Here is a 144179-nt window from a genome sequence, read left to right on the forward strand (position 1 = left end):
TTTACTGTTGGAAATACTCTGTGGCGTGCACTTACTGCCAAGGTCCTCATCGTTCAGTTGACCACAGCAGCACTTCTGTATTTCAGTCTTACGTTTTAGAAACATGTAACAAACGTGTCTAAGACATTTATCTGCACATCATAATTTTATATTATTATATTATCATTATCCCTATCCTTCTACTCCTGCCTGATTTCTTGCGAGAGTAATGTTATAGAAAAACACTTAGATATAGAGTCATTGGCAACAATACAACCAAGTTGGATAGAGTCTATGATTTGAACTATTATGGAAATGTCAGCATAATATAATTTCTGCAGATCTGAATCATTTCTTATCCTAAGTATTTCAAATACATGAGTTGCTACTATATTTCAGGAAGTCAAGCCTGTGTATACACTATTTCCAAATCTGTAGTTATAAAAACCTTGGAGGAGGTAACCAAGCACCACTTATCTCACATTGAGTTTCCAAATCCACAGTTCAAAATAGGGTAAAAAATACAAATACAAAGCAACACAGATTTATTCAAACACGTGAGAACTTGTTAAAAGAACATGATGAGGAATTATGGAAAGAAGTCATTAGATGCCCCCAAAAAGTAGCTAAATGAAATGAATAAATGAATGAATGAATGAACAAATAAAAACACAATATAAATTTGGTTAAAAGTTGAAAATCAACAACTTCGAATATAAAAAATAAAATAAAAGACAGTGCTATCAGTATCATTGAAGCAAATCAAATTCCTATTTAAAAGTCTGGAAAACTGAGTCTAATATCTATGGTTTCATGAATATAATTTTCTTTTACCTGTCAAAAAATTGACTTGGCAAGAATCAAAATTCAAAACTCAGACCCATCTTCTTTAGATTTCATGTAAATCTTACGTAGCAATATAATTCAAATCAATTTAACTCGTTTTTAAATTACTTCCTGGAGACAAATTATCTGGGTTAGTGGAAGTTGTGGCTTCCTTGAATTTCTTTCCATATGCTAAAATGTATGAGTTGATCAGAAACTGTCTTTTGGTCTTTGGCAAAGTAATTATCAAAGCCCTTAAATAAGCTGCAAAATAGTAAGTATTAACTACTGAGAAGCTTGGTAGAAAATGTCATGCAAATTGGAAGTTTGGTCACATATTGGTGTTCAGTGCAGATTGGTGAGACCTTGAAATGAGTTTCCAAGGAGCAACAGAGCAATCAGAATGATATTTATATTCCAGGTCTTTCAAGTTACAATATAGAAACTGAGCATTTTCCAGACGACTGCGTGTTAAAATGTACCTTTGGGATATTTACTCTACTGAGGACAAGTTTTGCTCTCATTTACAACCTAGGCCAGAACATAGCACTTTGAGGGTATGGGCCATGGAAATGACTCTTTCACTATCTAAAATCTAAATAAATTCTGTTTCCTGTGGGCAGTGGTGGAAATTTGGAGGCCTCTGCCTCTCCTTAAGGTCACCTTGCTATGTTTAATTGCACGGGGTTAAAAACACAGACTCCGAAGTCCCACTCTCTCCATTCAAAGCCACATTACAGCTTATCAGTTGCAAGACCTTGATGATTTATTTAACTTCTGTGTCTCAGATTCCCCACTTAACAGATGATAACAGTACCTGCCACAGAGGTTTGCTGTGTGGCTTAAATGAAACAGTAGTGTCTGGCACATAAAACACTCCCAATAAAGATACAGAGAGTATCATTCATTCCTTCATGGTACTTTAAGGAGTAGTGTGTTTTGCTCACAACCTGAGCTGAATGCTACTTTCAGAAGGATTGAAAATCTGAGTTTAGAAAAGATAATGCTACTGAAATTATTATATACTACTCCGGGACTCCTGGAGATTAAAGGTAATTCTAAACTGTTAGAGATCTCAGAGGTCCCTTGATCCAATTCCCTGATTGTGTAGGTGGCATTACTGGGCCCCAGACTGTGATAACACAGCCAATTAGCTGCCAGGCAGGGCAATGAACCCAGGGGTCCTATTGACCCAGTGTTTTTGACACAGGCATATTAAAGCAGCAATAATGCTTTGTTGTCTTGACTCATGTTTTAAAAACAGAGTTTCTGGATGAAGTAGTGAGGGCAGTTATTTCCTATTCTTCTTCAAATAGGAGAATAGACTTTTGAAAAAATTAGCACCTTTTCCCCCAGTTGTGCTTCAGACTTTGAAACAAGAAGAAGGTTTAGATCTCAGCTTCCTGAATAGTCCCATAATTAGGGTGACCAAACTCCCATTTTCCAGATAGAGTCCCTATTTACACTTGGTGCCCTGGTGTCCCAACAGATTAGCACTCCATTTCACTCTCAAAGTATGCGAGTTTGGATGATGAATTTTATGATTTCCCTACCCAAAATGCAATCTCAACAAGAGTAGTGGCGAGAGAAGTTGCTGAGCCTCCAAGTCTTTCTTTCCAGGAGAACAGGGAGAAATTCTATGTCCTATGTTCTTTTTTTTTTTTTTTTTTTTTTTTTTTGCTGAGGAAGACCGGCCCTGGGCTAACATCCATGCCCATGTTCCTCCACTTTATATGGGATGCCGCCACAGCATGGCTTGACAAGCGGTGCGTCGGTGTGCGCCTGAGATCCGAACCGAACCCCGGGCTGCCGCAGCGGAGCGCACGCACCTAACCACTTGCACCACCAGGCCGGCCCCAACTATGTTCTTTAAAATAGAGGACTAAGGAGAAAGCATGTGTCAGGGGCTACAACAATCATAATCATATTTACTACCACGTATTGAGTATTTACTATGAGCAATGATCTGTGCTAAGTTTGTTGCATCCATTTTCTTTCAACATTATGAGGTATTTAATTTGCATTTATCGGGTAAGAAAATTAAACTGAGGATATAGAACAGTATATGGTAGTAGTCAGGATTTGAATCCAGGACATTGGTGGTCTGTGCTCTGCTCTGCTGTACTATTCTTCCATACATCCTGTACATGGAGTGAAGAGTTCACAAAGTGGGCACTATAAAAGATTTCTCTGAGCCTAGGGAAGCATTTTCTAAAGCAAAGGGAAGAACTGGACTTAATTCTTGAGATACATATCCTCTTTGTTTTGTTCTATAATTTATGGTAAAATAAAAAATGTGTTGCAAATGTCCCTCGTATCTGATAGTATCTCCAAGGGAGAGCTGGCACATATCTGCCTTTCCCCTGCCCTCCACTGATCTTCCATCCACTAGGCACTGGCAAAGGGAAACAACAAGGCCAACAGAGCACGTCCACTGTTTCACCACCTCACTCACCCCTTCATTTGCAGCTACACCCCTCTCCCTGGGGACTGGGGACCATTGTTTTTCTCTCTGTCAGAGGGGCAGTCCAACCATGTGAAAGAGAAATAGGAGAAAAGACGTGTGTGTGCGTGAGTGTTTTAAAAAAGCAACAGTAATTTAAATCATTTAGTTTTGGTCCAACATAGAAGCAGTGTGGTGAACTGATTTACCTCTCATGGCTTCTTTCAGGATTTTAGACCTAGAGAAAGAAAAATTTTGATGACACAAAATAGCTTTGAGGTATCTATTCAAATTTAATTTCTGCCAAAAACAAAAAAGGTTTGAAATAGAAAATCTTTTAAGTGTCTATTTCTTTTGTAAATCAGACTTTGAGAAAAACATGGGGCTGTGGGTTTAGAATCAGTTTAGAAGTTCTAGGAAACACCCATTGATAACAATGAGAAATATTCCATGTGTTTACTAAACAGCTTCCACCATTGGGTCATTAAGGCATACTTTAACTGTGAGGTCGCTGATGTTGTGTAAGTCTAGAATTCATGGGGTGATCTGCTCCCTAAAGGAGTTCTGACATGTCTTTGGCAAAATCTTTCAGATGCTATGGATTGATGCCACTCAGAGTTCTCAGCTCAGGAATATAAATCAGGTTGTAGCATGAATAAGGTATGTTAGAAGTCTAAGTTTCTGATATAAGGTAGGAGGGAAATGAGGTTATTTAAACAATCCATGTATACATGGTGGCCATCTTTTAATGAAAATTCTTCTCAATCTATTAAGAACTACCATTAAATTATCAAATGTAGTTTTGTCCTCTGATAGACAAAAGAGTAGTGTTTAGACTATCTTGACTGATAGATGCAAACAAATGTGGTCTTGTCATCTCTGGATCCTTCTGAAAGCCCTGTGTACAGAGTTCAGATAGAGAGCCCCAGGAGGGTGGTCAGAAGCCCCCAGAGCTCTCCACTGTGCCAGCTCATTTACCAACACCACTCTGGGCTGAGAGGCAGGGCTCAGGGTGCTGTTCCCAGATTACATCACCCTCTCTGCATGACCTTGTATGCCAGGCTAAACTCTTCTATTCTGCAATTGGTTTTTACATAAAATCGTTGAATAATGAAACTTAGAACCAGCCTGAGAGGAAAGTATATAATAACATCTGCCTTTTTTCCTTTTTGACATTATTCTGAAGATGCAATCAAACATAATCCAGCTGTTCTGTGCAGTGATTTACATTTTAAAAGTTGTACCAATCGTTGATGTAGAGCTCAACACAGAATAGAAGGCTGCAGGTGCAATCTATGAAGAACATTTATCAAAGAGTGTGTTTTTTCTTTCATTTTTTCCACAATTTAACATCCACGAAACTGGATAATGACCCAGTAATATATATGAAAAATATGCTATTGAATATATATGTAGATATATATATTTAGAGGCCAGTATATTTTGTTTCTTTGTATTAGGTATACCTTGAGTCTATCTGATGAATGAGGCAGGTGGAGCACGATCTATGGTTCTGTTTACAAGAATCTACTATAAACTCTAGCATTCATTTAGAACTTCCATTTATGTGCCATAAAAAACAGGGTATCATATGATTAAAGGTAACCACAAATCCTCTGTAAATAGCATTAGGCAGCATTTGGATGACAAGAGGAAATTAGAAGGTCAGGATTTCCTAAATTCCAGAAGGACTAAATGCAATGGATGACATGGCTGAGTAATACAGCTGACATTATCAAGCACTGTTTTATCATTAATGTCATTTACAATTCAACACACACCTCTTAACAGGAATAAAATGAATCTTTTGGAGAATTTCAGGATAAGTCCATTGTACAAAATGAGAAATACCAGCTTGGGGCCAGGGATACTTTTGCCTTTTGAAGTGATGGGGCTGACATTTTCCAGCGCTAATGCTATGTTTATTGAGGTCTTGGGTTATCATTTCATTGATCATTATTCAGTTCTTTCAATGATCACTATGATCTTGAAAGACATTATGCCTTGCTCGTTGCCTCTTAAATAGAAATAGAAATAGAAATAAATAGAAATTTTAAAAATTAGAATATAAAACATCATGACAGCAATACATAGGAAAACAATGAGATTTTATCCTTGCAGAAGAGTAGGTAGCTGACAGATTTATTTCTTTCTAAAATATATTTTTCTAGCAGAGTAAAACTTGCAGATAATAAGATTGGAAAAGAAATATATATCAGTGAAGAGAAATTACAAAATTTAGTGATTATTTTGACAATATCTCTTTTCCTACAAAAGCTTGGCTCCCATTTTGATTCCAATGTATTTTCCAGACTTGAGGGATAAACTACTTCCACTTTGGAGCAAAATTTCTTCTTGTATACATCCAAGTTGATATAAAGATATGTAGGTAAACTATAGATACAGTGATATGGAAGCTAGCCTACTAATGATTTTCTCAATTTGATTCATGGTTATATTCTAATTTATATCAAAATATAATTCTGACAGGATGCCATTGACTAACAAGGTTCTAAATAATATATCTGGTCAAAGTAGTGCTGAATATTGTTGATTAACTGGCTCACTAATGCCAGAGTGTGCAGGAACATATTCCAGAGCGAGTACGCAATAGGATTGGCCCAGAAGTAACTGTACAGGAGCTCAAGAGTTGAAGTCTTAGCGTAGCTAGCCTCAATAACTCACGTGTTCTTTGGCTTTAAGTAAATTACCTATAGTGCGCTGATTATACATATTAGCTACAGATTGACAATATCACAAACAACTTGCATCAATGAGTGCCATTTGGTAAATTAAGTTGGCACATGCAAATAGTTATTTCATTATAATAACAAAAACTGGTTTCTTTTGGCAACACTATGATCAGGAATTTTTACTGGGACCATTGCCAAATAAACTCTATTTAGATTTTTGTGATAGATGATTTTCTTTTCACTTCAAATCTAGTGGAAATGTGTTACTATGACAGCACTCTTTCTTTCCACTATTGTAACCATAATTTTTTACCACAAATTACTTTTATCTGATTACCAGACATTATGAAAAGATTTTAACCTGATCTCTGAGTATGGCATTTTGAACACTGGAAGTGTTCATATTTACATAGATATTTAAAGAAATAAAGTAAAAATTAGCAGCCTATTGCATCTTAATGGTCATTCTACTCTAGAAGTCTAAACTTCAGTTAATCAAAATGCAACAAATAGAGCCACAGTTAAGATTTGATTAAAATAAACAAGCAAACACAAATAGTCCAGGTTATTTCCTAGCTTCAGCATTTTTTAGTCCAAAGCCCATAGCTGTATGCACATATTCTGTACAATGAGGCATGGGAGTCAGCATTATGACATGGAATGCTAGCACTTCCTCAATTATCAAGATGAAATCATATCTCTTACACACTATCTACCAGTGTAAGAACACAAAGAGGATATTCTAAGTGCTTTTAGAAAAGAAAGCTGAAATCAAACTCTTTTTAATATTTACCTGATTTTGTGAACACTCCAGATAATTGCGGTTTAATTTAGCACAATACATGACTATTTTGAGAACTTGATAAATGGTTTTGAATAGATGGATGTCACCTGGCATTCCCTTAATAGGAAGGTGATATATTTTGGATGATCACTAAAAGCGCATGTGGTATTATAAATCCCTAGTACTTATGCTAGCCAAGGATTACTACATAAGAAAGAGACTACCAAGCAGTGCTCCACGCTCATAAAATCAGTGTGATTTATTTAACGCTGCCCTGGACTGGACCAACTACCGATCATTCCCACCAGTATATTATACACACTGGGATGACAGCAGGGACTTGTCATCTAATTTACAAAGACTGGAACATCTTTTTTTAAATGTAGGTTTATGATTCATAATGAATGCCAACTGAGTTCATTTTTGCCTAAGAAGAACTGAATCTTTCTACCTCAGGAGTCTTGCATTATATTATCTAAAACAGTAAGACAAGGATGGGAGAGGTGTCAGAAAAGAGAGAAATTCCTTTCTTGCATCTACCATATTATAGCCAATGAAGTGATGAGAGAAGGTGAAGAAAGATTAGGACTGTGGGACTCCCAGATCCCCAGGACAGACTATGTACAAGAAAACTTGTGTTTCAGCAGGTAGTGATACAGGCTAGAGCGTATCTAGTACTATGAAGAACAAGATAAAATTCCACAGTCTTGGATGTCTCTTCCTCTTTACTTAATTTTTCCCACACTTTACGCTTGAATAAGACTCTAGTAGCAAGTCAAAGAGGGGTCAAGTTCACAAGGGATTTGTAGAAATGCCGTTCACAACCCAATATTGCATCTTGGAGAGTGGGTATGTGGAATCTCTGTGGGAAGGGTACATAATCGACACCTATGAAGGGAAAAGCAATATGTAGTGGCTGCAGCAGACCAATTCGGAATAAGTATCACCAATTAACTGTTCCCTAGGCTTTAGAGTAAATCTTTCCTAGGGGCGAGGAAAGTGGGGGAATGGTAGAAAAGGGCTGGAAAGCTGGCCCAAAGGAGGTCTCATGGGCCTCATTAAAATAAGCAGAGGGTAAGAAGCTTTTGAGGATGTGAAGAAATGAGAGGAGCGGGGCCTTCGTGTCTAATGAGTGAGGGACAACGAGATTGGGAATGTGCAATCTGGATCAGCGACTTCTTTCTGGATTGCTCTGGGAAACTCAATTCATTTCTCTATTCCTCTGGCATCTTGCCTTTAAAGCAAGCTACTCAGATTTACCTCATGGGGCAGCTGAGAGAAACAGATAATAAAAGCAAACTTGAATACTTTTGCGAATACACAAAAATTACATAAACGTGAAACAATAACAAGGACTGTTGGAACGTATTGCGCATTATATCTGATTCAATAAAAGACTTTCATTTGCCTTTGACACGCATTTTGTTCCTTTTATATTCATAAATCAAATGATACTGAGCTTCTATTACTCATCTAAAACACTTTGCAAACTTTCTGAGATTGTTGCCACATTAGAAACAAATTAAAGATTTACAACACAAGATAGTGTTTCTGATAGAATGGGGCCAGGGAGAGAGGCAATGAGACAGTATTGATTTTTTGCCCAGGAATTCCTTGGCTCTTGAGAGTTCAAAAAATGATGTTAAAACTCAGTAGTATTTCTTTTCTTCTTCTTTTATATTCTTACCGATATAAAGGTACCAGCTTACAGGATATATGCTTACAACAAAGAATGCCTTATAGTGTTATCCATAATCCTCCTATATTTCACTTATCTAATTTAAAGTACATTTAACTTAGAAACTACAGTGTTTCCCTAGAACACATGCATATTAGTTTCTAGACTTTGACAAAGTGAAAGCCCAGTAAAGGTCATCACAAAGCACTTGAATATTTATGTTAAGGCCAAGCCACAGACTTGGCTCTGTTTAGAAATCTCTAACAAACAAACTGGAACATATAAAAACTTCTGACTGGTAGCATTGTTTTCACTTCTACATGAGAAAACATGTAAGAGCAGCTTTTGCAATTTGATTAGTTTAGTCATGGAGGTTCAGGGTGGCTGTTGTAGTGAAAAGGGGTACTTTCTTTTTAGCTTCCTACTTTAGTCCTTCAAAGTAGGAAGAGTCTGGATTTCTCTAAGGTGCCCCTTCTGCACACAGAATGGGTTGAGTTTTGCCAAATTTGACTCTGATTATGTGAGATTCCTGCTGAGTGAAGCTGAAGTTAATCACCTTTACGCCTATTAGAACAAGTTCATTTCGATGTAATTCTCAGAAAAAGAGAAAGGACCCATTCTGACTCATACTTAAAAGTTCAACTCGAACTTTGAAGTTGCTCAGAAGCAACGTTTTGGTCTGGAGGGAAAAACTGGCTGGAAGAAAAGAGACTAGGCTAGTTATTAAGGAATAAATTTATTAGTGCCATGTTCAAAGGACAAAAAATAAAGAAGAGGCATCTTTGGTTTAATTTCTTGATAAATAAAAGGAAAACATTGGAAGTTTGTGTGTGTGGTATGTGTGTGTGTTTGTGTATGTGTGTGTATGTGTGCAGGAACAAGAAAAGATGTATTCATCTAAACTCATTATGCTATTGAACTGAAAGACTACTGCCTTAGAAATAGCCTAAAATTATGCAAATAAATCTAGGCTGATTTACACTATAATATATCCTTTATAGTCACTAAAAAAGTTAATAACTATACTTGGAAAAGTACACGCCAAATTGATACTGTGTAGATTTAAGCAGAAAAGTACAAATGAAATATTAGAAAATATTTCTGAAATAAGGTGGTTTAATGATTCTGAAAATAGAGAAGAATATTGATAAAGAATGCAGCAGGTTCATTCTATTTTCCTTTATCAGAACCAATTTTGTAATTATAGTATTCAAAGTTTATTGATCCCTCAGGACTGGTGGCCATGATTTTTTTTTTTTCTGTTGGGGGAACCTCAGGCAAGATCAATCTAATAATTTACAGATAGGCAAACAAATCATCAAAAGTGTAGACTTCTCGGGCCGGCCCGGTGGCACAGCGGTTAAGTGCGTGTGCTCTGCTGTGGCGGCCCGAGGTTCACCAGTTCGGATCCGTGCCCATCTTCCTCTGCCCTCTTCCTTTATAAGCCTCTTCTATGGCTTATAAAGCCATGCTGTGGCGGCGTCCCATATAAAGTAGAGGAAGATGGGCATGGATATTAGCCCAGGGCCAGTCTTCCTCAGCAAGAAAGAGGAGGATTGGCATCAGATGTTAGCTCAGGACTAATCTTCCTCACACACACACAAAAAAAGTGTAGACTTCTCAACGTGGACTCAAACAGGTGAGTCTCCATTCCAGATGTGCCATTCTCAGGTTGGGATATGTGCTGGACTAATCTTTATTCTTTCTTCTAGTGATGACAACACTCGGCCTGGTGGCATATAGTACTACTTGCAAAGATGAGAAAGGAGAATGGGTGACATGTTTCTTAGGATGGCTTCATAGAGTGCGCCAGGAAAATTATATGATCCTACTAATAGAAAATACTTCCCTACACATTCCAAAATTGGAGAGTCCCTTGGAGCAATAGCTCCTCTTTGGAGATAGAAGTGATAGCAGCTTTATTTTGCTTTAGATTTGACCAGTATTTTCTCAAATACTGGAAGTTAAGCCCATTCATTGGTCATTCATGCTTTATTGCCTTTTCTTTAATCAGATTCATATGTAGCTAAAGATCAGCTAGAGAGAATAGAATATTTGGGGATTGGGAGTGAAGTTTGGGGTACTGAAAGAAGACAAGATCTGTTTAGTTCAGAGGATGAAAATATTAGACAGTGTGACTTCTACCTTTAAACAAGTCTCCTCCCGTTCATTCCTTTTGCCTTCTCCTCTATCTTTGGTGTTATTACATCTGACCTCAGATGTTCCCTGAAATAGTTACAGCATATCCATGGCCAATACCAAGAGCCTTCTGTATAAAATTTTCCTGCTTAAATTCTATAAGAACAATATATAAGGCCAAATCAGAAAAGAATTATTTTAAATGGAATTTTTTTAATGACTATGAATGGAATACACATTGAAGAATTCTTCTGGTACTGTTAGGTAAATGATGGTTAGCTTCTAACCATAAGAATGAGCAAAATTTCTAAATATGTTCTTAGAGACTATTATCAATTTTCTATCCCCAAATATAGAGTTTATCGCTAAGGTTATACTTGCAGTTAAGGACAGACATGGTTTCTACTCGCACTCTTATCTCTAGGAAGATGATTTCCTATTGCCCTCTCAAGTGTGAAGAGGCTAAAATATCTCACCCCCTATCTGTCCTCTGCTAACTCCTGTGCCCCCGGCTTGCTGTACTCAGCTCTCAGAAAAAGAGTTCTGCTCTGCCCCCTCAGCGGGGAAAGGCCAGGCTGCAGCCAGGAAGCAACAGAACAGCAACTGCTGCCCTCAGGATGGCAGTGCCCACTCTCCTCCCACTGTTGCCAACATTCTCCCGCCAAACAGGATGACATTCCCCTTGCAGGATTCTGACAGGCTGCGCCTGTTCTTGTGAGGTTGGAAGAACAGTTAGTACCCCAGGTCCCAACTCTGACACAAGACTATTTGGATGACTGTGGGCAAATTGCCTTGAATTAAACTAAATTGTCCATAACTAATCTGGCCAAACTGTTGGTGATTAAAAAAAACATTGGGATAGAAACCTAACCCAGCCCTCCAGTTACTTACATCCAAGTAATGAGATTCACTTATTTAACAGACATTATTGAATAACTATTGTACTGGCCTTCAGAGACTCAAAGGAAATGAAAGGTGCATCTGTGGTGTCCCTCCATTTATTCCTTCACAAATATTGATTGAGTTTATACACTATGTCCAGTGCTGGGCAGGATGTTGGGGATTCAGGTGGGTAAGACCATCACTTACTTCAAGGAGCTCTTAGTCTGGTGAGATAGATGGAAAAGAAAACAAACATTCACGTTGTTCTAAGCACAGTGATACATATGAGCACAGGTCGGATATGACCACTGAATAACCCCAGAGGCAGACCTCCCTCTGCCTGCAGTGAGGCCTATGCATGTCAAAGATGGCTCCCAAGGTGGCAGATACTGGAGGTGAGTCTAAAAGGAAAACTGAGTTGTTTTCACAAATATTTACAGAGTATCTTCTCAAAACATGCATTGAAGTTCATTTGTTTTTCTTGCTGATTAGTGCTCCATTGTATGAATATACCACAATTTGTTTATCTATTCCGTTGAAAGACATTTGAGTTATTTCTAGTTTGTGTTGCTTGCATCATTTCTAGTTTGGGACTATTATGAATAAAGCAGCTATGAACATTCTTGAATAAGTCTTTTTTGTAGACATATATATTCATTTCTAGGAGTGGATTTGCTGTGTGGTATAGTACTTGTATGTTAAGTTCATTAAAAATTGCCTAACTTTGCCAAAATGGTCGTAACTTATTCACTTTCATCTGCAATGCATGAGAGCTCCAATTACTCCACATCCTCTCTAACAGTTGGTATACGTCTTTTCAAAATTTTACCATTCTAGTCAGTGTGAAATGCTATCTTAGTGTCTTTAGTTGCATTTCCCTGAATAATAAATGACGTTGGACATATTTTCATGAGTTTATTGACTATTCTTATATCTTCTGTTGTGAAGTATCTTTTCGAGCCTTTCGCCCTTTTTTATTGATTTGTCTTTCTATTATTTACGTAATACAGAAAGACATTACGTGTGTGTGTGTGTGCGTATTATATACATGTGTTCATAAAACAAATACTTTCTCCCAGTCTGTGGCTTGCCTTTTCACGTTCTTAACAATGTGTTTTCATAAGCAGACTTTTAAAAATTTTAATGAGGTCAGTTTTATGTTTAGGGCTTTTTGTGTCCTCTCTAAGCAAATTTCATCTTCTTCAAAGTTGCAAAAATAGCCCGTATATTTTTTCTAAAAGATTTATGGTATTAGCTTTATGTTTAGGTTTCAAAATAATGTTTGTGGATGGTGTGACATACTGGAAATGGCATTTTAAAATTCATTTAAAATTTCATTTCAAGCTATTTTAGCTGCTAGAATATAGAAATAAAGTTGATTTTTGTATAGTGACCTTGTATTCTGGAACCATGCTAAATTCACTTGTTAGTTCTAGTAGCTCTTTTTTAATAGATTGATTAAGATTTTCATACATAAATAATCATGTCATCTGCGAATAAGACAGTTTTACTTCTAAGTTTTCCATCTTTATGCCTTTTATTTCTTTTTCTTGCTTTATTTTAATGTCTGTGATGTCTACTACATTAGTGAATAAAGTGATGAGAACATAAATTTTGCCTTGCTCCCCAAATTAGAGAGAAAGCATTCAACATTTTACCATTAAGTATGATGTTAGCTGTACAATTTTCATAGATATTCTTTATCAGGTTGTGGAAGCATATTTCTATTCTTAGTTTGGTGATTTTTAATCATGAAATGGTGTTGAATGTTGTCAAAAGCCCTTTTTGCAAATATTGAGATAGTCAGTATGATTCCCCACCCTCTTTCATTCCTTTAATGTGGTAAATTGCTTTGATTGATTGCACTGATTGCATTCCTGGGAAAACATCCACTTTGTCGATTTATTATCCTTTTTATATAGTACTGGATTGATTTCTTATGTTAAGGATTTGGATTTTGCATCTATATTCATGAGGAATATTGGTCTTTATTTGTAATGTCTTTGTCGGGTTTTGTTAACAGGGTTATTCTGGCCCCATAAAATGAGTTGAAAAGTGTTCCCTCTTCCACTATTTTCTCACCAAGTTTGTGTAGAATCGTTTATTGTTTTTTGTATGTTTTTTAAAAATAATATTCAATAGAAATCACCAGTGTAACTATCTGGGCTTGAAGTTTTCTTTGTTGAAAGTTTTGAATTCTAAATTCAATTCCTTTAGGATATATAGGCTTGTCACATTTCCAATTACTTTTTGATTCTGTTTTGGTAAGATGAGTTTTTCAAAAAATTTGCCAATTTTATATGTTATCAAATTTATTGACAGAAAGTTGCTTATTATCCTTGGATATACAGTAACATCCCCTGTGTTACTGTTGATGTTAGTAATTTATGTTTTCTCTCTTTCTTGCTAAGTGCTTATCAACTTTATTATTCCTATATAAAACCAATATTTGATTTTAATTTTCTTTATTGTTTACATATTTTCATTTTGTTTGTTCTTTTATCATTATTATTTACTTTCTTCTACTTACTTTAGGTATAGTTTGCTCTTCTTTTTCTAATTTTTAAGATGGAAGCTTAGCTTATTGGTTTTACATCTTTTTATTTTCTAATATAGACATTTAATATTATAAATTTCCTTCTAAACACTTTTTTAACTGCATCTCACAAATTATGGCATGTTGTGTTTTCATTATCATTTTGTTCCTAATATTTCTAATATTTTCTCTTGGATTTATTCTTTGATTCATAGGTTATTTAATGTGTTCCTTAATTTCCAACTATTTGGGAACATTTCTAGGTATTTTATTATTGTTTATATATCTTATTGATTTCTAGAAGTATTATTATTATTTATATAGCTTGTTATTGACTTCTAATTTAATCTTACTCTGTAAGATTTAAATCATTTGAAATGTATTGACACAATCTATTTTAGTAAATGCTGCATGTACACTTGAAAGACTATATTCTGAAGTGTTGGGTGTATGTTCTATAAAAGTCAAGTAGGTCATGTGGATTGACAGCATTTTTCAAATTTGCTATATACTTACTGATTTTCTGTGTTTGTGTGTTTACTTGTTCTATAAATTGCAAAGATGGGGTGTTAAAGTCTCTGATTATGATTACAGATTTGTATTAGTTCTGTCAATCATTGGCTTATGTATTTTGAAAGTCCATTATTAAATGAATGCATATTTAAGACTGTTTTATCTTCCTGATCAATTTATTCTTTTATAATTATGAAGTTTCCTTTTTATCTCTGATAAAGTCTACTACAGATATTAATATAGCCACACCAGATTTCTCATGCATATTATTTGCACAGTATACATTTTCCATTCTTTTACCTTCAACCTACCTGTCTTTATACTTAATATGTGATTCTTGTTGACAGCATATAGTTGGGTCTTGCTTTTTTACCCAGCCTGACTATTCCAGCTTTTAATCGGAATATATAGCACATTTACATTTAATGTGATTATTGATATGCTTGAGTTCAAATCTATCTTCCTATTACTTATTTTATGTTTGTCCCATTTGGCTTTTTTAAACTGAGATATAATGGACATATAACATTATATTAGTTTCAGCTGTACAACATAATGACTTGATATTTGTACATATTGCAAAATGATCAGCACAATAAGTCTAATTAACATCCATCCCACACAGTTACAATTTTTTTCCTTGTGATGAGAACTTTTATGATCTACTCTTTTGGCAAGTTTCAAATACACAATATATTGTGTATTATTATTAACTACAGTCACCATGCTGTTTTCTTGACCACCTTCATCCACTTCACCCATCCCCTACCCACTGCCTCTAGCAACCACCAATCTGTTTTCTGTATCTATGAGTTTGGGGTTTTTTGTTTGTTTTCGTTTTTGTTTAGATTCTGTCACATTTGGTTTTTTGGTTTGTTTTTATTCTTCTTTTTGCTCTTCCATTCCTTTTTCCTTCTTACTTTTTTTTGGAAAATAAAGTATTTTTTGATATTCTCTTTTATTTCTCTATTGGCTTTTTATCTATACATATAACTTTAGCTAGATACCTAAAGATGTTCTAAAACTTACAATAATGTAGCCTTAATTTATCAAAAATTAAATTAGAATTAATCTCTGAAATTAAATTAATTAAAAGAAAAATCAGAGAGGAAGTCAAGATGGCGGCGTAGGCAGACTCTGAACTCACCTCCTGCCGCAGACACAGCCAATTTACAACTACTCGTGGAAAAATTACCCCTGAGACAGAACTGAAAGCTGGATGAGAGGAACTTCTGCAACAACGGACAGTCCTAACTGAGGTAGAAGAGGCAGAAACTCCCTTCTGGAGAGGAAAAATGCCGCCTTCACTAGCCGCAGCGCCTCACGGCCGCCCGGGAGCAGCCCAAAGGTACACAGCCCTCCCTGGAGGAGCGGGGCCCTGAGCGGGGGAGCGCCCCCGCTGTGGGCATTTTGTGGACCCAGCACAATCGAGACGAGTGGCATAATATCTGCCTTTGCCTGCTACTAAAACATTGGGGAGTACCCCCAGAAAAGCTGGTTCACAAAGAAATTAAAACTGGCTCTTAAAGGGCCCACGCACAAACTCACCCATTTCCGAAAGCAATCTAAAATCACCAGAAAGAAAGGTGCACAGTGCTTTGGTGAAAAGAGACTCACCTGATAGGCCCTGAGTGCATCTCGGTGAGAGGTGAACCTCTCCAGGGACTGGGACATTGGCGGCGGCCATTGTTGTGGTCTGGTGTGGGCGTGCTGACACAGATGCCATTGGAGTTCTCCCTGGGGCCTGCTAGCCCAGGGTCTGCCCCACCCACTAGAGCACCGATTTAATCCAGTTCAGCCAGGGCAGGCAGCCCACCCTAGAGACTGGCCCCACCCAACAACAAGCCCTCAGGCAACTTGTGAGCCTGCATAGATTGGTGACTGGATTCTCTACAGCCTGGCAACTGAGCCGACTTCAGTGGGGCAGGGTGGGCGTGCACGGGGAACGGGTGGAGAGTGTGGGGTGGTGGTGGAGTGTGTGGGACTCCTGCCGTGGAGAGACCGGGTCCGCTTCCGGAGGTCAGGGCGCACACATGGGGCAGGACTGTGTTGACTGTGTGTGTATCTGTGGGCAGCAGGGCTTGGCAGCTGCAGAAGACTTGTGCTTCTCAAAGACCCACATGGGGGTTTGCCCCACCTTCCAAAGCCTGAAACAATTGGGTGCTCCTGTGCCTGAGGCCAGCCCCACCCAGCTGCAATCCTCAGAAAGCTGACAAGAAACCTAAAGGCTGGAGGCTTATAGCAACTGTAAGGCCCTGAGCCTAAAAACCTGCCATGCTGGGGGCCTACTCACTTAAAAGAAATACTGCAACACAAATGTGGTATTAGAACTTACAGCCAACTGTGCTGGGGCTCCCCACACCTGATAAAGAGACTGAAGGGCCCACAACAACTACAAGCAGCTGAGCATTACAACAGCTGGCCAGGAGCATAACTCAGCCTCCGTGGGTGCCTACAGGGAGAGCAAACAGGCCACAACAGAAGGACACACGTAGCCCACATAGGGGTCACCCCTGGAACATTGAGAACTGAGTGAAGCACACTGTAGGCCTCCTAAGGCATCACTTACATAAGGTCACCTATCCAAGAGCAGAAGACGTAGCTGACCTACCTAATACGTAGACACAAGCACAGGGAAAGAGGCAAAATGAGGAGGCAAAGGAATACATTCCAAGTAAGGGAACAGGAGAAAACCCCAGAAAAGGAACTAAGTGAAACACAAATGAGCAACCTACCCGACAGAGAGTTCAAACAAACAGTGTTAAGGATGCTCACTGATCTGGGGAGCAGAATAGATGAACTCAGTGAGAATGTCAACAAAGAAATGGAAGGTATAAAAAAGAACCAATCAGAAATGAAGAATACAATACTGGAAATGATAAATTCACTAGAGGGACTCAAAAGCAGAGTAGAGGATACAGAAGAATGGATCTGTGAGCTGGAGGAAAGACTAGAAGAAATTAGCCAAGCTGAACAGGTAAAAGAGAAAAGAATTAAAAAGAGTGAGGACAGTCTAAGGGACCTCTGGGACAACATCAAGCACACTAACATCCGTGTTATAGGTGTCCCGGAAGGAGAAGAGCGAGACAAAGGGGCAGAGAATCTATTTCATGAAATAATAGATGAAAACTTCCTTAACCTAAGGAAGGAAACAGACATGCAGTTACCGGAAGCACAGAGAGCCCCAAACAAGATAAACTCAAAGAGGACCACACCAAGACACATCATAATCAAAATGTCCAGAATTAAAGATAAAGAGAGAATCCTAAAAGCCGCACGAGAAAGTCAAGTTACATACAAAGGAAACCCCATAAGGCTATCAGCTGACTTCTCAGCAGAAACCTTACAGGCTAGAAGAGAATAGCATGATATATTTAAAGTGCTAAAAAGAAAAAACTTACAGCCAAGAATACTCTACCCAGCAAGGTTATCATTCAAAATGGAAGGAGAGATCAAAAATTTCCCAGACAAGCAAAAATTAAAGGAGTTTGTCACCAAGAAACCAGTGCTACAAGAAACGTTAAAGGGAATGATTTAAGGGGAAAAGAGAAGACCACAAATAGGAAAAATTATCTATTTCCATGATAAGAGGGTAATGGATACAAATGCACAAAAAAGAGGTTAGATATGATACAAAAAAATAACATGAGGGAGGAGGGCAGTTAAAGAGTAGAGCTTTCAGACAGAGGTCAAACTAAAGAGACCATCAATTCTGTATAGAAGAAGAAAGGAACAGAGAAGGACTACTAAAACACTGAGAAAAAAAAAAAGTTAAAAAATGGCAGTAAGTACATACTTATCAATAGCTACTTTAAACATCAATGGACTAAACGCTCCAATTAAAAGGCATAGGGTGGCTGATTGGATAAAAAAAACAAGACCCATATATATGCTGCATACAAGAGACACACTTCAGACCTAAAGGCATTCACAAACTGAAAGTGAAGGTATGGAAAAAGATACTCCATGCAAATGACAATGAAAAGAAAGCTAGGGTGGCAGTACTCATATCAGACAAAATACACTTTAAAACAAAAACTGTAAAAAGAGACAAAGAAGGGCATACATAATGATCAAGGGAACAATCCAACAAGAGGATATAACACTTGTAAATATCTACGCACCCAATGTAGGTGCACCTAAATATATAAAGCAATTATTAACAGACATAAAAACAGAAATAGACAGTAACACAATAATAGTAGGAGACTTTAACACTCCACTTACACCAATGGATAGATCATCCAAACAGAAGATCAATAAGGAAACATTGGCCTTAAACGACACACTAGAACAGATGGACCTAGTAGATATATACAGAGCATTCCATCCAAAAACCGAAGAATACGCATTTTTTTCAAATGCACATGGAACATTCTCTAGGATTGATCACATATTAGGCCACAAAACAAGTCTCCATAAATTTAAGAAGATTGAAATAATACCAAGCATCTTTTCGGACCACAACAGTATGAAAATAGAAATCAACTATAGGAAGAAAATCAGAAAAGCCACAAATAAGTGAAGATTAAACAAAACGCTACTGAACAACGACTGGGTCAACGAAGAAATCAAAGAAGAAATCAAAAAATACCTGGAGATAAATGAAAATGAAAATATGACATGCCAGAATTTATGGGATACAGCAAAAGCGGTTCTAAGAGGGAAGTTTATAGCAATAAAGGCCTATGTCAACAAACAAGAAAAATCTCAAATAAACAATCTAACAATGCACCTAAAGGAACTGGAAAAAGAAGAACAAACAAAGCCCAAAATCAGTAGAAGAAGGGAAATAATAAAAATCAGAGCAGAAATAAATGAAATAGAGACCAAAAAATAGAAAAATTAATAAAACCAAGAGCTGGTTCTTTGAAAAGATAAACAAAATTGACAAATCTTTAGCTAGACTCACCAAGAAAAAAAGAGAGAAGGCACAAATAAGTAAAATCAGAAATGAAAGAGGAGAAATTACAACAGACACCTCAGAAATACAAAAGATTATAAGAGAATACTATGAAAAGCTATATGCCAACCAATTCGACAATCTGGAAGAAATGGATAAATTCTTGGAATCATACAACCTTCCAAAACTGGATCAAGAAGAAGTAGAGAATTTGAATAGACCAATCACCAGTAAGGAGATCGAAACAGTAATCAAAAGCTCCCCAAAAATAAAAGTCCAGGACAAGACGGCTTCCCTGGTGAATTTAACCAAACATTCAAAGACAACTTAATACCTATTCTTCTCAAACTCTTCCAAAAAGTTGAGGAGGGGGTGAAGCTCCCTAACTCATTCTACGAAGCCAACATTACCCTGATACCAAAACCAGACAAGGACAACACAAAAAAAGAAAATTACAGGCCAATATCACTGATGAACATCGATGCAAAAATCCTCAATAAAATACTAGCAAATCGCATACAACAATATGTTAAAAAGATTATACACCATGATCAAGTGGGATTTATTCCAGGTATGCAGGGATGGTTTAACATTCGCAAATCAATCAACGTGATACACCACATTAATAAAATGAAGAATAAAAATCACACGATCATCTCAATAGATGCAGAGAAAGCATTTGACAAGATACAGCATCCATTTATGACAAAAACTCTGAATAAAATGGGTATAGAAGGAAAGTACCTCAACATAATAAAGACCATATATGAGAAACCCACAGCTAGTATCATCCTCAATGGTGAAAAACTGAAAGCTATCCCTCTAAGAACAGGAACCAGACAAGGATGCCCACTGTCACCACTCCTATTTAACATAGTACTGGAAGTCCTACCCAGGGCAATCAGGCAAGAGAAAGAAATAAAACGGATCCAAAATGGAAAGGAAGAAGTGAAACTGTCACTATTTGCAGATGACATGATTTTATATATAGAAAACCCTAAAGAATCCACCAGAAAACTTTTAGAAGTAATAAACGAATATGGTAAAGTTGCAGGATACAAAATCAACATACAAAAATCAGTTGCATTTCTATACACTAACAACGAAGCAGCAGAAAGAGAAATTAAGAATACCATCCCATTTACAATTGCAAGAAAAAGAATAAAATACCTAGGAATAAACTTAACCAAAGAAGTGAAAGAGCTGTACACGGAAAACTAAAACATTGCTGAAAGAAACTGAAGAAGACACAAAGAAATGGCAAGATATTCCGTGGTCTTGGATTGGAAGAATTAACGTAGTTAAGATGTCCATACTTCCTAAAGCCGTCTATAGATTCAACGCAATCCCTATCAAAGTTGCAACAACACTTTTCACAGAAATAGAACAAAGAATCCTAAAATTTATATGGAACAACAAAAGACCCGGAATAGGTAAAGGAATCCTGAGAAAAAAGAACAAAGCTGGAGGTATCACACTCCCTGATTTCAAAATATACTACAAAGCTATAGTAACCAAAACAGCATGCTACTGGCACAAAAACAGACACACAGATCAATGGAATAGAATCGAAAGCCCAGAAATAAACCCACACATCTATGGACAGCTAATCTTTGACAAAGGAGCCAAGAACATACAATGGAGAAAAGAAAGTCTCTTCAACAAATGGTGTTGGGAAAACTGGACAGCCACATGCAAAAAAATGAAAGTAGACCCTTACCTTACACCATACACAAAAATTAACTCCAAATGGATTAAAGACTTGAACGTAAGACCTGAAACTATGAAACTTCTAGAAGAAAACATAGGCAGTACACTCTTCGACATCGGTCTTAGCAACATATTTTCAAGCACCATGTCTGACCGGGCAAGAGAAACAATAGAAAAAATAAACAAATGGGACTACATCAAACTAAAAAGCTTCTGCACAGCAAAGGAAACCATCAACAAAATGAAAAGACAATCTAACAATTGGGAGAAGATATTTGCAAACCATACATCTGATAAGGGCTTAATCTCCAAAATATATAAAGAACTCATGCATCTCAATGACAAAAAAACTACCAACCCAATTAAAAAATGGGCAAAAGACCTGAACAGACATTTCTCCAAAGAAGATATACAGATAGCCAAGACACATGAAAAGATGTTCAAAATCATTAACTATCAGGGAAATGCAAATCAAAACTACAACGAGATATCACATCACACCCGTCAGAATGGCTATAATTAACAAGACAGGAAACAACATGTGTTGGAGAGGATGTGGAGAGAAGGGAACTCTCATACACTGCTGGTGGGAGTGCAAACTGGTGCAGCCACTATGGAAAACAGTATGGAGATTCCTCAAAAAATCAAGGATAGAACTACCATATGATCCAGCTATTCCACTGCTGGTTATTTATCCAAAGAACTTGAAAACACCAATGCATAAAGATACATGCACCCCTGTGTTCATCGCAGCGTTATTCACAATAGCCAAGACTTGGAAGCAACCTAAGTGCCCATCAAGGGACGAACGGATAAAGAAGATGTGGTATATATACACAATGGAATACTACTCAGCCATAAGAAACAATGAAATCCAGCCATTTGTGACAGGATGGATGGACATTGAGGGTATTATGCAAAGTGAAATAACTCAGAGGGAGAAGGTCAAATACCGTATGATTTCCTTCATTAAGGAGTACATAATAACAACAATAAACAAACACATAGAGACAGAGACTGGATTGGTGGTTACCAGAGGGGAAGCGGGGAGGGAGGAGGGCAAAAGAGATAATTCGGCCCATGTGTGTGGTGATGGGTTGTAATTAGTATTTGGGTGCTGAACATGATGTAATCTATGCAGAAATAGAAGTATAATGATGTACACCTGAAATTTATACAATGTTATAAACCAATGTTACTGCAATAAACAAAAAATTAAAAAATAAATAAAATAAATAAAAAATAAAAAAGCCACACTCATAGAAACAGAGAGTAGATTAGTGGTTGCCAGGGACTGAGGGTGGGGGAAATAGAGAGATGTTGGTCAAAGAGTACAAACTCCCAGTTATAAGATAAAAAAGTTCTGGCGATCTAATGTACAGTATAGTGAATACAGTCAACAATACTTGTTGTATATTTATAAGTTGTTAAGAGAGTAGATCTTAAATATTCTCATCACAAAAACAAAGGTAGCTATGTGAGGTATTGGATGTGTTAACCTTATTGTGGTGATCATTTCACAATATATACATGTATCAAATCACATTTTACATCTTAAACAATGTTATATGTCAATTATATCTCAACAAAGCTGGAAAAATACTTTCTGAATGACAAAATGGAAAATAAATAAAAATAATTTGATTTCTATTTAAAAAATAAAATAAATAAATAAAAGTAAAATCAATATTATATAACTTCACTTAAACCAGTATATTTACATTTATCTACTCTATCCCTTGTGTTATGGTCATCATGCATTTCATATCTATACATATCATAACCTAACCTGTTACTATTTTTGTTTTAAACAGTCATTTTCATAAGAAATTAAGAGACAGGGCCGGCTCCGTGGCTTAGCGGTTAAGTGTGCGCGCTCTGATGCTGGCGGCCCGGGTTCGGATCCCGGGAGCGCCCCGAGGCACCGCTTCTCCGTCCAACGTGAGGCCGAGTCCCACGTACAGCAACTAGAAGGATGTGAACCTATGACATACAACTATCTACTGGGGCTTTGGGGGGAAAAAACTGAATAAATAAAATCTTTAAAAAAAAAAAAAAAAAAGAAATTAAGAGACAATAAAAGATAGTCATTTCCAACTCTCTTCATTCCTTCCTCTCGATCCAAGTTTCAACCTGGACTCATTTCCCTGTGGGCTGAAGAACTTCCGTTAGTTTTTCTTATAAGCAGGTCTCCTGGCAACATACTCTTAGCTTTTGCTTATCTGAATAGCTCTATTTTACCTTCATTTTTGAAGAATATCTTTACTAGATATAGAATTTGGGGTCAACATTTCTTTTCTTTTCTTTTCTTTTCTCTTAGCACTTTAAAGATGTCATTTCATTATATCTGGCCTCCATTGTTTCTGACAAGAAGCCAGCCATCACACATCATTATTTCTCTGTAGGTAAATGTATACATACATAAGTAGTATTTTTTCTGGCTGCTTTTAAATTTTGTTCTTTATATTTGACTTTATGCATTTTGCTGTACTGCATCTCGATGTTGTTTTCTTTGTGTTATTCTCCTTGCATTCACTGAGTTTCTTGAATCTGTAGGTTGATGTTTTTCACCAAATTTGGGAAATTCTTGACTGTCATATCTTCATATTTTTTTTGTATCCCATTCTTCTTTTCTCCTCTGTTTCTAGGATTTTTATTACATGTGTGATGTAGAACTTGCTATTGTCTCAGGTCGTTGAGGTTCTGTTCATTTTTTTCCATCTTTTCTCTCTCTTTTTCAGATTAGCTAATTTCTACAGATTTGTCTTCACAGACCCTTTTTTCTGCAGTCTATAACATGTTTTGAACTCCATCTAGCAGATTTTTCACTTCAAATATTGCAACTTTCTTTATTGATGTTTTAATAGTTTATAACATTGTGAAATTTGGGGTTGTACATTTTTGTTTGTCCATCACCATATATATGTCTCCCTTCACCCCTTGTGCCCATCCCCCACCCCCATTGCCTCTGGTAACCACCATACAGTTTTCTCTGTCCATGTGTTGGTTTATATTCCACATATGAGCAAATATTGCACTTTTTAATTCTAGCATTTCCATTTTTAAAAATTTTTATTTCTCAGCTGATATTCCCATCTGTTGACTCATTAGTTCCACCTTTTTCTTTTAAGTTCTTGAACATATTTATACTATCTTATTTAAAGTCCTTATTTTCTAATCCCAACATCTGGGCAATCTCTGGGTCTGTCTTGATTATCTTTTTTCTTGATTTTGTGCCACATCTTCTTTCTCTTTCTTATGTATAGTAATTAATTGATTCTACAGTCAACATTGACATTGTGGATAATACATTGTAGGAAATCTGGTTTATGTCTTTCATTAAAGGGAGTTATATTTTGTCTCGGAAGCAATTAAATTACTTGGAATCTTCTTTGTCCTGTCAAATTTTGTTTGGTTCTTTTTTGGAGCTTGTTTAATCCAGTTTTGTCTGTAGTCCTAGAGTACAGCCCTTGTCTGGGGTGTGGTCTTTGCTTATGGGTGCAGTGCTTTTGGGGTCTGAACTAAATGTCCAAAGTTCTCACAGATGTCTACCATTCTAACTGGGGCAGAATTCTGTCTTCCAGCTTTATGTAACTTCAAATATCTCCTACTCTGCTCTTAGCCCTGAAGCAATCATTCTCTTTTAGGACTCACAGAATTTCTCCCTCTGAATGCACAGCCTAGCCCACAGCCAAGGATTCACCAAAAACCCTATGTTCATTGCAGCATTATTTACAATAGCCAAGATATGGAAACAATCTAAGTGTCCATCGATGGATGAATGAATAAAGAAGATGTGGTGTGTATATATATATATATAATGGACTACTACTCAGCTATAAAAAGTAATGAAATTTTGCCAATTTTGACAACATGGTTGGACTCGGAGGGTATTATGCTAAATGAAATGTCAGACAGAGAAAGACAAGTACAGTATTACGTATTTGTATTTAGATTTCATTCATATGTGGAATCTAAAACAAAAACAAACATAAAAACCACCTACACAGATTCCTAGGGCCCCTGCTCTCCTCAGCTCTTCCTTTCCAGTACCCAGCACTGAGCGTTACAGCTACTTCAGCAGTCCTGCACTCTCATCTTAGCCTCCACACCTCAGCAAAATCACTGTGCTCCACTTGGGCTCCATCTCCCTGTGCTGCAGTCCAGAACATGCCCCCAGCAGGAAACAGAGGGCTCATCTCATGTTTCCTTATCTCAAGGATTGCCTGCTATTCAATGATGGAACACATCATATGTTTTTTTCCTAGTTTTATAGTATGTCAGAGGACAAATTTGGTAGCAATAACTCTGTCATAGCTGGAAGAGGAAGTCTCACAATTATTAAATTTGTATTCTCAATGCCTGGCCTGCAATCCCTCAGTGTAGGATGGATGGATGCATGTATGAATGGATGTATGAATAGTTGGATTAGTGGAGAAATGGGGGGGAAAAGTTTGCTACGTCTTTTCCCAACATTATTTTTTCTCCTAGCACTTCACACAATTTAACATACTATGTATATTTTACTCTTTTCTGTTTTGTTTTTTTATATCACTCCCACTAGAATGTAAGCACCACAAGGACATGCATCTTGTTTGTTTTGTTCTCTAAGTTATTCCTAGTACTAGAATACTGACTGGCATGTGCAAAGTGCTCAATAAATATGTGTTGTTAGAGTTGATACATTTTTAAGGATAATCTGGCTTACTTTCATATGTAATAGATGCTAAATAATGAAGTAAAATTGAGCAGGTGTAAAATCTGTCAAGTATAGTTAATACTTTTGGAGGAGAATCATTTTAGAACATCTTATCATTTTCACTGACAAGTGTAATGTTCATTCCAGCTATTTTTTCATTCCACCTTTTTTCTGTTCCTCACAACATATGCCAAACTTGCTCCTGCCTTAGAAACTGTGCCGTTCCACCTACTTGGAACTGTCTTCTTGCTGTTTGCATGGATGATGGTTTCTTATATCATTCAGAACTTAACTCAAATGTCACCATTTCAGAAAAGTCCTCCCTGATCTAAAATAGAACTACCCACACACACAGTTTCTTTCTATCACAACACCATGCTTGATTTTCTTAAGAGAACATATCCCTGCCTGAATTATTCACCTATTTTATTTTTACATATTCATAGTCTTATCTGTCTTCCCAGGTGATAAGCTCTGTAAGAGCTAGACTCTCATGGGACCTCTTCAAAGTAATGCCCACAAGCTAACACAGTGCTTGCTCTTCAGAAGGCACTCAAAAAGTCTTTCTGATGGTAGGTAGAATTCTAAGATGGCCTGCATGATCTACATCCCCTGGTGTTATTCCTATGATTATGTTATGCAACATGGCAAAGGGATTTTGCAGATGTAAAGGTTACTAATCAGTTGGGTTAAAGAAAGGGAGGTTATATGAGTGAACTGGACCTAATCACTTGAGCCCTTTCACAGCAGAGAGTTTTCTCTGGCTGGCAGCAGAGGAGCAAGTCAGAGAGATTCCAAGTGAAAGAGGATTTGATGAGCCATTGATGGCTTTGAAGATAGAGGAGGCCACGTGCAAGGATTAGAGAGAGGGCTCCCTGGCAGTCAGCAAGGAAATGGGGACCTCAGTCCCCAGCTGCAAGGAACTGAATTCTTCCAACAGCCCAATAAACTTAAAAGCAGATATTTCCCCAGAGCCTCCAGATATGAACCCAACCTGGCTGACACCTTGATTTGGCCTTGTGAGAACCTAAGCAGAGAACCCAGTCAAGCCTGTCCAGCCTTTTGACCTACAGAACAGTGAGATAAGAAATGGGCACTATTTTAGGGACTGGCCCGGTGGCGCAAGCGGTTAAGTGCATGCGCTCCGCTGTGGCGGCCCAGGGTTCGCCGGTTTGGATCCCGGGCGCGCACCGACGCACCTTGGCAAGCCATGCTGTGGCGGCATCCCATATAAAGTGGATGAAGATGGGCACAGATATCAGCCCAGGGCCAGTCTACCTCAGCAAAAAGAGGAGGATTGGCAGATGTTAGCTCAGGGCCGATCTTCCTCACAAAAAAAAAGAAAAAGAAATGGGCACTATTTTAAGCTGCTAAATTTGTGGTGATTTGTTATGCAACAACATGAGACCAATATAAGCATTCAATAAATATTGATGCCTTTCCCTCAGCCCATCACAGCCTTTCTCAATCTCAGGGATGGCTTGGCCTCCTCCTCTACAAAAGTGACAGAGGCCTCTGGCTTGTGATCCATTGACTTAGCTCCATACTATGCCGGAAATATCCCTTGACAATCTCTCATCTGCAACGGATCTCTATATCTATGCTCACCTATCTTCTCCTTGTTGCTCAACTTTAGGGAAGAAATAATTCTTTTACAGGTTTATCATTTCACTCGTGATATTAAACACACTGTGACCCACTTTGTCAGAATATTGCTTCCTCTGCTATCACCTGTTTTGCCTCACATGTGCTCTTTCCTCTCCATCAGATGCTTCCTCTTTGTCTACAGATAAAAATTAATGGATACATCATGTCACTGTATTTGATTTAAATTGTCAAATTTTTTGAAAGAGGAGTCAGCACTCACTTCCTCATTTTCCTCACTATCAACCTATTTTTTAAAAATTATAATTTATATTTAACAGAATTAATGTATACACACTATGTACAAAATCCAAAATACACAAGGGTATACACACACTCAAAAATAGTAAGACTTATTCCCATCCTGTTCCATTGATATCCAGTTCCCCTTCTTAAAAGCAACCATTTTTGTGTGTGTGTATCCTTCTAGGAATATTGGGTGTATATGTACACATGCTCACATACATATATACATATACATTTGTTTAACTCTTAACCTCTTACATTCCAGCTCCCACTGATCCTCTTGGAAGGCACCAATATTTTATATTATATTCCCCTTATTTCCTGACCCTTTTAAAGTTCTCACTACTCTTAATTTTCACGAAGAATTTGACACCACCATTATCATGCCACCTCAAATTCTTGAAAAAAGTCCTCTTTGTTTTCCTAACAATCTTTAGGCGGCCTCCTAATTCCCAGGTTACTTCTTGTCCATTTGATGGTTGTCTCCTCTTCTGCCTCCAGTCCTCTCAATGTTATGGTTCCGAGGCTCTGATCTCTTGGATTTCTATAGTTTCAACCATTAACCTCATGTGCATGATTGCCAAACTCCTCTTTTTTAGACAGCCCAAATCGATTAGCCAAATGCTCTTCATTTCAGCAGCCCTTTGAGCATTTTCTTTCCAGTAGTCCATAATTCTTTAAGATAAGATTTCTGAAGCCGAATCCTACTTCAGCTCTTTCTGGGGAGTCAGGAAGGGAAGACTGAAGGCAGCAGTTCTTGCTGACATCCCTGTTGGTGTTAACAGTCCCACTCAGGCTCCACCCTTAGATTTATAGGTAATCCTTTCCTCTCTCTCAGCCCTCACATACACCTAGTTGCCAGATAAAATCAGCTCTTGGCTTACAATCTCTTCCCATCTGTTCCTTCTTGCTACACTAACTCTAAGTCAGGCCTAGATAAAGTCTCTTAAATTTTCTCAATTCCTCTAAACTCTCTCTTCCCTTATCCATTCTGCACCATTACATTGCCTAAGACAATTCTTTCTTCCTATTCAAAAACCTTAAATGACTCCCTATTGCTTGTAAAATAAAATAAATATTCAAAGTTCAAAATAATCGGGTTCCAACATACTTATGCAACCTCATTCCTCAACCCTCCACATAATTATCTTGCATTACGGCCTAAGTGGAATATTCCGTGTACGTACCATCTTGTTCCGGTGCCTTTCATCATAATATAATGCCTCTCCATACCTCCCCTCCCCTCAATTTCCTGCATCACTGACACTTTTTGAAAACCTGTCATCAGTTCAAGGCTAAGTCAAATGCCTCTTCATCTATTAAGCATTCTCTGATATCACCCGTCTGCTATGGAGTTTACAAGCATTGAGTATACACTGATTGCTTATGTACAAGGAGAAGAGAACCAAGCATACTAAGCACCTAACATGCACTGGAGACTGTGCTAGGCTAATCCTCACGACAACCTGATAATGCTATGTATCAACCCAAGGCCACACAACTAGGTGAGGGAGGAGCTAGGGTTCAACCCCAGATAGTCTACACAAAAACCAAAGCAAAACAAAAATCCAGGAATGCAGTAGGGTAAACTAAGAATAAAAGGACTCTGCATCTGTAGTTCCATTTTAAACTATGCTAATGGCCCTGATAACATCAGGTCGTATTGCACTTATGACTGGATGTGTGCTATTTCCACACCTAGATCCACGGTTCCTCTAGGGCTACTTCCTCTTACTCCTTAACAATGTCCCTTTTCCTGGTTCACTTTTACTTATCATTTAGGTCTCAAATGAGACATCGTTTCCTCAAGAAACCTATCCTGACCTGCCCTTTCTCCCCACCCCACGTGATGCCCCACCATCACCGAGAATATTCCCTTTATGGTGAATTAATAAATGGATGAATAGATAAACAGATGGACAATTCTCAAAACTCTCCTAGTCCAGATTTCAGAGACTGGGATCCCAAGAATGATAAATATGTGGAAGAAAAGCAGAAAGTTTTTACTGTCTAATATCCTTTTGTTGTTCACTACCAAAAGCACCAGCATACTATCTGTCCCTATAGATCTCACCTTAGATTCTTTCTTTCTCTTTCTCTCTCTCTCTTTCCTTTCTCTCTCTCTCTCCCCTCTCTCTTTCTTTCCTTTCTCTCTCTCTTTCTCTCCCTCCCTGTCTCTCTCCTTTTTCTTCCTTCCTTTCTTCCTCCTTTCTTTCCTGCCCGCATGCCTGCATCCCTTACTTTTTCATTTTTAAGCAAATCTAAATCTGGTAACAAATGTCTTTAACATGCTTGGCATAGCTGCCTCCGCAGAGTTAGAAAATATTAAATAATACAACAAAACATAAATAATACAAATAATGATAGTACTACATTGTTAACATTAAGCTGATTCATTTAAGGACTGGCAGCATCAAGAGTTGTTTCAAACAAATTAAACACTTGGAGATTCCATAGATACACAGTATTAATGGGTCTGAAAGGTACTTACGACCCATGAGAAATTTGTTTTCCCACAAAGCTGTTTCCATCTGTGGTTAAACACAAACCACACTGAAAGGCCTCTTTGTTTGGGTGCAGCGTGATGCTATTGGAACGGTACCTAGATGTCAAGATGATATCTCTAACACTGTGGATTTACACGGCACCATGCTTCACAGAAGCTTAATTGTGTTGTTGTTTTAAAGACAGATTTGTGCCAAAGATCTGGCGCTCTGCAGAGGATGCCAGATGGTTGCCCTGGAATGTCTGTTCTCAGAAACAGGTGGGTGTTCCATCTGACTGTCCTGCCCAGAGGCAAAGTCCTGCTTTGTCTTAGCTCTATCCTATTCAAGAAGCCAGTTCTCAGTGGAGAAGCAATTTTCTGACAATGGAAAATATTCTTCCTGTGGTGCCGAGCACATAGTAAGCACTCAAAGATACTATTTCTTGACTTTTAAGTTTAAAAATCGATTATCTCCAGCCCAGTTTTACTCTGAGCATCAACCTCCAACTGTCCATACAGCATCTCTTCTTGAATCTCTGCTACTTAAGAGTCAAAGCAGAACTATTGATTCCTTTCTCTTTTTTTTTCTTTTTTTTTTTGGTGAGGAAGATTGGCCCTGAGGTAACATCTGTTGCCTCACTACTCACTACTGCCTCTTTTTGCTTGAGGAACATTGTCCTTGAGCTAACATCTGTGCCCACCTTCCTCTATTTTGTATATGGGACACCACCAGTGCATGGCTTGATGAGTGGTATGCAGGTCTGTGCCCAGGATCTGAACCAGCAAACCCCGGGCCGTTGAAGCAGAGCATGTGAACTTAATCACTACGCCACTGAGCCAGCTCCAGAACTATTGATTCCTATCCACACTCCCCAACCCATGCCCTAGGCCAAATCAACTCCCACCCAGCTCTTACCCAACTCTGTAAATGGCACCACCATCCACCAAATCGCCCAAGACAAAAATATAAGGGTTCTCATGTCTTACTCTTGTTCTATCTAACATTCCACTTAAATCCACCAGTAAGTTCTGTTGACTCTACCTCCAAGATATATCTCTAACCCAGTCAGTGTCTACTCTCTGATTGATTCAACTGTAGGTCACGTCAGCATCCTCTCTTGCCTAATTGGCCTCTCTCCTTCCACTCTTGTCCCTTTAAAGTCCATTTTCCACATAGCAGCCTCGGCAAGCCCTGTAACAATGCAAACCAGATCATTTCACTACGCTGACAGCTTCCAAAAATATTTAGAATGAACTCCCATTCATTGCCACAGCCATAAGGAGAACCCCAAAGGAGATCTGCCCCCGCCAAAGGAGAACCCGACCTGCTACCCCTTTCCCAATCACTCACCTCTCCCCAGGCACACAGGCCTTGCCTTTGACCCTCTGACACACGGAGCAATTCCAGGCTCACGGGCTTGGTGCTTGCTGGTCCTGCTGTTTCAAATGGACATCTCCCCCATCTACGCAGGACTATCTCCTTCTCGTTTTTCAGACCATAGTTCAAACACCACCTCCTCAGACTGCTCTGCCTCCTCTGTTTTCATTTGTATTGCTCTATTTTGTTTTTTCACAGCACTGGATTATATGTAGAAGTATCATTTGCTCACATGTATTTACTGCATGTCTCCCCACCAGTTTACAAGCTCCTTGAGTTCAGAGACTTTGACTGTTGGTCACTGCTGCATCTCCAGTATGTAGAAGCGTGACTGGCTGGCTGGCTGAAAATGCAAGTAAGGCCAACATTTGTTTCAATGGAACCAGGCATGTTCTTGAGTCTTGAGATTCTGAAACCCTACAGAGCAATATTTGGCTAGGATTAATCATAGACAGTATAAAAGAGTCTAAGCTTAATTTTCCAGAAAATAAAACAAAACAAAAACAGACAACGTGTCTACAGAGATAAGGTGCATTTAGGCAGCATTTGATTCCTACCTGAGATGTGATTTTCAAGCTAAGTCTGGGGTACACCTGGGGAAGTGGGAGCTCCAGGCACCCAAGCACCTCTCTTTTGCCAGAGCAGCTATGCTTTAATATGCTTTATTTTTTAAAAATATAACTGGCTTCTACAAAAAGGACGTCTGGTAAATAGAATTCCAGCACTGAAAAAGAATGACTGCTTAATGCATATGTTTATGTACATTTAAAAATCCTCTTAACCTCCAAAAATAGATATGCATTTCTTGTAATCTCCCACTTTGCCCTGCTTTCTGGTCCCACTGTCGCTGCCCTAATTGAGACCCAACCCCTTACTTGGCCCTGATGGTATCCGGATGTCTTCTGCCTCCTCTTCTGTCCCTTCTGATAATCCTTTCTTCACCCTGCTGTTAAATTAACCTCACTCCTCCCAAGCCCAAATTTGAGCTGTCCCTCCTCTAGTGGCTCCTGAGGTTACTGAACTGATTTTACACGCAGCAGCAGTCTGGCCTGCGACGACCTCCCTTACCTCACTCCTCTTTCACCACCTCTGCTGCCTGTATACCTTCCAGACCAGCCGTGTTTGATTATTCACTTGATGTTCCCCAATAAGGCCCGAAATTCTCCCTTCTCACATATGGCTATGTTCTGGCCATTCCTCCCATTTGCCTTTCCACTCTGACTTGCCAGTGGAAGCCCCACCTCCACTCCCTTAGGCTTCCCCATTCCCCACCCAACCTTACCTCGCGCCTCAGGGACATCATCTCCCTCTCCCTCTGTGTCCACAACTCTTTGTGACACTAATAACACTATTTTCCTCTCTGGACTACAGAAATAGCCTGCATTCATGGGGAAAGATAAGATTTAGAGCAGAGGAACCAGTTGCTGGTCCCACTTCAACTCATACTACTTGTGTAAGCTTGGACTTATCCTCTCTGAGCCTCATCCTCTTTACCTATAAAATATATAGAATATCTACCTCTCAAGATGTTCTGGGTATTGATAGATGTAAAAGTAATTTGGGAGCTATAAATGTGAAGTATACTTATTCCTCTTTGCTGCTTGAGGGCAGGGACCATTTCCGTTCATCTTTGTACCTAACTGCCAGCCCCAATGTGTGCCAGTATCTAGCAGAGTCCATTCAATTTCAACACAATTCTGAGAAAAAGAGAAAGGATCCATTAACTTTCAAGTTGTTCAGAAGAGTTCTTCCTGATCTGGAGGAAAAAATGACTGAAAGAAAAGTTATTAGGCTAATTATTAGCTGCTTTTATTTTCATAACAGATTGTTTGGGGATAGGTCCAGGTGAGCCTCTGACAGGGCAGCTATGAATTTAGGACCAACCTGAGTCTTTCATGTGCTCTAAAGTCCAGCCCCTAGGAGTTTTGGGAGCTCCCAGCCCAGAAGCCCTTTGAAAGAGAACTTGAACAAGACATCTGGACTAAGACGTGTACAGATTTCTCTAATGGCCAGGGTGGATGGTACATTTCCAGAAGGGGGCTAGACAGGAGGAAAAGAAAACAGGCTCCCTGAAGTGATGCTCCACCGGGAAGTCGAAGGATGGTCTAGTCTCTGCAGCAAGGCTTGGATGATACAGGGAGTAGGCATTTCAGGGCAAGCTGTGCCTGGCTTTCCTCTGACCCAGTTCCTTTCCCATTTTGCAGTGCTAGATCACCATATCTGGCCATTCAGGTCGTGCACTGAACAAGGGCATATATAGGAAGATATTATTCACATGGTAAATTTGCATGTACGATATTTTTTTTTTGCAATTTTCTGCCAAAGCAAAGTCAAATGTCTTAAGGAAGGGGTGACTTTTTGTTTAGACTAGGGGAAGCCCCAGCAGAGCACCCTTGGAAGGAGAGGGCTGTTGACAGTGGAGAGAACTATTCCATTAAGAGCCCAATAGTTCTATTTTAGGATATCCCTGCAAAAGAGCTGGTCTTAGGAAGTGGAAGGAGTTTCCCTGCTGGTCATGGTAGAGAAAAGTACCAGAGCCCAGTGGTCCAGAAATGACTGACAGAGGCCCGTAGGCAGTGAGCAGAGCGGAGCAGACACAGGGTCTGTGGGGAATGTGGAGGTTCCCACTCTGGGGCAGTTGGCCTGCCTACTCTGCCCTCTGACAGGGCTTAACCTCCCACAATTAGGGCAAACACATAATTGGATTATCACTATTCCTCTCTTACCATCTAGCCTGCACTTGTCCTCCCGAATTCTTTAAAGGCAAGGATTGTGTCTTAGTCATATTTATCCCCTTAGAACCTGGTGTATAATATTTATTCCGTAAATCTGGTTGTTTGATTGATACCTATGGGTTTTTTAAGTTTTATCCAGGAGGCTTCATATATCCCATTTTCTCCTCATTCTTTTTGCATTTTCTTCCTGGACTTGGGGTTTTGTCACAAGGAGATAATATTTTCAACAAACAATATAAAGCCTCACTTAGCACACAAGTTAGAAAATGTCACAGCAGGAACCCATGAGGAAGCATCTTTCCAGGGCCAGGTTTTCCACCATTCCTCCATTTCTAAGTTATCGGAACTACTTTCCAATACTCTAAAATTCAGGACACTGATCAAGTCAGTTAAGAAGCTTTTATTCCAAGCCTGCTGGGTGTAAAGGACTGCATTTTACTCTGGGAAAGAATTCAAAGTCTTTCCAAATAAATGACCTGCTTGTCTAGCTGTCAAAGTGTAGACTTCATTGGCACTCTTACCATAGTCCTGATTCAAGTTTATGTGCCAGAAACGGAACTTCTGCATTTCAAATTCAACAAGGTCTTCAGACCATGGCCGTCTTGCACAAAATGTACCTGCTATTAGAGCAACTATGGGTATTTACAGTGTATTTAAATAATATAGTGCAAAGAATAGAAGGTTTGAAATTCTGCCTGGGAGTTGGAGAATTGACTTCCATAAATCTAAGACCCGAAAAATACCTTTTTTGTTCAAATGTTGGAACGAATTTTGTCGACCTTTTTGCTTCATTGGGATCTCTTTAAGTTTTCCTGGTAACCAGAAACAAGTTTCACAATTTGTGTCGCTCTTGGCTCATGTTTCGGAGAGAGAGGAAAAGCTTGTTGTTATTTCAGCAACCCCTGCACAGTGCAGGATGGAGAATGCAGCACAGAGGAAGCCTGCCAGCAGTTAACCCTGCCAAACCAAACAGGAATCAGTGTGGACAATAGGAAGATTATGTGGTCGAAAATGGATACACTAAATTAAGGCACGAAAGCCACGTCAATTATATTTAGAAGTAGCGTCTTTCCCCCTGGTTACAAAGCCATCCCTCTAAGCATTCAGATGTTGGCTATTTCACCGAAAGCTGTTTCACCGAAAGCTCACCCACAAAAGGTCAATGGGTGCAGTTGAAACAGAATGCATTTACTCTTATAACTTCCTGTGTGTCTTGATCGGGCCACAAGTCTTTTTGCCACCATTGTATCCTTTCATTCACACTAGCAACAGGCCTTCCAATGCCCCCAAGAGAGGAGGACAGAGCCGTGATGCCAGGAGCAGATGCAGAGAGCTCGGCAGTACCCTCCAGCAGGTGCTCTCCATGCAAGGCTCCGTAACAGACACGCTACTCACCTTCATCCCTGCTTCCATCTTGACCCGCAGCGCAAGAGAAACACAACAAAACAAAAATCAAACAAACCAAACACCTGGGTTTTCCAGGCACCAAAGCCACAATGAGTACCCTGCTGGGTAAACCATTAGGATGACGCCTAGTGGCCCAGGCTGGCCTCTGGATAGTCACTGTTGTAAGCTGAAGGCAGAGCTGCTTCCTGCCCACTGCCAGCCAATGGCCATGCTTGGCCACCTTCCCTGGTGAAAAATACAGTTTCGGTAGTGACCTCGAGGCTCGGAGAACTGACTATGGCGTGTGCTGTGCTGTGTGAGTGTGAATGATTCTTTGCTCTCTGTCTCTTTTTTAAAAAAATAAAATCAAATGAATAATTTTTCTTTTTAACAAGGAAACCACCCAAAGTACAACAAATAATATGACACTCATGTACTCATCACCAAGATGTTTAGTTGTTACTATAATTGGAAGCAGGTCTTGTTGGTTAAAAAGAAATAAAATTTTGAAGACATAGTAAAGCCCCACCTTCACCCTTCTCTTCCCCAGAAGGTACCTCCTGAAGTTGGCATGGATCATTCCCACGTGGTATTTAGGACTTTTACCACGTTTTTATTTATAAATCTATATAAATGATCTGGCATGTTTTTTTAAACTTATGTAAATGATATACTTACATATCTTTTTAAAATTTACTTTTTGCACTCAACCTAATGTTTTTGAAATTTATCAGGGTGAATATTGGTAAATTTAGCCTTAAGACTGTTTAATATTCCATTAAATAAAAAAAATTTATTTTTTAAATCCTATCTCTTAATCAAAGGCATGCATTTTTCCCCCGCTTTCATTTTCATTACAAAGAATACAATCCATATGCTTGTACATTTATCCTAGCACACATGTCTAGTGTCTATTGATGTAAACTCCCAATAAATTAGAAGTACAATTGCTGGGCATGGTTCAGTTTCAATTTTGCCAAATATTGGCAAATTGCTTTTGGAGGCTGTACTAATTTACAAGCCCATTAGCAATATCTAACTTTTTCACCAAAACTCGATATCAACAGATTATGTTTTGCTGATCTGATGGTTTCCAATAGTACTTCACTGTTTTATTTTTCAATTCCCTGATAACTACTGAAGGTGAGCATATTTTCATGTGCTATTGTCTATTTGCACTTCTTGCTTTTCAAATTGCCTGTTCATATTCTTTGCCTATATTTCTTAATGTGTTTTTGTAGGGGTTCTTTATAAATTTGGGATTTATATGTGGTTCCCATAGATTTTCCAGTCTATGACTTTCCTTTCCACTTTGTTTACGGTGTTTTTAAATTTTTAATGTAGTTAAAATTTATTTTTTAATATAGTCAAATTTATTAACATTTTTCTCTATTTTTTTTTTTTTGGTATTTTGTGATTTTTTAAAAAAGAAATCCCTCTTTAGTTTTATATTCTAAAGATTCTTCCATGTTTTATTCTAAGATTTTTTTTTTTTCCTAAATTTCAGTCTTTAAGCCATCTGGAATGTAAATTTGTGTATCATGAAATAGAGGCTTAATTTTGTCTTTTTCTATACATATAATCAATTGCCCCACACCATCTGTTGAAAAATCTCCCCTTTCCCCACTGATTTATAATATCACCTGTCACATTCCAAGTTTCCTTATATTTATGGGTCTATTTCTAGATGCTCTCATTGAACAATTTTTCTATACTTTTAAAATTATAATAGTTTTATTAAAAGTCTTATTATAAATAAATTGTTTTTCTCTTTTTCCTCTTCTTCTTCTTCCTCCTACTTTTCTTTCTTCTAGATTGTCTTGGCTTTTGTTGGCTTTTTGCTCTTCCATAAGATTTCAGAATCAGCTTGTCCAGATCCTCAAAAAATCCTGGTGAGAATGTGACTGCAATTTTATTGAATTTATGAATTAATTTGACATCTTTATAATACTGAGTGTTTCCATCCATGTAAACAATACTTCTCTCCATTAATAAAGTCTTCTTCTATATCTTTCAATGAACTTTTATAATTGTTTTCTTTAGAAATATTCCACATTTTTATTAGATTTATTTATAGACAGCTTATCAACTTAGTTACTAATATAAATTGTATCTTTAGAAAATTATATTGTTTGATTATTTGTTGCTTATTTATACTAATGCAAAGAATATTTTTATATTATACACAGTATCTTGATAAAATCCAAAATTCTTTATTGTTTTCATAATTTGCATAAGTTCTAGGCTTTTCTATGTGGACAATAATATCAACGATGAAAGTTTTGTTTTGCTTTTCTAATTAGTATAACTTTGTCCCCTCCCTTACCTCCAATCTGCACCATCAGAAAAGAAACAGCGATACCTGGAAAACTTTTTCATTCCTGAGTTTCAAGTGCATGCCTTTGTTTTATTTTTGATGTTGACATTTATAACAGATTTAAGAGACATCTTTTAAGAATATTTCTTCTTATTCTAATGGGCTAGTAATTCTCTCTTTTCACAAATTTTTTCTGCACTTTCTTTTCTTCATCTAGTACAGCAATTATTTGTTACTTCTCCTTTTTATCTGTTAATGTTGTAACATATTAGTAGAATTTCCAAATTTAATACTTAGTCATAATATACACAGGACTTGATTTTCTAATATTTTATCTAGAATTTTTGTATTTATGGTCATGAGTAAGATTGGCCTATAATTTTCTTTTCATGTACTGTCCTTGTCTAGTTTCGGTATGAGATTATACTGGCCTCATAAAATAAGTTGGGTTACTTTTCCTGTTGTTCTGATCTCTGGGAGAGTTTATATAAAATAGATATGATCCATTCAGTGGAGAATTGGGATAATTTGCATATAAACTATTATGGACAGGAGGATTTTTAGGGGGGTAGATTTTGATCCATTAATTCATGTTCTTAAATGCCTGTAGGTCTGTTTAGATTTCCTATTTCTTCTTGAGTCAGTTTTGTTAAGTTATAGTTTTCTAAGACAGAGCTTCTCAATTCATCACAGATCAATACTTTAGTAAAGTACAAAATTATATGCTTGGATGTTGCAGCCATGTAAAAAATACTCTCACAGGTTCTAAAAACTTATTCTCAACTTCTGTACTTGCTTGTCTCAGACCAGTCAGCTGACCACACTTTGAGTAGCACTGTTCTAAGAAATCATCCATTTGTCACACTTCTGATTAACATCAAATATCGTTCATGATATTCTCATATTATCTTTAGACATTACTACTGTATGTATGGTTGTGTTGTTTGTTCAACACTAGCAACAGGAAGTGTGAGAGAGAAAGGAAAAAGATTCACAGTCAGAAGAACCAGCTTAATTCACAGCCTTGGTGTTTCTGAGCTCTATAACTTTGGGCAAGTCACTTCTCAAGATTCAATTTTCTTTGATAGATTAGGTCAAGGCTTTTCAAACTTTCTTTTTAATATCTCCCTTCCCTCAATGAAATGTTTTCTTCAAATGGAGCCTAACTTGAAAGCAGATCACAGTGGAATTGCTCTGCTTGAAGGAGGGAGGGGTATTGCCCCTCTGCACCGCTTCCTGCCCCTAGGAAGCCCCTGTGGCACTTAACAAAGCCCCTAGGACTAGCACAGTTTGCCACTACTAGTTTACCTTGCAAAGGTTTGAGGCAAACCTTTCTTGACTTGGCATCAAGCCAAAGAGCCAATAATCAGCCAAAGTGATTGCATTAAGCATGGTTTTCATGAGGACTATAAGAGCCTTCCAGGTTTCCTAGCAACAGAAATCAAGGTCGCTGGCCACAACAGAATAAAAAACATTCTTTGAAACATGGGAAAAAACAGCTAATTGAGTTTAACCCACATTCTCTATTGTGCTGCAACAGTAGAAATGCTTGTAAGGGCGATAATTTTCTAATTTCTCCACCTTAAATCTTCCACCATCTCCAGAACTGCTCATGGAAATCATCCACCAAAGACAAGAGTACTAGAATTCCTATTTCATTGAAAAATGAAAGGTGTTAGTAACATTTTCCTTTCTTTGATCCAAGTTTTACTTGAGAAAGGAAAGGGATGAGAGGAGAGTGATGATAATGTGAGCACTTTTCCCCTTTCATATAGAGTACAGAGGAAGATACTAAAACACAAGTTTTGGGATACTCTTGGTCTCTTTGTCCTTTTTTAATGAACATCATCTCCCCACTTTGTAGACCAGAGAAATTTATTCAGAGGTTAAGCGACCCATTTAAGGTCACACATCTATTAAATGGCAGAGCCAGGAGAAACCTGGCTTTTTTTTTTAAGGCTAATGTATACTTTTTATTACAGTATTATTGATTACTTTTAGTCAAGAGTTCTTCGACTAGTCATATCTTTGTTTTCCCCTTTTTACTTTGAAAAGTTTTAAGCCTACAGAAAAGTTGAAAATTTAAAATACGAATACAATATACCCTTCACTTAGATTCACAAATTAACGTTTTACCCATTTGCTTTTTTTCTATGTATATGGATATATGTATACATGTATACATATGTGTGTACACACACATATATAAAACAGATAGGTATACATTTTTATGCTGAACTATTTAGTTACTTAAGAATTAGCAACTCACGAATAAAGACGTTCTTATTTTATACTATATTATTTTTATATATATTCTTATAATCAAAATACCAACTACCCACAAGAATTAAATAAATGGATTAACATCTAACACAGTCTATCTTTAAATGTTTCCAACTCTCTTAATACTGTCATACTAGATTTTTAAAATCTTGGATCCAGTCAAGATTTGCACTTTTATCTGGAGCAGTCCTCTCCCTATTTTGTTTTTCAAGACAATGACTTTTTAAAATCCAGATCAATATCTTCTTGAATGTTCCACACTCTGAATTTGTTGTAATTGTTTCTTCATAATTTGATACAGGCTAAACATTTTTAGCAAGAAAACAACATAGGTGATATTGTATACTTATTGTATCACATCAGGTAGCAAATAAAGTCAAGTGGTTCCCTATTGGTGAGGCTGTTTGATCACCTATTTAAGATGGTGATTACCAAATGTAAAGGTACATTTTCCATTTATAATTTATAAATAATCTGCATTGTGAAACTTTGAGAACATGTGAATGTTGTTTCACAACAACCTTTCAGCTAATGCTTTTAGCATCCATTGTTGATTTTGATTTTGCTCGAATCATCTGTTAATACTGAGAGTTACAAAATGGTGATTTTTTTAGTTCTATACATTCCTTCCACATTTATTAGTTGGCATTCTATTTATAAAGAAGAGTCTTCTTTTTCTGTATCTCTCTGTGTGGGTTTCTCTGTGTCTATCTGTCTGTCTCTCTCTCATTGCTAGTCCAGTAGTCACTGTGCACTGCCTCTTTAAACTGTTGCTTTTGATCTACATTGCTCCATAAAAATGCCTTCTTGTGCAAAATGTTTGCAGTTGCCAAGGGACAGTAATTTAGGATTATTTGTCCATGGTGTCTTCCAAAAGCTTAATGAGGAGGGTAGAGCCAATTAATTCACCTGAGCTTCTAGGAATGAAGCTTTTATTTATTAATAAGGAAATTGATGAACAATGTTATTAAGTAACTAATGAAGATAGAGAAGTGTCAAAAAAAAAAGGGGATAGGAATCTTTTTTTAAGGGTGTTGCTGAAATCCTCAAACTTTTCATTTGATTTCAGGCTAAAGAAAGAGTTCAAGATGTTCTTTGAAAGCCTCTGGGCTCCTTAAAGGAAGGATGTAGTTCCAGTGGTATGAGTACAATCAGAGGGAGTGCAGAGGGAGTTCACGGAACACGTGAAAAATTTTAAGCCTGGCATGCAATGTTTCCTTAATTGCTGCTTTTCAAATAAATTAATAAGGGCAAAAGTAACTTAGTTTGGGTCAGGATGCTTGAAATAAAACCAAGCACAATATGATAATGATGGGCCTGTTCCTCAAGGGCAGTTTAAAGAGAAACCACTGGAAGATTTTGTATTGAAGTTCCCACAATTGAATTTCCCTCCTTGTAGACATCATTCCCAGAAACTTTGTTACATCATGGCAAATGAATATTTCCTCAGTTTGTTATAAAGGAAAAGAAAGCTCTTGAGATCCAGATTTCTTATGATCATGAATAATTCAGGAAACATTTAAGGAGGGCTACTACTTTCCTGGCATGGATTTACAAATTAGTAATCCAAAAATGAAAAAGACTCAGCTCCTGTCTGGTGGCACCTCCAGAGTTTCTATTTAGAAGTTTAGGGATGACAATTTATGAGCTAAGAGATTTGTCATGAAGCCGTGTTTGCACTTCAGGTGAGGTTTCTTAACTTAAATTATATGTTACAAGTCAATTTAAAAATTAGCAAAGTTTTTTGAAGATGTCTTCACTCATTCTTTACATAAGACTGAGAAAATATCAGTTATGTTCATATCAAAAAAGGGCAGAAGTTACTGATGGAAATTATGAAAAACCTAAAACTTTTTCTCTCACGTTATATGATACTACCACTATTTCTACACTTGAGGGCCTTGGTCTTAACAGGGGTGATAAATGCTTAAGCAAATAATTATAATAAAATATAGTTTTAGTGGGATAGAGGAATGAACGAAGAGACATTAATGAGCTAAATGGGCTAAAATCATTCGAGTTAGAACCTAACTAACTAAAGGCACAACAATGAGATTTTCCTTCAAAGACATTCAAGGATAGAGCTTGATTTAGAATTTGGTCCTCTATCCTCTATCCTTCTGTTTCTATCCTCAAATTGAATGTTCCTAGGGAAACCTCACACCCATCAAACCAGGTTTTCTCTTACTGTGCGATAGTTCTAGGGAGGACTAAGTTCAAAGGGGGATGTGTGAGTGGGTTACAGGGTACAAAATCTCTGAGAGTAGAGTAGAGAAGTAGAGAACATTGGCTTAGCAGAAAAGGACAATTATGTTAGCCAGGGTAGAAAAGACCATGAGCCCCTTGATGTCCATGTCAGGAGTGCCCTAGAGGCTGGAGTTTGGTGGCAAAGATGGCATGATTAATAGGCAGGTTGTTGAAAAAAAGATGTAGAACAAATAACATTATTCAGACACTGATATATTCTCCTGTCAGAAAGGTATGCCATGGTTCAAATCTAGATACTAATAGCCATTAACATTCATCCAACTTCTACTTGACTAGATTTTGAGCTTCTTGAGGGCAGGGATCAAATCCTATTTATTTATATTTCACCAATGCCTACTGCTCTACCCACCACATCGCAGAATAAAGGTGGTATGACTAAATGGGAAGATTCTTGATAATTCTCTTAACCAAAAATGTAGAAACGCATTAGAGTAGTGGTCATTAAAAATATATATATATATTACAGACATTCCATTATGCTGTATATATCACTGTGTGGGGTTATGACCAAAACCATGATATAAAGTCTAGTAGAATAAGGCACTTTTAAAAAGGATATAAATTTAAATATAATTGGATGATTTAACCCTTTTACCTGGGGCTTTTGCCCATAATAGGAACAATGAAAACACCAACAATTAGCCTTTGAAACAAGATCATTAAAACAAATACAATTTTTCAATTTTCTATGATGAATACATGCTGTTACCATATACATGCAATCCCTAATGACAACAGTAGCCATCAGCTTAATAAATTACTGCTTAGAACAAACTATCAATTCACCACTATATAACGGTTCACTGATAGTCCTTGTGCTTTAGTCAGATGGTTAATAGCTGGAAGAGCATCTGAGTTCAAACTCAGGCTACAAATCCCAGAGGAAAACACAATCTAAATAGTGAACAGCACATGAGTAAAGGATTGGCTGTTCTAATGGTAAGTTTCAGTACAATTTGTAGAAACCCAGTTAAAAGCTGTGTTTGTTTGTTTTAACAGAGCTGTCTTGCAACAATTTGTAGGAGAGTATTTTAGGGTATGATTAAATCACTGGGATTTAAAAATCTAGGCATTTCATAATTGCTAAAATCCATACCATGTAGACACAGTGAGACTTTTCCACATCACTGGTTTACTATTCTGCAATGAACTGTAACTTGGTATTTAGTTCCTCTGAGTGAATCTGTTCTTTAAGGTACACATTAAGTCATTTGTTTAAAGTAGATTTCATCTATATATGCACATTTCATTTATCTTAGATTGAAGATTTTCACTATATTTTTAGAAAGTCATAGGTACAATTGAAATTAGGGCTAACTTTTAATATTAACAATTTCCTTCATAACCTTAAAGGATTTCAAACTCTGCTCTCACTATAATTTAAATTGTCTATTTTAAAAAACCATTTAAACCTAGTGATCCATTTTAGTTTCAACTCATCGTATCCTTATTTAAAACATTATATTATGCCAGGGAGAGGTCATGAAAGTCCTTTAGTGGATTGCCACCACAGTGTCATGTTCTCTAGATGATACACATATTCAGGTCTTATTGGATAGGAGTATCTATTTTCTATTCGACTCTCACGTACTTTTATTTGCCTAAATTTCAAGCTCCCTTTCATACATGATAAAATAACATTCTCTCAAAAACCCAACCAGTATATATGCATTCAAATTCGTTTTATTGTTATCTCTGAAGTACATATATATGAAGAGGCAAGGGTGGCAAGAGTTATTGTTCAATGTCAGATTTAAAAAGTAATTCTAAAACAGTATGGACGTTCCTCAAAAAATTAAACATAGAATTATCATGTAATTCAGCAATTCCACTTCTGGGTATATACCCAAAAGAACTGAAAGCAGGGACTTGAAGACATATTTGTACATCCATGTTCCTAGCAGCATTATCACAATAGCCAAAAGGTGGAAGCAGCCCAAGTGCCCATCAATAGACGAATGGATAAACAAAATGTGGTAATACAGACAAAGAAATATTATTCAGCTTTAAAAAGAAACAAAATTCTGGTATATGCTACATGAATCAATCTTGAAGACATTATGTTAAGTGAACTACGTCAGTCACAAAACAACAAATACTGTATGATTCCATTCATATGAGGTACCTAGAGTTATCAAATTCAGAGAGACAGAGAGTAGAACGGTAGTTGCCAGGGTTGGGAGGAGGGGAGAATGGTGAGTCAGTATTAATGGGTATGGAGTTTCAGTTCAGGAAGATAAAAAAGTTCTGAAGATGGATAGTAGTGATGGTTGCACAACAATACGAATGTACTTAATGCCACTGAACTGTACACCTAAAAATGGTTAAAATGGTAAATTTTATACTATGTATATTTTACAATTAAAAAAATAATTTTAAAAAGTAATCTTAATATTTTAATAAAGTCTGGTGAAAAACAAACTTTAAATTTTACTGTTTTAGCCAATCATACTCCTAGAGGTTATTTTAGCTTTTATTGGATCTTGTGATGCAACCAGAAATGAGATGATTAAGGTAGAAAGAGCCTTGGCAGAGCCAGTACTTCAAATGCAACTCCTAGTGGTGCTTGATAGGCGGTCTTGCTGAATCTAAAGCCCATGATTTTTCTGCAAGACTCAGAACATAATGGGCATCTTCGTGATTAGATAGAGAGATATTATAGGAATTAGAAGCAGGTGCTACTTGCAGAGCCCAGGCAGCTGCCACCAGGGGTTCTGTCAGCCCTGGGTAAGGGAGAGGAGACTGATCCCATCCCTAGAGAGATGAGAAATCACGGGCAGATGAATCCTGACATCGGAATCCAATCCAGAGACTGAGACACACGTTAGGGATGGGGGGAGCAGTTTAGAAAGAGTTGGTCTCAGGAACAAAGAGAAACTGTTATTTGGGGTATTTGGGGCTCAAATTCAAAGAATGTAGTATGCTATGACCCCTTAGAATTGAGCATGGATTCTTAAATCCCTCCCAATTTAGGCATGACTGGCATGGGGCTGAATCTGCAGGTGGATGTCATGTGGGTCTATTTATTCCAGAGGAGAGAGTTTGGAAGTTGTGGGTACAGAGGAGGTGGGAAAGCTCAGGTTAGGTCCTGAGAGCTTCAAGAATGTAAACATCTTCAACTCCATAATCTGGTTGAAAGTCTTTGGCTCTGGTTTATAGGGACACACATATCAGATCCTCAGCCCTGGCATGTTGACCTCTTGCACTGTTGAGCACCTCTGGACCTCTTCCAATTTCTCTATCAGCTGCCCATCACTATTACCACATCCCACTGGTCTTCCATCCTCTCCTCATGATGTTTTGAGCTCCAACATCCCCCATCTAGTCCTCTGGCCTCTTTCTGATCCACTCCAGCCTATACACAGTCAGAACTTTTTGAAAGGGCCGGGGCCTGAGGGCTGCATTAGACCTACTTGGTAGACAGTACCAATAAGCATCTGTTGAATTACGCTGAAAACTTTCTCACCAAATAAAACTATTTCACTATATTAAGTTTCTCAATTTCTCAGGATATCCTGGTGCCAGAAAATTGGCCTGGGAAGGAATCAGGAGCTAGGTATTAACAATTCCTATGATCTTTTTTTTTTTTTTTTTGTGAGGAAGATCAGCCCTGAGCTAACATCCATGCTAATCCTCCTCTTTTTGCTGAGGAAGACTGGCTGTGAGCTAACATCTATTGTCAATCCTCCTCCTTTTTTCCCCCCTCCCCAAAGCCCCAGTAGATAGTTCTATGTCGCAGTTGCACATCCTTCTAGTTGCTGTATGTGGGATGAGGCCTCAGCATGGTCGGAGAAGCCATGCGTCGGTGCGCCGGATCCGAATCCGGGCCACCAGTAGCAGAGCGCGTGCACTTAACCGCTAAGCCACAGGGCCGGCCCACAATTCCTACGATCTTAAGCAAGTATTTAATTTCTTTGTTGCTCTCCTTATAAAATAAAATGATTTTTTTAAAAGTCCTCAAAAGAGCATTCTAGTTCCAAAATGTTAGATTCTCAGGGCTCACAACTGCACCTCTGATGTCTGGAATCTCCCATTTTCCTGTAAACAACTGATCCCTGGCAAGGGCATGAGGCCCTAGAATTCTATTCCATTGCCAGTCTCCTAGACAACACAGTGTCTCTTTCTAATCATCTTATGATTCCCAGTCCCACCAGATCTCAGGTCTGAAATAATCTTTTGAGTTTTTTGGGTAAATTATGGTAAATACAAATTAATTGAACATATGATCTAATACAAAGGCTTGAATACTGATGCAAACTTAAAAAAATGATTTCTATTTTTTTGAACACCAAAGGAGATTTGATCCATATGCATGAATAACTAAAAATTCTTCCTTCAAGGGTGAATTTTTTAATCCATCCACTGGTGTCAAAGCTAATGAAAAGCATCAAACCATTTGGCTTTGTTTTTTTTTTTTTGTGACGGAGATCAGCCCTGAGCTAACATCCGTGATAATCCTCCTCTTTTTGCTGAGGAAGACCGGCTCTGAGCTAACATCTATTGCCAATCCTCCTTTCTTTCCCCAAAGCCCCAGTAGATAGTTGTATGTCATAGTTGCACATCCTTCTAGTTGCTGTATGTGGGACGCGGCCTCAGCATGGCCAGAGAAGTGGTGCGTCGGTGCACGCCCGGGATCTGAACCCGGGCCGCCAGTAGTGGAGTGCGCTCACTTAACTGCTAAGCCACGGGGCCGGCCCTGGCTTTGTTGCTTTTTAACCAAAATAAAGTGAACTAATTCTGATGAAGTTTTGGGGGAAAAAAAGCCTTCAGCATGGATGACAAATTATATGCCAGACATTGGCTTCCTATGACTCAAAACTATGTTGCTAAAAAGCAGGCTGCTGGCAGATCTTTAATTACTAACATTAGTAATATGGACATACAAGCCTAATGTGTAATATGAATATAAAACACACCATTAATATAAAATGCATACTAAAAGAATTTTAATTAATGAATGAGCATCACTACTGGATTAGCTTTTTAAGTAGGTCAGAGCTTAAAGCTGTCCAAATAATAGATTTTTATGTTTCTTCTGTTTTTTCTCCATCTATCTCAGGACAAGAAATTAATTTTTTCCTGTTCTAATGTCACCACTAGATTAACGATTGTCATATGTGGAGCCTGGCTATAAGGAGCTCCTCATACACACAGCCATGTGTGGCTCCTGAAAAATGAACAGAATCATTTTTCTCACATAATATGATTACAACAGAATATCAAATAGATTATTTTTTATCTCAGAAAGAAAGACTGTTAAATTTGTTCTGATGACAGTGGTGAAATGGAACTTAAGAAAAATAAATGCCTTTCCCTTCCATCATGCGTAACTTATGGTTTCATAGATACTGTTTCAATTTAGAAAACCTTATTGAGCACTCTGTGGGGACTACAATACAGAAAAAGATAAGATCCCTGCTCCCCAAGAACTTACATTCTAGTAGGGAACATATGATCCTATCAAGATCCACTAATATATGCATGTAACACATGGAAATAAACTTTTTATTGGAAAAGAGTTTTCAAATTGGCATTTTATCCCTTTTTTTCTTAACATTATAAATAAGGTAAAGTTCCAACAGAGAATTTTCTTTAATAAAAAATCTACAACGTTACTCCAGATACTCGCTATTAGCTGGACATTCCCAACTGGAAGTCAGAGTGGAGGGATGCAATGAATGACAGCCCACAGTTCCCTGAGACGTGGATTCTAAAGCATCTGCCCTTGTCTTGCAGTGAACTGCTGCAGCTCTAGGGTGGGTGAGGCACGGACATGTAAGAAACTTGTGAACAAGGATGCTACTGACAGGGGCCAGGCATGTCTTAAAAATGAAATGAACACAAAATTCCAAACTTTATTAGATGACAAAATTGTATATGTTAGATTTTAAGGGACTTTTTTCTGTAATATTGCTCTGTTATACAAGTGCCAAGAACCTTTTTTTAAATTGCGGTTTGCAAAAAACGTAATTTTAAGTCCTGAAAGCATCTTCAAGACTAGATATGTTTAACGCCCCTTCAAAATGCTTTGAGGACTTAAAATTATTTTTTTCCAACTACATAATGATACTGATGTTTGAATTATTGATCAGAAAAGTAAAACCAATTACCAGATTTAGTTCAGAAATTAGTGGGGTAAGAGAATGGTCTGGAAACTAAGATATATGTGTCTGTCTCTTGCACTGGACTGCAATGAGGTCACCAGCACCTGGTTAACTGCAGGTGCTCTGTAAATTGCTTGTTGAAGGAGTGAGCCTGTGAGTTAAGTGAGGGGGTGAATGAGTGAGTAGAGAATGAATGAATGAATGAATGATTTACCAGGAGGTACATTTAATACAAGGAGGCAGTAGTCCTTGACCTCAAATTGAAGATGAGTAAATGCTTCTTAAATTCTGTTTGACATAACATTTGGAATGTGCCCCTTACTTCTAGCCAAGGGCCTTCTCAAGTTCCTCATTTCAATCATGACAATGGTATTGCAAGAGAAGCAGTCACCTTCTTTATTTTTAAGCAATTCTCTTTCAATCAACTTTTAATTATCCTAAAGGAGGAAACCAGTGGTGCAGATAATCCCCAAATCTCTTGCTGGAATGCATTCTATGATGGCTTTTTTACAGTAGTTTGCCTTCCTAATTATGTTTTGATTAGGCTTCTATTCCAGTTATGGAGAATTCCCTTAGCAAAGAGGACAGCAGGTCAGGCAGCCCAAGAACACAGTGATCAACGCATTGAGGTTGGCTAGGATTGACCCATACCTTAATCTAGGCCCTCCTTTTTAAAAGGCATTGTGCTAAGCACTTTGAGGCCTACAAAGTCATGGCAGACTTTTCAGTTAATTTATTCAATGATCATTATCAAGAATCTATTAGAAGGTAGGTACTTTTCCAGGGCCTGTCGATATAAGGAGAAATAAGATACAATCTTATACAATGAAGAATGAGATATAAGCTTGAAATTTCGGGAACTCACTGCCTGGTCAGCAAGATACAGGTATGTGACCATTAGCAACACAAGGCAATATGTGCTCAACAATAAATCGGCCAGAGGAGTTGGAAGAGTAGGAGAGGTCTTCTGAGGTGAGAACATAAGGAAAACTCTAGAGAAGACTTGAGCTAGCTCTTAAAGTTAAGTAACATTTGAGAGGGTGGAACAGTTTCAAGAGGAGTCTCTAGAGCAGCGCTGTCCAGTGGAAATATGTGAGCAACATATGCAAATTTAAATTTTCTAGTAGTCAATTTAAAAAGGTAAAAAAGAAATGAGTGAAGTTGACATTAATAATACATTGTATTTAACCCAATATATTCAAAATATTAATATTTCAACATTTAATTAATATATGTATTCCTTTTTTTATTTTTATTTGTTTTTTTATTGCAGTAACATTGGTTTATAACATTGTATAAATTTCAGGTGTACACCATTACATTTCTATTTCTGCATAGATTACATCATGTTCACCACCCAAATACTAATTATAATCCATCACCACACACATGTGCCTAATCATCACTTTCACTCTCCTCCCTCTCCTCTTTCCCTCTGGTAACCACCAATCCAATCTCTGTCTCTATGTGTTTGTTTCTCATTGTTTTTATCTTCTACTTATGAGTGAGACGATATGGTATTTGACCTTCTCTCTCTGACTCATTTCATTTAGCATCATAAACTCAGTGTCCACCCATGTTGTCACAAATGGCCGGATTTCATTGTTTCTTATGGCTGAGTAGTATTCCATTGTGTATATATACCACATCCTCTTCATCCATTCGTCCCTTGATGGACACTTAGGTTGCTTCCAAGTCTTGGCTATTGTGAATAATGCTGCAATGAACACAGGGGTGCATGTATCTTTACGCATTGGTGTTTTCGTGTTCTTTGGATAATTACCCAGCAGTGGAATAGCTGGATCATATGGTAGTTCTATCCTTAATATTTTGAGGAATCTCCATACTGTTTTCCATAGTGGCTGCACCAGTTTGCACTCCCAACAGCAGTATATGCGAGTTCCTTTCCACATCCTCTCCAACACTTGTTGCTTCCTGTCTTGTTAATTATAGCCATTCTGACGGGTGTGAGGTGATATCTCATTGTAGTTTTGATTTGCATTTCCCTGATAGTTAATGATGTTGAACAACTTTTCATGTGCTTATTGGCCATCTGTATATCTTCTTTGGAGAAATGTCTGTTCAGGTCTTTTGCCCATTTTTTAATTGGGTTGTTAGTTTTTTTGTTGTTGAGATGTATGAGTCCTTTATATATTTTGGAGGTTAACCCCTTATTTGTAATCTTCTTCCAATTATTAGGTTGTCTTTTCATTTTGTTGATGGTTTCCTTTGTTGTGCAGAAGCTTTTTAGTTTGATGTAGTCCCATTTGTTTATTTTTTCTATTGTTTCTCTTGCCCAGTCAGACATGGTGCTTGAAAATATGTTGCTAAGACCAAAGTCGAAGAGCGTACTGCCTATGTTTTCTTCTAGAAATTTCATAGTTTCAGGTCTTACATTCAAGTCTTTAAACCATTTGGAGTTAATTTTTGTGTACGGTGTAAGATAATTATCTACTTTCATTTTTTTGCATGTGGCTGTCCAGTTTTCCCAACACCATTTGTTGAAGAGACTTTCTCCATTGTATGTTCTTGGCTCCTTTGTCAAAAATTAGCTGTCCATAGACATGCAGGTTTCTTTCTGCGCTGTCTATTCCGTTCTATTGATCTGTGTGTCTGTTTTTGTGCCAGTACTATGCTGTTTTGGTTACCATAGCTTTGTAGTATATTTTGAAACCAGGGAGTGTGATACCTCCAGCTTTGTTCTTTTTCCTCAGGAGTCCTTTGGCTACTCAGAGTCTTTTGTTGTTCCATATAAATTTTAGGATTCTTTGTTCTATTTCTGTGAAAAATGTTTTTGGAACTTGGATAGGGATTGTATTGAATCCATAGATTGCTTTCAGAAGTATGGACATCTTAACTATGTTAATTCTTCCAATCCAAGAGCACGGAATATCTTGCCATTTCTTTGTGTCTTATTCAATTTCTTTCAGCAATGTTTTATAGGTTTCAGTGTTCAGATCTTTCACCTCTTTGGTTAAGTTTATTCCTAGGTATTTTATTTTGTTGCAATTGTAAATGGGAATGTATTCGTAATTTCTCTTTCTGCTGCTTTGTTGTTAGTGTATAGAAATGCAACTGATTTTTGTATGTTGATTTTGTATCCTGCAACTTTACTGTATTCATTTATTACTTCTAAAAGTTTTTTGGTGGATTCTTTAGGGGTTTCTATATATAAAGTCATGTCATCTGCAAATAGTGACAGTTTCACTTCTTCCTTTCCAATTTGGATCCCTTTTATTTCTTTTTCTTGCCTGATTTCTCTGGCTAGGACTTCCAGTACTATGTTAAATAGGAGTGGTGAGAGTGGGCATCCTTGTCTGGTTCCTGTTCTCAGAGGGATAGCTTTCAGTTTTTCACCATTGAGAATGATATTAGCTGTGAGTTTGTCATATATGGTCTTTATTACGTTGAGGTACTCTTCTTCTATATCCATTTTATTCAGAGTTTTTATCATAAATGGAAGCTGTATCTTGTCCAATGCTTTCTCTGCATCTATTGAGACGATCATGTGATTTTTATTCTTCATTTTATTAATGTGGTGTACCATGTTGACTGATTTGTGGATGTTGAACCATCCCTGAATCCCTGGAATAAATCCCACCTGATCATGTTGTATAATCTTTTTAACGTATTGTTGTACGCGATTTGCTAGTATTTTGTTGAGGATTTTTGCATCGATGTTCATCAGTGATGTTGGCCTGTAATTTTCTTTTTTTGTGTTGTCCTTGTCTGCTTTTGGTATCAGGGTGATGTTGACTTCATAGAATGAGTTAGGGAGATTCCTCTCCTCTTCAATTTTTTGAAGGTTGAGAAGGATAGGTATTAAGTCTTCTTTGAATGTTTGGTAGAATTCACCAGGGAAGCCGTCTGGTCCCAGACTTTTATTTTTGGGGAGGTTTTTGATTACTGTTTCGATCTCCTTACTGGTGACTGGGTTATTCAAATTCTCTATTTCTTCTTGATTCAATTTTGGAAGGTTGTCTGATTCTAAGAATTTATCCATTTCTTCTAGATTATCCAATTTGTTGGCATATAGCTTTTCATAGTACTCTCTTATAATCTTTTGTATTTCTGAGGTATCCGTTGTAATTTCTCCCCTTTAATTTCTGCTTTTACTTGAGCTTTCTCTCTTCTTTTCTTTAATTAATATATTTAATTAATATAAAAATTATGAGATATTTTACACTCTTCTTTTTAGACTAAGTCTTCAAAATCCAGTGTGTATTTTACACTTGCAGCACATCTCAATTCAGACTAGAATATTTTAAGTGCTTAACAGTCATATATAGCTAAAGGCTAGCACATTGGGAAGCACAGTTCTAGAACTTTGCTTCTCAAACTATGGTCCTGGGATCACCTGCATTGGCAGCATCTGGAAAAATGTTAGAAATGCAGAATCTCAGACTCCATCCCAGACCTACTGGATTAGAGTCTGCATTTTAACAAGATGCTTAGGTAATTCTCATGCACATCCAAGTTTGAGAAGCACTGGTTTTGACAGGGAAATGGTCTGAATGACAATCTGGAGTAAGGAATGCTGAAGAAATGTTTAAGGGCGAGCCATGATTAAAATATTTGAGAAGTAGAATTTAAGGGTACATGGGTAGTTGTTTACAAGGAATTGGATAAAACCATTTTAACATGAGTATCTGTTTCTCAGTCTTCAAAATGAAACTAATCTTGTCTATCTTTCAAGACTGATGTTAGGATTAAAGACAATGAAATAAAGCAATTCATGTGATGTCTGGCTCCTAGACATGGAAGCTTGATAAAATCCCATTACTAATGGGTAATAGTCAAATGAAGACTTTAGTGCTGCAAGATTATACCTACAAGGAAAGTGTCTGAAACTATTAAAAAACTGCCCAAATAGGGAGAATTGCAAAACACCACTGCTGTCACATGCCAGGATTCTATGTGATTGGCAGGAGAACTAACAACAGAGCAAGTTCACGCAAGGCAGGAGGGCGCAAGGTAGGAGGGAGAGAGAGAAGTCTCACAAGGGGCGATGTGGGGGCTAGGATTCACACATCATGTTCACAGGCCTATTGTGGACACACCTCATCAAAATATGTTGCAGGGCTTTGGATATCTGGTTTACCAATGAATCAACAGGACTGAAAGGATCAGATAACTGGTCCTTGTGCTCATTTAACATCTAGCCCTTTCACTAAGTCGGCATGTTGGGTCAAAATACCTTATTTCAGCTGTCAAACTATGTCGGCATGTCTGGGAATATTATCCAGCTGTAAGTAATGCAGTACTGAGAACTGGAAATCCACTAATATTTTTGTTGGAAGATTAGCACAATCTCCCCCTTCTTCTAACACTGTGTATCAAAAATGTCAACTATCACCAAAAAGAACAGGAGGTATCTCTGGGATAATGGAAAGACGCTGGTTTGGAAGTCATAGGATCATGGAGTTCTAGTTTTAGCTCTGCCATATTAACTAGCTGTGTTTTCTTAACTCAGAAGTTTAATCACGTGGCCTCAGCTTCTGCACTGATAAAACAAGGAGCTTTAATATGTGAATCTCTTTAGGCATTTCCAGTTGTATTTTTATTTGATTTTCTCAAATTTCACCTTATTTTTTACTGTGGCAAAAAATATATAACATAATATTTACCATTTTAACCATCTTTAAGTGTACAGTGCAGTAGCATTGAGCACATTCACACTGTTTTGAAACCAACGCCCCCATCCATCTCCAGAACTTTATTTTCCCAAACTGAAACTCTATGTTCGTTCAACACTAATTCCCTAGTCCCCTTCCTCCTAACCCCTCACAGTCACCATTTTACTTTCTGTCTCTATGAATTTGACTTTCTTAGGTACTTCATATAAGTGGAATCATACAATATTTGTCCTTTTGAGTCTTATTTCACTTAGCATAATGTCCTCAGGGTTCATTATAGCATCTACCAGAATTTCATTCCTCTTTAAGGTGGAATAATCTTCCGTTGTATGTACGTACCACATTTTGTTTATACATGTTCAGATGCGGTGGCATGCGGTTTGACGATATGAGTTGCTAAAAATCACGGCAGTGGTGCCTGAACAGGGGAATGGATGCATTGGTCAATTTTCTAGGACTTCTAGGGTTAATGGTGCCCTGCTCTAAACATCAGGAAAGGAACTAGAAAGCAGCCAAGGTAATGATTTAGCATGGCCAGAGGCTGACTGAGGCCAGAGTATAAGGACAGAGAAAAGACTGTTTATCAAATTTCAGGGGAAGTATAGACTCAAATATTGGAACCACCAAAACAAAGACCTAAGATGGAGCTGTGCAAAGACTAGGGAAATGCTGCAGCACCCAGGGGATGAAGGAGAAGTGGGAAATCATAAGGCACATTTTGGTCCTAAATGGGTATGTCAGTCAGAGTTACTTTGGTAGGATGATCATCGTCCCTTTGAGCTTGGCGTAAAATTTCAACTCTTATGCAGATGAGTTAATCCGAGTTCAAAGATTCACACCGTTAATAGTGTTTGTTTCCATGGGCCCCATCTGTATTATGATAAATCTGTGACTATCATTGAGTTTATGAATTAGTAAAGTTGACTAACAGTGACAGTTTCTGTAAACTAAATCTATTGACCTCTACAGCTCATGCCAATTCCAAGTAGCAAAAGAAAACACAGAGCAACTGAAACCATTTTCCTAGTGTCAGCAGGTCAATGAAATTAATTAGTTTTGAGCAGTGTCCCAAACAGGCAGTTCACAGACAACCTCAGGCCCAGAGGCAGTGGGTTAGAGGAGGCAAGGTTGAAAAAAGTGCCTCTGCTCATCCCCGCTGTCCTGATCTTTCCAGAAAAAGTTTGATGAACTGATGGAAGCTGAAATTGGGCAGGGCATATAGGAAATGTGATCCCACTTCTTGTCAAAATCTCACTTCTGTTTTACGTTTATTAGATGTAGGTTAACAAGTTTCTCTTTGAAAATGAAAATATTTCTCATAGGTTAGTCAGAAACATTTGTGAGAAAGAGATTAGGCTGGGGGCCCATCTCAGGGCACTCTGACAATGGAGTACTTCTGCTGTGTTGTACCACAGGGAAGTCAGGGCTCCCTACCATATTTTAAGGACTGTTAGCATGTTCTTACTTCTACCTTCTTACTGGTAGAATTCTTCTATTGGGTGAAGAGCATTCCCCAAAATTTGGAGAAGAGAGAGCTTTTAGCCACGTTTGAGGATGTCATAATTTTAAATGTTCAGATCTCCATATTCATCTCTCTGAGGCAACACAGGATGAATAAAAGTGTAAGAAGAGGAGTCAAAAACATTCCATGTTTGCTTTCCAGCTTTGCCACTTGGAAGCTGTGTAACCTCGGGCAAGTTACTTAACCTTTCTCAGTCTCAGTTTTCTCATCTTTAATTGCTTGTATAATAATAGTTGGCTGCACTGTTACATGATAATGTACAAAGGATGCCTAGTACATACTAGATGTTCAATAAATGTTAGTAACTTTCCCTTATTGTTTTGTTAAATTTAGGAGTATATACTCACTCATTCATCCAGTCTTTCACTCTACAAATTCCTACTCATATATGTGTGCCTAGCACTATTATAATCAAATACAGCTCTTCAACGAATCATTTATTTTCAATACGTATTATCATCTTTTCCATGAAGTGCTTCAGCATCAAAAATAATTCCTCCTGAGTTGTTCTGTAAAATAAATCAGTTACTTTGTATTACAAATATTCACAGTTTGAAATTATATACAGTATATGTAAATAGCATGAAGAGTACATAAATTGAAACACCAGTTTGACAATGCAATAAAAATAAAGTCTCATTGAGGCCTAACAAATTCAAACAGATATTGTCTGTAAACCCTTTTTTTATATAGGGTGTAAAAGAGTTACTCTATTATGATAACTAACTACCAAAACAGATTATAGAATTGATCTTGGGCCCAGTGGGAGTTCATGGCACCCTAAAAAATACATTGATTTGGAAATTTTTCAAATGTTTTTATTTAGAGTTTTATGGATCTACCACAGCATTACGGTGGGAAAGCTTTGGGTGACTGTCTACAGGGAACTTCTATAACCGTTATATTTTATGACCACAGTTCTAATAAGGATTGATAAATACTGAATACTGAAATAGTCTGATAATCACCCTTCTGTTCTCAAAAGCTAAATTATGGGGAAAAAACACATGAAGAAAAGGCTAATTTAAAAATTAATTGTCCAGAAAATCTTATTGTGTTTATTATGTATTTTAATAAATCAAATTCTACTTAAACTTGGTTAGCAAGTACTAATTAAAAAAAAGAACATTAATATGTCCATAAGGCCATTGAAACTGTAATTTTTGTAAGAATATTAGAGTTGGACTTCTTGAGAGTTGGGTTTCTTAAGAAGTATTCATTTAATTATTATAGTTCTGATACCTTTTTGTATTCCCCTGGAAGAGTTGGAGAAGTGTATATGTATGCATATTTTCTAATCCTGAAGTCATGATACTATAAAAAGTCTACCTTGCTTAGAGATAAAAGTTTGGGTCAGCTGGCCTCGAATCAAGTTGATTTCCTTCCTTTGTTTCTTACAACTCATCTACCTCCCTCACACCCTTTGTGAATGTGGAGCTCTTTTTATTTTGGTTTATATGTGGTTTCTAAAATATATTTTTTAATTAATAGACTTTATTTTTTAGTGCAGTCTTCTGTTTACAAAAAAACTGAGTGGAAAGTACAGAGTTCCCATATACCCCATCTCCCTCCTTCCCTGCCCCTAACACTACTTCCTCTATTATTAACATCTTTCAGGGGCCGGCCCCATGGCGTAGCAGTTAAGTGCGAGCGCTCTGCTGCTGGCGGCCCAGGTTCGGATCCTGGGTGCGCACCGATGCACCGCTTGTCAGGCCATCCTTGTCCGCCAACACTGTGGCGGTGTCCCACATAAAGTAGAGGAAGATTGGCACGGATGTTAGGTCAGGGCCAGTCTTCCTCAGCAAAAAGAGGAGGATTGGCACGGATGTTAGCTCAGGGCTGATCTTCCTCACACACACACACGCAAAATCTTTCATTAGCGTGGTACATTTGTTACCATTGATGAGTTAATATTGATATATTAACTAAAGCCCATAATTTACATTAGGATTAACTCTTTCTGTTGTACATTCTATGGATTTTGACAAATGTATAACGATATATATCCACCATTATAGTATCATACAGAATAGTTTCACCACCCGAAAAGTCCTGTGGTCCACCAATTCATCCTTCTATCCCTCTCCCTGAATCCTTGGCAACCACTGATCTTTTCACTGTTTCTATAGTTTCATCTTTTCCAGGATGTCATATAGTTGGAATCATACAGTATGTAGCCTTCTCAGATTGCCTTCTTTCACTTTACCAGTATGTATGTAAGTCTCCTCTATATCTTTCTATGGCTTGATAGGTCAATTCTTTTTCTTCTTTTTTTTTTGAGGAAGATTCTCCCTGAGCTAACATCTGTTGCCAATCTTCCTCTTTTTGCTTGAGGAAGATTCTCCCTGAGCTAACATCTGTGCCACTCTTCCTCTATTTTGTATGTGGGTTGCCCCCACAGCATGGGCCCCAACCAGTGGTGTAGGTCCACGCCCGAGAACTAAACCTGGGCTGAGGAAGCAGAATGCACCAAACTTAACCACTACACCATGGGGCTGGCCCTAACAGCTCATTTCTTTGAATCACTAAATAATATTCTACTGTCTGGATGCACCACAGCTTATTTATCCATTCACCCGCTGAAGGATATCTTGGTTGCTTCCAAGTTTTAGCAACTATGAATAAAGCTGAAATAAACAATTGCATACAGGTTTTTGTGTGGACATAAGTTTTCAACTCATTTGGAGCATAAACCAAGGAGCATAAACCTCAAACCAAGGAGCGTAACTGTCGGATTATAAGGAAGGAGTATGTTTCATTTTCTGAGAAATTGCCAAACTGTTTCCAATGTGGCTGCACTATTCTGCATTCTCACCAGCAACGAATAAGAGTTCTTGTTGCTCCTCATCCTTGCCAGCATTTAGTGTTTATCAGTGTTTTTAATTTTAGCCATTCTAACAGGTATATAGTATCTCTCATTGTTAATCTGCAATTCCCTAGTGACAGATAATGTTGAGCCTCTTTTCCTATTCTTACGAAAACTTGCCGTCTATATTTCTTCTTTGGTGAGGTGTCTGTTCAGATTCTTTGCCCATTTTTAACTGAGTTGTTTTCCTATTGTTGAGTTTTAAGAGTTCTTTGTATATTTTGGATAGCAGTCTTTTATCAGATATGTGTTTTTCAAAGATTTTTTTTTTTTTTTGGCTTGTCTTTTCATTCTCTTAACAGTGTCTTTCACAGAACAGAAGTTTTGAATTTTTAATGAAGTCCAATTTACCAATATTTTCTTTCATGGATTATGCTTTTGGTATTATATCTAAAAGGTCATTGTCAAACCCAAGGTCACCTAGATTTTCTCATATGTTATCTTCTCGGAGTTTATAGTTTTGCAATTCAAATTTAGGTTTATGATCTTTGAGTTAATATTTGTGAAAGATGTAAAATCTGTGTCTAGATTCATTTTTTTGCACATGGATATCCAGGGGTTCCAGCACCATTTGTTGAAAAGACTATCCTTTCCCCATTGAATTGCTTTTGTTCCTTTGTCAAAGATCAGTTGGTTTTGTGTGGGTCTATTTCTGGGCTCTCTATTCTGAAGCTTATTTTATTATCAATAACTCTGATTATTTACCAGTTTTTGCTTCATAGCATTATTGGTTATTAATAATTGCCTTCATGTTTTATTCAGGTAAAATTTACATACAAGAAAATGCACAGATCCATTTTCTGTTTAATACTTGATGAGCCTCTTGATTTTTTAAGTGCAACAGTATGAAACATGATATTTTATACTGTAATATTTACAACTAAGGGAAAACCCTTTAAAAAGTGAAAGCCCATCTTTCTGTGAGCTTATTTTTTTTGTAAAGTAGAGCTTGTCACCATCATGTTCACCACCATCATGATCAAATACACTATAGGTGGATTTGGTTCGGTTTAGTTTGAATCCAAGGTCTGTGCTGTACACACTTGTAGTACTTTATGGAAATCACTTAATCAAGAATCAGCTTCTGCAGTTAAAGAAATGGAAATAATTATGCATACCAGTGAAGATTATGGTAAAGGTTAAATGATAAAACATATTGGAAAGGGCTTTTCTAAAATGTGAAATCCTAAAGAGATGTTGGTGTGTACTGAATAAAAGGATTTGAAGAGACTATTTTAAAGATCAGTACATCCAGCTGCCGTCAGACAGCTGATGATTTTAAACCAGCAATTAACAAAATTAAGATACTAATATCACTAAGAATGCTTTTATAAGTGCCTTCCAGAGAAGATTATTCTACCAAATTCCATCAAACTGTGTTGAAGTTTGTTATTCTAAGCCATATTACTGTATATCTAATTTAAATCTCTCATAATATATTGTTTTTTATCCTATCTTTGGTGAAACAAACTTTAAGATTCCTCTCAAGTTTTGCTACTGTGAAGAATAATTGGGGAACAGGCAATTGATATGGGTTTGTGGATAACTGATAGAGCTCATAGACATTTGTTTAAGATCTGTAAATAAATAGGTCGGCATGTACGATATCAGACACTTAACTAGAGCATACATTTTCCAGGGACTTCTAACCTATATGTGAATCCAAATGGTAACACTTTTTTTCTGGATAGTATAGATTGTACTTTATATTTTTAATGTTTATAGTTTATGAACTGAGATGTTTTCTTATGTGAGTGCATTATCCAGGTTTCTAAGTAACTGACTGAGGCTACAGCAGTCTAGACTATTCCTGTAATTTGGGCAGGAAACCCCATCACCATTACCTTTCAATATAGGCACCTAAAGGAACACAGCATAACTTGAGAAAGAGACCAACGGCCACAAAGCCATGATTCTTTGTTATAACACAGAAATGGGATATATGTCCTGGGTCATTTAGTATGTTAAAGTTTATATTTAGAAAATAGTATAGAAGATATTTAGAAAAAGTTTGTAACCCAGAGCCATTTCAAAAAGTAAGTTGCATTATATGAAAGAAAATCTGGTACCCAGAAAGAGAAGCTAGTGACAATTAACAATCAAAGATTAGGATGTTACTCCGCAGGCAGGAAAGAGAGATCTTGCACTTGGCTTGCTTATTTAAGCAAACATATAATTCTTTATCTCCTTTTTTTGCTGTTCAACTTAGGATTTACTAGGCTTTCATGTTTCCCAGCAGGCTGCTAACTTACAGCCCTCAGAACATTGGCCTAATATTCCCCCTTGTTATTTTCTTTCTAAACTATCCTTGTACTAGGTTTTTCTCAGTACCTCCCCTATTCTCAGAAGCTCATATGCTCTTAATTCCCAGAAGAGGAATATTTCCAGGTCCTCTTAAATTTTCTCCTTCTCACAGCACCCAGTCATATTGCAAAAGGCGAGTAGGTTATTTCTAGGGCTGGCAGGTACCTGCTATGGACCAGGCCACATCTCATTTCTGGACCCCGCATAGCATCCTCACCTCTTGGAAATAGGGAAAGGGGTATAAGGGCCCACTGCCCACATTAGAACCTGTTCAAGTTTCTGTTGGAGATCTGGCAAAACTAAACACAGAATAACTGCTGGCAACAATGGGAGAAGAGTGTGGCTTTGCTGCCACAGCAGAAAAGGAAGCATGGTCCAAGTCCCTCTGATTCCTGGAATTGGGTATTTGAGTCTTGTAACTAAGGTAGACAGAAAAATATAGGCACTACAAACAACTACCACACTTAATTTTTAACTACCTACACATTAGATATTTCTCATTCATTCTCAAAAGCAAAAAAATCTTAAAATAAGTTGAATTTGTGATATCAATTATAGGCATTGAAAGAATTTGGTTCATTTTGTGAGGAGTTCCTCACCTGGGTGATTGTGACAGGACATAATGTGAATTGTAATTGCCAAGCCAATCAAAACTAAAGATAATTCTACTTTTCCGTTCTCTAATGCATAAAACTCATCACAATGGAATCTCGACCCTTCAAAGAGAAACAGATGTCCTTCTCTTATGTATCTGCTAAATGCCCAGAAACTTCAAAATGTACACAGAAGGAGCTATGAGAAACCAGACTGGGAATTCCTGCCAATCTGTGGCAATTTGAATCTCTACCAAAGGATTCCTCCTCAGGGATACGCAGAGCAAGGTGCAACACAATGCCTCCAACTCTCAGGATGCCTGGCAGCATGTGCATCACGAGTGCTGTTAAAAAGAAGCATCTCATGGGAGCACATCATTTACTACCAGAGGAGCAGTAGAGGGATAATATTTATATTTCCTCCCTTGAGCCAAGTCTCTCTACACATCTTTCAATCAGAGCTTCAAAAACAAATTTTTTTTAAAATCCCGTGTAATATTTTTTTCCAACCATGACTGTATATAACCCTTGCGGCTGACAGAGAACTCAGTATGCGTGAGGTGAGCTTCATGTGATGAATCCGGGAGTAGGAAGAGTGGGAGGGTTATGTTTCCGCACAGTTGTCCTTCTATGAGACACATGTAAAGGAACTTCAGCCAGGAGCTTTCCCCCTAAATAAGCAAGCAGCCTATGGACTAACAAAGAAGAAAGATTTGCACCAAGAAGAGAATTTTAGTAAACATTTTGGAAGCAAACTAGATAAGGGCAAAACTGAACAAGAAGCAATCCATCTAGTGGTGAGTTGTTACCCAATTATAGTGGGAACGATTCTCATAAATGTTTGAAGGATGGCTCATCTACATTCCCAGTTAAACATATTACAATACTCTTGTCAAGAAAAGTGAAGGAAAAAGTTCATTAGTCAGCCTTTATATAGGAGTCAAAATGGTACCATAAAGTATAAGGTTTAAACCATCTATGGGTATCTTGGTATGTTCCAAAATTTTGCTTATTCATATTCCAAGCATCAATGATACCATCCAACTGTTAAAAAAATCAAGTCCCCAAATAATCTAACATGCACTTGAGAATAGGTAGCTGGCTTTTAGGAATTGTGACTTCCTGACTCGTGCCTTTTCATAGATCCCTTTATTGATGCACAGTGCCAGGGGCAGGCCTACCTTTAAAAGAGCCAATGAAACAGAATATTCATTACGTTAAACTTGTCCTTAGAAATAACCACATGCTGATTTCTTCTTTGGATAGCAAATTTTAACACAAACAAACATAACTCTCTCTATTCATTTTATTTTATCTGTATCTTAACCTATTAATCAAAAGGAAAATTAATATTTCTGTCTGAAAGTTTGGTTAATAATTTACTCTGTTGCCATTTCATCATAATCAAAATAAATACAGTGCAAAAATAATCTGCATAATTTATGCTATATATTATAGTTTGAAAGTCAAACAATGTAAATCATTACAATTTAAATTCATAATGAAATACTCATGTAATTATCATTTTCTGACCGATGCAGGCTTTTTTTAAACTTTTCTTCCAATTGATATGTCACCTCTGAATGCTGAAGCTCACTTTCTCCTCATTGAATGCCTTCTTCCTTTAACTTCATGCCCTAATTATTAGATAAAATTATTAAATCCTTCAAATTTCTTTAAAATCACTCCCACTTAAACATAAATCCTCCTCTAAATACAAATAATTTATTTATCTATTTGGATCTGATCATTTAGCTCAGGCAGGATGTTCTGGGAGGGCTTCCTGGAGATGGTTTCCTTCTTATTAATTTGCATAAGCACTTCATGTCATGATATTTACATATATTTACAACTCATATTCAATATTACCAAAATGCTCTTCAAAATATTTGACCGTTTTACATTTTTACCAGCGAGATGTGAATAGGAGGTAGCGCTGAAGTTTACATTGTCCTTCTTACTTTTTGACAAAGAATAACATTGATACAATATCATACACAAGATTATTTGATATATTTAAACTAGCCATCTAACACAACAGTGATATAAATTAATATTCTCCCCTCCTTCAAAATGTAAATTTTCTAGACTTAACGCCAGACAAACTTCAACTTTATACTATTTGCACTCAGTTAAACCAGAATGGCTAGCCTACCCACAGAGAAGTTCTCATATTCATTCATCCTTTCCTATACTGTTATATTTGCAAGTTCTTTTAAGACGGTAATGGTTATTGGTAGTTAAAAATAAAAGTTATAAGGCAAATCTACAGGAAAACTCAATTCCTTAGCTTAACATGTCACTAGAATAATTCTATCCAAAAATAAAGCTCGGGGCTAGCCCGGTGGCATGGTGGTTAAGTTTGAGCACTCTGCTTCAGCAGCCCAGAGTTCGTGGGTTCGGATCGCAGGCACAGACCTACACACTGCTCATCAAGCCATGCTGTGGCAGCTTTCCACATATAAAATAGAGGAAAACTGGCACAGATGTTAGCTCAGGGCCAATCTTCCTCACCAAAAATAAATAAATAAAGTTCAAATGTATTTCCTATTCAGTCTACTCTGAATTAGACATATATACATATAGTTAATAAATCTTTCTGAAATGTAGGTTAACAAATCTCCCTTGGATAAACATACAGCTACACATAAACTCTGTAAGTTATGTTAAGGACTTACAAATATATTAAATAGACAACCTTATACATTTAGTGTGTTCACTGTTTAATCCCCTTGTTCATATCCTGGGACTTGCTGATATATTCATCAAGAATATAACTAACCCAAGAAACTAACTCTTATTCAATTATTTAGTGCCTGGTGGCAGATAGCAGCCCTGTACAGACAGGGGACACCATGGTACCAAAACTCGATTTGATCACAAGTGAAATTAAATTGATAGCCTACCTCTGGTACTGTACTATTTCTCTCAAATGTCTGATATCCCTAGGACAGAAATATTTAAGAAAAGTTTTGGAGCTCTTCTTTCTCGCATTTTATTAACAAATAATCGCCACAGGAGCGTGCTAATCACCTTACAGAACTCTACATAAGTCATATGACCCCAGTGAGCTACATAATGGTTTACCTGCTATTGCTACCCCATCAAGGCCCCAGCCAACACTGGCATTTCTGAAGCTCACCCCAGGTCTTCCATACCTGTTTGCTACCCTTTCCACAAGCCTGAGCTGCATTTCTTTTTCTTTATCTTGATTTACTGTAAGTACCAAAGCAAGATAGCTGGAGTCCCCGTAGAAATACACCTCATGATACAAGAGTTGATATTGCAGAATGACTAGAAACTACTATTCAGGAACAATGCCCGTAAGTTAAAAATGCCTGTTCAGCAAAGTAAGCTTAGTTTCCCAGTTGTTTTCTCCCTAACACCTCATCCTTTAAAACACACTATTTGTTTAAACAGTGGGCAAAAAAAAAAAAAAAAATCACTAAACACGAATATCTTTAAAAACAATCTCTTCAAACAATCTCTCCTAAAGAAGAAATGCAAACCCATAAACACATTTTGACATTTTACTAACAGCTAGTGACATATGGCCCTGTTTACACATAGATTTCTAGGAGAAGCATCAGTGATTATAAGGGGGACTCGAGGCATGAGATGGGCACAGGGGATTTTGACCTCGCTCTTTTGACACTGGGGATGTTTTGACCCTGTGTTTATAATTACAAGTGTTTCAATCAGAGGCATACTGACATTGATGAAAAAATATTCCAGAGAAAATTCCATTAAACTATTTCAACCAATAGATCCATTCTCTGCACAGTGCATTCGAACCACCTTAACTTTTTGTCCACTTTGATTTTTCTTCTTCTGAAATGATCCATTGCTATCACTTTTCTGTATAAACTAAATGAAGATTTGATTCCCAGAACAATTTTTGTCCATATTGTTTTATCAATTATAGCTTCACCATTTTAAATTTGCTCTGTTGGTCATTATTTCTATGAAATTCCATTTTCTATGATCTAAATATTACCAAGCTTTGATTCTTCTGTCAATTTACAGTCTGCAACAGAGTCTATCTTTTGCAGTTTCATCTGCTGTCAGTTATATTTTATGTTTATTACTTCTACTAAGATCCGATTTTCCCTGGGTCACTATTAGCTGTTTTCACAAAGATATCAACATTCTTTATCGAGCTTTCCAGTTAAAATTTAGCCTGTCAGTTTTGTGTTTGTTATTCCTGTCAAAATATTTGTTATGAATTTTATAAAAAGTTGGGCCTTTGTATTTATTTCTTGGAGCAAAGAGTTCTAATGGTTGGTGGGCAGGGTCAAAGCATTTGGCTTCAGCGATATATATTTAAACCACGACCAAGTGAAGCTTAAATAAAGTTTTGGAGAAAAGCTGATGAGTGCAGTAAAGCACAAATATTGCACTGTGGAAATATTGGAAGGGCATGCAATGGCTTGCTTGAGGTGTCTCTAAGAAATTACTGAACCATCAAATTAGACAACTGAGAAGAAGCTGAAAACTGAAGCCAAAATACAAAATTATGTAGTGTACATGCTAGAACCTATATAATATCATAGGTGACGGCATCCTGCTGTAAGCTAGATGAAATAAGAGACAGACAGTGGAAGGATGGAATTCGGACATAGCAATGATTGCCTAGTGTCAGGTAGTACCTAGGGGCAGTGAGCCCTTCTACTGCCTAATTTGATAAAATACCTCCACCTGGGAATCTAGGGTTCTCTGATCTGCCAAATTTTTCACTTCTCCCCAGTTGCTTTGACTAATATATTTCAAGAGGCATGGGGAGCTGGCTTTATTCACTATGTCCTTGATCATGTGATCCTTGGCACCTCTTGTTCTCAGGTTCCACAGAAATCAAAGTCAGAGCAAACTTAAAAGATGAGAGAATACAATGTTTATCTTATGAGATGAAATGCTATAATTATAATGAAAGGGGAAATTCTTTGCTCATACAGTCTTCACAAAAGCCAGAAACTGTTAGTAGGTGGACTTGTGCAGAAAACTAGACATAGTCTTTGAGTCTCAGGCAGCTGGAGAACATGAGGAGATATAAGTATTGTAGTACATTCTGTAACAGATATAGGTACAAATGCTTTAAAAGCACAAAAGAGAAAGTAATTAATTGGGCTTGGGAAAGCTTTCCAAAGAAGGTAGCATTGATTTGAGCCTTGAAGGATGAATAAATAGGAAGATGTTTAGTAGTAAGAGAAAGAAACAGAATAGCTAGAATATTTTGAATCAAGTCCCTGGCTATTGGTTGATGTTAATGCCAATAATCATGCCCATCTATGGCACTGTCTTTTGATCTGTTTAGAGGCAGAGTTCTGGACTGAGTGAGAGATTTGCATGAGCCTATAAGTAATTGATATTCTCATGTTTTCTCCATTCCTGGGTTAGGAGGCTCAAGTCATTGATCACAGTGGTGTGCAAAGGTCACAGAATCCATGGTGAATTTGCTTTCCTTAAGCTTTACCAGCGTGGCCTTCTTTTTTTTTAATTTTTTATTTATTTATTTTTTCCCCCAAAGCCCCAGTAGATAGTTGTATGTCATAGCTGCACATCCTTCTAGTTGCTGTACGTGGGACGCGGCCTCAGCATGGCCGGAGAAGTGGTGCGTCGGTGCGCGCCAGGGATCTGAACCCAGGCGCGGAGCTCCCAGCAGCGGAGCGCATGCGCTTAACTGCTAGGTCACGGGGCCGGCCCCAGCGTGGCCTTCTATTTAAAGTTACCAAATAGATTATGTACTTTATCAAAATGCACCTTTTTAGAATCTTTTTTTAAAACTTGACCAAAAGCAACAAAGGTGCTAATTTTTTTAATAAAGTAGAGTGGAAAAAACCCTAGCAGTATCTTACTGCATTCATTCTTAACAGCTCTTGCAACAGCTTATGCTAAATATGATTTTACTTTGGTGACAAGAGTTTCCTTGGTTGTTTTTTTTCCTTCTAAAATCCCAACTATCATGATAAGAAATGCTCTAAAATTTATATAATTTTACTTATAATTATTAATTGACATTTTTATCATATAGCACATTTGTAAAACATGGTTTCTTTATTTTAATGAACAATTTAGGTAAATTCATCCTTTTACCCACAAAATTAACATTGTTTTGCTATATACATAGTTAACTTATTCAATAAACATATATTGCTAATTTGGTAGTCTAGGGCATACAAAGATTAAAAAGACAGGATCCCTGGACTTTGGAGAGTTTAGTAGTATACATTTTTAAAATGTTCCTAATTAATAAGTGAAGTTAAAAGTATATAAAAAATATTATATAATTTCAGCAGAAAGAGAGACATTATTGTGTGGAGAATCCAGGAAGGCTTCATGGAGGAAGTACCATTTGCCCTGGGCTTAAGTGTTGGATAGACTGACTACATGGAAATGGAAGGTATTCTAGGCAAAGAGAAAAACATAACTAAGGTCATATAGGCAGAGGCGTAGGCAGACACGCTGGAGAATAAACAGAAGTTTAGAGTCACTGGAGGGCACGGTCACAAAGAAAAAAATGGATGATAGAGCTTTCTCAGTTTTGTAAAAAAACAGGCAGGAAACAGCTAAAATAAATGTGAAGATTTGACTTTCTAAATTTGGATATTATATTTTCAAAAATTACCACTTACATACATTAAACCCCAAATTTCCACTGGCTCTAGATCTCATAAGAAAAAGGGAACATTTAAATGAGGTTCAGAACCAAATAACATTCAAGAATATAAATCATCTATTATCCTCAGATAGCAATGGAAATGTTATCTTAGCTATGAATATTCTGAAAAACTTGAAGTGAGATATTAAGCTGCTAAAGATGAAAAAGATGCCCAGTTCTTTAAGGCTGACTGAGAAAACCGAAGGCCAAAATATGTTACTCTCTGATTTGTGGCTGCGGTTTAAGCAGAAAGAAATGACAGAGCATTAGTCACATTACGTGGTACAATAATAGCCCTAGGGTGGGGTTATTATTAAATGATGACACCTTTGGAATTGTCTGGCTAATGCTGTAAATTATCTCTGTGCTGTACAAAAAGCATTACAGTATGATATTTTCATGTCTTTGGATTGCAAGGGATTAGCAAGTAGCTCTGAAAAGCAATTAATTTAGGAGGATTTAGACTGAAGAACAGTCTGAAGTTGCATGGCTATTCATGGTATTAAACTTGATACACTGGCAGAAGGCAGTAAAGAATTTCAGTTAGGTACACTGGCACAGATCTCTCAATCCAATCTGTAATACACATCGAAAGTCACTCACAAAGACATTTTAACAAGACCAGAAATGTAATGGAGGAAAAGAAACATTTCTAAGTAACGCAATTAAAGAATAACGAGATGAGTATTTCTAGCAATAATCACACAGATTACACACACAGTCTGTCAGGGGAAAAAAATCTTCAATTTGGAAGTAAACAGCTGTAAAATGAACAGAACAAAAGAATTCAAGCAAATAATTTTTATCAGTGTGGCAAAAAAAAAGTTCAGTTTGTTGGCAAAGGTTATGAACTCTAGAATAATTCCTATAAACCATTTTTTTCTTTTTCTTTTTTTTTAACTAAACTAACAATATTCAGGATTTCATCTTCATGCAAAGCTAACATCTATCTGTTAGAAATCCAGACCAAAAAAGAAAAGTCCTTACAAATTTATTTGGATTAATAACTTTATAAGCTAATGAACTTTAATGGCAAACTAAAAGAAAAAACTGGAAAACGTTGAGGTAACACAGAAAGACAAGATTCTTTAACATTTTTAATGCAATGCCAGCAACAGTGCCCTCTGAGAGAAATAACATTTTTCTAAAGCTTATTAATGCCTACACTGAAGACATTTTAAAAAGTATGCTATCAGTACAAAAAACGTAAGAGCTATTGTCAACAGATTGCAGAACGGAGATGGAAAGAACTCAAACCAAACGTAAGACTGTGTTTAACTGCTTTATTTGAAGGGCTCTAATTCTGTGTCTCCAAATCCTTTCAGTCTAACCAAAGCATAACAGAAAGCTAAAATTTACCTGATAATGTTACCTATTCTGAAATACATATATTTAAAGATGGCAACAAGGATGTTTTATGAATTTTTAAATTTAAAAAGTTTTTAAATTTTTAAGTGGATAGCTTGTGTGCTTATGAAATGATAACTTAGTTATATATTCTCAAACGGGGAATGTTGCTGCCAAGACCAATTCAATTTCATTTGGCAACAATTTTTATGATGCCTGAAAGGGCCGCTCTACTGTGACTCATAGTTTGCAAGATTGATTGTGTTCACTCCTTCCACATTTTGAGGTAGCATTTCCCATGTTTTTTGCCACTCTAGACTCTGTGGAAAGGAGGGGGAAAAAACCTAGCTCTTTCTTCTTTGGAAGGCTAATCCTTTTCCCTTTAAAATAATTTTGTTTCCTTAAGATATTATGCTTTGAAACAGCCTATATAGTTTTTTTTTTTAAAGTCTAAACCAAGATCTACAAACTTGAATTTAAGTTTCCAAACCAAGTAAAAGTTCTGTTAGAGAAAAAAGAAATCTTAAAAGTTAAGAACTGATGTTGCACTAATATTTAACATCCTGCCTGTAAGTGTAAGAAAATATTGTAGTATAGCTATGTGGACAAACAGGTAGAAAAAACATGGACTATTCTTAGGACATTACCTACAATGTCAGTAACTTTTTTATTTTATATCAAGCTCTTGGAATCTGAAAATAATATCCATATGTTTTAAGCTCAGGCTGATATAACAAAATACCATAGACGGGGTGGTTTAAACAACAGACATTTCTCAGTTCTGGAGGCTGGAAAGTCCAAGATCAAGGCACTAGCAGATTCAGTTCTGGTGAGGGCTTTCTTCCTGGTTCATAGATGGCAGCCTCCTTGAACTGTATCCTCAAACGGCAGAGAGAAGCAGCTCTGGTGTCTCTTCATCTTCTTATAAAAGCACCAATCCCATCATGGGGCTCCACCCTCATGACCTCATCTAAACCTAATTACCTCCCAAAGGCCTCCCAAAATCCCATCACGTTGGGGGTTAGGGCTTCTGTCACTGGCACCGGTCAGTGCTGTGGGCTACCAGGCTCTTGGTCCACAGACACAAAAGAATTTGAGAGCAGACACACAGTGAAAGTTTTAACAGAGAAGGATTTATTAGCAAAGCGAAAGCACACCTCCAAGGGGCGGGACAGGCAGGCTTGAGGGGGAGCAACTGCACCAAAGTTGTGGTGGTCAATAGCTTTGGAAGGTCAGGTCCCAAGGGTGGGTGAGGGTCTTGGAGCGTGTGCCAATCGGGGCATTGTCTCCACCCCCACGTCAGGAGGGGGTGATTTTTTTCCTTACATAGGCATCTCTGGAACTGTCACGGTGGTGATCCCCTCCGGGGGGGAGGGTCAAAACCACAATGCAAATGAGGGTATAATGAGGCCTGGGGCTACTCTTGGTCAGGGTCAGGGGAAGTGCTGCACTGTCTGGTGAAGAGCTGCTGCCTGGTAATTAGGACACTGTACCTGTTGGAGTCACCTTGCTCCCAGCTCCTATCTAGCTTCCTGCCTCAGTTCCACATACGATTTTTGGGAGGACACAAACTTTCAATCCATAACACCAAATACATGATATTTTGAGGCACCTTCACTTCTCTATTCTCTAACTTGATTGTATTCCATCTGTACTCAAATCCTTTCAAAGGTAAGGTGTATCTGAATATCATGCATTGTGCTTAAATGGAACTTCTTTTAGCTGAAAAAAATAGGTGATACTTTTGGGGAAATAAAACATAACATTATAAAGAATTATATGTAAATGTAGTAGGTTAATAAAATTATCTAAGAGTATTAGTCTCCAAAAACTTTTTCAAAGCTCTCCTTCAATTTGCAGACAGAGAGAGAACAAAGAAGAAACTCAACAGTCTTCCTAATCATCTAAAAGGATTCTCTTTGTAGGAAATAGAGAATTTAAATGACAGATCTGTTAAATATTATAATATAAACATGCCTATCAGATGCCTAGAAACATTAAGTTAAAAAGTCAACTATTATTACATTTAACATTTTATTGTTTTCCAACCCATAGGATATGTGCTAATTTCCAGACAACTGACTTGGTTAGAAAGGGATGACACTGAACCTGAAGATTACTGAGAGCTAAAAATAAAATTCTAATATTGAGTAAATCCCCGTGGTTGATATCAGCAGTAGCCTTATATTAGTATATGGAGTATTACTATAATCACTTTATTTTATTTAACAGACTAAATATCCAGAATTACATGAGAGTTACTTTTTATTTTATTTATCATTTTCAGACCCTAAGAGGTCATATAATATAACAGAAACCAGAAAGTGAGAAAAATCAGGGTACCATTATCTTATGAGTAAGGTCAAAATATTTTTACTCTTCTTCTTAAAGAAAATTTAGTAATTCCTTTTGATTTCTTTCTTCCCTTCTTTATTCCCTTCCTCCCTTCCTTTCTTCCCTTCCTTTCTTCCCTTCCTCCCTTCCTTTCTTCCCTTCTTTCTCTCAACCATAGAGACAGGCTGGTATTTTTTAATTTCAAGAAATAAACACAACTAGTTAAAGCAAACTGGGAAAATACATCTTACCAACAAGACCGCATTTTAAAAGAAAATATATCAATGTGCTTTGGTAAGGATACTTCTTTTTAAGTTTTATTTATTTAACAAACATTTATTGTCCCTAGTATTTTCCAGGCACTAAGTGTTTTAAAAATAGTAACTAATTTAATCCTAACAACCCTGTGAGGCAAGTACCATTACTATCATCCTCAATTTACAAATAAGGAAACTGAGACATGGAGAGGTAAGCACTTTGCCCAAGGTCACAGCGCAATCAAGTGATGGAAAGAAAGATTATTAATGAAAAAGTGTTGGTAGAACTTGGAAACTGTCTCTTTTTTCCTCTTAAAGTTCTACTTTGTTTCTGCACTACAAATGAAACTGTATTTCAACCTTTATTACAAAATAAATTTTTACTGCAGTTGGCTTTTTAAAAACCTTGACTTTTTCATGCTTATAAAATGACGTTTATTAGTTTAAATTACATGGTGGCTCACTCCCTTGTGTTTCTCTGTCATCCACACTTGAGAATGCTCTGACCCAAACAGAAGAAAACTCACACAACTCTACAAGTGCCTTTAGTTTAGGGACCATACACATGGCAATATCTCATTCTCCCCAAGCTCTCTACAGCCTCTGAAGAAACCTTCCATAGGTATATTTACTTGCCTCTTACGAAGGGCTTGCACCCTGGTTTACTTCAATTTCTCCAGAGAACTAAAAGAGTGGTAGGGGAAAAGGACTAAATCCTTTTTACAAAACCAGCACACTTCCCAAAGCTTCCCATTTTTAGTTTCTAATAAAGAACAAAAATAGCTGTTCAAAAAATATTTTCAGAGCACCTACTGTATAGCAGACACAGTGCAAGTACTGGGATTATAAAGATAAAGGAGACACAATTACTGTGCTGAAGGAACTATATCAAATAATAAAACACCAAATTTTATAAAGAATTTGAATTATTCATAAAGTTCAAAAAAACAAGCAATATTTTCTCTGAATAAGATCATTGCAAAACTAATGACGACAAGGCTTTTAAAAACATATGTGTAGACCACCACACGCAAGTTCAAAAGATTTTTTTCCTCAGATTTGTATAGGATTATTACACTGCTTGGAAATAATCACAAGTCATTAAAATGTCTAAGTGAATTTTAAAAAATCAAGTTCAGTTTATTGAAGTTTCTAAAAGAATAACATATCCTAATTATAAATATAATATATATACATAGATATACACATATACATATATATATGGCTAAAGGAGCAACATTTAAGGACTTCTTTACAAAAGATATCTTATCTCATGTTAATTTAGTGCACTCAACGATGCCCTGCAGACTGATGAGAAGTAGGATGATTTCATCTAGCTGGGCGTTCCTTTGATAAATCTTGTTTCTCATCTCATGTGACAAATTACCAAACGTCTACTTCAAGTAAGAAGTTGTATTCTTTCTTTACCTAAGTCTCTAACTCAACATCAACAAGATAATTTAAGCATGTAGGAGAAGTTGATAGACCCATCATAAATCCAGAACGTTTAAAATTATTTTTATAAAAGTCAGTTTATTTTCAGAATGAGAATAAATAAGTGAGAAATAAGAGTGAGGAAGGAAAAAGGAAAGAAAGGGGGTGGGGTGGGAAGAAAACAAATAAGCATTGACAACATTATCTATGAATATCTAAACATCATTCCAGAAGAATAAACATCATCTTGATTTTATAACTTCTATTTCCCTATGAATTTCTCCATAAGAAATCTGATATATTGAAAGTCCATTATATTGTGCAAAATGCCAGTCTTAACAGCAAACACAACAGCATTAACCTTCATTTGTTATTACTTTTGCCAGGTAAGGAGCCCTATGTCTGTGCAAGTTCCACAGCCATTGATCTGTCATGTATTTTTTTTTTTAAGTGGGCTAACCTTTTCTCTTTTTTTTTTTTTGGTGAGTAAGATCAGCCCTGAGCTAACATCCAATGCCAATCCTCCTCTTTTTTTTGCTGAGGAAGATTGGCCCTGGGCTAACATCTGTGCCCATCTTCCTCTACTTTATATGGGATGCCGCCACAGCATGGCTTGACAAGCAGTGCGTTGGTGTGAGCCTGGGATCCAAACCTGCAAACCCCAGGCTGCCGCAGCGGAGCGCGCGCACTTAACCACTGGGCCACCGGGCCCCCTGTCATGTATGTTTTTGAGGATGAAGCATAATTATCTCCAAATATGGGGCTTCAGGAACAGATAATACAGCAGCATCAGACAATAAAAATGGACATAATACTAACTAAAGATTGAATATCACAGAGCAGTCAGCAAAGTCCTTTTACCCAAATTCTCTAATGTGATTCTCACGGCTCTGACGTGAAGTACTAATATACTGTTCTCTCAATTTTTTAAGTGAAGAAATTCAAGTTTGGAGAGGATCAGAGATTGTCCAGGTTCACTTAGCTAGCAAATAGCACAAGGCTCAACCAGTATTTCTTGACTCCAAAGTTTTGTTCTTTCCACTAGATCACCATCCTCTAGAAGGTAGAGGTAGGTAGGTACATGGCTGAAGGTAGGTAGGACTGAAGAGGAACTTGTTTAGGATGATCAGCAACCTAAAGAATATTAGAGAATAGCACTAGAACTTTATGAGAATTTGACCAGAGCATTGAAATCTGTAGTAAAAACAAACCCTTCAATTACAACAAAATTTCAGAATAAAGGAGATTTACACCTAACAGGGTAACTCTCTTCTTTTCCAGAAACTTCATGGAAAGTTTATGCAGACAATTAGAGCCATCCAGCTTCTCTCCTGGTCCATCCTCCATCTAAATATAACCAATCCTTCTCCCCTGCAGGAGCGATGCTGGGCTCAGAGAAAACCCAGTTCTGAGGTCTCTGGTGTGAGAAACAGCAAAGGATTAAGTCAGGGCACCTAGATCCTAGCTCACTATATATGACCTCAAACACATTTTGAAATCTTTTATGATTACTTCACTCCATCCTTCTATAGTTATCTCAGAACATTAACTAGTCTCTCAAAGTGTGGTCCTCAGACTACTAGCCTCAGGATCACCGGGGGGCTCTTGTTGTAAATGCAGATTTCTGGGGCCCTATCCCAGACCTATTAAATCAAAAGTATACTGACATCAATCCAAGAAAACCCACATGCATTTTAAAGTATGCACACTTAAAATTTACAAACCAAGGGGAGGGTTTTTGTAATAAACCACACATATTTTTGATCCTAATCCCAACATTTATAGGTAAATTACTTAACTTTCTCTCTGGAGAATTTGTAACCCCAAGTCTTTTCTTCTCAGTCACATCCAGCCAGCTCAACCTCTCTGGACATCACTTTTCCCATCTGTAAAATGGATATGACAATTTCTAACTTACTGGGTGGATATGAAGAACAAAGGAGATAATGCACTTATATCTTTAATGTGCCTAATAGAATTCCTAACACATAATGAATACTCAATAAATGTTACATACCTTTCCTTTGTAGTAACAGACCATTAGCATAATGATAGCAGATATTTATTCAGTACTAACTATAGATGGTACCATGTACATTACATATATATAAATTCACATAATTATCATCATAACCCTATGAAGAAGGCACTAATCCTCAGTTCCTCTCCAGAGGGGAATCCTGAGACACAGAGAATCAGGTAACTTGCCTAAAGGTCACATCAACAGTAAGTGATGGAATCACAAGCACTCTGTGATGGTAACATGAGATAAAGTTTGAGAATTGCTGCCTTAAAATTACTGCCATGGGCCAGCCCTGTGGCATAGGCTGGCAGCCCGGGTTCGGATCCCGGGCGCACACCGATGCACCCCACTTGTCAAGCCATGCTGTGGCTGCGTCCCATCTAAAGTGGAGGAAAATGGGCACAGATGTTAGCCCAGGGCCAGTCTTCCTCAGCAAAAAAAGAGGAAGATTGGCATGGATGTTAGCTCAGGGCTGATCTTCCTCACAAAAAAATAAATAAATAAATAAATAAAATAAATAAAATAAAATATCACTGCCATGATCGCTGCCTTCAAGAAACACATGGCAGAGCCACATCCCACTTAATGAGAATCTATGGGATTGGGGCCACATGCACACAGAATTTTGAGATTCACTGCCAACCTCAGAGGCTAAAAGAACTATATTTCCTGAGTATTTTTAAATTAATGTTATCTATTCCTATACTAGTATTACACTATATTAATTATTACACTTTAAAAACATGGTTAAATGTCTATTAGTATTCTTTGGGCCCAGATACTGAAAGTATAGAATGGAAACTCATAAACTGATAAACGGATAAGCACTTGGCATGTTCACCAAACCTTCCATATAATACAACCAGGATCTTAATTATAGAACTCTTTTTCAAAATATTTGTTATGAATTCTGAAAAATAAATTAGCTATAAATTTTGATATAACTCTTGAAAAGATTTAATAAAGTTTTCTCATTTTTATAATTGTAAATTGTAAATGAATACAAAAAATTCTACTGAGACTACAATCAAACAAAATTACAACATATTGGTATATTTCCTATTATTCTCTTTATGCAAAGTTATTTTTGTTATGTTTATGTAGTTATAATCACACTGTTTATATAGAGTCATGCACCACATAATGACCTTTTTGTTCACTGACTATGTTCCCATAGTCAATGAACCTTTTGTTCATATGACTATGGTCCCATAAGATTAGTTCCATACAGCGTAGGTGTGTAGCAGGCTGTACCATTTAGATTTGTATACGTACCCTCTCTGATGTTCACACAATGATGAAATTGCGTAACGACGCCTTTCTCAGAACATATCCCTATCGTTGAATGACACATCACTGTAATTTTACTTCCTATTTCACTTAACAAAATTTATAAGCATTATCTCCTATAATGACATCCTATCTATCATCATTTTAATAACAGTGTAATGGTCCTACTTGTGAGTTGTAAGTTAACTATAGTTATCTTAACTAATCCCCTACTCAGGTGTTTAGGGTGTTACAAATTTAGTATAATTATGAATAAAGCTATAATTAATATTTTTGCCTCATTTCATCTTAGAATTCTTTCCATAAAAGAGATTCACAGGGGTATAATTGCAAGGTCAAACTCAACCGTTTACATCAATAAAAATTACTGAATAATCCATTTTAAACTGTGTTGTAATGCCTTTTAATATGTACTAAAACATAAAATGTTCTATTTCTTGGATATTTTGTTCAATTAATGTTCTATTACTACATCAGTACTACAATATTTTAGGTATCATAGCTTAAAAATATGGTTCACTGTCTTGTATAGCTTGTGTAACTCATTTCTCTTCCTTTCAAAATATTCTGTGCATTTCTTTTTTCTGTATTTAATCTTCCAGATGAACTTTAGAATGATTTTGTCAAGTTGGAAAACAAATCAAACCAAAATTTCATTATGATTTTCACTGAAATTGCATTAAATCTAGAAAGTAATTTGGAAGTAACTAACATCCTTGAAGTATTATTTTTTGACATACAGAAGCATAGTTTATCTAACTTATTTGCACTTTTAATTCTCTCAAAGCTCCAGCACTTTTTATCCATGTAGGTCACAAATAGTTCTCATCAAAGGTATTCTAAAAGTTTATACTACTGTTGCTATGGTGAATGTGACTCTCCTTTCACTAATTTTAACAGGTGTATTGAGGTATAATTTCCATATAAAATTTATATTTTAAGTATATAATTCAATGATTTTTTAGTAAATTATAGTTGTTCAACCAGCACCACAATCCAGTCTTAGCACATTTTCATCACCACAAAAAAAATTTCCCTTTTTGTTGGTGATTTCTAATGTATTTCTGTTACAGTTGGAGAATATACCTTATATGATTTCAGTCCTTTTAGATATATTGAGGTGTGTTTTGTGGCGTAGCGTGTGGTCTATTTTGGAGAACACTCCACGTGCACTTGGGAAGAACATGCATTCTGCGTTTGGTGCAATGCTCTACAGATGTCAGTTAAGTCAAAGTTCACTGATAGTGTTTTTTTAAAGATATCCTTGCTGATTTTCTGTCTAGTTGTTCCCATCAATTATTGAGATTAGGGTTTTGAAGTCTCCAACTATTACTGTCTATTTCTTCAATTCCATCATTTATTGCTTCATGTACTTGAGGAATCTATGTTAGGTATGTATACATTTATAATTATTGTATTTTCCTGTTGAATTGATCCTTTTATCATTATGAAATATCCCTCTTTACCTCAATAAAGTATCTTTGTTTGTCTTAAAAGTATATTTTGTCTGATATTAGTATATATACTCACTCTGGGTCTTTTATGGTTACTGTTTGTGTGGTATATCTTTTTCTATTGTTTTAACTTTCAGTCTATCTGTGTCTTTGAATTTAAAACCTGTTTTTTATAGACAGCATATAGTTGGGTCTTTTTTTTTTTTTTTTAATTCAGTCTGACAATCTCTGCCTTTTTTTTTTTTCATTGATGTTTTAATAGTTTTTAACATTGTGAAATTTTGGGTTGTACATTTTTGTTTGTCCATCACCATATATATGTCTCCCTTCACCCCTTGTGCCCACCCCCCACCCCCATTGCCCCTGGTAACCACAGTACAGTTTTCCCTGTCCATGTGTTGGTTTATATTCCACATATGAGTGAGATCATACAGTGTTTGTCTTTTGGCTTACTTCACTTAACATAATACCCTCCAGGCCCATCCATGTTGTTGCAAATGGGACAATTTTGTCTTTTTTTATGGCTGAGTAGTATTCCATTGTGTATATATACCACATTTTCTTGATCCAATTGTCAGTCAAGGGACACTTAGGTTGCTTCCACTTCTTGGCTATAGTGAATAATGCTGCAATGAACACAGGGGTGCATAAGCCTCTTTGGATTGTTGATTTCAGGTTCGTTGGATAGATTCCCAGTAGTGGGATGGCTGGATCATAGGGCATCTCTATTTTTAATTCTTTGAGGAATCTCCATACCGTTTTCCATAGAGGCTGCAGCAGTTTGCATTCCCACCAGATGTGTATGACGGTTCCTGTTTCTCCACATCCTCTCCAACATTTGTTGTTTTTTGTCTGGGTGATTATAGCCATTCTAACGGGCATGAGGTGATATCTTAGTGTTGTTTTGATTTGCATTTCCCTGATGATTAATGATGTTGAACATCTTTTCATGTGCCTATTGGCCATCTGTATATCTTCTTTGGAGAAACGTCTGTTCATTTCCTCTGCCCATTTTTTGATCGGGTTGTTTGATTTTTGTTGTTCAGTTGTGTGAGTTCTTCATATATTATGGAGATCCACCCCTTGTCAGATGTATGTTTTGCAAATATTCTCTCCCAGCTGGTGGGTTGTCTGTTCATCTTGATTCTGGTTTCCTTTGTCTTGTAGAAGCTCTTTAATCTGATAAAGTCCCACTTGTTTATTTTTTCTTTTGTTTCCCTAGTCTGGGTAGGCATGTCATCCGAAAAGAACAATCTCTGCCTTGTGACTGAAGCATTTACTCTACTTACATGTAATGAAAATACTGAGATAGTTGGACTTCTGCTATTTTGATATTTGTTTTCTGTACATCTCAAGTCTCTTTGTCCTCTGTTCCTCTTTTATTGTCCTCTTTTATTTTAAATATATATATTCTAGTGTACTACTCTAATTCTTTTTTTTAGACTTTTTAATTGTTTTCTTAGTGGTTGCTTTTGGTACAAGTACTCACAATCTACTTCAGATTAATACTAACAATGCCAGTAAAATATAGAAATTTTGCTCCAATATAGCTCCATTTCCTCCCCCTTCATGTGTATTATATCTTTATAGATTATAAGCCCAATAATACAGTTTTATAATTATCGTTTTATGCAATTGTCTTTTAAATAAGAGAAAAAACAAAAATATGTATATATATAGTCCTTTATATTTACCTATGTAATTACCTTTTTTTCCACATTAAGACTTCATGTTTTAGAGCAGTTTTAGGGTTTACAACCTAAATTTGAGAGAGAGGTACAAAGATCTTCTATACAACCCCTGCCCCTACACAGGCATAACCTCCTCCATTATCAACATCATTCATCAAATGGTACATTTGTTACAACTGATGAACCTATACTGACACCTCATAATCACCTAGTCCATTGTTTACCTTAGTGTTCACTCTTGGTGTTGTACATTCTGTGGCTTTAGACCAATGTATAATGACATATGTCCATCATTATAATATCACAGAGTATTTTCACTGCTCAAAATTCCTCTGCCTTCTGCCTATTCATGTTTCCCCCAACCCCCTGCAACCATTGATCTTTTTACAGTCTCTATATTTTGCCTTTTCTAGAATATTATACAGTTGGAATCATACAGTATGTAGCCTTTTCAGATTGGCTTCTTTCACTTAGGAAAACCTCGGCTGCTCTAAGTTCTTCACCTGGTGGAGTGACTCAAACCTTCATTCCTGAAAGGTGTGCATCTTCGATTGTTTTGCCTTTTTTTTTGGTTGCTACAGTTTTACATTAACCTCTACTATTGGGCATGAAAGTACTGAGGTGCCCCTTGAGAATCCCCTAGGTTCCAAACATAGTCCTTTTTGCCTCTAACCCAATTTCTACTTGGTAATATGGGTTAATCATGGCATCTTTTTTTTCTATTGGTTCAGTGACAGAGGTGTCCCAAATTGCCAGTTGAAAGGCAAATGAAATCATCTTCCAATTCAAAGGAATCATTGTTGTGTCCCTGATGGAAGCATTCCATGCTTGGGGACTGAGATCTCTAAACCAGAAGAGCTCAAAGTTGTGGGTGTTAAAAGCAAAAATTCTGCAAGTGGGTTATTATGTGTTTCACCCATTAATTTCGGGAACCATGTATTCTATGAGGAAAATAGCACCATATAATGGTCTCTGATTCAAAGCATATACTGTATCCTATAAAAGAGAACTCCATCCTTTCAGGGTGTGGTCTCCCAAATGGCATCTTAGCAGTCTTCAGTAGGGCATTCCAATTTCCCAAACTAGCATATACTCTGTAAATACTACTTTCTCTCCTCCATTATATTCCTATTACACGGTCTAGAGTTTGCAGAACATTTCGATGTAAAATTGGTGACAGCAGAATTCCCTATTTTATCTCAGTTTTAAAGGGAATGACTTAGTATTTTATCTTTAAATAAGACAAAAATGGCCATTGGTTTGAAATAGCCATCTTAACAAATGAAGGAATTAGCTTTCTAAGTTACATTTTTGAAAAAAGATTTACGAATAAGTATGGAATTTCACTAAATGACTTTTGGAAATCTAATGGCTATAATTCTACAGGTTTTTCTTATTTTACCTATTGATACAATATGATATCATTGAACCATCTTTATTGTTCAATGGTGATCAGCTTTTGCTGCAGTAACAAACAACCCCCAAATCTTTGTGGCTTACAAACAGCAACATTTACATTAAGGCTGTAGACTGCAAGCTCTGTTACAGCCTATAGGTTGACGGCAGGTCTGCTGCACTGTCTCCTTCCTGTGTCCAGGCTGAAGAAGCAACACTAATCACAGGAAAAGACAGAGAGATTGAGATGAATCATGCAATTGCTCTGTAAGCTTCTGCTTGAAAATGGCAAAGCTGACAACCATTCAGATTCCATTGGCCAAAGCAAGTCACACAGTCAAGCCCAATATCAATGAGGTGGAGAAATATACTTCTTCAACAGTGTGGGGAAGGAAGAATGAACATGTGTGAAAAGTAACGCAAACTGTCATACCTGTATTCAAAGGACAGATTCTTCTTGGTTGTGGTAAATTACTCTTTTAATATACTATTAAGTCTGTGTGCTAGTATTATGTTATTTATATGCATAATCATAAGTGAGACTGACATATAATTTTTCATGCCCTAAGGGTTTGGTAGGATGATTATGTTTGCTTAGTAGAATGAACTGATTGGCTTTCTAAATTTTTCTCTATGTTCTATATATGAAGCTATCTATTCCTCTTAAGGATGAAAGATTTCACCAGTACCATTTAGACCTGGAGCCTTTTGGGAGGAGTAATTAATTTGAAACAAAAAAAAATTTTTTCTGTTATTGGTAGAATATCATTAAATTACTTTCAGGTAGTTTTGATTTTTTTAGAAATCATCCATTTCATGGTTCTCAAATTTGATTGCGATAAATAATAATGTATATATTTAACATATGTTTTCTATATAATTTCTATATAATTTCTAATTTTTTTTTTTTTGGTGAGGAAGATTAGCCCTGAGCTAACATCTGTGCCCATCTTCCTCTATTTTATACATGGGACGCCTGCCACAGCATGGTTTGATAAACAGTGCGTAGATCCACGCCCAGGATCCAAATCTGTGAACCCAGGGCAGCCAAATCAGAGCGCACGAACTTAACCACTCGCCACCAGGTGGGCCTCATATAATTTCTAATTTTTATTAGGATTTTCCACATTTACTATTTTGTGATTTTTTCACTTTTTTCCTATTTTCTAATGCATTTACTATTACTGCTTTTATTTTTACTAAAGTCTTCCTTTTGTTTTCTTTTCATTTTCTAAATTATTTAATAAAATGGTTTGACTTGCTCATGGAATAAAAAATAATCTAGCTATGAATTTAGGTTAAGTATAAACTCAGCAGCATTATATAATTTCATTAGATTGAAAACTCAATGAGAGCTGTATTTCTATGCCTTTTTTCATTAATATCCTCAAGTGTCTAGCACAGTGCCTTCTTTGCACAGAGGAGTTTCACAGTATTTGATAACATTCATATTTTTTCTGAGGAATCTGTAAATTTTTTGGTTCCTTTTCGGCTCTATGGTTATTTCCTAATTCCAAGAAGCTTGGATTTTTGTTTAAACTTTCATTACTTTATCTAGTTTGGTGGTTCTCAGACTTTAACATCCATCAGTAGATTTGGGTCAGGGCTTTAAAATTTGTATTTCTAACATGTTCCTCGACGATGTTTAAGCCACACTGGGGTCTGCACCTCAGGATTCACTGGATTTATTTCATTTTTTGAGAATGCTAATTACTTGTTTTTGCTTTGGAGAATTTATTGAGGTATCTTGGTGACTGAGTAATAGATCAACTAGGTATGCTGCCCTAGCTATAGATATTCTACTTTCTTAATTATGTTTTTAAAACCCTAAGTGTCATTATTTATTTTTTGTGTAATTGAGAACAGACTGACAGTTGTAAACTAAGATGTATGTTAAAACAGCAAACAGCTAAAACAGCAAACTGTTTTGAATTCTCTAAGTTAGTTTTACTGTATAGCACAAGACAGTATAATCTTTTTAAGTATTCCTGGAAATATTTTTTTTTAAATAAAAGTCTTATCACAAATTTATAGCTGTTTTAAGTAACCGAAATGTACCACACATACCCAGAAAAGTCTGGTTACATGTCTCTACTATTTCCTGAGAGGCCTGATTTTGCAAAACCTTACCTATATGTAAAACACCCAGCTGAGCATTACTTTGTGATTCAGGAATCACATTTTCCTCACCAGTCCAGTCCACAGAAAGAGCTTTAGTTCTTTTCATGAAACTATGTTGTGTCCATAAGCTTTCTACGCAGTGTTCCACTTTTAAGAAGTGATGGGCCTCGTACATTTGGATTTTTTTCAACCAATGGTTCCATGTTAAAAAAAACTCTTCCAAAATCATTAATCAATTTTTCTGGAGTCTGCCATGTCCTCTTTTTCTCAATTCTATTTTCTTCTTCCAAAAGCCTCACTTCTTCTGGCTTTGACTGATTTTTTTCTCTATGGGATATCTTTGTATTATAGTATTTAAAAATTATCCTTATGCATCACTTTCTGCCATAAATTCTACTTATTTTATATTAATACTCATGCTTTCCTTCCTTTGATGTAAGTATGCTCACTGCTTCATTTGTAATTTTTCTGAATAATTTTTTAGATGCATCTAAACCAGACTTGTTTCATTATACAATCCACTCCAAGAGACTTTTAGTGAGCAGATGTAAGCAATTTATAATTTTTTATAACTCTTATGCAATTTATTTCATGATAGAGAAATCAGAAAGCACAGGTACAACAAAAGGAAAAATAAAATAAAATTAGCCATAATCCCATCACCTATACACAGGGACTGTCACCATTTGGAGGTATATACATGAAGACATTTATATGCATTTGGAAAGAGGATACCTAATATACCATTTTGTAGTATGATTTTCACTTATCTTTCCAATTCAACACACTTCTTTGATCTCATTTTTAAGGGCTGCTTAATATCCTATTGTAAAAGATATGTTTACATATCCAATCCCTTACTATAATTTGTTCCTAATTTTCTATTACAAATACATATCCTCATATCTATGTCTTTCGATTAATCTTTTATTCATGATTATTTCCTTGATCTAATTTACCAGAATTAGAAATACTAAGTCAAAGTCCATGACCATTCTTAGGGCTCTTGGTGTATAGTGACACATTATTTTCCAAAAAATTTATTAAAATTTGAACTGCCACCAGCTACATATAAGAGAATCCACACACCTAGGATTGCCAGAGCAAAAATATAAGTTGCCAGCTAAATTCGAATTTCAGATAAACAGCAATTAAGTTTTTAGTATAAATATGCCCCAAATAACACATATTTGTTATCTGAAATTTAAATCTAACTAGGATTCTTCTACCTTTATTATGGCAACCTTACACCCATTGCATTTTTGTCAGAATTAAATATTAATTTTTTAAATATCTGCCAATTTGGGAAGTGGGAAAAGTAGAACTTTTATGTATAACTCCTTTTATCTAAGTCTCTTTCTGAATTATATATATTTTTAATAGATTGACATACTAACGACAAACATTTACACTACTTGCTCTGTAAGTTCTTGACATACAAACTTTTTTTTACATACAAAATGTTTTCACAAATTTTTTACATACAAATAAAAATTTTTATGTAGCAAGAATTATCAGTTGTCTTTTCCTTTGAGTTCTGATTCCTTCTGTCATTAAAAAAAGGTCCTTTCCTATCCAAAGATTAGATACTCATCTTCTTTTTCTTCTGATTTTTAGATTTGCTTTTCTTTATGTATATTAATTTGTTCTACCTAGACTTTATTTTGGTGCATGAATATTTTACTCATTTCAAATAAAAGAAATACAATTCTTTTTATACAGAATATTCTTTAGACATACTATATTCAGGGCATTGCAGTAAATACTCTTAGTATCTATAATTGTTTTTGCCAAGTATTGGAGTTGTTTTAACTTTATTCCTTCACCCAGTATTACTTAGCAATATGACAGTCGTATTCCTAAAAACTGTTATTCTAAGAGAAAGCAATAACAAAGTATTTAAGACCTTATAGGTAAAGCAGAGTGACGGGATTGTAGTTATAAGTGAATCTAAAATAACGACAGCTCATTAAATAATTCAGCATTTTAAGTATTTTAAAATAGTAATAATTGGCATTGTTCAATAACCATCAACTCTTCTTTCTAAAAACATTTTGGGATTTCCTTACCCCACCAATTTGCTCAACTTCCTTATGAATGTGCTTTTGCTGTGTTGTAAATACGAATTGTGAGAAGCACTTTCCCTCAGATCTCCACCAAATGACCAGTGTTTTTCACTTTTGTGAGTCAGTTATCTTAATTAGCTTAGAACAAGTGAAAGAGAAAATGCCAGTATACTGTGAGATATTCTTCAAACTCTTCCTAATGCATCATTTTATGTCAAAGAGAACTTCATGCCAGAGTACAAACAACCGGTGTACACAGAACACTGCTCTTACTCTGAAGCTTTCACATGCCTCAATTCCTTTGCTTTGGTTTACTTTGCCTCAGTTTCCTATATTTCTCCCAAGGTTACATTACAAAAATATCTACATGCACTTGCTCTCCCATATATTTTACCTCCTTTTTCTCTTCCCAGGATCCCATGCTTTTGTCGCAATTTTTAAAATTATTCCCAAGAAAAATAACATGTTTACAAAAATAGTATCCTAAATTCTCATATTTGTGGAAAAGGTACGAATATGTGAATCTGCACAGGCAGAATTTTGTACAGTAGGATCTGTACTTGGGGAGACATTATTGTACTAGACACAAAGTTTTTAAGAGAAATTTGCTTTATGGGACTGAATTTCATTGGATATGAAAGCACATTTAGGACAGTGGGGTTGATACAACGGTTACATCTAGATAATCAAAATATCAAGGCTACTGAAGAAGAGCTAGATACAGTTACTTCAGCAGTGTTGATAAGTAATTCTGATCAATACATGGCTGAAAGATTAACAGTAAAACAGTCTACAATAACAGCTGAAAAGATCTATTGGGAAATGGCTATTTTTGTGGTAATATTTAAAAACCATATTGTTACTTTTTCCAAAGTATTATAATAATTGGCACTGCTCAAACTAATATGGTAAACTTAGATATTAAAATATTTTATACATATCAAATGTCAAGAGCTTCAAACTGTTATTACAAAGAATATATGATCTGCATCAGTATTCTCACCACTTTAAAAGTTACTTAATTCATCCATATATCAAATTATATCAATTATCATTGGAACACGTGCAATGTGTTGGTCTTCTACGTAAACTGATAGCAAACAGGAAATGCTACTATTTTAACAACATAACCATTATGTTTTTATTTTAACCATTAGGGAGAACAACCATTAAAATGAGTATAGCAGAATTAATTCAAACTTACTTCCTAAGAAGTACTTAACAGAAATGATAGGCAGTTTGAATGAGATTTAAAACATAACAAGCAAAAAGATTAGAAAGTCTGGGAACTGTAACTCAAAACACCATAAAATGGCAGTAGTAAGGCTACAGAGATTCAACTGCAAGTGACTGACAAAAAGATACATATTGCCAGTGTACAAAGGATAGAAAAATTGGTCCCAAAACTTAGTCAAAATGTGAATATCAGTATTGTTAGGCTAAAATAAAAAGTATTAACAAGTCTATTGACTGTAGCAAAAATAATATTGATAAAAAGATATAACAGTTAAGACACTGCAAATCAGCTGAATCAACTTATTTCGAAATTTCTCCTTGGAGAAATACTTCTTTCCACAGATGTTCATTACATATGCATTTATGTATTATATTTTTAGGAAACAGGAGGGAAGATAAAAAATCAGAAAATGGAACTCAAAAGTAATGAATAATATTTTTGAAAGCAAATCTGACCCTAGAGTCTTTATCTAATTACTGTATCAAACTCCACTAATCCTTGGTTGCAAGTAAACTACATCATCTCACCTAATGCTTAATGACAAAATTAGCCAAGATAAGTGGTAATGTTAATAGCCATAATAAATAAGTGTCATAAATTACTAATTATGTTTAGGCAACAAAGTAGGGTTATTTAATAATGCTCCCAAAATACAACAGGTAGCACTTCTAATGAGTAGTTGTGTTTTATATCACACCTCCCCTCATCATAAGCAAATTAGTTACAAACTTCATTTAAAATGAAGCACAGAACACGTACTTTTCTTTCCTTGGTTTAAATGGTTAATCAGTAATTCCTCAGATACAAAGTACTCTTAGGGCAATACCATGGTTTTAGGACAGGCGTTCTCAATCTTTTTTTTTTTTCTTCTTTTTCTGATGGAGGTTCATTCATGTTAGAAGGGAAAAGAAAAAACCTGAAGTCCAGTGAACAAAATAATAATGATTTTTTAAAATTGAGAGGTAGAAAATAACAGCCAAATAACAACACCTGGCAATTACAAAAGTATAAAATAATTCATAAATATAAAACCTCACATAATTTTAAAAAAGTAGTAAGTGGAAGAACAGCAATAATTAAGAGTAGTTAACATCTCAATATAATACTGATGATACACTGGCAAGAAAGTAACCTCCTCGAATATTATGGGAATTCCAACTGCCTGCATGTGTGCATATAGAGCAAGCGTTTGCAAAGTTGCCAAGAGTTGGTGGCACCACACAACTCAATGGTGTACTGAATTAGAATCCCCAGTTACTTGTGGTAATGCAATAATTTTAGTCTATGAATACCAAATTTAGAAAGCCTGAATAACTCATTCAGCATGTTATTACTAAGAAATCTTTAGTTGTCAGTAAAAATAAGTCTGTGAATTGGGCTCATTCATATGGAAGTACAAAAAATGAGCCTTGCATTTTCCCATAAGGAGGATTCTCAAAGCTCATGAATTTGCTTTGGAACAAGACTGATTTAGGGAACCCAGCCGATTTAGAGAATTCAGTCTGACATAGAGATAGAAATAAACAATCTAGTGGATGGACCTAAAATATACAGAAAAAAAACAAGCATGTGTGATTAATATCCAATTTTATAAAAATATATAAGGTGCAATCTCGAGCTGATGTAATTTTGTGATAAATCATTTACATTTCAAACAGTACGGATTCATTCCTCAAAGTTCACAATGAATTTATTCCTTTAATCACTTCGGTGACATCATTAAAACTGCTTTTGAATAAAAACCTTACTAAATTATTGCAAAAGCAGTATTTCAGTTGTTTTTGTTGATCTTTAGATATATAAATTTACATATCAAGGATATATCAGTTATTTTTATAGTATAGTCAGTCACACTAGAGCAAACATTCTAAATGTTTTATCAGTTTTAGGAATAATTTCAGCTATGAACATATCAAACCTATCTAATAATATTTGTACTTCAATTAGGAGCAAGGATAGAACCTACAGTGTGCAGTGCACTTTACTCATCGTGTAGAGGTCAATGAATGCAGTGGCATAGTCAGGGTTTGACAAAATCAACTTGAGAAAAGGCCTGCAGAAAGATTAGGTAAGCCATTTTTACAAATGAAAGCATTGTGTACATTTGTAAATGGCATGGTGGGGATGGGGTGAGGCTGGCAGAGGATTCAGAGATGCAAGGGAACTTCAGGAGACGCAAAAGGACTCTGCAAGCCTGGCGTCTACCAAAGGGTAAAATTTGATGAAACAATTTTGTCCTTAATTCTAGTCATTTCTGATTTATTGACTTTTAACAGTTAACATGAAGGACAGAAATTACTGCAAAATAATTGAAATATTTAGTACACCTGGTATCACAGCACCCTCCATCACATGATCATATACAGAACACATTTATATGTAGTAGTTGTTTTAATGCGTGAACATTCATTTATGTAGAACTTTCCAGGTACTAGGGCTTAGGTTATTACTATCCAGCAAGGAGTCAAAGGCCTCCTCATTTCTCCAGTTTTAGTTTCATGAGTATCTCTCCTGAAATAGCAAAAGCATTAATAACAAAGCAATCCTCAACTCTTAACTTATTCCAGATGTGCTCCTAGTACCAACGTCTTAAGTGACACCAGAGAACTTACCAGAGCTATCATTATCCAGCTCTACTCCCAGACCTTCCCAGTTAGAAATTTTCGGTTAAGACTAATCTGTTTTAATAAGCCTTCCAGGGACTTGTGATGCAGGCTCAAGTCTGAGAACCACCGCTACAGGAGAAATGCGCAGGGCAGCAGGCAAGTTACTAGGTGCTAATTAATATCTGAATTCTAAGGGAAACTTATTTCACCAACTTGCACTATACACTTTGGTACTCTCAGTTAAAGCACCATTCCCACAGAACATCCACAACATCCTATGCTATCTAAGATTGACAGGCCTACAAGCTTCCAAGAAAAATCTGTGTTTTCAGGCAAGAATTCATTATCAGCAGAGAATTTATGTTTATTTTGTTGACTTTGGGGAAATCATTTTCCCTTTCTGGTTATCCTAAAGAAACATGCCATGCAAACAAACCTATACTCAGCCTGAGTGTTCCTGAAGCTACCTTTCCAAAACTTCCTTAGGCTGTTTTAAAACAATTGTCCACTAAATTCTCCACCTCTCGATGGGCTCCAAAAACATACACGACACCCTTCTGCCACACTGCTTTAACGAGTGAGGGAAACCAAAGCTTTTACAGCAGACGCCAATCTAAGCCACGAAGCCTGTGCTATCTTCCCACCAAGCGACGGACGGGGCACCCCAGTGCCGAGAGACTAAGGAATTGAGGCGGGATGACTGGGAGTAGCCCAGGAGCAAGCCACGAGGAAGCAAAAAAAAAAAAGAGAGAGAACCGTTTTTCCTGGGCTTAAAACTAGGGAAAACTCAGTTTCCTCCGCATCTTGGGTATATATAGCTCCTCCTACGAGCAGCTTCCGCTTCCAAGTCCTGCTAAACACCTCTCGCGCGGGAACTCGCCTGGGCGGAGACTCGGGTCCCTCCCTTCCCGAGGGCGGGAGAAAGGAAAGCCGCGGTTTCTCTGGAAGGTTCCGAGAGAAAGGCGCGCGCCCCCTACACAAGCGGCGGGAGACTCGGCACCAGATGGCGCTGCCGCACCAAGAGCCGGAGCCTGGGCGGCTAGGGAGACGGGAAGACGCGTCACAGGATCCTACCTTCGCGCCAGTCGCCGGAAATGCGCGCTGCCGCCAGCCTCTGGTCCCGGATATTAAGACTTCCGGAGGCTCCCCGCCTGAGGGCGGGGCTAGAACCGGAACCGAACGGCGACCGTCGGGCCTCGGGGCGGAAGCCCCGGGCGGAGCCAGCGGGGGCTGGTTTTTGGTGCGCGCGCCTCGCCTGGACGGGCGCGTGAGGGGCGGGGCCTCGCATGCGCGTGCGCAGTTTGGGCACCTCGGCTTCGCTGTTGTTTGCGTCTTTCTCCATGTTTGCACGTTTGCTGGCCCGGCAAGGCGGAAATGGTGGCGTAGTAGTGTTTTTTTCTCCCGCCCACAGGGTTTGGATTTTTGGCTGAGTTCAGGTTTCTGGAAATCTTTGTGGAAAGTTAATGGTATATGAGGTAAAAAGTCGAGTTGTATTTTCCTCTGACTCTTAAGCGATCCAAATGCCCCCTGGGCGCGGTCCCAGTGCTGAGATGGACCCAGCCTTTCCCTCGAAGTCTCGTTGTGAACCAGCCTGATCCACCGCTCTGTGCCTTTCAGCATCAATCCAGAGGCGGTAGGGATGTCTCAAGGAAAGGAACGCAGGCAAATAGACTATTAGTGTGGAACTAAAAACATTTTTTAAGTATTTAAGGAAGCGTGACTTTTGGCATTTGAGCAGCGCTTCTCTTAAGAATTTAAGGAGTTCATTTCCTTTATGTTTACGTTTTTGTGAGACTGTACATCTCATACTGTGTTTTATGATGTGGTCTTGGTCTTTATCAAATTTTGTGAATTTGTTAAATTGTGAATTTAACTGAAGGTAGTTCCCGTAACGAAGTGTTCCAAAGGAAATTTCTGCCTTTTTCCATTTTTATAAGATAAAGGCAAACCACTCGAATAGATGGACCATAGGAACTTGGGAGAGTGCACTGGCTTTGTTTTTGGTTTTAGATGCCGCATAGAAAGAACCAAGTATGTTGCAAAAATAAAATAAGTGTGAATCCCTATCCACCCTGTTTTAATTTTAGACTGTAAGTCTAAAAGTGTCAGCTGCAAGGTGCTCAGTTCTCCGAAGAAATTTCTTCAGCCTTGGTAAATACTTTTATCTTTGTAATTCAAAGTTCTTTCCAGTCTGTGGCCTACATAAAAGCAGTGCTCGTGAAAGCCAGAGCGAAAGGAATAGAGACTTCTAACCAGATATACTAAGAGACGCAGGTGGACTGGGGAATACAAGCAAGTAAAGATTGTTTGGAGTAGCCACATAAGGGCTTTTTACTGTTTTTCAATAAAACCTTTTGGTGGTCTTGGTAGTAGGTGTTGTAAAGAAAGCTACTGTGGCTTGAGGAGTGCTGTGACACTTTTGTGTGAAAAGCCAAAAAAAAAAATGAGCGATTTCGCAGTATCATTAAAAATTGACCAGAAATAGGGTGAGCAGGAGGCAAGATGTCCAGGGGAAAAGAACATAATGGAAGATATTAGAAAAGATGTGCAAGAGTAGGTCACAGCTAAAGCTGTAATACATGTGGAAAGATTGATTTGAGAGACGGCAAGGGAAAACAGGTTTTAGACGGCGAACTGAATGTGTAGAATAAGGAGTACGTTTTTTCATCATTAGGTATTTCAGCTTTGGATATGTCACATTTAGCTGCTTATTTTAACTTTGTGTACATTCTTGTCTTTCTTGTACCTCATATACAACCAACCTCAAATTGAGGGCATGCTTCATTTTGCTGCCGTTATACTAGTAACTTCTGCTAACATAGCTCTTCACAGTTCAAAGAATGCGCTATTTATTTATTTACTTCTATTTACATATATTCACAAATGGTGGCAGTTAAATCACCTGCCTGCAAATACCCTCAACTCTTTTGTCCCTGACTTCTACTTGCCTGGCAAAACCCAGATCATGGATAACTCCTGCATTTATCTTCTCTGTGCTTTTATCCAGCACCTTCACAGCTGGGTGGGAGAATGATCTCACCTAAATGGGCTCTACCAGTTGTCCAGTCATCCTACTCCTTTTCTTTCTAGTTACTTTGCTTTCTTCTCTAAACCAAATGTTGCAATTCTTTCTCTTCCCTCCACAAATCACCAGCTTCCTCCTCAACCAATGACTTTGCCTCATCCTTTATTGGAAAGAATTGTGAGCCTAAGCCAAGAACTGTCTTATCTTCCCACCATCTACATCACCACTGTGTGTGCCATAAACATATCCATCACCTCCAAAAGTTTCCTCCTGCCCTCTTTGTGTATTGTTTTGTGATAAAAACACTTAACATAAGATCTACCTTCTTAGCAAATTTTAAGTATACAATACGGTATTAACTAAAAGACTGTGCTGTACAGTAGATCTGTAGGACATATTCATCTTGTATAGCAAACTTTGTACCCTTTGACTAATACCTCTCCATATCCCCTTCCCCTGTATACGTGTTTTTTTGTCAAAGTGTGTGTTGTGAATATTTTTCTCCCAGTTTGTGACCTTTGTTTTCATTTTCTTCATAATATCTTTTGAAGAGCAGTTTTTGTAAGTTGTATTTTTCTAGGAATTTGTATATATTATCCAAATATTAAAGTTTATTAGCATAAAGTTGTAAATAAAATCCTCAGTATCTTTTTAATAGTCACAGTATATTACATTTAGGTCTGTGATCCACTGAAGGTTAATTTTTCTGTATGGTATAACAATAGGAGTTGATATTTATATTTTTCAAAATGAGAATCCAGTTATTCTAGCAGCATTTGTTGAAAAGATTATCCTTTACTCCATTGCATTACCTTGGCACCTTAGTTGAAAATCAGCTGATTTTCTGAATCTCTGTTCATTTCTATTGAAAAGTATACATCTATCCTTATGCCAACTTATCCAACTTTCTTTATCCTCAAAATTGTTGGCCATTTCTAAGTCCTTTGCATTTTAATATAAATTTTAGAATTTATTTAAATTTAGAATTGGTATTTCAATTTCTAAAAAGCCTGCTGGGATTTTGGTTGTGATTATGTTGCATCTATTAATCAGTTTGGGGAGAATTGACATCTTAACAGTATTGACTTTTTTTATCTATGATTGTGGCTTATCTCTCCATTTATTTTGGTGTTTAATTTCTCTTCATAATTTACAGCACACAAGTATATTGTTAAATCTGTTCTAAGTATTTCATGTTTTTTATTTTATTATAAATATATTTTTTTAATTTAAATTTCCAGTTTCTTGAGTCATTGGATTTTTCAGTTCTAAGATTTTCTTTCTTTCTTTCTTTTTTTTTTTTGGTGAGGAAGATTGGCCCTGAGCTAACATCTGTTGCCAGTCTTCCTCTTGTTTTGCTTGAGGAAGATTGTCTCTAAGCTAACATGTGTGCCAATCTTCCTCTATTTTTTGTATGTGGGATGCCGCCACAGCATGGCTTGATGAGTGGTGTGTAGGTCCACACCTGGGATCTGAACATGCGAGCCCCAGGCTGCTGAAGCAGAGTATGTGAACTTAACCACTATGCCACCAGGCCGGACCCTGAGTCTTATTTATAGATTCTACTTCTCTAGTGAAATTCTGAAGTCTGTACCTAATAACTCCAACATTGAAATCACCTATGGTTCTTGTTTCTGTTGTCTTTTTCTTATTTCTGTTTCCTAGTATGCCCCGAAATTCTTATTGGAATGCTGTTTTTGTTTATGAAGAAAATTAGGCTCTCAGTGATGTTTTTTGCTTCCATAAAGGATTTTACTTTGCTTCTATTAGGAAGGTAGGCCAGGAGCAGAACACCTTAATCTATGTGGTTTTCAGTCTGTTAGGTCTAGTCTATTTCAAGTTCGTTCTTACTCCTAGAGCGGCCCTTTTTGTGTCCCAACTAAAAGCCTGAGGTGTCTTCAAAGGCCATTTCTCCTTAGTCGCCCCGTACTCCCAATTTTTATTTTCTCAGGACTATGGGACTCCCGAAAGCTCTTCTCGGCTTCTCTGCTCTTTAGCTGCCACTTTCTGAGTGACTTCTCAGCCTCTGCAACAGCTTCCAAACTGGCAAATGAGTCAAGGAGAGAAACAGAGTTGAATATGGGCAGACTTCTCTGTATCTTCTCTCTAAAATCTTGACCTCTCAAAATGCTGTCAAAAAGATCCTTTTTGTATTTTTACCCCGCTTTTCTAGTTCTTCACAGTGAAGAGGATGGGTCTGATTAAAAAAAAAAAAAGTCCATCATTGGCAGAAGTGGAAGTCCCTCTTAATCTGAGAGTCTCAATGATTCTAATAAAGGTAGTATCCTTTTTCTGTACCAGTGTCACCACTTCTTGTCCCCAAACATCAGAAACAACCCAGGAGACACACCAGTGGCTTTCTGTCTTGCTTCTGGAGGTGTCTCTGGGGCCTCCTGAAAGTGATACCCCCTTGCCACAGATGGGTTCCTAAGAAATACCCTTAGTTCCCTTGGTCCTCTGTCTTCTCTCCCCCGGTCCTTCTGCTGAGGGGCCAGGGTAGTTGTGTTTCCCCCAAACCAAACATTACTATGCTGTAGCTGTTAATTCAATCTGTCAGCTTTGATACTCTTACAATACAAGTGTATGTTCCAGTCAGAGAGGAAGAAATACATTTTTTATTTTATATATATATCAGTAAAGAAATATACGCTCCCCAGGCAGAGAATGGATTTGATTTCTTACTGTAATTTCAAGCAATAATTATATAAAACATTGCCCACTAGTTCATAAATGTGCTATAGAAAGGTCAGAATGAACAGTACTTAATCTCAGCTCCCCTACTCCTTGTTTGGGTGGAATTGAGCAAGTTATTTAAGTTTTCTAAGCCTCAGTTTCCCTAATTTGAAAAACAAGGTGTCTACTTTCCAGGGTGATTGTTGGGTTTATAAAAGATATTGTTTGTAAGGTGTCTGATATATGATAGGTTCTATTATATATAAAATTATTTATATAGAAAGGCAATTTTGACTTCAGGGGGAATTGGTCAGTCGTAATTTGTCCACATGGCAGCAGTATTTCAGAACCCACAATATTCCCAGATTTCTGCTTGTCGTGTAGTTTGCTTTGATTCAGTAAACATTGATTGAGCCCATGTTAAATACTGAGCACTGCAGTAATATGCTAGGTTGCAAAAACAATGAAACCGTTAACTTGCCTCATGGCAGTGTAGACATAGCTTGTCCATTTTATTGAAAGCCCTGGTCAGAACTGTTCTGAAACAGTTTTATCACCCATAGTGTTCAAGTATAAGACTTTGTGGTTTTGTTCTCTTGCTGCTATTTAAAGAATCCTGAAATAGTTTTTGTGACCTGGAATAAAATTTACTATAATAGAATAACCTAGAGTAAAATTTGATATAAAGCAGCTTTAATGTGAATGACTTCCAAGGGACTTAATGTTGCTAACAAACCAGTAGAACAGTATAGTGAGGCGGTTGCACTTAGAAGACGGTATGACAAAATGGAACCTGAGCTCTGCTCTAGTGTGTTAATAATTAGCCTGATTCTTCCAGAGATTGGAGGATAGGCTGTTATCACAGCTCACAGGGAAGTTCTGTTCAGTATGCTGGTGGAGGGCTTTCTTCTTGAAAGAGGAAAACCAGTTTGTTTTGTAGTTGAATATTCACTGAAAGAACTCTCTGCCAGCTTTCCCTTTTTAACTCTGCTCTTTGGATTGTTCTAGCTCAGACACAGTTGTAAGCCCCTGAATACTAACACTTGTCTTCAATTTTTATCATGTCTACTCTCATACCCATCCCTAATGTCTACCTAATTCCTACCCTACAAAGGGAGCATAATAATCATACAGTAAATATGGGCTGAGTAGTTTTAGGACATTCTCAGATCCAGTAGGAGATTCTTCCATGATATGAAAATACCTTTCAAAATCAAATATTCTATTTTCTGAGGCTGATTTCCTTTATTATTTGGTGGTTTGTTCTCATTTTCCTAATCATAGAATAAACAAGTGTAGCTTGGAACAGATAAAATAAAAAATTTCTTATAGTATTGGCCATAAAATGATCCGCAGTTTTGCACTGATTAAATTTCCTAATTTCCTTGCTTTAAAAATACATATCAAAGAAGTAATGGCAATACAATTTAGTCATCTTATTCACCATTTCTATCTTGCTTCACCATTTTGTTTTCCACGTTTGAGTTTGCCATTCTCTAATTGTATCACTGGGGTTTGACATTTAAATTTGTATTTATTCTCTAATTGGATAAACTTGACTTACTTGTATTTCTTTTGGAACACTCATATATAGAATTCACTTACATGCACGCACACAAAAAATGACATGTCAAATCTAGAGTAACTTTCCCATAACCCTTCTCTATTAATGTCTTAAAAATCACTAAATGCTCTTATTCCAGATCATGATGAGGTCAAGCTGGAATGTTAAATCTGACCTCTATGTGTTCTATAAGGGATTGCTCAGTCCTGTTACATTCCAATAGTTTAAGTATAGATTTTCTGGCAGTTATCTCGCCTTTTATAATGTGCTTAGACGGGATCAGTAAAACAAATGTGCCTTTTATTTCTCTGAATGGGGTTATTGTAGAGAAATAAGAAGAAGCCATAAATAAGGGTGCAAAATTCCCTTTATCCCCAAAACACAAATAGTCATATTGAGGGTTGGAACATGTTTATTTCTGTTTTTGTGATAAGAGAAAGAATATAAGTTTTATATGTTCAAAATAAAGTTGACATTAGTACGAAACAACTGATAGGTTCTAAGAACTACCTCCCCCATCCCGACTTTGGAGTCCACCTTCATCATATCTCTCCAATTCATATAATTGTGTTGTTTTTAAAATCCAAACAACAAATTGACATTTTCTCTAGATTATCTGCTTCTCGAAGTTTTATTTTTAAATAACTAAAAAACAATTATATCCTTAGTTGATTGTCTTTGATTTTCTGTGATAAAACTTAAAATACAAATTGTGTGGGGCGGGCCCGATGGTGTAGTGGTTAAGTTCGCATGCTCTGCTTCTGGCGTCCTGGGGTCCACGGGTTTGGATCCTGGGCACAGACCTATGCACCACTCATCAAGCCACACAGTGGCAGGCATCCCACATAAAGTAGAGGAAGATGGGCATGGATGTTAGCCCAGGGCCAATCTTCCTCAGCAAAAAAAAAAAAAAAAACAAATTGTCTTTTACTTAAGTGTATTAATTTGAAATTGTTATAGTTCAAAAATAATATCATGTAACTCTTCCTAAACTGCTTTCAAATCATCAGTGTTTAATCATCATCATGATTAAATATTTAATCATCTATGCTACACTGCTTTTAAATCATCAATATTCAAATGAAGATCTGGGGCTAAAATTTCCTTGAATTGGTACAGAATTTGGAAAAGTTGTTAGATTTTCAGAAAAGAATGATATCTTTTTTCATCAAAAAAACTGTTCATTTTAGTTTTCTCTACTATCCGTCTTTGGGGTTAGTGTTTCATTTGTAATTATGGTTTGCATGGTAGAGGACCATAACTTATAGAATAATGAAAGAAAATTAAGTTTTTATAAAATAAGGTTAAAACAGACACAATTCCTACCCTCATAGTGCTTATAGTAGGCACGTAGTGACTAGATTAAGAAGGTAAATATATCCAAAGACCGTTGAAATGTTCTATAACAATTTTTAACGATGTTTAGTGGATTCTGTTTTTAAAGGAAATATGTTAGAAAAGAAAATGCTTTTACTCCTACATAACGTTCTCCATGATCACAAAATACAGGCATGAAAAAAATGAAGCATCCATTTTCAAACATCTTTAAAACAAAGATTACATGAGTAAATTAAATAATTGAAAAGGAAGACACCTTTTTAAAAATGTTGAATTCAAAAGTCCACTTGTGCAATTTCATTTAAAACAAAGAAAATATACCCTTCTCTTCTGCCTTACTTCTCCAACAATTTTCCTTGTTTTGTGCAGAATTTTCTTACACAGCTTAGAGGTAACTTTATGCACAGCAGTGCATCATTCAGTTAAGCTTGAATCAGATATTCTTATTCCAAAAGTCTGATACTCCAAAGTAATATTATTTTTAAACGCCTGATGTTTTATGGTAGGAGACTCCATGGCATAAAATAAAGAGACATTTGACAGATAATGAGAAATCTGAGACTAGAAAAATTGAAAAGTTGACTAGGCTAACCAAAGGTGTGATTTCAGGGTTGCTGACTGGCTTCCTTTGCCTACCCCAAAGCATTCCTATCGTGATGTCCTAACTCCACTTATCTCTACTTACTGATCAGTCGTCAATTATTATTGAAAAGTTTTAAGCACAAAGTTCTGACTGGTATTCTGATGAATTTTGATAGTAATCAGAGGAAAAAAAGACACATCTAATGGGAAATAACTTATGATCAAGTGAGAGGTGGTATCTCTCAGACTGTCATAGCAAAGAAGGGCATGTAATAAGAGCCACCATTTGTTAAGGGCTCAGTATGTGCCTAGAGCTTTGTATACACTGTCTCTGTTAGTCCTCACAGTCAGGAATAGGCTTCTCCATGGAAGAGATGAGGTTTGCTCAGGGGGTTGAAGGTTTGATTGACATCAAATACCAGGAAATTGTAAACAAAGGCCATGATTTAAGTTCACATGTTACCTAACCATGTACTTCCTCGACGTTTTCAATTTATATCAGCATAAATTCATTTGTTTATTTACCAAATGTAATCATTTACTGAATAAAAACAACTTTGTAGGGTGAATAGAAAGCTTTATTTTTTCTTACTACTTCTCTTCAAGTCTATTCAATGGACTATCTCTTCTCCACCTTTTAAATAATTTCTCAGGTGGATCTCATAGCTTTTCCAATCATTCTTAAAAAACAAAAACATCTGGTCACCTTTGTGCACAAGAAGTGTCTCATTTAAATATTCAGAATCTTCAGACCATTTGTAATCTCACAACTCCATAGTCTTACCTAATTTACAGCTTATTCTTCCCACTGCTGAGACCTGTTTCAGGCTAAGAGGCCTGCAGTGTTTGGTTTCTCCTTTGTTTTCCTGTCTTACTTTACTGCTCCTCAGTCAGCTGGCTGCAGTGTCTGATCCTCTATGGCTGGACCAGTGTTGAAAGGATGGGGGAAAAAGACCCAGGTTTACGTGGCCACTGCTGTAACAATCCGGTATTGGCATTCTTGGGGCTTTGACTGATCCTTAAAGCAGGCTCTTTAGATTCCTCTGCCTGGAATCTCCAACTACAAAATTTGAAGAGTTTTCCTGAGTGGCCACTTAGGATTTCAGCCGACACTTAGCCGTGGGCATCTGATGATTCACCTCATCAAGATTCTTTTTATTGGGGCCCCATTGCCCTTTTTTTTTCCTTTTTACTGAGGAAGATTTGCCCTGAGCTAACATCTGTTGCTGATCCTCCTCTCTTTGCTTCAGAAAGAGTCGCCCTGCTAACATCTGTTGTAAATCTTCTATTTTGTATGCTGCCACGGCATGGCCACCAACCAGTGGTGTAGGTCCGCACCTAGGAACTGAACCCGGGCCTCTAAAGTGGAGCATGCCGAACTTAACCTCCATGCCACCAGGGCTGGCCCCCATTGCCCTTTTAAGTGGCTCTCTCCTTTATGTATATCTGTTGGGAAAAGTTGTTCCTTTTAAGAGACTTGTTGGCTGATCTCTTCATCTGGAAGGTGCACTTCTGGTTCACAAGAACCACTTGTCCCTTCTTGGCCTGGCTGTCTAGAAGTACAGTTAGCTCCTCACGTGGCTCTTTCTCTCTGCTCTGCTGCCTTAAGCCAACATGGCCACTGCCACGCTTTTATATTCCTCGTGTCTGAGTCGGACACCAGATATGAATCAGACTAATTCATAATTCCATGAGATACAAATAAACAATTGCTCAGAAGTACAACTCTTTGGATAACCAAAACAACATAAATTTCTCTCCTACATTTTCATGAAAAGACTTTTGTACGCAGATCACACTATATACAAAACTCAATTCCAGGTGTATTAAGAGCTTAAGAGTGGAAGTCAAAGCTTTAAAACTTTTAGAATGTTTTTATGACTTTGGGATAGAAGAATTTCTTAAAAGGGACTTAAAAAAAAAAAAAGCACAAGCCAAAATTATAATTCAAGAAAACTTTCCTGAAATAAAAAGAACTTGAAGTCACATATTGAAAGAGCTCACCATATACCTAACACTATCAACCCAGAGTGACTAACACCAAGACATTATAGTGAACAATTACTGGGTTTTAAAGAAAAATAAAATATTCTTTGAATACTAGGGGAGAAAAAGAGCATATGATTTATAAGAGGTTATAATTAGATAATCATTAGACTTTTCAAGAGCAACACTTTATGCTCAAAGAATAAGATTCCCTTATTTCTTTCCTTAAGATTCTCAAGGAAAGAAAATATGAGCCAAGCATTTTGTATCCAGCAAAACTGACTTTCAAGTAAAAAGGGCAGAAGGACTCAGCCCTTTCTGAAGAATGTAATAGAGAATGAGCTTCAGCTAACCAAATGGCCAGAGAGACGTCAACATTAAGGACTGGTGCTGAACATTAAATATATAGTTCTTAGAACTAAGACCAAATGAAGGCCAGAGGACAAGAGTATAGGAAAATAATGGCTAAAAAAGTGAGGAGGGAGGGAGAATTGAGAACATATGCAAATAAAAATTTTTTAGTGTTTTTAGTACTCATGTTGGTGGCAGTATTAGTATTGTTATTTTGAGACTATCGTGCATGATCTGAGATAAAAACAAATGAGTAATTATGGAATATTCTAATTGTATCATAGCCTATGTCCTTGAGAACCAATATTCTCAGTGTAGAAAAGAGGAGATGTAGATTAATAGCTTAGAGATTAATTTTCTGTAGTCTTAAATTTGTATTGAAACTATCAGTATGAACTCATGAAGTCTCTCTCTCTCTCTCTCTCTCTCTCTCTTCATTGAAAACAACTAGAAACCAATGACCAATCCAGTAGCAATGACTGTCCCTATTGCACAGATTGTGTTCTTAAAATACGATTCCTCATTAAAAGAAACCAGGGCTTCTTGAAGAAATTTCTAATTCTAGGTTTAGGGGAGGAAATATACAAGATGAGCCTAGAACAGCTTTTCATACCACGGCAAGGAAGCTATCAAACGCTACTAAGTTCTCAGGAGCCAAATTGAAAAGCTTCCCACTGGCCAAAAATAGGACAATTTGAGCTTCAATCATAAGAATAATTGCAATAGATTGAAACTCATCAAATACATTTAAATCCATGAGTTCACAATGATATTTTTTTAAAACCCAACCGATCACTTTTGGAGGATGATGGGGTACCAATTCATTATCTTGAAAATTAATAAATGAAGACTCAAGCGTTTCTCCTGCTTACTATATGAACTCTAACACTGGGTAACCAAATAGTAAATGAGGGGAAATATCTCTATAAATATATTCCAACTCAGAAATGAAAAAAAGAATTAAAATATCATTGTGTTGCAACCCCCAATGAATTAATAGATATAGGTATTTAGCATCAGTGGCTGCTAATATAAAAAGAGAAAGGCAATCAGACATTATATACCTCTTGATGGAAGCACTCAACACTACCTGTAGTCATGCTAAAGAGATTGAACCAAATATCATTCAACTACTGATTTTCAGAAAAACAAGACAGAAGAACAAGTTGAAATGTACTATTGGGCATGCACTTCACAAAATTCAGACTGGAAAACTCTAGAGTTTAGAAAAACTCTTGGGTTTTTCAACAGACAAATGTAGCAAAAATAAGTTATAGATTAAAAGTGACTTAAAAGATGTATCAAAATATATATAAAAAGGGGCAAGACTAAATTTTAGCATCTAAGGATACATATTTGACTGCTGAAACTATGAAAAATGCAAGGAAATAATTACTGTAAAATTCAGGATAATGCTTATAGGAGGAAGAATGAGAGTGCAGTTGGTTTGGAGTCTATGAAGGGGTTTTAGTGGGAAGGCGAAAGAGGGGGTTGGGGAGAAAGTTCTGGCAAACTTCTTTACCTGATGGTGGATAAAAGATTGTTCACCTTTGAGTAACTCATTAAGCCATGCATCTGTTTTGTGTGCTTTTCTATATCTCTATTTTACAGTAAAAATATTGTTTTGAAAAAGCGTTCACAAAAGAGGAAGCAGAAGCAAGGAAGACGAGCTCAAATGAGAAATGTTGGGGTACTGATGACTTATGCATGTTTAAAAGTCCTTGACATTTATGTAGTCTCCCTATATTTTTTAACATTCTCAGTTATAAAATAGAGCAGTACAAAAAAAAATCTACAAGAGTTTCCATTACCTACAGAGAAAAGTCAAATTTCTTAATATGCAGCTTCTTATCTGGGGGCCCGCATTTAACTTTCATACATCATTTGCTGCCATTGTCCCCTAGGCGCCATCAGATGGAGTCAGATAAAAATCTTCACTGTTCTTGGAATATGCTCTATTCTTTTTGTGCTTTCATACCTTTGGGATTCCCTTCCCCTGAAATACTACTCTTCTTCCTTGAAAACTCAGTTTAAAGGTTATTTCATCTATGAACTCTTCCTTTTCCCCAAGCAGAATTATTTGCTCTTTTGTCTGTGTTCCTATGTCATTATACATACTTTAGCTTAAATCCTTGTAATATTATCTGTCTACATGATCCTTTCTCCCTAGACTAGAGCTTTTCAAGAAAATATGTTATATTTATTTTTGTTTTCCCTGTGCTTGGACAATGCTTGGCATATGAATGAATGAATGAGAAGAAACAGGAATTGAGTGGCTCCAAAGATATTTTGCCTAAGGAAGCCATTGGGTGCAGGGAATAAGATGGAGATACCTAAATCAACTATGTACAAGGGAAAAATAATGCCATGAGACTACAAAAGCTTGCCTTATATGTTACTATGTTAAGTAGAACTGTACATTATTGTGAGTCTTCCGTGTTCACATACCTCGTGTTTTATTCCATCACTTCTAAATCCGTCTTCAGTGGATCACATCGTGGGATTTGGAAGAGGCATTTGGGTTCTTTAGTCAGCATAGCACTTTCTTCTTAGTCTATTCGTGTTGGGTCTCTGGTGACTTTTTTGCAGTACTTGACCCATCAGAAAGAGAATAGTCATATCTCTCATGGAAAATATAACATAGTTAGAACTCTGGCATCCTGAAGCCCTGACAATATCTTGGGTAAAATATGGGCCAAAAAATAAAATGGGAAGTAATAAATAAAACTCTATAAGTAGGTCCTATTAATATCCCCATTTTTATCCCATGAGGCAGCAGAGACATTGAAGATTGAAGTAACTTGCTCAGGTCACACGACAGTAAGTAGAGGAATCATGACCTGAACGTAGGCAGAAGCCTGCTTCCACTACACTGAACGTAAGCACTAGATAAATGGCAGTTATAATTATTATGATAGAGAAGGGGAATCTTGTATCCAGCAATAGGAATATGAAAAACAAAAGCCTCTCATTTCTCAGATACATCTGGAATCAAGTGTGTCTTTCTTAGTCATTTAGCAGGATTAGTAAATTAGTTTCAGTTATAGGAAGAACAGATTAGAAACATTGTCAAAAATGAATTCAATACATATTATTTTAGCTCAGCTTGGGAAAACTTTCACATTTGCTTAAATTTCTTCTTTGTGTTTTTAATGTTCCCTGAAGGTTCATTACACAAGGTTCTTTTTTGAGATACAGAACAGATCTACTACTTGGAAAATAAATGGCAACGACAACTTTTAATCTATGCATAGCTTTGACCTTTGGCTCATGTCGTTTATATTTGGGATCAAAACTGATGTTACATTATTTATATCTGTTGTTGCAACTAGATATTAATAGCCAGTATTTAAAATGTTATAAAATATGGATGTTTCTTTATAAATGTTGTGCTTTCCTCTAAAAAACCAAACCTGATGGTCTTCAATTTCTAAATTAGTTAATTAGTGAGATTCTTCTTTGCAAATGAGGAAATCAAAGAACGGCATGCCATACTTGTCAATATTATATAAAAATTAGAATATTGTATATTACATTTTAGAAATGTCCTACAGTTTTTTAAATAAAAGTATTATCTTTATGTATTTCTATTTTTTGTTCTTTTATTCTGAAAAGAGCAGAATGAGTAAAAGAATTTGCTCTTTATCTCTCCAGGCTTGGACAGTCAACAACAGTGAACCACCTCGTCCTTTGCTATATTAGCATAAATGTAAATATCTTAGGAATTTTTTCCTAAGCTCTCTTTATATGAAATTTGGACAAAGGTTAGGAAGAGAATTTCATTATTTGTTTTTTGCAATCCTATGTCATGGCTCAGTTGTGTATAGGAGAAAATATTCAATGATTATTACATCAGTGAAGTTTAATATTCTAGGGCTAATACCTATACCTAGCAACCTTCGAGAATGACTATAGGATAGCATTTTAAAATTTTCTTGTCCGTGAGAAAAACAAGTGAAGAGACATTGTTTGAATAATATATGAACTACAAAAGTAAGTAATGGATAAAGACCCAGAAAAAAAAAATATTTGTAAAATCACAGATTATTTCCTAAGGAGCTATCAAGTCTGAGGAAAAATTCTTGCTCAGTTATTTTGTAGTTACAAAAATATTAAACCATTAAAACCCTATATTCAAAATTATCTAGTTGTATTGTAGTAGAGGCTAATATATAAAAGAAAAATTCCAATAAGGAACAAAACCTAATTAATTATTTCTCTGGCCTTGTCACTTTTTCCCAAAGAAGAAAACAGTTCTCTTCCTTATGGCCACTGGGGCTTCCCATTTGCAGTGATTTTAATAAAACACTTCAAATCGTTGTCATTATTTAAAAAACGCTCATCCCTTGATCCTCCGAACAGCCCAAAGGCAGAGCAGGTATTATCTTCATTTTCTCTATTTTTACAGATTCATTATTCTTTTATCCGCTCATTTACCTGTCATGTACTAACATAATAATAGCTATCATTAATTCATCACTTACTGTGTGCCAGACACTTTTTAAAAGAGTTTTACACATATAAACTCCCTACAATCCAGTGAGTACAAAGCATTATTATTTCTGGTTTTACAAATGAGACAACTGAGATACAGAAAGATGAAGTGATTTGTTCAAAGTCACATGGCTTGTGAGTGGCAGAGCTTGGCTTTGAACCTTACACTCTAGCTTCAGAGCTGGCTTTTTTTTTTTTTTTTGGTGAGGAAGATTGGCCCTTAGCTAACATCTGTTGCCAGTCTTCCTCTTTTTGCTCAAGGAAGATTTTCGCTGAGCTAACATCTGTGCCAATATTCCCCTTTTTTTGTATGTGGGATGCCACCACAGCATGGCTTGATGAGTGGTGTGTAGGTCCATGCCTGGGATCTGAAGCCGTGAAACCCGGGCTGCTGAAGTGGAGTGTGTGAACTTAATCACTATACCACTGGGCTGGCCCCCAGACCTGGCATTTTTTTAATCACTCGTCTGCTCTTTGGCATACTCTTTAGCTAAAGACGTCAATTAAAACTTATGGTCTTGTGGAAGAGACAGACAGAAAGACATGGACACAACTAATTGTTCATTAAACAAAGATTTATTGAGTGCTCACTCTGTTTCAGACACTCTGGTAGGTGCTTGTTGGTAAATTAGACCTCGTCTTTACCCTCATAGAGCTTACAATTTAACATAGAAGCTGTCCACTAAACAAATTACAGTAATAATAAAATTACAAGACAATGGTTTGATAGAGGAAGCACAGGCATCCACAGAAACATCTACCAGGAGTGCTGCAAGGCTTCCCAGATGCAGTGGTGATTAAGCTGAGATCTAACAAGGAGCTGAGTTATTTGCCATCGTATTGAGTCTGTCTAACCTAAAGCCTAGGCTCTTTCCACTAAACGACATAAATAAAATTAGGAACAAGAAGGCTATAATATCAGATATAATATGATTTTTAAAGTGCGACAGTCTACATAGGTCTGCTAATAAATTTGAAAGACTTAATGAAATAGAAAATGTTACAATAAAATATATATTGTCAAAATTCACTTAGGAGTTACATGCCAGAATAAACCAAAAACCAATGGGAGAAATTAAACAAGTTATCAAAAAATTACCTCCCCCTAAGGGTCAAACAGTTTTGTCCATGAGTTCCTTGAAATTTTCAAAGAGTGAATAATTCTCAGACAATATACGTTTTCTACGTCTTATTTATAAAGATGCGACCTTCCATATTTATTTTATGAAACTAACATTTTATTGATACAAAAACTTGACAGAGGACGAAATTCAATATGGGTGAAAAAATACCAAAGAAAAAATCAGCTAGCCAATTCAATAAGACTAAAAGGAATTACTTATCTCAACCAAGCACAGTTGATCTCATGAATCTAAGGATGATTTAATCATTATAAATGTTACTGTAGTTCATTGATAAGTCTAGCTATCTAAAGGGCATTTGATAAATTTCAACATTCATTATGATAAATAATCTTAAAGACTAGAAGCTCATTTTGATAATATACAGGAATGCGTGGTTGGTTGAATATTATAAGATTAATTAATATAATTTAAAAATTGAGATTAAAGAAGAAAAATTTGATTATCTTAATAGATGGAGAAAATGCATTCAGTAAAATTCAACATCCTTTCATATTAAAAATTTTAATCTAAAGAATGAAATTGCTTGATAAAGAAAAATAAAAAACTGTACAGTCAGCATCACACTTAAATGGAGAAACATTGGAAGCATTCCCCTTAAAATCAGAAAAAAGATCAGGATGTCCTCTCTTAGAACCTCTAATCAACACTGACTGGATGTCCTAGCCTAGTAATAAAGAAAATGAAAGAAAAGCATGAGGAATGGAAAGGAAACAAAACTATTATTAGTCCCAGATTTAAGAGTGCAAAGGCAACCCCCCCAAATATATAAAATTAATAAGGGGCCTTACAAATGGATACAACATCAATGAAGAAAATCAATTGAATTTCTGTATACCAGTAACAGAACGTAGAAAATTTAATTTTATAAAAAGATATTATTTATAACAGTGTCAAAAATATAAAGTGCTGGGCCAGCCCCGTGGCTTGGCGGTTGGGTGCTCATGCTCCGCTGCTGGCGGCCCAGGTTCGGATCCCGGGCGCGCACCAACGCACCGCGTCTCCGGCCATGCTGAGGCTGCGTCCCACGTGCAGCAACTAGAACGATGTGCAGCTATGGCATACGGCTATCTGCTGGGGCTTTGGGGGAAAAAATGGATAAATAAAATTATTAAAATAAATATATATATGTATATATATATATATATATAAAGTGCTTTAGCATGCATTCAGTACGTGCTATAAGAGGCTGTACCTGTGTCATGGCAGCTCTGAAAGGCTGCTGGGTTATAGTGGTCAATTTCTTCCTTCAGATTCAGTCCTATTTCCTAATCTTCACTGGTATCCATCATCTATGGGGCTGAAAGGAACCCAAGCTCCTTAACCAGCTGAATGAGGGCCTATGATGGAACAGACCCTCACTGGGATTTAGACCAGAGGGGTCGTGGAGGTGGGGCTGGGCAAGGATACAAAGAGAAACATGAGCAAGTTGAGGAATCACTGAGAATAATCAAGAGACCTTAACGCTCTCATTTGTCATGTGATCCTAGTCAAGCAACTTTTTCTCTTTAGGAATTCTTTTATAAAATCGGATCAGCAAGACTCACCTTACAGAGTTGCTGGGAAGAAAAAGTGAGGTAATATATACGAAAGTATCATACACAGGATCTTGTGTTTAATATTCTGTCATCCAATGTTAATTTTTCATGAATAAGATACAGTCTCTGACTTCCCAAAGAAAAAGAGGACTATCCTCGACCTGCTGTGTCATAACAATAGCAACAACAGCAGTACTTAAGGGGCTGTCATGCAGTACACAGCAACTTATTGAAATAGGTGCAGGCATCTTCCTCATTTTACAAATGAGCCCACAGTGGGTGTTCCTCTAGGCACCTGTCAAACTGTCTGCACCAGCCACAGGGCAGAGATACATATTAGCAGTAATCAGAAGAATGTAGTACTCATTGGTCAACTCAATGGCCAGCTCACAATATTGTCAGCTCCACTGGCTGCCTGTTCCGTGTGGTCTAATTTGTCACTGTTTTTTCTTGAATTTAATAACTTTCATACCTTTTAAAGTCACTGTGTACTTGAAATAAGACATGGCCCCACTAGCCATGTTTTTTCTTTTCTTTTCTTCTTCTTCTTCTTCTTTTTTTTTTTTTTTGGTGAGGAAGATTAGCCCTGAGATAACATCTGTTGCCAATCCTCCTCTTTTTGCTGAGGAAGATTGGCTCTGGGCTAACATCCGTGCCCATCTTCCACCACTTTATATGTAGGATGCCTGCCACAGCATGGCTTGATGAGTGGTGCATAGGTCCACGCCCAGGATCCAAACCTGCAAACCCTGGGCCACCAAAGCTGAGCGCACGAGCTTAACCACTATGCCACCAGGCCGGCCCCACCATATCTTTTCTTTATGGCCTTTTCTCAAGGGCAGAAGTGTGTATACACCTTTCTGTGTCCTTCAAATCCTTCTCAGACACATTTTTGAGTTAGTAAATTTCTATTAAAAAGAACAAATCAGGAGATTCTAAAAGATAAATATATAAAACACATTACAGTGCCTGTACAAAAAAATTAGCTACCATTATAATCACCATATCGTTATCATTCTCATCATCATATTCAATTCTTTTCCCCACAGGGGAGAATTGCTGCAAGCATTAAGAGTAAGAGAAATATAATTTCCAAGCAGCACATTTAAAGATCTGCTCAGACTTGGCATGTTCCTGTGTACCTACATTCCATTGGTCAAATATGATAGGAATAAAGAAGTGTTAAATGAGTGTCAGAAAGTATAGTTTTACAGGTGAATAAACTAAGATTTGAGGGAATTAAGTCCAAGGTTTTATAGCTAGTATTTGGCAGTGCTAGACTCACATACAAGTCTGTTTATTCTAGATCTTTTGTTTCTCCCTCAAAGAACAATCTGATGATCAACAAGTAAAATTTTAGTTAAATGAAAAATTCACATTTCCAACCTTCCCTACTTCTGCAGAACTTGATACTTGTTCCAGAAAGAACAGATCAGGACAGAACATTGCAGTAGAGGCTTCTAGGTAACTTGTATAAAGAACTTGGACACAGAGAGATGTGGAAGACTTCCAAGCAATGGGAAGAATTGGTGAAGGCAAACTTAATTACTCCAATTCTATAAGAATTTATCCAACATTCTGGAAAAGGACTTTTACTGTATCTTAAGTTTAGGATTCTCTTTATGTTAATATATTTTTAATCATTTTACTTCCATAGCTAACCCTCAGAAATATAAATTTATAATTTGTTCCCTACTATTACAAAATATACAGACTGAGATCTTAAAGCTTTAAAGAATAATGTGGTTCTGTGTGAGCTACATCTTATTATTTCAATTTTTAAAACATCTTTGGTTTTGCTTCTTAAAAAGTTTTAAAATATGCCAATATAGTACTATATTTTACCTTGATAGTTTAAAATTACTTTTAGTTTATACTCTTACATTTACAAAAAGTTTTCGGGCTTTACTAGGCACTGAGCCTGAGCATAAATGTCTTTGAAAAGATTATTAATATTTAGGAATATTCTCACATTTTATGTTAACTTTCAAAACCATTCTGGCTTTTTTTAAATGCATTTTTATTGACTAATTCACTTGAACTATTGCCTAGGAATAATTCTTTGTATGTGAAAAAACCTGTTTAAAATTTATTTCTGCAGAATTCTATAAACGTGAAGTGTAATCTTTAAAAATCATCAGAAGAAAGAAACTTGTAGAAATAAAACTGGAAACATCCAGAATCTTGATGGTGTGCCAAACCAGATGTCAACTGGAGCTCGACCAAAATCGAAAGTAAGTAGCTTGATTACAGAATATTCCGGGTGGAGTGTCACGCCCCACTCATGTAGTAAAGACAGCACCACATTCACACCTTCTCCATTACTTTTTTTTGTTTTAAATTTAGCATTAAGGTTAACCTGTTTTTCATTATAACATGACTTGTAATAAAAGCGTATATAGTTGTTAATATTTATAAGATTGGAATACAGTGCTCTCATTAAGGTAAAATGGTTAGTCCATTGTAATAGGTAGAGCCATAGCAGTGGATTGTATGCACTTCAATTAATGTCTTCATTATTAGTGAAAATTCATGCTGCAGTTGAGAATCTCCTTGAACTATTATTATAGAAGTCCTCCTTATTAGGATGGTCCATAGCCCACTGTTCAGGGTTCCAGAAAAGAGGCATCAGATTGGGGAACACATCTGTAAAACATCAGCTATAAACATTAACTACACTTTAAATAATTGTTTTCGCTCTAAAAGCTAAATAATACCCAGGGATTTTTATGCTGTGTTTTTTGATATATTTTTAATGAGGAAAGATTGACCAGCCTTTCTTATAGATACTTTACAACTTTTAGTCATCTTTATAACTTTTTTCCAAATCTCTAAAATTTTTTCACTTTTTTTTATTGAACCCAAAAGTACATCTTCATAAATTCTGACCAATGTTGGATTTAAAGGGACGTTAGTGATAACTTGCAAGATTTTATAGAGTTGCTTATGGTTCTTGATTTTACAATGCCTTGGCTGCTTTACAATGTGAAAGAGCAATAATGATTTTACCAGTAAATATGAAGGGCAAACCTATGTGTCTTCCTGACAGGAAATAGCAGCAGCTTTCTAAATTACCTCAAAAGAGATGATTTAAGAGATTGCTTACAAAGGTGTGGGCAGAGTTAAGGGAAACCAAAAACTCTAAGGTGGTTGCCCAGCAAGATCTTTGGCCTTGGACCCCACTCCAGCCTGAAAAAAAAGAGGCGCAGGGAGTAAACACCCATCTCTCTCCCTCCCAGCTTCTAACCTCCTTCTGGGACCTCCCACTGGCTGAACACATCAGCAAATTGGGAGGGAGGGGCGCTCAATTAATGTATTATTTAGAAGTTGTGCCCCACAAAGCAAGATGGAAAAGAGCAGGGAGTAGTTTTAGAAGGTCAAATACAAAATATTCAGCACATGTTAAAATAAAAATAACATTGTTAGCTACCATTATTAAATACATAATGTGTTCCAGGCATGGTACTAAGCTCCTCAGAGACATTGCCTATTTCACCCATACAACAACCCTACAACAGGCATAATTACCTCCATTTTTTATAAAAGAAACCTGGTCTTCACAACAACATCATAAAGTTGGGGGGATAGGTATTAATGTTATCCTCATTTTACAGACGAGAAAACTGAGGCCTAGCAAGTTTTGGTGACTTGCCCAAAGGGGCAAAACCAGTACTTGAGTCTGAGTCTTCACACCCCTTATCATTTTGCCATACCAACATACACAGCTTTGGGAAACTTTTGTAATGCCTTTTTTAAAAAATGATGAATATTACTAAGTGAAAGAAGCCAATCTGAAAAGACTACAGACTGTATGATTCCAACTATATGCATTCTGGAAAAGGCAAAACTATGGCGACATTAAAAAGATCAGTGGTTGCCAGGGCTTAATGGGGAGGGAGGGATGAATAGGTGGAGCACAGAGGATTTTTAGGGCAGTGAAACTATTCTGTATGACACTATAATGGTGGAAACATGTCATTATACATTTGTCAAAATCCATAAAATTTACAGCAAGAGTGAACCCCAACGTAAACTATGGACTTTGGATGATTATGATGTGTCAGTGTAGGTTCATCAACTGTAACCAATGTACCACTCTGGTGAGAAATGTTGCTAGTGGAGGAGGCTATGCGTGTCGGGGGGCAGAGGGTGTATGGGAAATCTCTGTACCTTCTGCTCAGTTTTCCTGTAAACCTAAAACTGTTCTAAAAGTAAAGTTTATTTTTAAAAAATAATTCTTTCTAATTAAAAAAGGAAAAGAAAAATATAGTAAATCTTAATTATATTTACTGCAATCCACATTTTGTTTCTTTTTTGGTGAAGAATGACTGATAGATAATATCAAACTTTTATATAAGGCTTTATTCTCGGAGCATTCCTCAGTCCAAGACAGGGTTTATCGCAAATGACTGATTTTTTTTTTTAAGATTACCAATGAAAGTTAAAAAGGGGACAGCCATTATCTTTAGTGTGATGCTATAATCTGTTACCTCTTGCCTCTTAAGGGAATGTGGTTTATTAAAGAGGTATTTGGGACCTGTCTTAGCTGATTTTCTAATTTTTTTTATTGTTGTCACTTTGTTTTTACACTAAGCTCTTAATTATCCTGCGAGAGGTAATATATTTCCAAATTAGCTCATTCAGGATAGGAACAGGGTAACTTTATAGGTTATTAGGTAAGAAATTTGGGAGTATTTAATTTTTTGGCCCATTCAGAACAAAATCATAATCCGAGTTCTCAGTCAGTTCTTACTGACACGGGGTGTGTAGAGGAGGACTATATAGCCTTCGATGTTAATACAGGGATCCACATAACCTCTGAAAATCTTTTTCTGTTATCTGTTTTCACCACCAGCATGTGCCATGTGCATTCCTTCCAGGATGTTCACTTATAAACAGGCAGCATGCAAGCAGGGGGCAGCTTGGGGGAAAAACTTTTTTTGCTGTTCTGTGAATCTTTAGGTAGATGGACAATGTATTCTGAAAGCTTCTCTTGCTCTTTCCCTATTCTAGGGAATACTTTCTAAAGAACCAGGTTAATTCTATTTCCTCTGAATATGTCATGAATTCAGACAGCCCCTAATAGACACAGTTTGCCATTGGCTAATTTCTTCCCAGATAGGAGACAAATCCTTCCACATGGATTTATGTCAGCCTAATGTACATTCATCTATCTGACATTATCATTTTCTTATTTTCTCAGGCCAGCCTGCAAAACCCAATTTCAGCCATAGACTACCTGCTACATAGAATTCACTGCTCTGTGGAACATGTGTGAGGAACATGTACTCATTTCTCGGTGTAGCCCAGGCGGCCAGATACCGAGGGCAAGGCCTCTCCCAGCTTGAGGCAGCTTTCCCATGGGGCTAGTGCTGTGCACAGGATGGAGGGTAAAGGTGTTTAACCCTTTATTGCTTGTCAAGACTTCTATGTACTTTTAGTAGAACATTCCCGAAGTTGGGAATATGAGCTTCTACCTTGGTAGGATTATTCATGTCTATGCCTCTCCGATATCACTTGCCTAAGGGCCAAGTGGAGCATGAAAGCTGTAGATGGTAGCTGCCTGCATAAGTGAGACACAAGAACAGGTCAGGACTTTAACTTGGCGTAAACATTCTCACCAAAGAGCCACATAGCTCAGTTTGGAGCCAGATAGCTCAGTTTGAAGCCGTGTCAGACCTGCTCATACAGATGGTATGCCGTGCACCAGGGCCACCTTTTCTAATTAGCACAAATATATGTTCTGACACCAAACTATAAGTCCTTGAGACAGTGAAATGCCAGCCAGAGAGGACTTTTTTCCTAATTTTTATAAAAACATCATACAGGCTAGCACAGGCTATGACCTGGATAAGGGGGTAGTCCAGGCTAGGGTGACAGAAACAACAAAATGTTCAGGGGCCAAGTTATAAATTTGGACAGCCAGGATGCCAAGGCTAAGAAGGGTATTTAAAAGATAGCCAAAGCTAAACCGCCACGAGTTGAAAATCTGGGGCTATTCTGGCTCTCTGTTCTGAGCTTGAGAGAGCAAGCCAGGCACATTTCTGAAGCCAGTGACTCATGAGCAGCTTTTGATGTGTTTACTTCCCAGACTCGTAGGTGGTTGGAAGGGGCAGGATGGGGTGATGTGAGGAGTTATATCCCAGGGAGGGAAGAAATTGGTGGAGTGTGGACTGGTCAGCTCCATAGGGTCTATTCTCCCTAACTTGTATCTGCATCCTCATTTTCTTCCCGAGCCCAGACCCTTATGCCTGGCTGGCTGTCTTGGCAGCTCTCATGGCATGTTCCAATGCATCTCAGACTCAGTCTATCACGTCTTGAACTTTACCGTCTTCTCCTGTCTTAGTGAAAGGCACTTTCAGTCAACTCATCATTCAGGCCAAAACCTGGGAGTCACCGGAGTTTCATTCTTCTCTCTTAAACTCACATTCATTGCCACCAAGTCCTGTCTAGTCTACATTTCTAATGTTGGATTAATGCATGCCTTTGCATCCCTAATGCCGCTGCTCTGGGTCAGGCATCTCTCACCTGAATGTGGCCTACTAACTGGTCTTTGGTATCAAATACCCCTCATCCATTATCTCAAATGCAAACAGAGTAATCTTTTAAAAAGTTAAATCTGGCCATGTCTCTATTCTATGGAAAATCTTTCAATGACTTCACATTTCCTTTGGTAGAAAATCAAATTTCTGTGCATATTAGACAAAGCTGTTCACATTTAACCATGCCTGCTTTTCCAGTCTCTCCTCTCCTGTCTTCTCTGACTTTGTAAGTGTTCCAGCCACATCAAACTGCTTTTGAATCCTTAAATTCTTTCTCCCACTCCTTGTATTTGCATCAGTTGCTCCTTTAACCTGGAATTCCTTTTCTGTCTTCTTCACACTGATTTACTTTACTAGGTTCTCAAGAGTCAGTCTATAGGAAGGACTTTGTTCTTCTAGCATTTATCACATTAATATTATATATATATTTCTTTGCTTTTCCCCTGCATTGGACTTGAGGCAATTTGAAGTCCAGACTGTGTCACTTATCTCAGTAACCTAAGTGCTTAGCATAGTAACTGAAAATAGTAGGCACTCATAAAATATTTCAGGCTGTAATATGTTCTAGTTATTCCCACTTGTAGGGTCTCCTTTCTGCTACGGGGTAGCAGCAAGGGTTGCTACTCAGACACATTTGGACTAATGTTTGGCAAGGTTTTAATATTGCAAAGGAAGGTGGATATACATTCATGCCACAAAAAGTTAGTGGGTTCCAGGATATCAAGAATTGAAGAACTGTTCGAAGTGAAGACTTTCTATCTAGGAGAAATTCGTTAGAAGAATTTTTCCACCCAGGTCAGACTTCTGGTCACCTGCCCTTTTTTTTCTCTGAGAGCCCCAGGGTTTGGGCAGCATGCTGCCCTGTCCACTGTCACCTTCTTTGCTTTTAGCTATTATTTTTTTCATTCCTCGACTAGTAAGAAATAAGAAAAGTAGTTCCAGCAAGGACAACTCTTTGCTCTGCAAGTTTTCTAAGGGTTTTCAGTGGAGATTATAAGCAAGAGATAATGAGTGAAGGGGCTCCACATAATGTCCTCCAATCAATACTTTTTATTTTCCCCAAGAGTGTTATAGGTGATGGGTCTCAAGTAATGTTTATCTATACTTTGGAGGCCACTTATGTTCAGTGAATTTCCTGGAATCTAATTAGAGAAGCTAAGGAAGAGTTCAGAAACAACGAGGGGCTTTGTAAGAGTTGGGATAGAACAGGGGCTAGGGATTGGTGGACGATCCTGCACCTTAGCCGGAGGAGAGGTAGCCATGGAAATGGGGGAGAGAAGAAGCCTTGGGTGGTGATGCTGGGGAGAAGTATTCAGCCTCTTGTTACTTCTTCATTGCTGTTATTTCCAGCATAACTACCACGTGGATCCCTACTTGTATGGTCAAAGGGATGAGGAGAAGGATCTTTGAAACATATACTAATAGCAGCAGCTGTGGGGGAAGCAGAGTTACTTTGGCCACGAGGCTGAGGTAGTAATTCCCAGGCACTATCTGTACATGAACAGTGGTCCAGCAGATGCTAAATAGAGACTGCCCATTATTGTTTTTCAAAAAAAGTAATGTCCTAGAGAATAAAACACTATTCTTTGTATTGTATTGCATGATTAAATCATGACTGACAATTCTAGAATATTTCAGTCCTTCCTTTTGTCATCTGCAGATTTAGAGAGTATTTACCAGAGCTAACACATACAGAACCATGACTGTGTAAAATGACATCTGTTTCAGGAACGCAGCCCAGTTGTGTGGTTGAAAATATGCAGTAACAAGCCGCATGTGGCCACTGCATTCTTGAAGCCCTGACTAGATGTCTCTGTCCATGAAATCACCCCAGCTACCGACCAAGCATATTTCTCCTCTGAAGTGTTAAAAAGTACTTTTAAACATGGTGTAGCTGAAAAGTTCAAGGCTTGCATTTGGTTTGTTTTATAGCCTTCACTGATTACACACATTTCCTCTATGACTGGAATGGAGAGCAGTATCAACTATTGTAATAAATTCTCCACTCTGCACACTTGTGTAGCACATACGCCTATGCCAAAGTTATGTGCCAGATGGTAACTGAAAATCACTTGAAATCTATGGTAAGATGGTATTTACAAGTAAAGCAGGGTGTACCTTTTGCAGTGATTTTCAAAGCACATTGAACAAGTCAGTCGGCAAATATTTATTGAGTGCCTACTCTGTGTAGAACCTTGTAAGGGTTGCTGTTTTTGTGTTGGGTTGCCTGGATGTAGGGCTTAGAAGTGTTGCTAATACATCATCTCCTCCAAGAAGATTGGAGAAATAATGATTTCCTAAGTTTTCAAGGTCTCTCCAGTGTTGATTTTCTGTGTTATGAGCTTGGAACAGGGGTTAAGAACATTTTAGCTATCAAGGACAGTGTTTTCTGTGGCTTTTTGAGTTGTGCGTGTGTTATGACCTTCAACGATCTGTGGATGCCTGGATCTACTGGGATGTCCCAACTCATGGGCAGGATCTGATTAGGTGATATAAATAGATTTGGTCCATAAACAACATAGTAAGGTCCTAAAGACTTTAAAGATCCAGGAAAGCCTCCATCAGGATATACAGAGTACAGAAGTGACTGTGAATTTCTGGTCATAAATGTCAATGTCCTGAAGTACATATTCTTTAGTAATTATGTCACCAGCACCAGTCAGATTGGTGCAGTGAGGTCCCAGGTTCTTGGTCCACAGACAAAGGAATTTTGAGAGCAGACACACTGCGGAAGTTTTGACAGAGGAGGATTTATTAGCAAAGCAAAAGTACACCCCCAAGGGGAGGGGTGGATAGGCTTGAGGTGAGCAACTGCCCCAAAGTTGTGGTGGTCGGCTTTGGAAGGTGGGGTCCTGGGGGCAAGTAAGGGTCTTGGAAGGTGGGCCAACCGGGGCATTGTCTCCACCCCCACATCAGGAGGGGGAGATTTTTTTCCTTACGTAGGCATCTCCGGAACTGTCATGGCAGTGATCCCCTGCAAGAGGGGTCAAAATCACAATGCAAATGAGGGTATAATGAGGCTTGGGGCTACTCTTGGTCAGGGTGGGGGCAGTGTTGCATGTCTGATGAGCCGCTGCCCAGTAATCAGGACGCTGCACCTGGTGGAGTGACCTTGCTCCCAGCTCATATCTAGCTTCCTGCCTGTCTCAGTTACGCAACTGTTCCTGGAGAGTGAGTGGGACAGATGAGTTAGTGAACTATGCCAATGGACCCTGATCTACATTATCTATCTTCTCCACCTCCTCAAACAGCTGTAACCAAAGATGAAATTTTCTTCCCCACAGTTAAGTCTGTAGGACCATAAATTGGTGTCTCATCCCACCTTCTACGTCCATGAAGCAGAAATGAAGTTTCCTCAAAGCTTCCTGTTTTTCACATCATTTCACTGGAGGGAATCTGACAGGCAGTTCCCCTATAAGGAAGAACACTATGAATTTGCCATCCTTAAAATAAAATGTCTTGAAAGACATGACATGGCTTTTTTAGCCGCTAAAATGTTAATATCTTGGTGGATTTAAGGAGTAGCCACATGTAGGCAGCTTTCTAATGTTTTATTTTGAAATTAGATTTCTGTCCTTATTGCTGAGGAAGACAAGCAGTGAGTGGGCTGCTAATCACGGAGGAGAGAGGCAATTTAATTGAATAAATTCACACTGAAAGCCCTTTAACACTCTCAGGAATATTTGCATTTTTAAAAGATTCTCTCTTAACCCAAATAAATCTGTGGTGAGGGGTAATTCTGGCAGTGTAACGCAGTGAAATAAAAACAAATCCAGCCGCGCACAGGAAACTGTTCCAGAGGCGGAGGTAGAACCTGGGAGACCAGCCCCTTAAATGGTTCCTGCTTTCCCACTGCCTTTTCGCTGATTCTCTAAAAGCTTCAAGTGGTTTTTTTAGTGGGTCCCAGGCAGAACTTGAGGCTGGAGAAAGAAAGTGTGGCTGCGAGGAGGCAGTAGGTAGAGAAGGGACAGGGCAGGTGGTTCTTCATATATTCTAGTCTTTTTAAGTCAAGTTTGAAGACATCAGAGATTAACAATAGTTTGTTATAAACATGTCTGTGCATGGATTGATTTGTCCATAAAAATATCAGAAGTGTAAAAATAACGGCAAACAGCAATGGAAAAAATAAGTTTTGCTGCCTATGTCAAGCGCTTGGAAAGTATTCAGCCCCATTGCTCCCCTGGGCTAGATTGATACTGCCTATGAACTTCCTTCAAGAAAAACACAACCAGTTTCACCATCCATTTTTTTAACTCCACATTCTCAAAGGAACCTCTATGCACTCCCCTGAATATCAGGACTAAATTTGTTTCACTCCATGTGGAACTGTCTTACTGGATGTAATTTTCCAGGAAGTTGGTTCTGCTTTCCAAGACCAGTAGGAATATCTGTGAATATTCTGCCATCACTTTGCCTACTTTCTTTTAAGTCTCCAGATGTTATTTCAGGAATAAGGAAAACAATTAAAAAAAATTTCTAATGAATTAACTTCAGGGCCATCATACTTGCTATCTAATTCCCAACATATGTGAGTTGAGAAACTCTTCTTTGGCTAAAATAGAGGTAATCAAACAGAATTGTTAGTTCAATGGGGATGTTAATGCCTATGGAAAAAGAAAATAGGTCAGAAGAGTGGGATTGAATTGAGGGTGAGAGAGGGGTAGGGAAGCTAGGATAAAGACCTGGGATGCAAAGTTAAAAGCTCTAGGTTGGAGCTGCCCATAGAAGTATAATGTGAGCCACATATGTAATTTTAAATTTTCTACCCACTTAAAAAAAAAAGTAAAGGAACAGGTGAAATTAATTTTAATAATGTATCTTATTGAAACCAATATGTCTAAAATGTTACAATTTTGATATGTAAGCAATAACACAAAATTATCACTGAGCTATTACTTTCTTTTTTGGGTTCTAAGTCTTCAAAATCTGCTGTGCATTTTACACTTAAAGCACATCTCCATTCAGACTAGCCACACTCCAGGTGCTCAATAGCCACATGTGGCTAGTGGATACAGCAGCTCCAGGTGATAAGCTAGGAGAGACACAGTGATGACCAAAATCTTTTATTTATTTACTTACAAATGGATAATCTTATAAAATCTAAGCCAGAGAAAGCATTAAGAAAATAATGAGAAAGTTAAGAGAATTGCCTAACATTGGACAGTTATCCCCAAGAAATAGACTGCTTAAGGAAGATTTATGTGACTGGGGTAGAAGTTACTGAGTTAGGCTTCAGGTAGATGTAAGGGAATCAGTTTTTACTTTGACCTAAAGGATGAACTTGGAGTGCATTCAAGATGATCTTGGTTTTTGTAAGGTAAGTAAGAAAAACACTGCTGCCCCTGGAACAAGAGTGGAAGAAAGGGGGAACTCCAAAGGCAATGACTCTAAAAACCCCATGAATGTATAAACCTAAAGGGTAAAGAGGACTTCCTGAAGCTGCCCCGAGTTTAAGTGAGCCTCCAAATCTCCTTTCTGCAATAAAGTAATTTTTATCTGTATGAAGCGCTTTGTTAATTGTGAAACTCATATATGTACATGGCTTATTGTTATTGGCTAACGAAAGGGTTGTTCTGTGGAGATGAGCTCTCAGGGATGCCCACCGGGGAAAATCTATCATCCCGGAGCGTCATTAAATGTGGGAAACTTGCTCCCCTAGGTGGTAACAGAGAGTTAGTAGAGGTAAGAGAGGGCTTTCTTTCTGTTGGGGGCAATCTTAGATTTGTTTTATCAAAACATTTATTACCCATCTTTAGAACCTTCAGCCCATTGCTTTCATTATATATTTAGTGTGAGGGCTGTAGGGCTCAATAATTAGGTTTTTTCCCTTCAATGTGAGCTTTTGGTGGCTTCATAAAAGTGATAAATGGCTCTTCTTGGACACACAAAATAGAGATTGGCAGGCAATTTAAAGTTAAGATTTCCCAGTAGAACTATCACTACCAACATGATCACACACTGACTCTCCTATACTCTGAGAAATATAAAATAAAGCCAAGATTTTTAGGGTCCCCACTTTCCACTGCCCAAAAGGCTTTTCTACCCTTCATTTCTCCTGTGCCAGCTATGGCTGCATTTTCCAGTTGTGTCCCCCTGGAGTATACAGACATACATGGATGCTCCTAAAATCAGTCATTTCAAGCAGCTCTAGGTTTTACCAAGAAAATTGTGTATGTGAGAAAAATTACTTATTTGGAAAATGGCTTTGGAAGACACAAAAACATCTTTATATCAGGTGACAGCTGGAAATCAGTGCACTCAGAGCCTTTTATAAATAGCCTGTTCTGTAAATGCCATGTAATTATAATAATAGCACTTTGTTAAAGTATAAGGTTTTCTCACACATGATCCCATTTGAGCTTCACGATGTCCTTGTCAGGGCATTTGAAAGATTTCACTTTTTTGATGTAGGATCTGAAACCCAGAACATTTGAATGCCTTGACCAAGCTCACAAAGCCGATGTTTAACACAACCAGGACTCTTTTGCTTGCCTCTTCAGCATATCACCTCCTCTTTTTCATCTTTGTAAATTGTATTTTCCAGGCTGTGCAACCTGGAAGCAATGATTGTAACCACACACTCTATTTTAAGGCTCTGCTTTCATTTATTATAACTCCAGCCCTACAGTTTTTTGCCAACCAGTTCAAGGAGTCTCAGGATCTTTTTTCCCTTAGGAATCCTGGCTGGGGTGGGGTGTTCTCATATGTTTGGGACTTGGATTTGTTGGCTACATGGTGGCAGGCATGGTTTTCGTGATTTTATAACCCAGTTTGGAGTCCATGATGTCATCTATCCCATACCACGGAGCAGCTGAAACCCTCCAGAGGTACTGAGGCTGCCCAAGCATTATGCTTCCTCACTTGTCTGGCCCAGCTCTAGGCTGTTCCTGGGAGCAGCTCAGAGCTCCAGCTGCAAGGTCACCCCTGAGTGGGGAAGTGCCCTTTGCCCCACCCCCATCCCCACCCCCAGCTTCGATTGTTACATCTGCTGTTAAACACTGCCCTCAACAGAGGCTTTAAGGAAACTGCTCTTTTCACTTTTACTCCCTTTTTATTGTATTCCCCTCTCTCTGAGAGGTCCATGGAGGCTGAGCCAGAGAAACATTCAGGTAACAAACCCTATGGTGTTCCCCAAGTTAGTGCATCCCTCCCACAATGCCTCATTGAGTTTAAATACAGCTGTCCTGCCTTTGGATGAGTTATTTTTCTGAATACCCTTGGCTCCCTCCAGCCAACAGGCTCTGCTGGGCCTACCCTACTCTTCCTTCCCACTGATCAGACATGTCCATAGTTTAGATTACCAAGCTGAGATCTTTACATTCACAATTGCAAGGAACAGTTTTCCCCAACACTCTCTCCATTTTCTCAGTTACTCTGTGTGAACATCTGTTGGATCAAAGCCAGATTTTTCTGCCTGAATGTCAAGGTCCTTTACCAACTGTTCATTTTATCTTATTATTTTTCATGCCCCTCCCTCCATAGGATGTCAGAGAGAATTTGTGTGTAATGGGCATTTTCCACCTGTATCAATGAGTTAATTGAGTAAATGACAAGCTATGGGTGACAGATTAGTGACTGATTTTTCTTTCTCAGCTATATTTCTAGATATTTTTATTAGTGCTTAGAATATTTTTTTCAAGCTACCTAGCTATTTTATCAGCAGTGTCTTTTCCATCTTCTCTTCCTTATGAACCTACATGAATAAAATTGTTGGCAACAGATTAGTGGGGCTTCTTTATTAATGAGGGAAACCACATTGATTAGCAGAGCATTGTGTTAGTATTAAACAAACCAGACCTCAAGTTAAACAAAACCCTAGTCAGGAGCTCATAGTCTGAGGGAGGTTATAGTAATTTAGATCTGTCCTGTAAAAGAACATGCAGATACTGGTATAAATGCATAATATCTTAGCATGAAAAAAACAGCTAAACTTCATGTGAGCATTAGTGCAAGGGGTTTTATGTGGTCTGGAGTTTAAGAATGAGTCATGAGAATTGCATATTCAGAGAGGATATGGCCAGGTTAAAAAGTAAATCAGTACTCACTTCCTTTTTGGAGAGACTTCAAGAAGGAAATGAGATTGCCAGCACTCTTGCTAAGAGGAGGAAGAAGTTGAGTTGTGTAGAGGCCAATGAATCACATGACTCTCTCCTCCAGATCTGAAACCAATTGAGAAATATATAGAGGTGTCATAAAAAGATCAATATAAAAACTTTATTGCTGATCAACCTAGATTAGAGACAATGCCTTGGACCCAAAATTGCCTTCCTATTTTCCTCTTACTTTTATCCTGAATACAACTTCCTCACTGGTCCCAGGCAGATCAACATTTCCAGGCCTCCTCTGTGGAAGAGAGAGGGGCTGAGGAAAGAACACCAGACAGTTCTCAAAGGAGAAATACAAGGAGAATGGACTGCATATGCCTAGTGACACTTTCTCCTATCTCATAAATCAGATAAATCAGGAATCAGCAAACTTTTTCTGTAAAGGGCTAGATAGTAAATATTTTAGGCTTTGAGGTTATATGGTCTTTGTTGCAACTATTCAACTCTGCTGTTGTTGCATGAGAGCAACAATATGTAAATATATATACATAAATGAAAATGGCTGTTGTATTAGTTTGCTAGGACTGCTGTAATAAAGTACCAGAGAATGGGTGGCTTAAACCACAGAAATGTATTGTCTTATAGTTCAGGAGTCTAGAAGTCTGAGACCAAGGTGTGGACAGGGTTGGTTCCTTCTGAAGGCTATGAGGGAGAATCTGTTCCATGCCTTGCTCTTAGATTCTGGTGGGTTGCTGGCAATCTTTGGCGTTCCTTAGTTTGTAGAAGCATCACCCTGATCTCTGCCTTCATCTTCACGTGACGTTCTCCCTGTGTACAAATCTCTGTCCAAATTTCCCCTTTCTATAAGGACACCAGTCATATTGGATTAGGGGGCCCATTCTACTCCAGTATAACTAGTATTAACCAATTATATCTGCAATGACCCTTTTGCAGATTAAGGTCATATTTTGAGGTACTGGGGGTTAGGAATTCAACATATGAATTTGAGGGAGACACAATTCAACTCGTAACATGGACATGAAATGTTGAATTTCATATAAATGTCATGTGTCATGAAATATTCTTCTCATTTTTTCCCAACCATGTAAAACATGTAAATGTCTGTAGGTCACACAAAAACAGGCCCTGGGCTGTAGATTACCACCCTCTGAGATAAATCACTCCTCCTCCAGAGAGGAGGACTAAGTAGGAGAGGGCAAGAGGGACCAGAAGTGTTCTTCCAGTCCTCGTCTCTCTAGTGAGGTAAGTGCAGGTTCCCTGCCCTCTGTGGAAATATGAGGGGGAGATAATAAATGCCCCGTATCATATAGCCCAAAGGCCCCTGGCTAGCTGGGAGGGAGATTATAGTCCAGGCAGCATGGGAGGCATTGGCAAGGATGGTAGAATGGAAAAAACAAACAAACACATAAAAACAAAGAGAAAAAACCCAGGAAGATAAACTGAATTAGAAAACCTAGAGAAAGATTTGTACACGTAACATACTGTTTTAATTTTAGAGCATTTAAAAAACACAGTAGGTCCTATAAGGAATTGATCAACCTGGTCAAAGTAATTAATGAGGAGGAAGAACTGAAATATTTCCCCAAGAAGGAAACCTGGAGAGAAAGGATCATGCAAAATCCAGAATGAGGTTACAAGAACGTGACTGAAGCCACGGTTGTAAAGTGAAAAAAAGTATTAATTAAACAACATCTTCCTTTGTTCTAAGGACTCTATTTCTTCTCTAAGACATTCTTAGTCCTGAAAGCTCTTTGATATGTGTTCTTATAGTACTTATTATTCCCCATCTTGGAAGAATTGCAAGTAAGACTTTCATTTTCGTTGTAAAACTTTGCTCACCCAAAGAGTTCTTAGTGCCTGTAGATATGCTTTTAGTCAGGAATCTGCTTCAGGCACTTAATTTCTTATGATCTTAGTCTTTAGTTTTCAGTGGTTTGCTGTATCACCTTTATTATAAGCTTTTACGAGTCAACTGATGATTGGGGGGTGGGGTCTTAAGGGTCATGCTACCCTCACTTGCCTTTCACCTGGAATTCTCTATAAAATCTGCTCAAATATGAAGTCACGTGATCAAGAACAGATCGTGTGTACTTCGTTATTTTAACCCTCTCCCAGAATTGCCTTCATAGATTTATAATTTAACCAGGGTCTCTGAGCTTTAATTAAGGATCGGTTTTTTCTATACCAGCCATAAAAAGAACATTTCTGCATCCCTTATAAAGCTTCTGTTGAAGACTCTCAATTATATTATTTGGTGCTAGTGCATGAAGAGCTAGGTAATAAGTTATTTCTAGACTTTGATGCTAGAAATAAGATAATTTCTCTGATGAACAATTTCCTTTATTTAAGATAACCATGCTACAGAACTTTTCAATACTCATTTTGCTTTGCCTATTCAGAAGCTCAGAGACAAGTTTTGTACTTGATTCTAGTAGAAAGACTCAACCTCGGATTTTCAGTTCAACTTTCTCCTTTACTTTATAATTTGGATTTATTTATTTTTAACTTGCTTTAGTGGTTTTATTACATAGTGCCTTTTATTGCAAAGAGACACAAAACTTTGTTGAACATAAGTAGGATATAAATAATAAATGATTGGCTCTCATCACTTTGTGCAGGGGGGTTATCCTCTAATACAGATTTTTGTGACCTTAGTTACCTTCTAATACCACCTCAGATTACAGCGATTTTTTTCTCCAGAGATTCCTTAATCAATGATTTCTCTCCTGAAATGCTGTATTTGTGAAAGAAACAAATACATACTATACTCCAGAAATACAGCAGTTTCTTAAATAAGAAATTAATTCTTTAGGTGGCAGTTTATTTCTTTTTGAAAGAATTAAAATTAAATAAAAATCACTCTATTTAGTTGTGTTCTTTAGGATTCTTTTGCTTAAAAGGGACAGAAGCTTAACTCAAACTCATTTAAGTGCAAGAAGTTATCTATTGACTCAAATAATTTGAAAAGCCGGAACTTATCTGTCTAGCTTTAGGTATGGCTAGATCCAGGAACTCAGAACAAGACTCTGACTCAACTTTCTGCTTTACTAAACTAAGTGTTGGCTCCGTTATTAGGCAGGCTTTCCCCAAAAAGTAGCAAAAGTGACTAGCAATACTTCTGGATTTACATTGTACTGGCAGCTGGCATCCCTAATAAAAAAGGAAAAAGTCTGTTTTTCAACAGCTCCAACAAAAGTCCCAGGGAGAGCTTTTATTTGCCTGGTTTTTGTCATGTGACCATCTCTGGACTTAATCACTATGGCTAAAGAAATCAAGTACTTAACTGGCCAGACTCCTGGGATATACCCATTCCTAGAGCCAAAGAGGTGGGATCTGTCTCACTCAAACTTCTTGGACTCAGAATGGGGAAGAGAGAGGTCCCAAAGGGATTCTGGGATGAAAAAAAAAATAGGTTAACTACATCTCCCATTATGTTTCCATCCCTTGGCTTCCCAGCATCCTTATATACCTTCTTTCCCATTTATAAAGTTCCCCAAAGGCCCTGGCCAATATAATGCAAATATACCTCAACAAGGAAAATTGCCCTTACCTCCACTCTAAAGGGAGACAACTCAGTCTCATCCAGTTACCGTTGTCAACTTTACTTCCAGAATCTCTAAGCTATGACATTTTTCTTGGTTGGGTCTAAATGTAGCTCCTCATATCTAGGCAACCTCTGGCTAAATGATCTGTTTAACACTCCCAGTTAAGTGTCAGAGAGAAAACACTATTGCTGCAATAAAACTTCCATTTGGAAAAGGGAGAGAAGGGTAACAATTCAATGTGATCTCAGGCTCATAGCAGTCATCTCATGCTGGTCAGAGAGAGCAAGGACTGCCTGACCTGGCAGTGGAGAGAGGTCTTTGCTCAAGAATCCAGCTGGCCTCTCATTGCTTTTTGGGAGGAACTCCCTTTTCTATTGTCTTGCATAGCTACAGCGCAGATGGACATTGGGGAGGCTTCCATGCTAACAGCTATAACATTTTAGCTCCTCCTTCCTGTGCAGGTTTGACGCTGAAGTTTGCTTGTGAGTTGGGCATTCTCAGGTCTGTTTGGTGAGCCTTGACATTTCGCTGGCAATGCCACTGGCTCTCCTGATAGAACTGTTGGTCTGTTTATTTCTTGAATATCCCCTGGATTGACTCTTGTATAGTCATGGCCCATCACTCTGATTCCAGCCCTCATTGATTCTTCCTCTGAGCAATCTGACTTTATGCTCTGCCCCTCCCCCAAGCCATCTGGACCTCAAACTGGGAGACAATGGGCTGACATCATGCAGATGCTACCCCCCCTACCCTGCTCTGGTAGGATTCTTGGTGATGGCTTTTATAGAGGAGTTGTAACTGTTCTCTGTGTTAGTCAGGGAATGTACAGCAGGAAGTGTTGGGAAATGATCCTCCAGCTCACTGGCTCATCAAGATCCCAATCTCTTTTCCCATTGTGTTTTCCACTTGCACTAACTTTAGCATGGGGCAGAGATTTATACATCTGCCATCCCAAAAGGCACATGGTTATCTGCTATTGGCCATTTTGGAGTGCCAGGCACAGGCAGAAAGGATGACTCTAAGTAAGGACTGAATCTCTTTTTTTCTTTGCTTCCAGAACTGCCAAATTAGGCTGAAAGCCATCCTTTTCTTTGAAGGCTGAAAGAAGTAACCAACACCCTCCAAGTTCTGACACTTTTTTCCTGATTCCCTGAACTCTATCCTTGATATTTATGTGATTTGAATTGTAAGGTACATTAGGCACCTTTTAACTGGCTGCTTTGCTATCAAATGGCAGCTTGTGCCCTTTTCCTGGCCTGGAATGGGTGAATCCTCCACCTCACTTCAGCTCAGCCAGTATCACATTTTAAAGTCTGTTATTTGTAATGCTCCACTTCCAGGTATCAAATTCTGTATTCATTAGGATTCATTTTTGTGCAAGTGATAGAAATCCAGCTCATAAAATTTTAAATAGAAGGAATTTATTGACTTCCATAACTAGAAAGGCCAGAGATGCAACTGTCTTCAAGCATGTTGGTTATAGAGGTTTAATGTCATCAGGACACATTTTCACCCTTGTCTCTACTACCTGTGTTGGCTACATTCTAATAGTTTTCCCATTTTTTAGCAAAGATGGGCACCAGCAGCTCTAGGCCTGCATCATTCTTAGAGCTAGCAACACAGCCAAAATTGAAAGTGCAGAGATTCCTTTTTTTGGCCTGAGCCACCTGCCCATTCCTCAGGGGGATGTAGTACTCTGGTAGGTAAGGTCTGCAGCACAGGTTGACCACCTCTTGAGCAGGAGCAGGAGCAGCCACTTGGACTGAGAATGGCGGGGAGGTGGTTTTCCTGAAGAGATGCTTAGTCAAAAACCTGTGTCCCCTGTATTGATTAAGTCACCTTAAAGAAAGGAAGGCAAATACCAAACACAATTCAGTCTTAGTTATATACCATCATATAATTACTGAACACGTATCGTTCCTATAGCACACTGATTCTCAAATATTTTGGTCTCAGGACCCCTTAACTCTTAAAAATTGTCAAGGACTCTGAAAAGCTTTTGTGGGTTATAGCTATTGATATTTACTATATTAGAAATGAGAACATTTCTATATTAGAAATTAGAACAAAAATTTAAAATTATTTTTCATAAATTTATTTAAAAAGAACAACAATAAACCCATTACATATTAACGTAATTAGAATATTTTAATAAAACATTACTATATTTTCCAAAACAAAAAAGAAATTTAGTGAGAAGAGTTTTACATTTATTTTAAACTGGCTGCTTTGCTACTTTTTTCCACGTTTTTACAAAATCTTGAGTACCTGACTTAGAAGACAATTGAATTTTTATATCTGCTTCTGCTTCAATTTATTGCTGTGTTGTTTTTGTGGAAGTACATGAAGAAATCTAGCCTTATACAGTTATGTAGTTGGGAAAAGGAGGAGTATTTTAATAGCCTTTTTAGATAATTGTGCATTTTCTTCTTTTATACTACCCCCAAAACCCAACAAGTGGCAGTTTCTTGACATGCAAAATCTAAAGCCATATCAATAAGCTTTTCATCTTCTGTTACATTAAAATCCGTTGGTCGAATTTGCACTTTGAATCTATCTTTTACCCATGCGCGACTTTGTAATGTCATGCCTTGGTTATTTGGGAAGTGTTGGTTATGCAGATCTTCCAAATGTTGATACATTTCACTATATGATATCAAAAAAATCACATTCATTTACATCACACAATTCTCAGTAAAGTCTGTAAGTATTTGGAAACTGTCAAGCTCATAGTGGTGGATACAAATTTTCCAAAATTGAATTTTCTCTTAAAAGCTTGAATTTTATCATTGGCAACAAATATTGTCACTTTTCCTTTAAGTAACAGTCTCGCTTTGTTAATTTTTGAGAAGATGTCTGTCAAGTACCCAGCCCTGAATAAGTCTAGTCTGTCAGTTGTTTATTCAAGTAATAATGGTCCTCCATGGAAAAAGCATCTAGTTCAACTTGTAGCTCAATCATACTCTTTCCCTCAAGTCCAGCATCATGCTTTCCTGTGCAACGCAAGTGTGCTATGCTTACTTCCTATGCTGTCACACAGAATATTAAAAAGATGTAAACTCGGGATTGAGATTTAATAAAATAAGTAATTCATACTCCTTCATCAAGAACATTCTTCAGTGAAAATTGCACTTTGTTTCCCTGCCCGTGCACGGCATCGAGGAGTACAATGACTCCAGGTGCAGCCTGGGGCCACTTGAGCTGAGGCACCACCAACAGTTTTACTCACCACTGTTGTGCACCATCACTACAGATATCAACATAGTGAAAAAGGCAAATACATCATAGTATTATAAAGAAAATAATTTTGACCTCACAAACCTTCTGAAAGGTCTCAGAGACCCTCAGGGATCTGTGGACCACACTTTGAGAATCACAGCTATTCTTGTAAGAATTGAAATAAAGACATTTTATTTAGACCCACCATAAAAGGACCCATGAGCATGAGCTGCTGTGTTGGCTTGTTCCCTGATTTTTATCTGTCATTTTTGTTGTTGTGACAATACATGTCAAACTTGAATTGAAATACTGTGTTCTGAATTCGAGAGTTAGGGAGTGGGGAGGAAGTCAGTCTGACAGAAGAAGTAGTTAAATCAGGAAATATTGATCCTTGGCAAACATGTTTGCCAGACAAATTTAAAAATTGTCTTCCTTTCGTTTAAAATGTTTTCTTGCTTAAGAATAATTTTAAGGGATAATATTAATGTTTTGATGTTATTTTTTATATCTGTGCAAAACCATAAACAATTTTTATGGTTTATAAATTAACTTTTTCCTACCATATATGAAATTTCGTTTTTGTGAAATGACTGTGTCTTTCTTTAAAAGCATTTGTGAGTTAATTCTGTATGAATTTTTAATTTCTTATTTAATTACTGAATTGTTTTTTAGGAATAGAGAAATTTGAGTTTACATTCCAGCCAAATCGTTTGCCAGCTAATTGATGTTGGATTTTTAACCTCCCTAAGGCTCAGTTTCCTCATTAATAGAAAATTGGGCACATTTTGGTTGAATGATATAATGGTATCATAAATGTGACACTTAATGCTCTGCTTGCTGCATAAAGGGCACTCACTTTTCATTTCCTTCCTTCCATCCATTTACTTTCCCAGTCCATACTTGCAAGAGCAACAAACATTGATTATAGATTCATGTAGCTGGGAGGGGAGTGTTGGTCTTCCTCCATTCAGTTCTAACTGAGCACCCCAGCTGCCATGAGCCATATTTGGGGAGCAGGTTTTCCTTGAGCTGACTAAGAAGCAAGATGTAACTGAAGGACTTTATCACAGAAATAGGCTCTTTCTAACAATATCTCAAATTGAACAACCATTGCTGCCATCCTCCTGATGGAATTTATTTATTTATTTTATTTTTGGTGAGGAAGATTAGCCGTGAGCTAACATCCTATGCCAATCCTCCTCATTTTGCTGAGGAAGATTGGCCCTGGGCTAACATCCATGCCCATCTTCCTCCACTTTATATGGGATGCTGCCACAACATGGCTTCACAAGTGTTACATTGTTCTGCACCCAGGATCCAAACCTGCGAACTCCGGGCCGCCAAAGCGGAGCACGCGAACTTAACTGCTATGCCACCAGGCCGGCCCCTGGAATTTATTCTTTTAGAAGGATATATGGAAAATTTAGAAGGGAATAAGGACAGGTGGAGGAGGGAAGTGTGACGTGGTGGGGTTTTTTATTGTTGTCATTATTTTTTCAGGTTTTTTCTTTAACATTATAAAATTTTTTCCAATAGTTAATACTGTTTTCCTGAACAAGCAAGCATCCTATAATTATAACATTTATATTGAAGCATTATTTGATAATCCTTAAAACAAGTTTGTCATCCTCATTTTACAACTTTAATAACAGAAAGAAAATCAGTGTCTACGTGTCATGAAGTTAGAAACTAGAATTAGGGTTAGAATTTCCATCTCACTGCTTAACTTCATGAGTAGAATCTGCCCTCAGGATAGAATCCCTGCTGTAGTTGGTTCTGCTTTATTAATACTTAGCAGCACTTGATTCCTTTTACTGCTAAATATATAAACAAAATGTTAGAAGTCATCACAGTCTGAGACAGAAAGGATTTCATCAAGCACTCAATAGATTGTGTCTGAAGAAATAATAAGCCTACAGAAACTGATCTATAATAATGTACACCTGAAATTACACAATGTTATAAACCAATATGACCTCAATAAAATAAAATTTAAAAATTAAGAGAAGATGGATCTTGGAGCAATTCCACCTGCATTCTGATTTCCTATACATGTTGCTGTATTTTTAGAGGACAGAAAATTCTTTCTGGATTTCCGTCACCCTTAGCATCTAGAACAATTTGACCACCAATTGCCGAAGTCTCAATTTAAACAATAAACAGAATGTATGGACTTACTTAATGGAAGAGTCCATAAGCAGGGCAGGATTTAGGTGGAATTTGATTCTGAGGTTCACAATGTTTTCGGGGCTCCACCACTCTTTCCCTTCGATACTTTCAACTGTGGCCTCTTCTGAGTTAGCACTGGCCCCCGGCTGCTGTGCCCTATTGGTAGCAAAAACAGCCACTGCTGTTCCAGGACCTGTAACTGCAACACCACCACACAGCCCAGAATGAAGGGAGCATCTGTCCCAGCATTCCAAATGCAATGCCCGAGGTTCACTCCAAGGAACCAGCTTAGGTCAGCTGTGCAGCCCTGAATTAGTGACTGTGGCCAGGTGAACAGAATGGGCCTATCGGCTGCACCTGTGTTACCTGCTCCTGCCCTGGGGAGGATAGAATCCATTTTCCCAGAACCACAGGTATACTCAAGTGGAAGGTGAGTGCTGTTGGGAAGGAGGGAAGGGGGAAGAGGAAGCTGAAGAGACAAGCATTAAGTCTGTTACAACAGTCCCAAAAGGCAAATGGGAGGAATTATCCGCAAAAGGTTGACCTTCAGCCTTACAAAAATGAGAACTTGATTAAATCTCTGTACTTTGTCCCAGTGTTATGTTACATTTTTTTTTTTCTCATAGTGAAGATGCCTCAGCAATCAGTCTACTGGGTGAGCAACAGAAATCTTAGGTAACACCACACATGTTCTCAAAATAAAAGAATAATATTGTTCTCATAAAAAAAAAAAAGAAAAGAAATAATGAGCCACAGAGCACCCAGACTTGGATTTATTTAGCAGCAAGCAAGATTTTTCATTGATCATCTCTAAAATATTCTGTTCAGGTGCTGTTAAGGCTAATAACTACAAAGGCACATAGCTAAATGATATGACTTAGAGAGCAGGCAGCATAGAAAAATTTTTATACATACAACTATACAGAACTATGGAAAATTATCCATCTCATTTCCCTTCTCGGATGTTTTTTGAATTCTTAGCTTTATTTGGACTCTTTTAAAAATTGCATAATTAATTTTAAAAGTTAAATGATGTGAATTAGAATGGACTGATAATTTGGTCTGAAAAGAAGGCTGGCCAAGGTTTCAGGAAGCCTGGGCTCTCATCCTTACTTTCCTCTAAAAATTTGTAAACTCATTTAAATCATTTAACTTCTGTCAGCCTCGCTTCTGTTATCCATAAAAATAAGAGTATTAGGAGCCAGCCCTGGTGGCCTGGTGGTTAAGTTCTGCATGCTCCACTTTGGCAACCCGGGTTCAGTTCCCTGGCACGGACCTACACCACTCATCTATCAGTGGCCATGTTGTGGTGGCGGCTTACATACAAAAAGAGGAAGATTGGCAACAGATGTTAGTTCAGGACAAATCTTCCTCAGCAAAAAAAAAAATTAAAAAAGTAAGAGTATCAGACTAAATAATTTCTGAGGTTCATTCATGTACTAGGATTTGAGCTGCAATGTACTGAAAATAGTTTAGTTGTGGTAGGGAGCGAGAATTTGAGACTATTTCAGAGTTCCTCTCTCAATTAGTATTTCTGCAGCACTGCATATGGAAACATGCAATATGAAAATATGAAGGGAGCACAATGAATGTCTTCTTCACCATTTTATAGCTTTTGGATCACAGTTATATGTGGTCTTTACTTTTGATTCCTCATTGTCTTTCTCTAATTTTCAACACTTTTTATTTAATACAAAAGTTATTTATTTTCCATCTTTCTAGGGTGCTATTTGAAATTGCTATTTTATGTGTATTGTTTGGATTCCTTTAATAGAAAGCATTTAGACTCATTCAATCTTACTGTTTATCTTTTACACCTAAAGCCAATCTATCTTTTCCTCACTATAATAGTAGAGTCCTATTACCTTATCTCTTGGCCATCACAAAAATGCAAATATTTTAAAATGTTGAGTTCATTACACACAGCAATATTCTGAAATAAAGGCACTCTAAGAATCTCTAATGTAAAGTGATTAGAGAAATTTGAATTTTAATCAATTTCACTCCCAACCATATCATTTTTACTATAACCCTTTCATCAACGTTGTGATAACACTTCACTCCTGAGTACAAACTTAGCAGAGGAGAATTCCAAATTCCTGCAATTGAAACATATCAGATGTCATGCTGTGCTTGTATATATTTTATGTTGGCTTATGGCTTGAGAGTAAATGTGTTATTTTTCTCTGTTGCAAAGAACTAGATGCTTTTAAAACATATCAGTTCAGATATGTGGAAGTATCAGTGACATTCCAGTTGTCTGGTTTTACTGAAATCAGTCTGTTGATACCACAGCTCTTTTGTTTGTTTGTTTGTTTGTTTTGGTGAGGAAGACTGACCTTGAGCTAACATCTGTTGCCAATCCTCTTTTTGCTGAGGAAGATTAGCCCTGAGCTAACATCTGTGCCCATCCTCCTCTATTTTATGTGGGATGTCTACCACAGCATGGCTTGATAAGCAGTATGCTGGTCTGAGCCCGGGATCCAAACCCATGAACCCCGGGCCACCGAAGCAGAGTGTGTGAACTTAACTACGCCACCGGGCCAGCCCTCACAGCTCTTTTTTATTGGACACATTTTAATGACTTATACTAGTAAAAGTTGGTTGTTAATGATGCATATGGTGAAAGGATTCATCATTTCATATTACAGAGCCTTGTTTATCTGTAGTTATCAACTCCCATGGTACTAAAGTAACATACTAGAACCACAAAAATAACTACATATTATCCAACTCATTTATCATTTCAGAGTTTCAGCGGTTATACACTCCAAGAAACCCTTTCACATTTAACTCCATCTTCACCATACCCAATCCTCTTTCTAGTGAGTGAGACTCATGGGCCTATGAGAAGACACAACAGGACCCAGCATACTTGTCACTTGGTATACTTGAAACCATGGTAATTAGCTGTAAATAGAGGGGGAAAGACTGATGGTGGTCTTTATAGCAGATAATACATAAAAGAAATAAGTCAGCTGATTTGGCCACCAAGTGAACTTCAAAGATTTTCATATTGAAGAGACAAGATAAAGAAATAGATCAATGTAAAGATAAATAGGAGGGATGACTTAGTGGTTTAGCTGTGATTTAGCACTACAAACTAGTATTCCCAGCTGTTTACTAAATATTTTATGATCTTGGGAAACCTTTCTCACTTCTTCATCAAGATGGAGATTGCCCAAGGTAATAGACAGTGAAGCCTAAGCTCAGACTGTGGTTGGGGTGGGATGCTCATCAACACAGTAACTTCAACTCTGTTGGCTGATGGTGGAAATGAAATGTCAGGCCGGGAATAGTCTTGTAGGCAGTCCTCAAGAGAGCGGATGTTATTCAGAGAACAAATTGCACATTTAGTCTTCATGGAAAGGAAGTAGACTGTATGTTTTTGGTTACATCTGGGTGTCCAGCACATAACATCAGCAACATACATTTGAGCATGAAATAGCACACTAGATCAGTTTTTCAGGACAGCAATTAGAATAATGATTTTGGAAACTTAAAGGTCTCAGAATATGATGGGACTCATTTGAGGTCATTCTAATTAAGCTAGGCATGTTTTTTTATTCTTCTCAAAATTTGTAAGGAAAGCCAAGGTCTATTTTTCTTGTCATAAAAGAATAACCACAAAGGAAGTCTGGTGTGAAAAAAAGCCCAAACAGATTTCTCTTAGAAAACATCTGTTTCTTATATATCTGGGGTTTAGTTGAGAAAATGATACTTGTAGGATAATAGCAACAAAACAGAGTAGATTATCCCATAACCAAAATTTATCCTGAAATGAGACTACATAGAGTTTAAAAAAATCAAAGATATAATAGCGCTTGAAATTTGCCAGTTGATATTGAGACAAAATGACTCATATTTTTTCTTTATTTAAAAACAGCAATGAATATGTAGAAACTATATTATCAGCAGCAGCAGCAGTAGCATTATGAAATTTAAAAGCACTCTTCTGTATGTACCACTGTCCTAGATATTGTCCAAAGAGAGTTAAAAACATGGGAGCCATTTGGGTGCTTAACACTTAAAACCATATGTGCCTGGGCGTACAGATGATTCAGACAAAGGAATTAATATGACACAAGTGTCTGATGTGAATAAATACTTGAATAATAATATTAATAGTGTGTATAAGAAGAAGGAAACTTGCATAATTGAGTAGGATGATGTGTTAGGGAGAGATTTGCACATTAAAAATGAGACCAAAAGGAAGTTTCTACCATGAGGATATTTTAGAAACTGACTGATTATTCTAAACAATTTAATAATAATTATTATTATTATCATTATAATATTAGTAACAATAATAGTGAAGTACTATTTTAGATGAAAATGTATTTGCTATGCTATTGTAATTTCTTATTTTTAAACTTGCTTCAAAGACATTTATTCTTGTGTGAAATAAATGATGAAACATATTAAATGTAGAAAGATAGCCCAAGATGAAAATTGATTTAAATCATCCATATAGGAGAAGACAGAGAATAATACAAAACAATTTAAAACCATCCATAACCTTCTCCTCCTTCCTACCAGCTTTATTCAAAGGTAACATATACACAGCAAGTATTTCTATCCTGTTTAGAAGATGGGAAAACTGAGACACCAATATTTAAATATTTTACTCAAGACTAATAAGAAAGTAAGTGATATACATGAAGAAAGTGTTCAAGCTTTTCAATCTTTTAACTTTAGGTCATGCTGCCCTTGTAAATATCATTCATCTTTGAGGGCTTCTCAAATAGTACCATGTGTAGAGGAGCTCATATTATCTAAGTTAGCATTTCTGTAACAATTCTCTAATGTAAAACACAAGTACCTCTTTCCAAAGTTTTAAGTGATATCAAAGAAAACCTGATATGATAGAATTCTGAATATTTTTTTAATTGGCAGGTACAATTATAATTAAGAGTGGATGAAATTGAGAAATAAATTGACTTCTGATTTTAGTCTCACATGCTGTACATTCTCTGAACAGTTTTTATGGTCTACCCGAGCTGAGTTAGAAATATCTGGCATTGCTACACATGAAAGCCACTCTCACAGTGAGGTCCAGAGCTAAAGGAAGTGTAGGCAGGAAATAGAGAGTCACTGAGTCATATCATGGGAATGTATGGCTAGTGAGCTTTGATAACATTCAGCTAAACCACACTGTTGATTTTGGAAGATTTGTCGTGGGAACCCTAAGTAGAGTCCTTACCCTTTTGGGGTGCATTTGCTTTTATGTTTCCTACTGTGTTTAAGTGGTTTGGGCTAGTTATGTCTGTTTTTGGTGTGGCAGCAAAAAAAACCTTTAAATGGTAACCTCTGTAGTGTGAGCGTATCACATAAACTCTGTTTGGCAGTTGTCCTAAGTGGCCAACTGGTCACCCTTATTTTGCCAACTATAGAGAAAAAAAGCCAAGGCCTCCATTTCAATCAAAAAGCTATTTTTCCTCAAGCCTCCATCCAGTTTTACTGGCATTACAATCCTATCAGCCACTCCCGTTGGCCACTGTTCTACCTCAGTTCTCTTCTCACTGGTAGTAGACAATGACCAAATGGAATGTGTCAATAATAAACTGCGAAAGCTAGTGCAAAGGCCAGGGGAGGTAGGGCAGGAGAGCCTTAAACTCGAAGGGTTCTGATGATAAGTCCTTCTCATGTGCTCTGACACTTGCCTCCATCAGGGCTGTCACTGCCCAGTTAGTTCCTCATGACCTGGGCTCCTGGCACACCTTCCTATTTCAGCGTCCATGCTGCCATCTGACCCTGTTCTTCCAAGTATTATTTCATTCATTCAATTCAACCAATAAGTATGGGAGGCATACTAAATGCCAGGTACTATTCCAGGGGTTGGGTATACAACAGTGAAAACAAAATCTCTGCCCTCCTAGTACTTATGCTGGTGGGGTGAGAAAACAATTAACAAAGTTAAAAATAAAATATGTAGTATGCTGAGTGGTGATAAGTGCACTGGGGAAAAAAAGAAAGAAAAAAAAAGCAAGAAAGGGGGTAGAGAGTGGAGAGTTTGCAGTTCTAGGATGGGTGGTTGGTGAAAGCTGCACTGAGAAGGTGGCATATGAGTCAATATGGGAAGGAAGTGTCTGCTGTGCTTCTACACTAAGGACTGGTCTTCCAGCTGTGGCTCTTTCTGTCCCGGTTGTAAAGGGACCTTTGAGGTGAGCAGCTAACCGTGGTGTCTGACATTCTGACAAATACAGCATCCCCAATGTAGTTCTGCCTTTTTGGATTTACTGCTCTGTCCACTGAGGAACCTACACCAAGTCATTCAGGGTCTCATGGAGAGGTCCTAGTCATATGGCATCAACCTGTTAATTTTCTCATACCACTAAGCCCCACCCTTTGACCTTGAATGCAGCCAACCACTGGTTAGTGTCTGTGAATGGGATGGAAACTAAGTTGGCAGTTTGGGAGAGTTAAGTGGGGGTTAGAGGCTAAGTAAATCCTTTGTTATTAGTGCCCGTGGGTCGATTCCAACTCCTAGCTACCCTATGTACAGCAGAGTGGAACCCTGCCCAATCTTTCTGAACCATCCTCTCACCTTCCAGCACTCTATCAGACAACGCTCTGTCTGCTAGGCATAGGGTTTTCATGGCCAATTTTTTTGGAAGTGGGTGGCCAGTCCCTTCCTTCTAGTCTGGAAGCTCCACTGAAATCTGTCTGCCATGGGTGACCCTGCTGATATTTGAAATACCAGTGGCATAGCTTTCAGCATCACAGCGACACACAGCCACCACAATATGGCAACCAACAGATGGGTGGTGTGGTTTCTTGACCAGGGCTGCGGCCATGAGAGAGCCCAATCTTAACCACTAGACCACCAGGGCTGACTGAGTAAATCCTAGATTTGGATTTTCTTGACTTTAATTTTTTCTTTTTCTGAATATGCACTTTGCAATGTTTTATACAGTTGGTACAGGAAATACCTAACTTTTAAAAAAATTAATAAACTTTAATTTTTAGAACAATTTTAGATCTATAGAAAAATTGAGCAGAAAGTACAGGGAGTTCCCAAATACTCCCTACCCCCCACTCCCATTCACAGTTTTCCCTATTATTAACATCTTGCTTTAGTGTGGTACATTTACTACAATTGATGAACCAATATTGACCCATTATTATTAACTAAGGCCATCATTTACATTAGGGTTCACCCTTTGTGATATACAGTTCTACAGGTTTTGACAAATGCTTAATCAGCTTTACTGACCAAGTGATATCATATCTGTGTTCTTTCTGGGACTTTGTGTCGGGAGTGGAAAGAGCGTTGAGTGTGGTGGGTCAGGCCCCAGACAACAGCTCTCTTCATAAGGGATTGTGTCCGTGTCTGAGAGTTGGTTCCATAAGGAGGTTTTGCTTGCAGTAATGGGCTTATGGTTCCCAAAGGTCAGGTGATCATGGTGAACTTTTTAGGTATCTCACCTCTACCCACGCAGTGAATAGTGATTCTCTCTGAGAGATATGACCTGCTTGTAGGTACCTATGTCTTTCAGGACCACAAAACTTTGTCTAACAGAAGAAGAATACCTCATAAAATGTATGCAGCAAGAAATGCCTGATCCTTCGGTGGGGCATGTTTGAAACAATTTGTAGAGTCAAAGTGCACAGGGTGCATGTAGCATCTGAGTAACCTTGAGCAAGTTAACCTCTCTGAGCCTCGGCTTTCTCATTGAAAAGAGGCATAATGATACTTAATTCAGCATCAATGAGATAAACTCGATAAGGTACCTAGATGTAGTAAATACTCGGTAAATGGTAACCATAGTATTATAACATCCAACTCTCATCATTTCCCCACCCGAAGGAGTTCTTGCTTTTAGAAGCAACCTAAAAAAGCAATCTCTTAGTACAATGGTTTTCAAACTTTATTCCTCAGAATTCTAGGGCTCCTCATTGCATTGTGTGGGGTGTAGCGGAAAGACAAAATGGGCTGGACTCCAAATTTCCATTTTTTACTTTATATACAGATCTTCCTTCACTTACAATTGAGTTACAACCTGATAAACCCATGGTAAGTTGAAAATATCGTAAGTCAAAAATGCATTTAATATACCTAACCTACCGAACATCATAGCTTAGCCTAGCCTACCTTAAACGTGCTCTCAACATTAGCCTACAGTTGGGCAAAATCAAATAACACAAAGTCTATTTTATAATCAAGTGTTGAAAATCTCATGTAATTTATTGAATACTGTACTGAATGTGAAAACAGAATGGTTGTGTGGGTGCAGAATGGTTGTAAGTGTATTGGTTGTTCACCCTTGTGCTCACGTGGCTGACTGGAGCTGTGGCTCACTGCCACTGCCCAGCATCACAAGGGAGTGTCGTACCGCAGATCGCTAGCCCAGGAAAAGATCAAAATTCAAAATTTGAAGTACGGTTTCTGCTGAATGCGTATCACCTTCGCACCATTGTAAAGTTGAAAAATTGTAACTCACACTATCATAAGTCAGGGACTGTCTGTATTGGGGTTGCAATATACAAATAAAGCTTATAAATCATTTTTCTATGAGAAGTTGCTTTTAGACAGTGATCCTTTATTGTATCTTAGAAAGTCTACAGCAAAGTTCATTGCATAGGTTAGACTCTTCTCTTAAGCTGCCAAGGTACAACTTTAGCATTGAACTACAGTTCACAGATCACTGATTTCATACACCATATACTTCATACTCCTTGGAATTTTTGCTACATCCTTTCATTGGATTTAGAAAAGCAAAGCAAAACAAAACAAAAGAAAAAATCTTCAAATTTCCCCAGATTAGAGTATGTGCTTTCCAAAAAATTTATTAGGATTTCTCCTAATAAATTATTTGGGACTCCTCAAATCTTAGACAATCAAATCACTAATGTTTCTGATTTCGTATTAATGTCTCCTAAGCTGATTCAGCTTTCTCTCATTCATTTATTCAAAGATATTTGTAGAGTGCCTACTGTGGTGCCAGGCACCAGAAATACAATGGAGAAATGTTTTTCCAGTTTACATGTGGCATTTTTCCAAGGCCTGTTGCCCTTTCACCAATTGGGCTCAGCTTAGAACTTTCATTTTAATCTTTGACTCCAATCAGGCTGCCCATCTGCTGCTGGCAAATTCTCCAGTACATCATAAGCCTGTCACCTGGCCATGTGGCATAGTTAATACCTACTAGTATTCTTCAATGTATGACTTAAAATGATTTCCCCAGAGCAAAATAAACATGTGGAAATCCTTAAAACAAAAAAACACAAACTTTTGAAATGGTTATAAACTGTTGTCATTAAAGTCAATTATAATTAATGTCAAATTATAATTTATGTATCAGAAAAAATTATTTTCATGATGATTTAAAAATTATTATTTTTTTTTGTGTGTGAGGAAGATCGGCCCTGAGCTAACATTGCCAATCCTCCTCTTTTTTTTGCTGAGCAAGACTGGCCATGGGCTAATATCCATGCCCATCTTCCTCCACTTTATATGGGACGCCGCCACGGCATGGCTTGCCAAGCGGTGCGTCGGTGCGTGCCCAGGATCCGAACCAGCGAACCCCGGGCCGCCGCAGCGGAGCGCGCGCACCCAACCGCTTGAGCCACCAGGCCGGCCCCGATTTAAAAATTATTTTAAAGTTCAAAACAATATGTTTAATGAGCAATGTTGTTATGTCACATACATTCCTTGCTTAACATGAAATTCCACCTTAAGTTCAAAGTTATCCATCGATTTGATTTTTTTTCTTTTCAGCAATGTTCCAATTTCTAGAATGACCTCGAAAATTATTTTTATCCCCCAAAGAGAAGGAATATGATAGCTCACATTTTTGGTCTGATAATTCTCTGAGAATCCGCATGCAAATAATGAAAACTAACAAAGTGGGCAGAGAGGAAGAAAAGAAAAGTAAGTTGAAGTGATTGGCCCCATGACCTTTGGCTGTTTCTTGAGTTTTTTAAATGCAAAGCAACCATTGTTCAGATTAATAAAATTAGCACATTCAGTTTTGGCCCTAGAAGAGGCTGAGTAAGTAAATTTCTTGGCACTTTCAACTAAACTCTGATTTAAATACTTTAAAAAGTATAAAGGGAAGTTTTAATAGGTAAGTTGTTTTCAGGTGTCTACATTTATCCTGTTTTTTTCTTAATTGACTGGAGTTGAAACACATAAAAGTAATATTTAATTTTTCTAAATCATTTACTAGAAATTGATCAGAGGAAGAAAATGAATAATAATATGATGTCTTCTTAGCTTTTATTACATATAAGTATAAAATGTCTGAATACTAAACCACTAAATTAATTTTTAGTTTGGTTTACTAAGAGATAACTTTAAATAGCGCCCTCAGAAAGCTTAATAATAGTAAGTTGCCTTACGGAAGTTTAAAGAGAAAATAGAAAACTATAAAGGTTAATTGACTACGTATGGATTATATAACTTGATGTTTATTTTTCTAATTTGAGACGATTTTTTATTAGCAGTTCTAAGTAATTGATTAATAATCGATCAGAGGAAGAAAACTAACAGTAAAATTTGCAGGTCTGAGCTAGTTTATTAACAATGGGGAAAGAGATGTGAATTTATTTGAAAGATATTTAGAAGCTAGAATCAATTAGACAAAATGAGAAATTAGAAGGAGATGGAATAATCAAGGATGACAAGCAGCATTCTCTCTCACTGAGAGCAGAGTAGAAAGACCAAGTCCAGTCAGAAAGGATGCATTCAATTTGAGATGTATTAAATTTGAAGGACTCGAGGGTTAGACTAGTGAGATGATTATTGGGCAATTAAATATTAGCCTGAAATTCAGGTGGAGAATATTTTAAGGAAGCATGACCTAAATGCTTCAAATGAATGTTAACACAAAATATGTGATTACAGCATAAAGAGTGATTAATTCTGTGAGCCAGTATCAAGAAGGCTACAGAGAGAAGATGGTATTTGAACTTAAAAAATAGGTAAGATTTCAGTAGATGGAAAGAAAGAAAAGATATTCCAGGTTGAGGCAACATGAGGAGCAAAGATTCAGAAGTTTGCAGGTGTTTGATGTGGTCAGGAAATGGCTAGTGGTAGCAAAAGCAAGGAATTCATGAAGAAAGGTAGGGAGGTTGGAGTCCAGAAGAAAGGTTACTACCAAGTGCTGGTAATCTTTTAATCTTATTCTAAAGAATTTTCAAAGATTTTGAGAAGGAAAGAACTAGATATTGGAAATGAGACATTGCAGACATAGAAGTAATCAGGTTTGGTGGCTGAATTTATGTGGGATTGGACACAAGTTCAAATCAAAGATCATATTGATGTTTCTACATTGGAAGGCTAGGGTTAATGGAGGTGCCATTAATAAAAAAAGAAAGCACAAAGGAGGAGCATGTCTAGGTGGAGGGACCCTCAAGACTGAAGCACAGTGGACCTCTGAGGTGGCAGTAGACTTCTAAGGAGCAGCTCTAGAATTGTGGTGATGGACATAGAGATTTGGCAGTTTGGGTCTTTAAAATAGAGATTCCTGAGGCTTGCCCAGTGGTGTAGTGGTTGGGTTCGCGTGCTCCACTTCGGCGGCCCAGGGTTCATGGGTTCAGATCCCTGGCGTGGACCTGTGCACTGCTCATCAAGCCATGCTGTGGTGGCGTCCCATATACAAAATAGAGGAAGATAGGCACAGATGTTGGCTCTGGGCTAATCTTCCTCCCCAAGGAGAGGAAGATTGACAATGGGTGTTAGAGCAGTGCTGATCTTCTTCACATAAAATAAAATTTAAAAAAAGTAAAATAAAATAAAATAGATTACCTTAGTGATGGGACGGAGTAATGAAAAAGAGGAGTACTTAGGATAGAACCTTAGGGCATGTCTACATTTAAGGGTGGGCAGAGGAAGAGAAACTAGGGGAGAGAAGAGAAGTGACCAGAGAGATAGTAGAAGAACAGGAGAGGGCAGTATCATAGAAGACAAGGAAGAAGGTATGACTAAAGGGAAGGAGAAGGTAGATACTTTGAAGCAGTCATGGGTGAACTGAGAAGAGACCTTTGGATTTGGCAAATAGGAGGACATGACTGAGAGAGAGGTCATGGAGAGAATATTTGCAGTAGAGCAAGGGGGCCAGAAGCTAGATTACAAAAGGTGAAAGAGTGAGTGTCAGATGAATAACACACTGTAGCGAGTGTAAGCTTTGAGAAGCTTGTGCAGGACAACTAAAGGAGAAGGTAAAGTCAGGGAAAATGGCTGTGGAGGGGCAAGGCAAACGACTAACTGAAAGGAAGATCTTGTCTATTAAAGATGGTAAGGGGGGGCCAACCCAGTGGCGTAGTGGTCAAGTTCACATGCTCCGCTGGGGCAGCCCGGGGTTCGCAGGTTCGAATCCTGGGCGCTGAGCTATGTGCTACTCATCAAGCCATGCTGTGGTGGCGTCCCATATACAAAAATAGAGAAAGATAGGCACAGATGTTAGCTCAGTGCTAATCTTCCTCAGCAAAAAGAGGAAGTTTGGCAATGGATGTTAGCTCAGGGCCGATCTTCCTCACC

This window comes from Ceratotherium simum, chromosome 10, assembly GCF_057802395.1.
Source record: "Ceratotherium simum simum isolate JZ-2026a chromosome 10, ASM5780239v1, whole genome shotgun sequence".
NCBI lineage: Eukaryota > Metazoa > Chordata > Mammalia > Perissodactyla > Rhinocerotidae > Ceratotherium > Ceratotherium simum.